The 134,779-nt window shown below is 46.9% G+C and overlaps 11 protein-coding genes, 2 long non-coding RNA genes and 1 other non-coding gene across 22 annotated transcripts; 5 read left to right on the forward strand and 9 right to left on the reverse strand.

Annotated features, from left to right (window-relative positions):
- Positions 1–3,241: 3,241 nt before the first annotated feature.
- Positions 3,242–14,980, reverse strand: Eef1g (eukaryotic translation elongation factor 1 gamma). The gene is made up of 10 exons (XM_048457868.3): positions 14,823–14,980; positions 13,660–13,818; positions 12,752–12,815; positions 12,454–12,596; positions 11,970–12,113; positions 7,701–7,830; positions 7,227–7,431; positions 3,918–4,090; positions 3,709–3,833; positions 3,242–3,479 (listed from the first exon to the last, which is right to left on the reverse strand). The coding sequence occupies exons 1-10, from the start codon at positions 14,952–14,954 to the stop codon at positions 3,321–3,323; spliced, it is 1,434 nt and encodes a 477-aa protein (XP_048313825.2). The 5' UTR covers positions 14,955–14,980; the 3' UTR covers positions 3,242–3,320.
- Positions 14,981–15,715: 735 nt separating this feature from the next.
- Positions 15,716–28,876, reverse strand: Tut1 (terminal uridylyl transferase 1, U6 snRNA-specific). Of its 2 annotated transcripts, XM_048457867.3 has the most exons (9): positions 28,684–28,876; positions 27,374–27,564; positions 24,295–24,610; positions 23,821–23,921; positions 19,889–20,364; positions 18,528–18,637; positions 18,273–18,383; positions 18,031–18,123; positions 15,716–16,885 (listed from the first exon to the last, which is right to left on the reverse strand). In XM_048457867.3, the coding sequence occupies exons 1-9, from the start codon at positions 28,763–28,765 to the stop codon at positions 15,762–15,764; spliced, it is 2,604 nt and encodes an 867-aa protein (XP_048313824.2). In that variant the 5' UTR covers positions 28,766–28,876; the 3' UTR covers positions 15,716–15,761. The 2 variants fall into 2 exon arrangements, with proteins under 2 accessions (XP_048313824.2, XP_085549723.2); XM_085693597.2 differs by lacking the exon at positions 18,031–18,123.
- A 1,889-nt stretch (positions 28,877–30,765) lies between these two features.
- Positions 30,766–40,570, reverse strand: Mta2 (metastasis associated 1 family member 2). 2 transcript variants are annotated; one of them, XM_087908144.1, is made up of 18 exons: positions 40,062–40,570; positions 38,578–38,645; positions 38,016–38,109; positions 36,619–36,736; positions 36,426–36,489; positions 36,154–36,271; positions 35,635–35,737; positions 35,145–35,244; positions 34,845–35,033; positions 34,683–34,757; positions 34,517–34,575; positions 34,162–34,259; positions 33,911–34,050; positions 33,286–33,529; positions 32,553–32,642; positions 32,005–32,123; positions 31,752–31,900; positions 30,766–31,553 (listed from the first exon to the last, which is right to left on the reverse strand). In XM_087908144.1, the coding sequence occupies exons 1-18, from the start codon at positions 40,087–40,089 to the stop codon at positions 31,388–31,390; spliced, it is 2,022 nt and encodes a 673-aa protein (XP_087764270.1). In that variant the 5' UTR covers positions 40,090–40,570; the 3' UTR covers positions 30,766–31,387. The 2 variants fall into 2 exon arrangements, with proteins under 2 accessions (XP_087764270.1, XP_048314493.3); XM_048458536.3 differs by having other exon boundaries at positions 33,286–33,514; positions 40,062–40,568.
- Positions 40,571–40,864: 294 nt separating this feature from the next.
- On the reverse strand, positions 40,865–52,420 carry Eml3 (EMAP like 3). Of its 5 annotated transcripts, none has more exons than XM_085693595.2 (22): positions 52,283–52,420; positions 50,861–51,032; positions 50,531–50,788; positions 50,324–50,437; positions 49,132–49,202; positions 48,855–48,978; positions 48,449–48,619; positions 48,216–48,285; positions 48,019–48,129; positions 47,550–47,645; positions 46,406–46,561; positions 46,127–46,268; positions 45,593–45,744; positions 45,385–45,510; positions 45,174–45,305; positions 44,514–44,581; positions 43,899–43,987; positions 43,730–43,827; positions 43,526–43,613; positions 41,779–41,877; positions 41,390–41,520; positions 40,865–41,306 (listed from the first exon to the last, which is right to left on the reverse strand). In XM_085693595.2, the coding sequence occupies exons 2-22, from the start codon at positions 50,965–50,967 to the stop codon at positions 41,103–41,105; spliced, it is 2,607 nt and encodes an 868-aa protein (XP_085549721.1). In that variant the 5' UTR covers positions 50,968–51,032; positions 52,283–52,420; the 3' UTR covers positions 40,865–41,102. The 5 variants fall into 5 exon arrangements, with proteins under 5 accessions (XP_085549721.1, XP_048314490.1, XP_048314489.1 ...); XM_048458533.3 differs by lacking the exon at positions 52,283–52,420 and adding an exon at positions 51,864–52,135 and having other exon boundaries at positions 49,132–49,199; positions 50,531–50,785; XM_048458532.3 differs by lacking the exon at positions 52,283–52,420 and adding an exon at positions 51,864–52,135 and having other exon boundaries at positions 50,531–50,785.
- A 173-nt stretch (positions 52,421–52,593) lies between these two features.
- Positions 52,594–54,622, forward strand: Rom1 (retinal outer segment membrane protein 1). The gene is made up of 3 exons (XM_048458508.3): positions 52,594–53,246; positions 53,636–53,882; positions 53,973–54,622. The coding sequence occupies exons 1-3, from the start codon at positions 52,657–52,659 to the stop codon at positions 54,189–54,191; spliced, it is 1,056 nt and encodes a 351-aa protein (XP_048314465.2). The 5' UTR covers positions 52,594–52,656; the 3' UTR covers positions 54,192–54,622.
- Positions 54,623–54,774: 152 nt separating this feature from the next.
- Positions 54,775–62,212, reverse strand: B3gat3 (beta-1,3-glucuronyltransferase 3). The gene is made up of 5 exons (XM_048458653.3): positions 62,079–62,212; positions 60,199–60,373; positions 56,110–56,470; positions 55,643–55,933; positions 54,775–55,298 (listed from the first exon to the last, which is right to left on the reverse strand). Exons 1-5 carry the CDS (start codon positions 62,158–62,160, stop codon positions 55,200–55,202), a joined length of 1,008 nt encoding a protein of 335 aa, XP_048314610.1. The 5' UTR covers positions 62,161–62,212; the 3' UTR covers positions 54,775–55,199.
- A 26-nt stretch (positions 62,213–62,238) lies between these two features.
- On the forward strand, positions 62,239–64,889 carry LOC125415997 (uncharacterized). Its single transcript, XR_007236732.2, has 3 exons — positions 62,239–62,352; positions 63,383–63,464; positions 64,744–64,889. It is a non-coding gene; the product is annotated as an uncharacterized LOC125415997 (long non-coding RNA).
- A 777-nt stretch (positions 64,890–65,666) lies between these two features.
- Positions 65,667–87,082, reverse strand: Ganab (glucosidase II alpha subunit). 2 transcript variants are annotated; one of them, XM_087908142.1, is made up of 25 exons: positions 86,971–87,082; positions 82,392–82,496; positions 82,150–82,258; positions 78,938–79,065; positions 75,255–75,434; positions 74,726–74,791; positions 73,815–73,884; positions 73,543–73,630; positions 73,359–73,455; positions 72,936–73,116; positions 72,285–72,438; positions 71,661–71,896; positions 71,443–71,569; positions 71,246–71,325; positions 70,872–71,015; positions 70,660–70,756; positions 70,064–70,165; positions 69,680–69,923; positions 68,159–68,223; positions 67,727–67,803; positions 67,568–67,642; positions 67,288–67,401; positions 67,058–67,170; positions 66,823–66,923; positions 65,667–66,717 (listed from the first exon to the last, which is right to left on the reverse strand). In XM_087908142.1, the coding sequence occupies exons 1-25, from the start codon at positions 87,006–87,008 to the stop codon at positions 66,608–66,610; spliced, it is 2,901 nt and encodes a 966-aa protein (XP_087764268.1). In that variant the 5' UTR covers positions 87,009–87,082; the 3' UTR covers positions 65,667–66,607. The 2 variants fall into 2 exon arrangements, with proteins under 2 accessions (XP_087764268.1, XP_087764269.1); XM_087908143.1 differs by lacking the exon at positions 74,726–74,791.
- A 156-nt stretch (positions 87,083–87,238) lies between these two features.
- On the reverse strand, positions 87,239–91,992 carry Ints5 (integrator complex subunit 5). Its single transcript, XM_048458648.3, has 2 exons — positions 91,856–91,992; positions 87,239–90,376 (listed from the first exon to the last, which is right to left on the reverse strand). Exons 1-2 carry the CDS (start codon positions 91,933–91,935, stop codon positions 87,397–87,399), a joined length of 3,060 nt encoding a protein of 1,019 aa, XP_048314605.1. The 5' UTR covers positions 91,936–91,992; the 3' UTR covers positions 87,239–87,396.
- A 4,183-nt stretch (positions 91,993–96,175) lies between these two features.
- Positions 96,176–97,511, reverse strand: C7H11orf98 (chromosome 7 C11orf98 homolog). The gene is made up of 4 exons (XM_048458348.3): positions 97,375–97,511; positions 97,098–97,222; positions 96,595–96,692; positions 96,176–96,502 (listed from the first exon to the last, which is right to left on the reverse strand). Exons 1-4 carry the CDS (start codon positions 97,498–97,500, stop codon positions 96,390–96,392), a joined length of 462 nt encoding a protein of 153 aa, XP_048314305.2. The 5' UTR covers positions 97,501–97,511; the 3' UTR covers positions 96,176–96,389.
- Positions 97,470–97,964, forward strand: LOC125415813 (uncharacterized). Its single transcript, XR_007236689.2, has 2 exons — positions 97,470–97,602; positions 97,881–97,964. It is a non-coding gene; the product is annotated as an uncharacterized LOC125415813 (long non-coding RNA).
- LOC125416015 (small nucleolar RNA SNORA57) lies at positions 97,664–97,812 on the forward strand. The gene has a single exon (XR_007236742.1). It is a non-coding gene; the product is annotated as a small nucleolar RNA SNORA57 (small nucleolar RNA).
- Positions 97,965–105,424: 7,460 nt separating the features above from the next.
- On the forward strand, positions 105,425–106,311 carry Uqcc3 (ubiquinol-cytochrome c reductase complex assembly factor 3). The gene is made up of 2 exons (XM_048458398.3): positions 105,425–105,602; positions 105,692–106,311. The coding sequence occupies exons 1-2, from the start codon at positions 105,483–105,485 to the stop codon at positions 105,845–105,847; spliced, it is 276 nt and encodes a 91-aa protein (XP_048314355.1). The 5' UTR covers positions 105,425–105,482; the 3' UTR covers positions 105,848–106,311.
- Positions 106,312–109,429: 3,118 nt separating this feature from the next.
- Positions 109,430–113,576, reverse strand: Ubxn1 (UBX domain protein 1). 2 transcript variants are annotated; one of them, XM_048458269.3, is made up of 10 exons: positions 113,454–113,572; positions 113,283–113,368; positions 113,127–113,180; positions 112,932–113,038; positions 112,760–112,829; positions 111,786–111,977; positions 111,640–111,691; positions 111,198–111,311; positions 109,723–109,915; positions 109,430–109,572 (listed from the first exon to the last, which is right to left on the reverse strand). In XM_048458269.3, the coding sequence occupies exons 2-10, from the start codon at positions 113,339–113,341 to the stop codon at positions 109,523–109,525; spliced, it is 891 nt and encodes a 296-aa protein (XP_048314226.1). In that variant the 5' UTR covers positions 113,342–113,368; positions 113,454–113,572; the 3' UTR covers positions 109,430–109,522. The 2 variants fall into 2 exon arrangements, with proteins under 2 accessions (XP_048314226.1, XP_048314227.1); XM_048458270.3 differs by lacking the exons at positions 109,430–109,572; positions 109,723–109,915 and adding an exon at positions 109,950–110,107 and having other exon boundaries at positions 113,454–113,576.
- Between the last annotated feature and the right edge of the window lie 21,203 nt (positions 113,577–134,779).

Consider the following 134,779-nt stretch of genomic DNA (forward strand, 5'->3'; position numbering starts at 1 on the left):
GTTGCTTATGGCCAGTATCTACCGGCTTATCTACATACTAAACCAAGCTGTGCCTTTCCATTCACACTCCAGGCTCTGTAAAGATTCTGAGAGGACTGCAACTCTAGGTCCTGACCCCTCTTTTCAACCTCCCTCTGAGCTCTGAGCCTGCCCATTAAGTGGATACCTCCTTCCCTCACTCTACTAGTTTTCCAGATCCTGCTGTGTTCTCAGTCTGACCCATTCCCAACACTCTCCCCTTCTGCCCCTGACCCCTAACCCTGCCAGTTTGTGTGGGTAGTGCTGCCAACTCTGCAGTGGCTGGTGGCACAGAGCCTCTCTGGCACCCAGAGACATCCACAGGCTCATGCTTGTATTGGTGGCTGATGGCAGAGGCAGACTAGGCTCTTAACAAGATGCCTCCAGCTCAAGCTGAGATGGGGGAAGGCCAGGCTGGCAGTGTGGTGACTCAGGCCTCCCCAGGGCAGGGCGGGACAGAATCAACCCCAGACGTGCTTCCCCCACTGCACCCCCACCCCCCCTAGAAACTCCTGTTAACTCTTCCCTAGGGGCCCATCGCATCAGCCTTCCATGCCCTCCTTGGCTCTCTGATCTGTGTACTGGTCCCCAGGTGAGGGTTTTACCTAACAACCTGGCCACCCAACCTCCCAGGGTCAGAAGCATGAAGCAGGATGTACAGATGAGTCACCCTTCCTGCAGAGAGGGAAGCTCAGAGGGAGGGGGGCTGGAGGAGAGGGTCCCTGCCATCTCCAGTCCAGACCAAGACTGCTGCCCAAACACTGATCCACCCCAACGAATCCTACCCTTTTACAGTGAGCCCTCCTTCCTAGACGGACACAAGGTGGCCTTTTTGCGTCAAACCCTAAGCCCTAAAGAGGCACAGAAAGTGGCCCTTTTGGGACTGGAGAGATGGCTCAGAGGTTAAGAGCACTGACTTTTTCCAAAGGTCCTGAGTTCAATTCCCGGCAACCACATGGTGGCTCACAACCATCTGTAATGAGATCTGATGCCCTCTTCTGGTGTGCAGGGAAACATGTTGCATATAACCAATAAATATTTTTTTTTTAAAAAAAGTGGCCCTTTTGCCTCAATTTTCAGCTACTGGGAAGATGAAGGGGACACCAAGCAGGCAGTAGAGATTGCACAAGCAGAGGGGTGGGGTGGGAAACGGAATTTAGAAGTCTGACAGGTTCAGTGAGGCCTCAACAACAAAGATGGACACACCCCAAACCAGCACCTAGCACTGTGAGAATACCTGAGACCAAGCTGCACAGGAGACAAGTTTGGATTCAACTCAAGATGAGCTGCCTGGGAGCAGTACTGAAGCAAGAACCAACCCATCCTCAGTCATGTAGATTCCAAACTAGAGCTCTCACTAACCACCCACTCTTTTAACAAAACCCCAGCTGCAGATCCAATCCCTGGTAAGGTTAGCCTTCTCCTCCCTCCAAGATCCCTATCCTACTAAGGATGGGATAAGAAAACAAACACAAAATCCTGTAACAGAGTTGAACAAAGGCAACTTTCTGCACTTGCTAGTTTCTAATCCCTTTGCTTTTTGGCACAGGTTCTCAGGTAGCCCAGGCTGGCCTCTACTTCCAGAAGGGTGGGTAACACAACCCTGCACTTCTGCACTCCAATTAAAAGTTTCACTATGTAGCACTGAGTTATTTGGCAAGACTAAGGTAGCCTCAAGCTTGCAGCAGTCTTGCCTCTGCCTTCTAGTTGCTGAGATTACAGGCATATGCCACCACATCCGATTTATGCACTACAGGACTGACCACAGGGCATCATGGATACTGGGCGAGCACTCTCATACCACACTGATGTAAGCTATTAGAACTTAGGGAAAACACCTGGATATAGTGGCTAATTCCTGGAACTCCAGCACTTGGGAAGCTGGAACAGAAAGGGTCACTGCTAGCCTAAGCTACAGTGAGATCATTTAAAAAACAAATGAACAAAACAGAAAAACACCAAATTCTGAAAATGTAATAAAATCAAGTTCAAAGTCAGGGATTAATAGTAACAGTTGGCCTCAGCAGAATATTAGGAAACAATCTCAATGACTTGGGTGTTCTGGGCTTCAGGGTGACACCTACTGGATTCAGCAGCCTGTGTCCATCCACCCCAGACGTATTTACCTGGAGTTATTGTGAACCACCCCCAAACTTCCCTGTTAGAAGGCAGAGGTACCAAACCCAGGGTGGCAGCACCCACATCTGTAACTCTAAAGCTTGGAGGCTGAAGCAGGGTCTTCCGTTTGAAGCCAGCCTGGACTATTATTAGCAAGAACTGTTTCAGAAACAACCTGGAGCCTAAAAGACGGCTCCAGCAGTAAGAGCACTTACTCTTCCTAATGACCTGAATTTAGTTCCCCAGAACCAACACTGAGAAGCTCACCATCGCCTACAATTCCAGCTCTGGGGGCTCCAATACCTTCTTCTGACCTCCTGGGGTACCTGCAATTTCATGCAGTATTTACACACAAACACACATCTTTAAAACAAAGGATATGGCCAGAGCTGATCCAGTGCCAGGTAACGACCAAGAGACCAGGGTCTAGCCAAAGTTGCTAGTCTTCTAGAATATTTGTGGTAGCATTTAAGCTGCAGGCCTGGGCAGTGTCACCCACCCACCCACTCACCCCATAAGCCATCTGTGAGGAAATAAGCCTTCCTAACACTTGGGAACTGGGGAACCAGTATGCTTAAGGCCCACAGGACACATGCACACCCACATCCAACAAAAATTACCTATACCACACTAAGCAGGTTTTTTCACCATTATTTCTTCAACTGGAGAGTAACAAACTTGTGTGGAGCACTTAACCACAAGGGATATACATAGGTCCTATGAGAGCATCTGCACCATTACATATGGTATCTGAGTATGAGGACTACATGACAGGAAGGAACTCCAGGAACCCATTCCCTACAGCTGTGACAAAAAACAAATCCTCCGCATACTGTGTGCTACTCCATGGCTCAGCATTATCAACAGACACGCTCTTCAACGATTAAGGTCCGGGAACACAATTTCTGTTAGTATTCAGCCCCATGTCACCACCCAGTCTGCTTTTCATCTTCCCAAAGTAGAAGAACATCACTGTGGGAAGCAGGGCAGCAAAGGTCAAAGTGAGGCCAGGCCTCTATTCCTGCTCTTCGGAAACCGTCTGCCCTCCCACAGGCAACAACTCTGAAGAAGCCACCACTCACAAAGGAGGCAGGGCACAAAAGGGTTCAATGTTCAGTTTCCTTTAATGACCCCCATCTCCCCTGAAGGGTAGGTGCAGGCAGCTAGGCGATGGCAAGACATGTTCACTTGAAGATCTTGCCTTGATTGACAGTTTTGCCCACATGCTGGAAGGCCCCCTCCCAGGAAAAGTACTCTCGAACCAGGGTCTGGGTCTCCTCGCTACCAGGATCCAGTTTCCGCCATGTATATGACTCGTAGTCCACCTGCCAATCTGGACTTAGCTGGGGATTAAAAAAAACAGTACAGAGGCATGAGGTTAGGCACTGGACACTGCTTCACATCCCTGCAACTTCCAGCTCAGACATCAGACACCAGGACTCACACTGACGTGAACATACTTCCTGTGTACAATCCAGAACCCTTCCCTCACACATACTGGCCCAGGAAAAGGACCCCCAGTTCCCTAGACTATTGCCTACTTGAAGAGACTACCCCCAGTACCATCCTCACCGGAAAGGCAAGCTCTTGGCCTCGGAAGACCCAAACGCCGGAAATGGAGCTGCTGTTGTTGGTTCCAAAGAGGATGACACTAGCAAAGGCATTCTTCCTCAGTTTGTCCAATCGCTGGAACATGCCTGGAGGGAAGAGACTACTCAGCCTCTAGAATCCAGTCCCCACTACCTTGATAACCCTCCTCCCAGGCCCACTCCTCTTCTCACCAGTGATGAGGTTGCAACTCATAAAGGTCTGAGTGAGCTCCTCAGGGAAGCGATATTCAGCATACCACAGGGACCAGCCATCCTTATCAAAGTGCTCCCAAAAATATGGCAGCGCCACGGAGAGGGTGTCTTCATTGGAGTACTTACGCTTAAACTCATCCAACACAAAGGTACTAAAGAGAAAACAAAAGGAGGCCAATAAGGAGAAAGTCCTGCTGCAACTGCAAAGCATCTCTAGGCCACTGGCGTTTTCACCTAGGATCTACTGGTTTGGTATAAATGGCCCCTGTAATGTGGTGACAGACACTAACAGCATCAGGAACAGAGAGCTAGAGCACAAACAAGACGAAGTCAGACACTTCTGGGCCTAAGAGTGCTAGACATGCACGAGGAGGAAGCCAGGACCCAGAGCATCCCATGAGTCCATCACGGGAGGACACGGCTGGCTGCTGCCCTCATGTGGTAGCTAAAAGCAAGAGTCTGTTTTTCCCTCTAGTGCCCCTCCCAGACATTCCCCAGGAACCAAGTGCTCAAGTCAAACTCACCATCTCCCTCCTCCCCACCCCACAGGCCTTCTAGGTTATGGGCTGGAACAGAAATGCAAGCAGGATAGCTACCTCAAGTCTTTATGCCCAGATCCTCTTAGTCCCTCTCTGTCTAGTAACAAGTTTGCATACTGAAAAATTTACAAAAGAAAAGGTTCAAGGTAACCTGACACTCAGGGTCAGATACACAAAGCCAAGAAAGCTAGCATAGCCACAGGAGGCATTTCCCCCATGGCTCAGGTTCTATTATTTTTCTCTTTCCAACTATAAATGTTTCTCAACCATATCTAACTCCACTTCCAGGGAATCTAACACCCTCCTTCTGACCTCCTCAAGTATTAGGTACGCACATGGTGTGCGGGCAAAACACTCCTACACATAAAATAAAAAATAAGTCTTTGAAAAAAAACAATAAAGGGCTGGAGATATGGCTCAGTGATTAGGAGCACTGACTGTTCTTCCATAGGACCCGGGTTCAATTCCCAACACCCACATGGGAGCTCACAACTGTCTGAAGATCCAGTTGTAGGGGATCTGACACATTCACACCAATGCACATAAAATAAAGTTAAATAAACCATAAAAATAAAAAAAACAATAATGGCCAGGCTATAAGGCGCATCCCTTTTATACCAGCACTTGGGAGGCAGAGGCAAGAGGATCTCTGTGAGTTCAATGTCAGCCTGGTCTACAGAGTGAGTTCCAAGATAGTCAAGGCTACAAAGAGAAACCCTGTCTCAAACACCACCCCTCAAAGACATAAATATCGCTTCAAGTTAGAAACGATGATATGCACCATAGTCTCAGTGCTTGAGAGGCAGAAGCAGGAGGATCCAAAGTCCAAAGTCATTCTCAGACATAAAAGCTCCAAGGCCAGCCTGAGCTAACAAGACCCTGACTCAATATAAACAGACTCGGTCTAAATATATCACAGTATTTCACTCAATCATTACATCGCCTAAGTCATACTGCTACCCTTCTCTCATTTTACAGATGAGGTTAAATGGTGAGTCTGGTCCAAGGTCTGTAGCAAGAGTCTAGCAAAGCAGAAATCTGCCCTTTAACCACCACAGGTCCCAGACTTGTCTCGAAATGTCCACCAGACAACTCTTCAAAGGGGCCTGAAACCTTAGAACCTCCCCCTTCCAGCTAAAAGGTAGGCCTGGAAGACCTTTTCACATTCAGGTGGAGCCCCAAGTTCAACACTTAGCACCTAAAATATATAGTGTATGTGTGTGTGTGTATGTATATACAGAGAGAGAGAGAGAGAGAGAGAGAGAGAGAGAAAAATATAAGCTCCTGAAACACATCTAGCCAGAGATCTTAAAGGGACTTCAATTTTATATTAAAAAGCCTAAGGGGCCCAGCGGTGGTGGTACACACCTTTAATCCCACAGCACTCAAGGAAGCAGAGGGATCTCTGTGAGTTCGAGGCCATTTCTACAACAGTCACAGCTACAAAGAAACCTCAAAACCCCCAAAAGCCTAAGGAAATGTTGGACATGGTGGCATACTCCTTTAATCCCAGCACTCAGGAGGTAGAAAGCAAGGCAGATCTCTGTGAGTTCCAGCATGGCTAGACTTGCCCTAAGGGAAGTGAAGTGTGGTAGCTCCTATAAGCAATCCAACACTTGAGACAAGGAGGACTTGGAGGAGCTAACGTCACTCGTCACTCTTAGCTACACAGTCTGAGTGAGACCAGCCTGCCATACATGAGACTGCCTTTGAGACACAATGAGACCTTGTCTCAAAACAAAACACAACAAAAAGAAAACCAAGTATCTGCCTTTGCCCATCTGTTAGAAAGAGAATTCTAACAGATTGAGGACATGGCTCAGTGGGGAAACTGCTTGCATTGGTATGCAAGCATGGGGAATTGAATTCAGATCCCTAGCACTTACACAGTGGCCAGCATTTGTAATTCCCAGTGCTAGGGTAACAGGCTAGAGATAAGCAGATCTTGTCAATCTAGTAGAAACATCAAGCTCCAGGTTAAGACAGATTTCAAAAGGAGAAATATCTTTTTACACATACACCCAGGGGCACAGACATACACGACAAATAAGAGGGACTTCTGACATGGTGGCGCACCCCGGGATTTGGTAGGCAGAGGCAGGTGGTCTCTATGATTTTTTGGCAGCTTGGTCCATGCAAAGAGTTCCAGGTCAGTCAGGGCTACATAGTGATACCTGTCTTCTTCTCCCCCCCTCCTTTTGGTTTTTCGAGACAGGGTTTCTCTGGAGCCTGTTCTGAAACTAGTTCTTGTAGAACAGGCTTGCCTTGAACTCAAGAGAGCTGCCTGACTCTACCTTCCAAGTGCTGAGATTAAACATGTGCGCCACCACCGCCCAGCTGGTACCCTGTCTTAAAAAAAGTGGAAGCAGGGCAGTGATGGTGTACACTTCTAATACCAGCACTCGGGAGGCAAAGGCAGACAGATCTCTGAGTTCAAGGCCAGTCTGGTCTACAGACCAAGTTCTAGAACAGCCAGAGCTTCAGAGAAATCCTGTCTAGAAAGACCAAAATCAATGACAAAACAAAAAATAAATAACGAAAACAGGACTTCCAGATTGGTACATCCCAGGTGGAGGCAGGAAGATCAGTCAGAAATTCAAGGGTATCCTCTGTCACACAGCTCACAAGTCAGCCTGGACTATGAGACCTGGACTACACGTACATACATCAGTATTTACACAAACAACCAAATATTACAACCCTACATGTGAGATGAACAAGGGTTAAGAATGCCTTCCAACATGCTTACCTCTTGGGCAAGTGAGCAAAGGGGTCCTTGGCCTTAGGCTCAGCAGCCAGTGCCTGCTCACACTCGTCCATCTCCTCCTCAGGAGCTGGGGCAGCTGCCTTTTTCTCCTCTTTCCGTTCAGCCTGGGGCTTCTGTTTCTCTTCTCGTGAACCCTTTTCTTTCCTTGGAGTATCTTTCTTAGGCTGGCTCTCTGCAAACTTCTTGGCTGGTAAAGGAGACAGGAAAGGAAATATATTGCTTCTTTCCATTTTCCTCCATACCCTGCAGCAAGCAGGGAAAAAGATTGGCAAGAACCACCACTTGGTTGTCCAAACAAACATCAAGGAACAAGCACATTATCATGCGCTCTGCATTCCAATGTCTTACAGTTACTATGTTCTGTGGGTCACCACAAGTCAAAGGCTATGCTAATCAAGGGAGTGACAGAACAAACAGGACCCTGACCCTGACCTCATGCTGTCTCTTCAGACTTACCATCAAATTGGGCCATCTTCTCACACAGCTTCACCTCCCCCAAGACTGCCCTGAACTGGGGCTGGTTAATGCAGGTGAGGAACCATCGGTTGGTATTGGGGAAGGCCTGGCGAAAAGAAGGCTCTAAGACCTGCCAGGACAGAAGGACAGAACAAAGTCAACAGTGGAAAGTTTGTGAACAGATTTCAAACCAGAGCACAAAATCCTTACCTCTGGTTCCACTTTCCTCTCCACTCCAAGGAAGTGAACCTTAAATTACTAAAGGACTACTTTTTATTATTATGTATACAGTGTTCTGCCTGCACGTATGCCTGCAGGCCAGAAGAAGGCATCAGATCTCATTACAGATGGTGCAAGCCACCATGTGGTTGCTGGGAATTGAACTCAAGACCTCTGGAAGACCAGCCAGGGCCCTTAACTTCTAAGCCAACAGCTTCATGAATATGAATATTTTGTCAACATGTATCTGTGTACAACATATGTGTAGTGTCCCTTGAAGCCAGAAGATAGCATCAGATCTCGGAACTGGAGTTGATTGTGAGCCATATGGGTGTTGGAACTGAACCTTAGTCCTCTGCAAGAGTAGCCAGTGCCTTTAACAATTGCGCTCTCTCCAGTCTCCTTTTTCTGTTTTTTAGTCAGTTTTATTGCATAACCCAAATGGGCTTCCACATGATCTCCAGCCTCAGTGCTGGAGTACTGGGATTTCAGGTGCTTCTTTCTTCTGCCTTTAAAGCTCAACCTAAAAGGATGATTGTTATTACCCCTTCATATACTAATATTCTACGTAACAGTTACTCAAGACCCAGCAATACCACTTTAGCCAGAACCTGAAAACAACCTAAATGGCTCCCGGCTAAAGAATGGATGAAGATGTGGTACATTTACACAATGAAACACCAGAAAAAAAAAAAATGACATCTTGAAATTTGCAAGCAAATGGATGGATCTAAAAAATATATTGAATGAGGTAACCCAGACCCAGAAAGACAAATATCATATGTACTCACTCATAAGTGTCTTTTAAACACAAAGCAAAGAAAAACCAGCCTACAAATCACAATCCCAAGAACCTAGACAACAATGAGGACCCTAACAAAGACATACAAGGATCTTATCTACATACAAAGTAGAAAGACAAGATCTTCTGAATAAATAGGGAGCATGGGGACCATGAGAGAGGGTAGAAGGGGAGAGGAAGGGAGAGGAGTGGAATATATATAGCTTAATAAAAAATAATTCAAATACTTATTTTTTTGTTTTTACATAAGCATTTCCAGTCTATTCTTTTAAATTTCATGTCAACAAAATTTTCTTAAGTTAGATTCAACAAAAGTCTCTAACAGAGCCTATCTAAGAACACAAGGGCTGGGGATGTGGCTCGGTAGCAGAATATAAACCACCCAGAAAGCACAAGGCACTGGGTTCCAACATAGTATCCAAAGGTGGGATAGTTGGAGTGCCTAGAAACTTATTTTGCTAAATAAGCTGACCCCAAAAAAAGACACTTTGTGTACACAGCTGGGAATGGAAGCTAGAGCATGCCAGGTAAACTATGTCACGGGCCCAATTCAAGCTTTACCCTGCAACTACAACTTATATTTAGGATACAACCAAAGCTGAGACTAGAGCATAGCTCAGCAACACACTATAACCCCAGCACTAACAGTACAGTCCTGCTAACTGCTTCATAGAAAAACTCACTATCTTCTTTTAAAAACTTTTAAGAAGTAGGCAGATCTCTGTGAGTGAGACCAGCCTGGTCTACAGATCAAGTTCCAAGACAGACAGGGCTATTGCAGAGAAAGTCTGTCTCAAAAGAACAAAATCTAAATTTAAGATTTATTTCATTTTTACATATTCGAGTGTTTTGCTTTCCATTTATATCAATGCACCATGTTCATGCCTGGTGCCCACTGAGACCAGCAGGTATTGGACTCCCCTTGAGCTGGAGTTACTTATAAGCTGCCATGTGTGTACTGGGACTTGAGCCTAAATCCTCTGCAAAAAGAGTGCTCTCAAGTGCTGAGCTATCTCTTCAGCCCCGCACTACTTTTTTTTTTGTTTGTTTCTCTAGACAGGGTTTCTCTAACAGTCCTGGCTTTGTAGACCAGGCTGGCCTCAAACTCACAGAAATCCTCCTCCCTTTGCCCCCCAAGTGCTGGGATTAAAGGTGTACACCACCACCGCCTGGCCCATACTACTATCTTAAGAAATTCTTTTTTTTTTAAATATTTATTTATTTATTATGTATACAATATTCTGTCTGTGTGTATGCCTGCAGGCCAGAAGAGGGCACCAGACCCCATTACAGATGGTTGTGAGCCACCATGTGGTTGCTGGGAATTGAACTCAGGACCTTTGGAAGAGCAGGCAATGCTCTTAACCTCTGAGCCATCTCTCCAGCCCCCTTAAGAAATTCTTTATTTTTTTGTTTTTATGTATACTGGTGTTTGCCTGCACATGTCTGTGCACCACATGCGTTCCTAGTGCTCACAGACACCAGAAGAGAACATCACGTCTCCTAGAAATGGAGTTACAGTTAGGAGGCGCCATGCTGGTATGGGCGACCTCTGGAAGCACAGCAAGTGTTCTTAACTGTGGACCCATCTCTCCAGCCCATGTCATTTTCAAATTTGATAAAATAGAAGGGGGTGAGAGCTAAATTTTGTCATCTGATAATGATGTGGGATTCCCCTTTGTATGCTGTGAATACTACTGGTTAATGAATGAAGAATCTGCTTTGGTCTGTGATAGGATAAAGTGGAATTAGGTGGGGAAAACTAAACTGAATGCTGGGAGAAAGGAGGCAGAGTCAGAGAGAAGAGCCATGTAGCCCTACCATGTAGCAGATGATGGAACTTTACCTGGTAAGCCACAGCTTTGTGGCGATACACAGATTAATGGAGATAGGTTAATTTTAGATGAGTTAGCCAGAAATACACTTAAGCGATTGGCCACACAGTATCGCAAATAATATGGTTTCTGTTACTATTTTGGGGCCGAGTAGCCAAGAACAAACAAGCGGCTCTCCTACTATACACAGAGGCCAGGAACTCCAAGTTCTGAAGTACCTGGGTTCAAGCAATACTTGAGCACTTACTAGCTGTGTGTTGGGGGCATGGAAGCACTACAATGACCGTGGGAGGGACATGGTCCGGCACACAATTGCTTTTTTCTTTGTTCCCACTGTACTCTGGACCAGAATGAGTCTAGAGATGTTGCTTGGAAATCAATATAACATTAAGGAAAAAAAATAATAATAGATGGCTCAGCAGTTAAGAGCACTCACTGACTATTCTTCCAGAGCTCCTATGTTCAATTCCCAATACTCACATGGTAGCTCACGAATGTCCAGTTCCAAAGGATCTGGCACCCTCACACAGACATACATGCAGGTAAAACACCAATGCACATAAATTCATAAATCAAAACAAATAAAAAAAAGGCTGTTCTTCTAGATGACTCTGATTTGATTCCCAGCACCCACATGGTAGCTTACAACCCCTTGGGATCTGCACAAGTAATACACATACACACACACACACACACACGCAAATACATGGAAGTGAAAAATTTTGTTTTAAAAAAATAGTAAGCCAAATAGTGATTGCTACCACCTCGAATTTATAAGTAAAATAAAAAACTGTGAGAATTCCTTTTATTAAAAATTTATTTGTTTTATGTGCATTTGTGTTTTGCTATGGGTGTCAGGTCCCCTGGAACGGGAACTATAGACAGTTGTGAGCTGCCATGTGGGTGCTGGGAATTGAATCTGGGTCCATCTGGAAGAACAGTCAGCGCTTTTAACCACTGAGCTATCTCCCCAGCCCAAGATAAGTAAAGTAAAATAAAGAACTGTGAGAATTCTTACACCCCTCTCTGTACCAGTGAATAATGAAGCCAAGACAGGAACTTAGATCTGCCTCCAACAGCCCTTGATGCTACATGAGCCATCCGTGCCTCTCACTTACCTTTAATTTTTGCTCTCACTCTATAGCCCAAGTTGGCCTCATACCAGAGTGATCCTCCTGCCTCAGTACCTCAAGCAGTAAGATTACAAGTGTAAGCCACCACCCCTACCCTTACCCATCTTTAAATTAAATCCAGATTTTCAAGAAAATAAGCAATATCACCTAAAATGAAAACAGTCACAGAACTCAATCCTGGGATTCCTACAGCCATTAACTGGCCTGAGTCCTAAGCAGAACCCAGGGTTCCCCAGTACTAGTCAACCCTCTAATCAAACGGGTTCTTTTCAAACCTTACCTGCTTGTAGAGCCACAGAAGGGTACAGACGACTGTGATATCAGCTAGAGTCACTCGCTCACCCACCAAAAAAGTCCTTGTCTTCAAATGAGTGTCCAGCAGCCCCAGGATTCGCCTCACCTCTTCTTTCGCATTTTCAGTGGCCTGTTGTTTCGAATACTCAAGTTTAGTGAGTGCCAAGTCCCTTTCCTTGTGCTCCCCCAAGTAACAGAATTAAGAGCCATTTAATAATAAGCATTGGCTCAGCCCCCATCTTCTATCATTAGAATCTCGGATCACCTGAAATTTATTAGAGCTAAAACACTCATGTTACATGACTTTTATTCCCCACTAAACTGATGGCAATCCCTTACTAGTTTTCACACGTCCCTGGCATCTTTTCCCCCATCTCTTTATTTCCTATTCCCAAAATGCAGGGGTCACCCAAAATGCAGGAACTGACCCCATCTCTGTGCCTAGCCCCTCTCTAAGTTCCAAAGCATACCTGTTTGTTATGGTGCATGATGCCCAAGGTGGGGAACACCCAGGTGCTGGCTGGAGGAACGATATCACTGTCAGCAAAGCTCACCCACTGCACCACCTGAGCTGCTGCCTCTGGAGTACTTCCCCGCAGGTCCTCATTGCTTACTGAAAAGGCAGAACATCAAGCTTAGAATTTACAGGTCAATCCCAATACCAACCCAAGTCTCTAGGATTCCACCTTGTCCACTGCAGTTACTCCCAGCCACTTCGACAGCCTCACCCCCAGAACAACCTCTAAATCCTGTATCCCCACAAATTACCATAATAGGCGATGGCATTGCTCTCAAACACACAGAATCCATCATCACCCTCAAATGCTGGAACCTGCAGAAAAGCAGTGAAAAGACAAACGTAGTATACATGGGAATTTCTCACTGGCCAATTCTCAGGGTTAAATTGTTCTAAACAAGAATGTTAAAACAGACAGCCGATGCTATGCAAACTTGTGACATTACTAGAACTCAGGAATGAAGCATACTCAGTAACTCTTGTAATCTGAATTTAGTGTTGGGACTAAGAATTCAAACATGGTTGAAATGTAAAATTAGGGTGCCATACCCTTAATCCCAGCAGTCTGAGTCTGAAACTAGCCAGGGCTACTGAGACCCTATCTCCAAAGAAACAATATATTGAGGAATGGATGTCAGACAGTCCTACATCTACAACTCCACTACCTACAGCATTAGGGACAACCCACATACAGCATTTGCCCTCCTCCATACTCAGCTTTGGATATTGAGCTCAGCCTTTGGGATAAGAATCCAACTCACAAGAAACTTAACATTATGTGTACAGATAACACTTGGCCAAAATACATTTCATCCCACAAATATAAAGCAGGTTTGTAACTCTGACAGTCGCTGCGCAGCTCTCAATTTCCCTTCATAACTATACATTCCTCCAAGTTTTTTTTCCTTTATAGGCAGGCTCTTCTTAACTAGACTATATAGGCTGACCTCACACAATCCTCCTGCCTCAGTCTCCAGAATGCTGGGATTACCAGAAGCCTTCAAAATGACTTTTTCCTTTTGGGTGCTTGGACTGCAATCAAACTCAGGGCCTTTCATCCCCATGAAATTTTTAAGAATCACTTCAATGTTAAAGAGTACGGAGGCCATCTTCAGAATAAAATTCTTGGGCTCTTTGGGGTCTCTGCTTCCCTACTCACCTTGCCAGCAGGAAACTTTCTGAGAAATTCAGGGGTGCGGTTGGTTTGGCCAAAGTGGAAGTGGGGTGGTGCGGAGAGCACGCGGACCTGAGCCCCACTGTACTGAGCAGCAATGAGGGCCTTGAAGGCTCTCCAGTTTTCAGGATATGTGTACAGGGTCTAAGAGAAAGGGTGGAGAATGGACATAAGTAAAAGAATCCTGAAAGCTACTTCCCACACTTCCCCGCAATTCCAATGTGTTCGACTCATTTTTACTCCTTCTGGTGAACCAAATTAACTGAGTATGCCCTGTGTAATCAGAGTCCTCTGAAATACCAAGAACAGAACTACATACCAGCTGCTAAATAAAGCTTGCCGACAGATATGACCTCCCTTAAGGACATCGCTAGCAGCATTCTTCTCTTCCAAACTTCCTGGCCAACAGACGCCCATCTGCCCAAATACACACGCGTCCACGTCTCCCTGAGCCCTTGTTTCATTCATTCGTGGTAAACCAGTGCATGACAACCGCCAGGCTTGTAGAACTTCACAAGTACACACATCGACCATAGATTTCCATGGTCCCCTCAAACCAGTCACGCTGGCTTCTAATGGCATGATCTGCTCATCAACTCCTCTTCCTAAAAAAGCCTGTCTCTCCTCGCCGTACATCCCTCTGGTCCTGTCCTGCGATGTTTCCCAGTTATCTCCCTATTAAAACCTGATCAGAGGGGTCCATATGGTCTGACTTCACTGTTCCTTATTCCTCTGGCTCTCAAACCTTCCCGAAAGACAGCTCTAACTGTGTCAGTCGTCTCTGCCCACAAAGACCCTCTCCTTTTTCACTGTTCCCGTTGCTGACCATCAAAACGGTCGCAAAAGTTCCACCAACCTGCCCAGACGCCATATCTTAAGATGGCAGTGCAGCTGAGCCACTTTTTAAAGACCCTGACAGTGGAGAGCCGTCATCTCTTTTCTCCTCAACCCCAGAACATTCCACCCCTGGCCTCCCAGCCCCAGTTCCCCTCCAGGCCCTAGGAACCCTGCTCCCAGGCGATACGGTCTGTGGGCGCCAGATCGGCTCTCCGTTTGTGTCTGGAACTCTCCCGGCGCCTACTGACCCGATTCAGTCAAAGGATGGCGGTGGATGGGGTGACCTGGATCACCGGAGCCGGCAAACTTACCCCAGCCGCCATGGTGATTCCGCAGAGAAAGGGGGTGGGGCTGTCGGTGCTGCCGCAAAGTAAGCCGCCAGGGAGACAAGGGGGGGGGGGAACCGCCGGGCGGAAACAGCGGCCGGAAAGCGAGGACGGCATAAAAGGCACACGCACGACAGTTCCGCCTCCAGCCTCGCTGAGTTGGAAAAAGAAAGGGGTGGGGCCCACTGCCTGGATCGCAGAGCTGGCGCCTGCGTAATATGGCTCTGGACAGGCCTACCCCGCCCCTGTGGCCGACCAACCGAAAGCCTGATAGAAGACGGAGCTCCCCAAGGGCGGGGAGAGTGTGAGAACCCAGCGGAAGCACCGCCCCTCGACAGCTTGCAGCTCTAGGGGACTATGAACTACAAGCGGCAAAAGCTGCAAGTAAGGGGTGGCGATTTACTTTTGTTCCTGTTCGGCTTTTTCTGTGAAGGGATTGTCTGTCCAGCCAGGGTCCATGGTCGAAAACATCCTGAAAGTAGGTCTGCTCTCTGCTCTCATTAAACAACCTTACTGCTGTCAGACCTTACCAGAGGGTCGGGTAAGGCAGGCCAATTTGATACAATAATTTACACATATCCAAATCTGAAAACCTTGTATCCAACTTAAGGACAATTTGAACTCACTCTAGTACTAAAGGATAGACTAGACAAACCCTAGACCCAAAATTTATGGTGCTTCCCATGACCTGGGGCACCAGAAATCAGTGTCTTTGCCTTGTGGTGATGGCACTCCCTGAATGTGGTATGAGGTGGGAAGAAGACCTCAGAAGTGAACATAAGGACTGTTTTAAGGTGGTCAGGCCAAGCAGGGCAGAAGCTACATTAAGGCAGAGAAAAAAAGGTGTCACCAGGTAGAAATCAAAGTTGTCCAATGTCTGTATTAAATAAACTAGCAGCTTTATTGTCTTTGAGGTCTGGCTCCTCACTTAAGGAGATTTTTAAGTGCTTGAGGGAGAAAAACCTGTAGAAAATGATGAAGACTGGGGAATAGACCTTGGGAATCTTGGACTGGCACCACACTGAGTGTCTGGTCAGCCTGGGAGACAGATGCCACAAAAGTGAGGAGAGGCTCCCCCTGGAGCCTTTGTTGCTCACTGTTCAGTCCTTTAAGTTCCTGGGTTACACGAGCCTCCATTGCCAGCCACTCTGTTCCAGTGGTGGGACCTCCACTGCCTTCTTCTTTGGTTTGTTGCTGTAATCGTCTCCGGGCACGCCGCCTTCCCTGCCACACTTGGTGCCACAAGGCACAGCGCCAGCTCACTGATGACAGGTGTGATGTTTCCTTCCCTGTCTCATCTTTAGACCCTTCTCCAGCCACTTCGGGTTCCATGGGCTTCTGCTCAGCCAGCTTGTCTAGACACTTTACAGGCATGGAGGGCAGCTCCCCTGGTGGTCCAGAGCTCAACAAGGTCCTGTCCTGAGGTGCCTCTCCCAACTCTGTTACCTTCTCTTCCACCCCATTTTCACTGTAGTCCCCTGCACATCCCTGAGGCTCCTCTTTCCCCTTCTCACAGCTCTTCTCTTGCCCATCTAGTCTCTGTCTTTTGTTTGTCCCTCCCAGGAGAGAGTCTTTGGTTCTGGCTCCATCTGACCGTGTTCTCTTGGTTCCCTGTTCTATATGACATCCAAGCGCTTCCTTTAACACACGCACCAGAGCCATAATGATCTGAGGAAAGGGGGCAGGGGGTAAGGGGATGAGCTTGGCAGACAGCAGGGCGCTAGGGGAGCTGGGTTGCAAAAGTGGGAGCAGTCCCCAGTCCCGGCCCCGGGAAGAACGTTGCTGGAACTGGAGACTTCGGCAGTAACTAGCTGCTGCTCCACAACAACTCTGCAGACGTCTAGCCACTCGACTGGTTACATTAGCTGCAACATTGTGACTCAGATCAAAGGGGTCCTGGAGATTCATGGGGCCGAGGCGCAGCCCCTCCCAAAGATCAGAAGGCAGGCCCCCTGCCACCAGCAAAGCCTGACCTTCCCGTAGGGACAGCAGGGAGCCAGAAAGATCCCAGGAAGAAACACAGGAGAAGAACTGGGCCAGCAGGGAACCTGGAAGAGGCAGGAAAAGGAGGTCACTCAGAAGCCATAACTGGGACATCCCTGCAGCTACTTCAGTAGGATGTTCTTCCCTTCTTAGGGCTTCTGAAGTCTCCTGAGAAACAACCCAGCTCCTCAGCCATGTCCTGCCCAGATGCTGCTGCTTGACCTGAAGAGCAGTATAACTGGGGAATACACCTCTTACTTACCTGCCCAGTTTTTTGTTTTGGGTTGTTGTTGTTTGTTTGTTTGTTTTGGTTTTTCAAGACAGGGTTTCTCTGTGTAACAGTCCTAGCTGTCCTGGAATTTGCTCTGTAGACCAGGCTGGCCTCAAACTCACAGAGATTACCACTCAGTTCAAGATAGGGGTTTTTCATCCTTAAAACAGCAGCCATGGGGCTACTGTGAAAACTATACCCTGCGTACCGGGCTGTGGTAGCGCACGCCTTTAATTCCAGCACTCGGGAGGCAGAGGCAGGCAGATCTCTGTAAGTTTGAGGCCAACCTGGTCTACAAGAGCTAGTTCTAGGACAGGCTCCAAAAGCTACAAAAAAAACCCTGTCTCAAAAAACAAAAAAAAAAAAAAAAAAGGAAAAGAAAGAAAGTCTGTCTCATAAAACCAAAAAAGGGCAGGGGTAGCGCATGCCTTTAATCCCAGCACTCGGGAAGAAGAGACAGGCGTGAGTTCCAGATCATCCTGGTTCACAGAGTGAGTTACTCCAAAGCTATAAAGAAACCTTGTCTCTTCTCCCCCCCCCCAAAAAAAAAAACAAAGAAAGATTATATCTTGCACATGAGTATGCCTTTAGCAAGTTCATTTCCATATCTCAAAACATCATATCTGGGTCCCTCAAAGGGACAATGCCAAGTGCAAATCAAGGAATACTAGTTTGCTAGGTTTTTCCAAAACCAAGTTTGCACAGGCTTTGAACCCCTAGGAAACACTCAAATAAGTCTTCAAACAGAAGGAGCCGGAGACAGGGTAGCAATCACAAAAGGCAGATCAAAAACAGCTAGGTGTAAACACTCAGAGCCAACTAGCTGCAGAAATCTGCAGGGGCTCTTCCTACACTGTGCCTTCCACCCTATATGTTAAATGTTTCCTATTCTAGAGCTTAGTATTGCTGTCAGTTCTCTCCTGGATCCCCCAGACTCACTGAGAGGCTCTACGTTGGTGCTTGGCTCCAGCTGTGAGGCATCCCTGGGGAAACTACAGTCCCAGCCATCAACTTCTACCTGCTCCCCTTCACCTGTGACAGTAAAGAAGAGAGGGTCAGGCTGGAAGTAGGAAGACTGGGGAGAAACGGGTAGGAAGACTGGGGAGAAACGGGTAGAAAAGGGGGTAATAGCTGAGATGAAGACAAGGGAGTTATATCGAGTAGAGGCTGTTCTGCAGTACCTGATCTCTGGGTAAGCTGGGCCACAGTAGGAAGCACTGGAGGGTCTCTGGTCTGAAGAAAGTAGATCACTAGCAACGTCAAGGCGTAGTTATTGAGAAGGGGACCGCCCCCTGGATAAGAACCATTAATTCCAGTTAGGAAGAAGTATTTATAACCCTAGTTCCTGTGCCCACCTCTTTTTTCTATTTATTTTTTTCTCTAAGTCTCGGCCTTTGCCTGACACCAACTCGGGCCAAGTCTGTCCTCATTCTCACCTGACAGGCCATTATGCTGAGCCCAGCAGCGTATGGTATACACAAGGGGACGGACTCGGCCATCCATCTCGGAGCAGAGATTCAGGAAACGGGAGTTATACAATGCCAGCCTGGGACAGTGGAGAAAGCTGTTACGGTGTAGGAAATCTTGAAACCTAATATCCCACCATGTTCATTACAGAGTCAGGACCAGCTAAAATAAGATCAAAAGAATTTTTCCCAAAGCTCTGTCAAAACACTGGTCCTATGAAGGGGTATACAAAAGAACATTAAATAGACCTAGGGATGTGTAAATGGTGGGACATCTGCCCAGCACTGGTGAAGCCCTGTGTTGGATCCTGAACCTGGGGGTGGGGGCAGTATGTATCAACGGAACATTAGGCAACACTACGTTCCATATGTTCATTCCGTACAGTCACCATTCATAAAACATGAGGTTTATATAGGACTGCTCACAGCTAGGTGTGGTGAGCATATCCTGTAATCCCAGCACTCGTGGTTGAATAGGGAATACGGAGACCCTGTTTCAAAAGATACAGGACCAGCGAGATGGCTCAGTGGGTAAGAGTCAGCCACCACTGACACCCTTAGTTCCGTCCCTAGCACACACGTGTTACAAGGAGAGAACTGACTCCCACAAGTTATTCTCTGACTAGAGATGAAATATGCACAAACACGTAATTTAAAATTTTTTTAAACAAAAATACTGTTCAGAGCCTCTTGAAGGAGAAGCAAAGAAGCAAGAATACTCAATGCAAAGTGATGGTACAGATCAGAAAGAAATATGCAGGTCACAAGAGAGAGTACTGGGACCATTATTATGTGGGGCTTCCTCCTCCCATGGGTTCAAGAAAAGGCATTTGGTTGTACAAAGAAACAAAGCATGGAGTAGTAGAGAAAGAGGGGGAGAAACTTGTTTACTTTAATGTAACAGTTCGCAAGTTTTTGTAACTACAGAACTCTTTCCTATGCCTTTAACCCCAACAAAGGAGGCAAAGGCAAGTGGGCCTCTGGAGCTCAAGGTTAGTCTGGTCTACTTAGTAAGACTAGTAAAAAACAATACCAGCAACAAATAGCAGTAATGCAGAATAGTCATCCCAGAATTCAGGAGTAAGGCAGGAGAATCAAAGGCTGGAGGCCAGTCTGGATGACAGAGCAAGACCCTTCTCACACAAAGTGTTCCAAAGAAAACAAACATTGAAATGGAAGCTAGACAGGAGGTGATGCAATTGGCAGAAAGGAGGACTGAACCAAAGAAAAAACTCAGTTCAGCAGGTATAAGCCCTTCCAAGTCAGGACTTTCTCCTGGTACATCCCAGAACTCAAGAGTCAGCCTTCCTCAACCCCAACCTGGAAAGTACCGGTTACTGAGAGAGACGTCTCCATGAAGACCTGAAGGCCGATGACAGAACTTCACCACAGGGCGTCGGGCACAGGGCACAGTTTGGACTCGGTACACTCCAGGGACACAGCCCCGGAGAATAGAGCCCACCAACTCTAGGACTGCTGCTGCCTCCTCCTTCTCGTCCTTTGAAGCTTCTGCTAATTCTAGGGCCTTCCCCAGTTTCCCCTCTCCCCTATCCTCCTGCAGTGGTGATACTGGAGGCAGGGACTGGGGAGAAGTGACAGTGTCAGAGCCCAAAGCAGAATCTGGTGTCTGTGGTGCCAGAGACAATGTGGTTTCAAAGTCCAAGGCCTCAGAATCTTGGAGAGAAGCTGGAGATGGTGAGTCTACAGGAGAAGCTGGGGTACAGGCCACTGCTTGAGGATCCAGAGAAAGAGCGAGGGCTGAGTCCACGGATGGAGCCTCTGGAGCCACTGGAGCCTGTGGGGCTGGCTGTGGATGGAAATGAAAGGGAGTGAGTCCCTTCTCCTCCATTGTCCCCTGCGTGCAGCCTTTACTCTGCAGCTTCACCTAACTCATTCTCAACAGCACACTGAAGCCAGGCAGTGGTAGCACACGCCTTTGATCCCAGCACTCAGGAGGCAGAGGCAGGTGGATCTCTGTGAGTTCGAGGCTACCCTGGTCTACAGAGTGAGTTCCAGGACATCCAGGACTGCTGTTACACATAGAAACCCTGTCTCAAACAAGGGCAGTAGTCTTTATTGTACATGTTTGGTGTATTACCTGCATATATGTCTGCACCACATGCATTCAACACCTGTAAAGGTCAAACAAGGGCAACAAATTCCTGGAACTGGAGTTGTGCAGTATAGAATGCCATGTTTATGCTGGAATTCTAATCCTGGTCCTCTGGAAGAGCAGCCGGTGCTCTTAATCCCTGAGGCTTCTTTCCCGCCCCATGACCTTTAACTTTTCACAGTCCTCCTGTCTCAGCCTCCCAAGTACTGGGATTAAGAGTCATCTTTCAATTAGCCTGACAACCAGAGATGTTCAAAGATTTCCAAAACATACAGCCTATTGCTGTTGCCCTCCCACCTCCAGAAGTAGAAAGTAAGTGCCTGCTGCAGAAGACACCAGCTCAGATGTGCAGCTCAGACCCTGGATGTCCCCTCCCTGCTGTCTAGCTTTCATGGTACCAGAAGACACCATGCAAGCTATCAAAAGAGGGAGGCAACCAGCAGTCCTACCCAGCTATGCCACCTATGAGCCACACCGACAACCAGCATGGCACGATAACCCTAAGGGTGCGGTAGTGGCACACATACCTTGACAATAACTAGCAGCTTTCTAACTGGACTTAAGACCTGCTCAACAAGAGGGTAACCATGCCCGGGAATGGAAACCTATAAACCATTTGGTGCCAGTAAAGTCATGGATATTGGAGGAGAACCTACAGCCCCTACAATCCCTAACAGTAATCTAAACACTTGTCCTTAAACCCACAGATAAGTGTAGTCTTTTCTCTTTGCAATAGACTATCCACAGCTAATCAAAATGCAAAGCTGTGAAGCCCAGTCCCAATGGCTACATATACAAAACACTCCTGCATCTAAGGCTCAGGGAACATTGTCAATGAAGAACTAGAAAGATTATAAGTGCCAGAAGATCAGGGAGCTTGTGTCAAAAGCTACACCCATAAGTCTCACCACCCAACATAACTGCCCAAATGTGAGCTAAACAGACACCAATGAACATACCAAGTGGACAGGGAAAAGGCCACATCCAGAGCTGTTTTTTGACCTCCACATGCTATCCCACCCCCCAAACACACAAAGTAAACTTTGTGTGTGTGTGTGGTTTTTTGAGACAGGGTTTCGCTATATAGTCCTGTCTGTCCTGAAACTCACTTTGTGGAGCAGGCTGGCCTCAAACTCAGAGATTTATGTGTACTATATTTACACTGTTTTCCTCTCCCTCTAAAATGTTCCTATTTTCCCCCTCAAATTCATAGTCTGTTTTCAATTATTGTTACATATGTATAAATGGATAATTATATAAATATAACCTGCTGAGTTCATTTGGGCAGCATATTGTTGACATTTCATGGGTATAGTGTTTCTGTAATATATGGAAAACACAATTGATGTAAGATTCCCCTCTGTATGCTGTGAATACCATTGGTTAATAAAGAAACTGGCTTAGCCTGATAGGGTAGAGTAGTGCTGGGTGGGGAAAACTAAACTGAATGCTGGGAAAAAAGAAGGCAGAGTCAGTGAGAAGCCATGTAGCCCCTCCGGAGGCAGATGCTGGAACTTTACCCAGTAAGTCATAGCCTTGTGGCAATACAGATTAATGGAGATGGGTTAGTTTAAGATGAAAGAGCTATCCAATAAGAAGCTAGAGTTAATAGGCCAAGTGATTTAATTAATACAGTTTCTGTGTGATTATTTCAGGGCTGAGCATCCAGCGACCAACAATCATCCTCCATACTACACACAATCATTGTGTCCTTGTGGTTCTTACAGTCTTCCCTCTCTTTTTCAGTGTTCCCTGAGCCTGAGGTGTAGAAGTTGTATTGTAGTTTCTCAGTTGGGGCTAAGACCCCTTGGTCAGTTGTTCTCTGCAGTGTGACCAGTTGTGGCTTTCTATAATGATCTCTGTGTTCAAAAAAATGCTTCTTTGTTGAGAAAGAGAGAAATTTGCCAGACCTGGACTGCAGCAGAGGATGTGTGGCCTGGGTTGAGCCTGCATTGGATATGGCCCCATACGCTTTTTTTAAAAAGTTAAAGCTGAGGGGCTAGAGAGATGGCTCAGAGGTTAAAAGTACTAGCTGCTCTTCCAGAGGTCCTGAGTTCAATTCCCAGCAACCACATGGTGGCTTACAATCATCTATAATGGGATTTGGCGCCCTGTTCTGGTGTGTAAGCATACATGCCAGAACAATGTATACATAATAAGTAAATAAATCTTTAAAAAGCCAGTTGTGGTGGCACACACTGGTAGGATTTGCTGAAGGAGGCAGAGGCTAGAGGATCACAAGTTTGAGACTGGCTTGGGCTACACATTTTTAAAAAAAAAAATCTTAAAAAAGTAAAACCAGGGGCTGAAGAGATGGCTCAGTGGTTAAGAGCACTGATTGTTCTTCCAGACGACCTGAGTTCAATTCCCAGCAACCACATGGTGGCTCACAACCATCTGTAATGAGATCTGGCGCCCTCTTCTGGCCTGCAGGCATACATGGAGGCAGAGTGTTGTATACATAATAAATTAATAAAGTCTTTTAAAAAATAAATAAATAAAAATAAAATAAAACCAAACACTTAAAAAAAAAGTTTATAGCCAATTGTAGTGGTGCATGCCTTTAATCCTAGCACTTGGGAAGCAGAGACAGGCGAATCTCTCTCTGTGAGCTCAAGGCCAGACTGGTCTACAAAGCAAATTCCAGGACAGCTTGGACTATTACACAAACACTATCTTGAAAAGCAACAACAACAACAACAAAATAGTAAGAATAATATTATTATTATAAAAATGTACAACTGGGTGGTGGTGGCTCATGCCTTTAATTCCAGCACTCGGGAGCCAGAGGCAGGTGGATCTCTGTGAGTCTGAGGCCAGCCTGGTCTACAGAGCAAGTTCCAGGACAGCTAGAGCTAAAGAGTGAGACCCTGTCTCAAAAACAAACAAACAAAAAAAAAAAACCACGATAAACAAAATCCAGTAACAGAATTCTGAAATGTTTACCTTCCTGTCACAACTATTATCTATCCCATGGCAACTCACTTTCATTCTATCCAATGCACATCCACATCCACATTTCCACAGTTAGTAACGCTTCCGTATTAGTACTATCATGCCTCTTTTATAATCATGAAACTAAAAAACAGGAGAGTTTAAGTAAAGCATTTGCCCAAAGTCACATGACTACAAGCTCCCCTGCTCACTCACCTGAGTTTCTTCCATATCACCCAGATCCAAGAAGAGGTCCAGATCACAGCCATGAACATCAAAGCTGTTTATAGAAGAGCCAAAAGGATGGACCACACAGCCTAGGTGCCAAAGAATAGAGGTCAAAAGAGTGTGGGGTCAGCAAGATGGCTCGGAAGGTAAAGGCACTTGCCACCAGGTCTGATAACCTGTGTTCAATCCCCAAGATTCATGTGGTAGAAAAGAGAACCAACACCTGCAAGTTACCCTTTGACCTCCAGAAGCATGTGTGTCACTTGTGCACACACATAAATAATAAAAAGGGGTAAAAAGACGGAGGTGCAGGAAGTTCAAGAGCAAATATCCTGGGGTACAAAGATGGAAGAGCAAGCAAATGAAACACCTAGAGCTGAGAGAGGATTGAGGGTTCAAACATAGGGGCAGGTAGACCAACAGAGGGGTGAGGAGAGCTCAGACTCAGAGCAGGCCACTCACCAGGGAAGAACTCTGTGAAGACCTCCTGCATCAGGGCTACAACAAGATTCCGAAGCTGCCGCTCTGCCTCAGACAACTCCCTCAGTTCCACAAGCTTTACCATCTGTGCCTCCACATCTGGGGCCTCGGCCAGTGCTTGGGCCATCTGGTGACTATTTGAGTCCACTCCTTTGGGAGACTTGGAGGCTGGGCTCTGGAACTCCTTCTGCTCCCTCGGCCGGACACGCAGTGCACGTTCCCCCAGCCTGTGCTGGGGCTGTGATAGGACAGCCTCACGCGCACTTATATCTCCCATCTCCACGATGGCAAACACCCCCTGCCAAATCACACAGAGAAAGGATCATAGTTTGGCAATCAGGAATGTTTTAACAGAAGAAAATCTTTGAAATGGAAACCAACCCATATACTGAGAATATTAACTTGCTGTTTTTGTAAAAAGAGAACGTATTTAGTTAGATGAGTCGTCTTTACTCTTGCACATTTTTATTCCTGGCTATCAATTAAAATTTCATGTATTATATTTCACAATGACTTGATTTCACAGGTTAAAATAAGACCCAACTAGTCATGCTTGGTGATACAGGAGGTAGAGGGAGGGCCTGGTGAGATGGCTCAGGTGACAAAGGCACTTGCCACCTAACCTAATGATCCAAATTTGAGCCCCCGGCTCCCATATGGTAGAAGAAAAGAACTGACTATTGAAAGTTGTTCTCTGACTTCCATATCTGTGTCATGCATGTCCCCCTGCTCCCCTACACACAGACACACCAAATAAATAAAATGTAATTAAGGGGTTGGAGTGATAGCTCAGAGGTTAAGAGCACTTATTACTTTTTCAGAGGATCTGAATTTGGCTCCCAGCACCTCCGCAGCAGGTCACAACCGTCAATTACTCCAGTTCTCAGGGATACAGTGCCTTCTTCTCACCTCTAAGGGCACCAGGCACCTACACACATGCAGGCAAAACTCATACACAGTTAGTCTTTTAAAAAATTAAAACGCAATAAAAAAAATTTTAAAGGGTTAGAAAGATGGCTCAGCAGTTAGGAGTTTGGTTCCCAGCACCCACTAGCTCTCAGTCACCTATGGCTCCAGTTCCAGGGGATCTAATGCCCTCTCCTAGAATCAAAGGCATCTGTGTACAAATACACACACAGACAAGCACATATATACCTAATTTAAACAAAAAAATCTTAGCCAGACACAGTGGCACACACCTTTAATCCCCAGCACTCAGGAGGCAGAGACATAACTCTGTCAGTTCAAGACCAGCTTCATCTACAAAGTGAGTTCCAGGACAGCCAGAGATACAGAAAAACCCTGTCTCAAAAAAACATGAAAAAAAAAAAGTATAGTTCTTTTCTAACTGACTCTTTAAACAAGAATCCATGGCAGGGGGGTCCATAGGTGGAATTCTGGAGAAATGGCTCCGCAGGTAAGAAAGAGCATTTGCTGCTCTTGCAGAAGACTGGGATTCAGTTCTCAACATCCACATTAGACAGCTCTAAACCAACCACCTGTGTCTCCAGCTCCATACAATCCAATGCCCTCTTCTGGCCTCAGCGGGCACCTGTACTCACACACACATAACCACACAGACACCCATACAAAAACCTCTTTTAAAAAAAAAAATCCATGTTGGGGTAAAGTGCTTGCCACCAAACCTGATCACCTGAGTCCAATCCCCTGAACAAATAGGACAGACTCCTAAAAGTTGTCCTCTGACTCCCACATTTGCTCCATGGACCAACCATGCATGTGCGCACATAGTAAAAGTTTAAAAAGAATCCATGTTGGACTCAGAACGCAGCTCATTGGTAGAGGAGTTCTCTAGTGTGCATGAACTCTTAGATTCAAGCCTCAGCACCAAACTTTTCTAAAAACCTTGCTACTGCTAATATAAACACATAAACTAATAAGCCTTGTCTTCAAGGAATTTAGCATTAGCTAAATTTAGGATTAGCAACAATATGATAGCTAGGCTGCTATGATTTGGGTGAGCTGGACAGAGCTGAGTATTAATAATTGAGATGAATTTTTTTAAAGGCAAAACATTAGCAGGAGTGAGGCAAGCATGACTGTTTGTGGGTAAAAGTGCACGTTCTTTTACGTCATCTGTTCCCATAAAGAGGCACTCTGGCCAGGCAGTGGTGGTGCACACCTTTAATCCCAGCACTACAGAGGTAGAGGCAGGCAGATCTCTGCAAGTTCAAGGCCAGCCTGGTCTACAGACTGAGTTCCAGGATGGGCTCCATAGCTACTGGGCAACCCTATCTCAAATACCGCCCCTAAAAGAAGAGACACTCTGTATAGTAATAAATATCATAGTGCCAACATAAAGATATATTGATATGAAGAGAAATGTACTGGTACCAGCAAATATAGTCATAATGACTACATATAGTCAACTAGGTTCCAACAGGATAATAAGATCAGTGGGGAAAGAATGGGCTTATAAATAAATGATATGGGACAACTGGATAGTCATAAGCAAAAAAAAATGTTGGACCCTTACTTTGTATCATATACAAAAAATTACAGATGTCTCATCAGTACACAGGCATGACACAGATAGGAAGAGATTAATAAGGGATATGGGGATGGTTTGAAGACAAACAGAGGTCACTCTCCTAACATTCAAAAGCCTCCATGTTCAATCCCTAGAACTGAAAGAAAAGGGGGGGGGGAGTGGCAGGTAAAAGGGAATAGGGCAAGAAGCTTCGCCACGCCTTTAATTCCAGCAACAGGTAGGCAGAGACAGGTGGATCTCTGGTTCCTAGCCAGCGAGAGTTACATGGTAAAACCCAGAATTACATGATGAGATCCTGTTTCAGAAAAAAAAAAGCAAGCAAAAATAATACAATGTTTGATAAACAAATCCTCCATAATTAACTCTAGTAAATGGATTAAATCCAAAGAGTAAAGGAGGTGGCAGAAGTTCCTAAAACTAAGCTATTCTAAGTTCTGAAATGTCTACCAAGGACAAGCTACATTAGGAAGCTGCCAACAGGATGCTGGTTCCTCTCTTTTCATGAGGCAAACCCATCTGACACACTAATCCCAGAACGACTCACTTTACCTTGTCCTTGTCCATGACAACATTGGCCACAGGACCAAATGTCTGGAAATACTCAGAAAGCTGAGCAGAACCCACATCCCTGGGAAAGCCACTGACAAACACACTTCGAAGTCCCTGGGCCTTTCTGGTAGCTCGTAGCTGTACGAGATCCCGGTGCTTCCGGCCTTTTAAGTGAGCATCTAGGCTGGGTCCTGTAGAGGCAAGGGTGAGACATTAAGTATCCCTTAGTGTACCTATACCCTCGCTCTGCTCTCTACATATGGAAATCCTGTTCCTTCAAAGACAAAGGGCGACATTTGGACCGAGCTGTAGCTCCTTCCACATTTGATATTCTTTCCCTTTTTCTACACAGTGCATTCTCTGATTTCAAGAGAAAGGGCTACAGTGCAGGTCGTTCTTACACCAACGATATGCATTAAGTAGAGCAACAATGCACTGTAGAGGAATTAACAAGTAACTTGTCCGGGGCCCTAATTCTCAGAGATAAATACTGGGTGTTCCAATGTGTCAGTTTCTCATATATGATGGAAATGGTAGTGCCTACCCCACAGGTGTCATTCCTGTACAGCTCTGGCCATCTGGCATGAGGTAAGCATGGGAAATTAGCTATTCATATTAGCAGTCAGCTGCCTGATGCCATGGCAGTACATGGAGGAGGCAGGCTCCTACATTGCTGACTTGGCCAGAGGGCTTGGGGTGGGGGAGGGTGTTGTCATTCACAAGGAAAACACCAGAGGACCCTGTTTAGGGGAGACCACACATCAACGTGGGGCATCAACGTGGGAGCTGATATGTCACTGAGCTCCTTTCAGTGTCAATGAATGACTCAGTCCACCTTTGGAAACTCTTTTCCTCACTGACACTTTGGGCGCTCATTCAGGCCATGCTGTTTCACTCCTCGCCTCTGGAGAGATCCTCCACTGGGGAGTCTCCTGTTCAACTGCCCTGCCTGAAATGCCGCAGCTCTGCAAACATAGCCACGGGGTACTGAAAATGTCTCAGACCAGTCAATGAGTTCCTGAATCCCTTTTCCGACTCCAAAGACCACCAAAGCACCAGACACAGAGCAGAGATCACCAGTAGATGATGTTTCAAAAGGAATAATGAAACTTTCACTATGGAGATTTTGCACAGAGTGGGAAGAACGTGTGACTTTCCCCGCTCTCCAATGCCCTGGGACGTGCTGAATGAAAACAGAGGTGGATGACCCTAGTGCTAGCAAAAACTATAACCTAGATAACCCTAACTTTCATTAACACCTGAAAACGAAAACCTGCAGCCTCCCCCTTCCCTCACTAGCCACCGCTTACGGTTGGCTGTAGTAATATCGCAGAGGCAGCAGCGAAAGCGGCCACGAGGCAGGGATACAACATCCGAATCCACCGCCGCCATAGCGACTCTCCGGTATGGACCGCCTACACCTCTTCAGCTACCAGCCGCCACCAAATCTCACAGCTAAAGATCGCAATGTGCGGGGAAGCCACTTCCGCCAGTGCTGCAGGAAGTGACGTTTGTGTACGGTGCGAGCATATTCCTCCAGAAACGTTGTTCCTAGGGTTGAGGGTTCCTGTTCTAAGTCAAATTTAGGAAAAGCCGCCCATCGACGACGCTTATTGGCCTACGATTAACTAGTTGGCGAGCTCCACTCCATTCCTGCGTTGATTGGCCCAAAGAATCGTGAATATTCATTAAGCAGCCACAAAGGCGGGCTTGCTTCTTGACAGCACAGCTCCTTTTTTGCCAAGTGGTGGCAGGCGATTTGAGCCTTCATTTCACTACACAATTGCACTCTCAAACTTTTATTTCGCCCCGCGAATAGAAGCAAAGGGTGAGTGTTTCTAATCCTTTGCCTTGCGGAGTTCAGGGACTCCCACATTCTCAGGTCAGTTCCTTTCTTTACAGCCGGATCCTTCTGCAAAACGGTTTTCTGCGCTGTCCGTCCTGTTCCCCTACTCCCATTCACCTGGACTCAATTTCAACTCTAATTGCTACTGTCCCAGTCAAAGTTTTTTACACAGTTGTAGCCTGTATGGAGTATATTAACGAGGCACATTTCAAGGCAGTACAATGAAGAACAGACTACAGGGGCAAGAGATAAACACTTATTCAAGGAGGTAGGATGGGAAGTGCCGCGGATCCCCAGTCAGGCACAGAAATCAGTCTTGTACGTTCAAGAACAGGAGAGAGGGGCTGGAGAGATGGCTCAGTGGTTAAGAGCACTGACTGCTCTTCCAGAGGTCCTGAGTTCAATTCCGAGCAACCACATGGTGGCTCACAACCATCTGTAATGAGATATGGCGCCCTTCTGGCGTGCAGTCATACACGGAGACAGAATGTTGTATACATAATAAATAAATAAATCTTAAAACAAAAACAGGAGAGAATATGAGCTGAGCACAGGGACACAGGGACCTTAATGAAATGGAGGGGCCCAGCAGCTTGTCTTGTGATTATCAGAACAGTAGACTTGGGCAGAAAACCACTCTGTGACCTTACCTGAGTCATAATGAGGCCCTTCTATCTCTGAAGTGCTTAAGGAGAATTGGTTGAACTTATCAACTGTTCTAAGGACCCTGCTCAGGTATCTGATCCTCAACACCAAATCAAAAGAGCAGACCAAACCAAAAACAGAGCAGTACTACTGCACACTCTACAGAAGGGGCAGATGCCAACACTGGGTGTACAAATCCTGAAGCGGCAATCTGTATATATACACACCACTGTTTGAACTGTAAAGTCCTACAGTAACACACCCACAACGACTAAGGCGGGATGCATCTTTTGCTTCTCTGAGTAGCCCTGGCTATCCTGGAACTCCCTCGGTAGACCAGGTTGGCCTTGAATTTAAAGAAATCTGCCTGCCTCTGCCTCCCAAGTGCTGGGATTAAAGGTGTGTGTCAACGCTGCCCAGCTGGTGAGATGCCTCTGACCCTGGCTGCTAGCTTTCCTCGAATGCCTAAAGGGAAGTGAAGGAAGGGCTGAGGATGTAGGTAACTCAGTAGTAGAGCACTCGACGAGCATGCACTAGGCCCTAGGATCAATTCCTCAGCACCAAAAGGCTAACCAACAGGAAGACATTCTCACACCCTTCTGTGGAGACTCAGAGCCATTAGAGAGCTTTAAATGAATCTAGACTAAGATGCTGCTTGTGCTCCAGCCCCAATGGGAGACGCTAGAATCCCACAAGAAGGATGGCTGGCACAGACTACCTCACAGTCCGGTTGCATGTCTCAAAAAGCTGTTCCGAGAACAAGCACCATCTGTACCGCTTTCATTGTCCTTTGTCCTCTATTTTCCCTCTCAAAGACACCCCGAACACAGACGTGCGCGCGCGCACACACACACACACACACACACACACCAGCAGCAGAGAACAGCTGAGCCCGAGGAGCTGAAGAAAACAGCTTTTTATTCAGCACTATAAGAACCAATTACAGAATCCGAGGTTAAAAAACGGACAAAAGATCTTTATTTCTGAGAATTGGCATATAAAAGGCAGAGAGGGAAAAGGGAGGGAAGAAAGAGTGAGCATGGCCTGGGGTTGATGCCAGCTTAGGGCCCTCAAACTCTTAATTAGGAAAGTCCGGACACCGGACAGTAAGAGAAACCCCCAATTAGAAAACAAAGAAAAAGATAGACATGGCAGTGCACTTCCCCTCCCCCTGCCAGGTACCACCACCTGATATGTTTACTCTTCCCCTCCTCCATCCCTTTTACAAAGGGAGGTAAAATTTTTAAAAAATTAAAAAACCCTCCCCTCCCCCAGCTGTCCAAACAAGCTGTGGGTCCCAGCCCCCAAATAGGGTAGGTACCCACATAGGCAAGTTTCTGGAGGCTTCTCCACCACAGGCAGGGAGAAGCCCAAAAAGGAGGAGCTACTGGCAGTCACTCCAGAGGACGTCCAACCCCTCCAAGGCCACACACACCAGCTTCAATCCTCCCTCCCTCTTTGAGGTTTGTATGCCCTGGGCACCCACCCCTCTACCTTTCATCCCACCTCCCTCCCCAAAATGCTCAATCCTCCAGAACAATGGGCTCATTGGTGCTGGCAGGATGTGAGGGTGCTGGCAGAGGAACAGGGGGCCGAACTGCCATCAGTGTTGGCTTCACCTTCAACGGTAGGTTGGGCCTCCGGGCAGCTCGGCGCATTTCCAGATGACTTAGCGCCTTCCTTAAAGCCCTGGTCAAAAAGAGCAACAGAAACAGGGAGAGGCTTTATGAGCACCGACACACACAGGTAAGACTCCACAATGCATTCTTCAATTCTGGTACCCACATTCTTTTCTGTACCTATCTTTCTCAGATACCCCTACTTCTAATGCCCCCCAACTTGGATTATCAGTCTCTCAGCCCCTCCCATGGTGGATTCCCTCCCTACCTGGTATCTTTTGTGGCCACAAATACCACAGGATTAGGAGCATCAGCAGGGTTTAGTTTCTGACGCTTGGCTGCTGGCTGTGTGCTTGAACGAATCCCTGAGGCCAGAGGCCTTCCATTGGCAGAGAAGGGGACCCCAGCTCCTGCCATCTGGAAAAGGGCGGGGCAACATAATGAAAGTGTGGCTTCCCTCAGACTCCTAACAGAAACAAAAGCCCACCCCATTCAGCATCCCCAACCTCCTGTCAACTTACAGTCTCATAGGAACGTTTCACCATAATGCCCCCTAGGCCTCGGTTCTGGGTCAGTTGGTTTCTGTTGATTGGAGTCTTGGTGCCCCGAGGTGTTTTTGGTTTCAGAGGTGCCTGGGCCACTGCCAGGGTGGAGGGTGGAGGGGGATGAAACAGAAAATGTTCATACCTTCTCTCGCCTATGTAGTTTCCTTACCATTCTCTCTTCCCTCTCTACCCTTACTCATATTTCAAAAATGACATTGAAAATCTTTTCAGATCACAAAATAATTAAGAAAAGTCGTTACTGTGCCAGTAATAGGGCTCAATAGTAAACCACTTGCCCAAATACATGAGGTTCTAGGTTTTGATCTACAGTACTACCAAAAAAAAAAAAAAAAAAAAAAAAAAAGCATACACATAGTTTGTTCTCAGTGGGAAAGGAAAACTCAGGGGAAGAAAAGGCTCTTGGATAGGAAAATGACTGGCAGCCTGACACCACCCAAACTCCAAACTGTTTCTCCACCTCCCATCCACCAGTGGATGGATCCAGTGTGGTTCCCATCCCATACCTAGATCTTTAACAATGGTTGCCAAGGGCAGTCGCACCAAAGGGTGAATTTTCAGTGGCGTCTTGGCAGCCTTAGGAAGTCGGATAGAGCCTGGAGAAAGACAAAAGCCTCTGGACAGTCTGCAGTTTTGTTCTGGCTGTTTGAAATGGCCTTGCTGTATATAGCCCTGGCTGGTTTAGAACTTGCCATCATTCTATTGACTCTGCTTCCCCAGTGCTTTGGGTTCTAGGCATATATCACAATGCATAGCCTACTTGAAACAGGGTCCTACTACGTAATCCAGGCTGGTCTGGAGCTCATTACACAAACCAGTCTGATAGGAACTAGGTAGTGATATCCTATCTCAGCCTCCAAGTGCTTATATTCTAGACATGCACCACCAGACACGGCAAATCAAAATTTCTGAAAGAACTTTACTATTCAAGAGTCTTCTAGGGCCAAGAGGTAAATCTTTTTTTTTTCCCCCTCTGGTATTGAGACAGGGATTCTCTGTGTAGCTTTAGAGCCTGTCCTGGAACTTGCTCTGTAGACCAGGCTGGCCTCAAACTCAGATCTGCCTCTGCCTCCCGAGTGCTAGGATTAAAGGTGTGTGCCACCACTGTCCAGCAAGAGTTAAATCTTATCTACTAAACACCTTCTGAGGCCTACTATCCCTACTATCATTAAACAACAGTCTCTCTGGCCAGAGCAACTTTGGACTCAATCGTTAGAATTATACCACACCAGTTCTTACACTCTGCCTTGATGGCATTGGCATTGATAGGTGCATAGGGTCTTCGGGCAGCCCTTCTTGGCTGTAACAGGTCTCTGCACATCCGTCTGGCAAGACGAGTCAGTTTTGTGGTCTGGAGCAAGAAAGTTTGCCTGTTCTTAGCCAGCAACTTAGCCCGATTAGCGCTGGTTGTGTAGGGGGAGAGACTTTGAGCTTCGGGTCTGGATAAATGACCTCTTGAGTGTGGTTCCTGGAGTAATGACATATGAAAAAGAAAAATGGCAAGTCAACACTGCAGTTCTTGCCTCTATTTCCCACAGACAACAAACAGATCTGATCTCTTTACTGACTCTCCACCCAACCTTCCTGGCTCCCCAACCCTTGCAAGTGCCCCTGCCCATCTGACTGTCTCCTTGTAAGGCATGAAGTCTTCTGATCTTTGCCTAAAGCTCACGTCTGTATGACCACCACTCTCCCCGTCCCCTCCATGTTCTTACAGTGGTTTCTTTCTATTTGTTTGTTAAGACAGTGTCTACTATGTAGCCCTGGCTGACTTGGAACTTACTATATATACCAGGCTGGCCTCAAACTCAGACACCTACCTGCCTCAGTCACCACACCCCAGCTCCTACCCAGTGATTCTTACTGTGGTACCCCGAGCAGCCCCTTCAAGCTGGGTTGGGGTCTTAAGTCCCCCATACTTCTTCCAGTAAATCCAACAGGAAGCACAAAGGCGGCACTGCATGTTAGGTGGGCCCCAGGCATACCACTGGGCAGACTGTGTGGCTATGGGAGCACAGAGACAGGGTTAATGTGCTGGCAGGAAACAAGCTACCAGAGCTCCTCAAATTCCTAGGCCACCCAACCCCAGCATCCCTGTCCCTCCTTGAAACTCACTGTGGCAGCTCTCACACGTCAGGCCTTTCTGGAATCCAGCCCCATTCATGCCAGGTTTTGAACCCACAGAAATGATCTGGTTAGGGTTTGGCTTCGTACTAAGGAAGGAAATAAGAACGTAGAAGCTGATTAAGGAAATAACTCGCTTTTGTCTGTCCCTCTCTTTCCTACCACCCCACTTACTCTCTCTGGAATGCTGGGGACTGAACCTAGGACCTTGTGCATAATAAGCCCATGGTTATCACTGAGCTACAGCTTCTACAATTTGTTTCTGCCCCCTGCTCACCCCCAACCACTAAGGAAAACACAAACTGGGAGAGAAAGGGAAACATTCTCCCCTCCCTGCCACACTTACTAGGTGGGGATGTAGACCTGCTTCAATTTGCTGTCCGCTTCAGCAGCTTTCAATCTTTTCTGTTAGAAGGGAAAAATAGAAAGAGATCCAGGTGAAACCTAACAAACCAAAAGGCAGAGAGGTGAGCAGGTGGTCTCTGGTCCAGCCTCTAAGCACTAATCCATACCTGCTGAATATACCGATCTGTCGTTTTCCACATGTAGTAAAACTGGACTATGCTTGCAAGTGACTTCCAGGGGAGCTAAGAAGAACAGCAAACAGGATGAGATGGCATCTGGTCCTAGATCCTGATTCCCTGTTCTGACCTTTTCTAGTCCTATTCACTTACAAAGTCCTGGCGGATATCATTGAAATCCTTCCCATACTTCTCCAGAGCCTCTTCAAATAGCATGGCTTCAGAAGCAGACCACTCCTCCATCTCATCGCGACAGAGCACTGGGCCCCCCTGTGGCACCAGGGTTGACATGGCCTTGGCCAAGTCATAGCCATTCCTTTGTAATGTGTCCATAGCATGGAACTACCAGAAACAGAGAACAACGCTGGTGACTTGCTACTCTTTAAGTACTCCTACTTCATGACTCCCTCCCCCCCTGCCCCATGTGCTCTGCCACCACCAACTTGTGCTCACCAGGGTGATATCTCGGGATGCAGCAGCTGCACTCATGTGCAAGCTCGGCTGCCGAATAGAGCTGCTGCAGTCCAGGGCTCTTGCAAAGGTTCCCACAGCTCTGAGGAAAGAGCGAGAAGTCAAGAAGGGAAGAAAAAAGTTCAAGCAGGTTCAGGAACTACAGAGAAAACAAAACAAAACAAAAAAACAAAAACAAACAAAAAAAAAACAAAAAAACAAAAACCACCCAGGCCCAAAACAAAGCCCACCACTTTTTTATTTTATTTTTTTAGTTTTTCGAGACAGGGTTTCACTGTAGCTCTGTAGCCTGTCCTGGAACTCGCTCTGTAGACCAAGATGGCCTCAAACTCACAGAGAACCACCTGCCTCTGCCTCCCAAGTGCTGGGATTAAAGGCGTGCTAACACACCCCAGCCCACTTTTTAAAACAGATGAGCCTCAGAACGGGGTTCATTCTCCCCAGCCCATCTTCCTGATCCACCCACCCTCACCGGGCCACCACGAGAAACTGATCAATCTGCCGATCTGTGAGAGGGTTGTCTGGATCCCAGACTTTCATCTCCATCTTCTGCTGGTTTCGATTATCCGATTCTCCTGAGGAATCAAGCAGCAGCATCACCAGGAAGGGAGAGAGAGGGAAAGAACTCATCTTTATTCACTCTCAAAGACTCTGCTTCTCTGCTTGGACTCTTCACCACCCCACCTTTCTCCCCCCTTTTTCTTTTCTTTTTTGTTGTTGTTTTCCCAAGACAGGTTTTCTCTAAGTAGCCCTGGCTGTCCCAGAATTCATTCTATAGATCAGGCTGACCTCAAACTCATAGAGATCCACCTGCTTCTTTCTATTAGCCACATCAAGGCTCAGAATTCCCCTCCCAGCTGTGCCCATTTGTCTCTTTCAGGTTCCTAAGTCCCATTCTGTCAGGGTCACAACAGAAAACCTAGCAGATTGTGCAGACACCCCAGGTCATGTGATTCATAGAAACTTATGTTCAAGCACTTCTGTTGCTTACCCTCTGCCAAGCGATCTGGAATCTCAGCTTGGAATTTGCAACCAACTCTGATCTCCCCTTGATCAGCTAGAAGTGTCTTCTGAACAGGGTCAAATACCAGGGAGTAAAAAAAGCAGTCCTAAAAATGAGGAGAGAGGAGGTTGGTGAGCAGGAATTCACATGGGCAGTGAAGTCCATCCAGACTCCCCAGCTGGGAGCTCTATCAACCCTTTACCTCTCCACTTTAAAGGGCAACATCCCCTCCCCTCCTTCTTTTCACAATACCTCCTTACCTCCTTTTCCAGATACTGATTCAAGATATCCGTTTCATTCAAGAGAGTTACACTGCACTTCCCCCTAAGACATGCCAGAAAGTACTGAATGAGTAACACATACCCTCTGTCTATCATCTCCAATACACCACCCCCTTCTCTCCATCTTCTAAATAAGGGCACATAGGCCACAGGGACCCTGATCCTTCTATACCTTATGTGGGTGGCTGGTAATGATTCAAACTGCCGAGAAAGAAAAAGCTCTCGGTGCTTTAGTTGATGTCTCTGTTGCTCTGAGACCCCTGGCTGCTTTGATTCCTCCTCAAACTCCCCTAAAATAAATAACAAGAAAGAAAGAACAAAGTCAGAGACTAATTGGGAAAGAAGGTATTCTGGGGTGACAAGGCAGTCCAGGTAAATGACACCCTGCCTCAGCTGCTGTGTCTCACTTTCCTCAGACAGCTCGCCCTTGCCCTACCAGGCTGTCCCTTTTGGCCTTATGCCTATCAAGGGGAGAACCTGTATAAGGATGTCATGGAAATGCACCCCACACCTAGCTGCCAATACTGACACCCCTCATAAAGCACAAACACAGCCGCGATATGCATGTCACATTCAGCTCTTTCTAGATCAACCAGTCTAAGGTCCTAGAATTCAGTTAAGATGTAAGAATAGTGCATAGGATTTATTTACCAGTTCCTCGTCATACTTCAGAACTCTCTGCTGTGTCTGAAACATCACATGCAACCTAACTCTTCTTCTCTTTCTACTTGGTTAATAATAGTTTGTGGGGCTTTCAAGAAAAGCACCGCTCAAACCAGTGCCAACGCCTTCCTCCTCAAGAGGCAGCAGCTTGCACTGAAATCTTGGTAGAAACAGTTAACCTGGCTAAGTGCCAAACAAAGTGGGTGGGGATAAAAAACTTAAGCACTTGGTACATTGTTCCCCTGAAGAACTGGGTGTAAGACAGCAAGGGGTGGGGGGGTCCTGTGTCTCTGTGTAGTAGACTCCACCTCTCCCTGGTGTGCACTAGGAAACTCTCAGGGCTAGGGCAAGGACCACACCCCTCACCCCTTCTGATTGGACAAAGCCAAGGTCAGCCCCTGCCAGATGGGGTTGGAAACCCCAAGGGGCCAGGAAACTTGGTAGGCCTAGCTCATTAACCCTTTTATGACTACAGCCTAAAAAGAGAAAAATTTAGAAAAAAGGGGAAAAGTTAAATCTAAATGACATAACCCTCCCCCACTACTATGCATGCCTCTCAAAACAGTATCTTCCTCTTCACCTTGACCACCACTCACTAATCACTGTCCCCAGTGCCCAAAACGTCACCACGTGCCTCACTTCTCTAAAGCTCTTTTCATTCCCTATCAAAATATCTCTCCTCTCACATACATAAGCCACATTCTGGCTTTCCTTATCATGGTCTCCCCACACCGCTTCCAGCCCCAGCGTGTAACAACAGGCCTCCCTTTACCGACCAGGAACTTCCCACCCCCAAACTCACGCCCTGCCTTGGGCATGTTACCAGGGGAAGCACCTGCAGGAACATGTCTAGTCCTCAGATCCTGGGGAGGGGGAGAAGGGGAAGGAATGAAGGAAGATACTCACTAGCATTACTGTCAGCCAGGCTGTTGAGGCTACTAGAAATATCCCTTCGCCGGAAAAGACAGACAACCTTTGCTTCCACATTTCCGTTTGCAGTCTAAAGGAGGAAGAAAAACAGGGCAATGAAAATTGGCCATTTGAAAGTGGAGGTGTACTAACAACAGTGCACTATATCTCCAAGTGCCTATACAGAAGAGACCAAAAACTTAGCAATAAAGACTTAATATTCAAAGGCAATTCCAGGACCAATGAGATGGGTCTCCAAGAGTTTAAGGTCAGCCTAGTCTACATAGTAAGTTCCAGGCAGCCAAGACTGCATAATAGAGAGATCCTGTATATTTAAGGGAAAGGAAAAAAAATTAAAATAGACAAAATTCCTTCTCCCCTCCCCCAGATGTGAGAATAATAAAGCTGCCACTAAGCTTTTGGCAGTCTTCCTTCATACACTGGATGAATGTTCACCTGGATAAGTTCGATGCCTAGGTAAGGGTCTCCCTTTCACTGGTAGTTAAAGACTCCAGAAGACAGAGACTGCTTTGGTGGGAGGAGTTTCTGCGCCACTCACCTTGTTTAGCTCCTCAATCCGTCTAACCAGGTAAGGATTGCTGGAGGAGTTCTCAAAATAGACGTAATCTGTGGAAGGGGGTGGGGAAAAAACGAGATCAAAGAAGAAAACCAGAGCACCTGGAAGAGGAAGTAGATCTGTGTGGACCAAAAAGAGACAAAAATGCTAGGTAGAGATGCGGAGATGTGCATGAGGAAAGGCTCATAATAAGTGCTGGGCAGTGTTTGTGGGCAGCAGTGCACAAATCCTTAATCCCAGCACTTGGGAGGCAAAAAGAAAAGAAAAATAAGAAAAAACACAAAGAAAAGAAAGAATTTGCCAGCCGAAGGTTGCACAGGCCTTTAATTCCACTGAGGGAAGGCAGGGGCCAGTGGACCTTAGTGAGTTCGAGGCCAACCTAGACTACTGCATGAGTTCCAAGACAGCCAGGGTTACACAGAGACCTTGTCTCAGAAAAAAAAAAACAAAAAAACAAAAAAAAACAAAAAAAAAAAAACAAAAAGAAAAGAAAGTTTTACTCCCATCCTTGCAACACCTAGATTTTTGGTGTTTTGGGGTGTTTGGGGTTTTTTTGTTTGTTTGTTTGTTTGTTTTGCTTTTTCTTTTTTGGTTTTTCAAGACAAGGTTATAATATATATTATATGTATAATTTATTATGTTCATTGGTGTTTGGCCTGCATGTATGTTTGTGTGAGGATGTCATAAGCCCTGGAACTGGAGTTACAGACAGTTGTGAGCTGCCATGTGGGTGATGAGAATTGGAATTGACGTCGGGTCCTCTGGAAGAACAGCCAGTGCTCTTAACTGCTGAGCCATCTCTCCAGTCCTGACACCTAGTTCTAAAGTCAGATACTCACTCAAAAAGTTAGAGTTAAAAGATAAGAACAAGAGACTGGGCTTGGTGACACACACCTTTAATTCCAGCATTCAAGAAGCAGAGCTCGAGGCCAACCTGGCCTTACAAAGTGAATTCCAGGACAGTCAGAGGTGTAACAGAGTAAATCGATCTTTAAAATAACAAAAAGTCGAAAAAGCAAAAAAAAAAAAAAAAAAAAAAAAAATTTGAGAGAGAGAGAGACAACAAGGATTTCCCTAGAGTCCACACAACTCTGCACTGAAGTTGCACCCGTGTCGGAGAATTGAGTAAATTGTTCACTCCACTTCAGGCCCCACCTTTTTGAACGCACAAGCCGTCAAAGAAAAGAAAACCCCTGAGAGACTGACTCCCCCGCAGCGAGCCCCGCCGTCACTCGGGCCCCTTCCAAGCCAAGCCCACTTCCCGCCCGGGGGTCCTGTCGCAGGTTCAGAGCAGTGTTCCGGCTGTAAGCAAGCTCCCGGTAGCGGCACCGCCGCGGAACCATAGGTCTCGGTTCCGGTTCCGGTCGGCTCTGCGGCCCGTACGACCCCAGATGTGGCTCCCCCGCGCCTGCGGACACCGAGTCTCCCTGGTCCCGACCACAACCTCTTCCGCCCGGAGTACTCACCTCCCACCCGGTACATGTTAGCCGCCATGGCCGTTCCCGCCGCCGCCTCCGGCCGCACAAAGAGGTCCGGGAGGCTCGCGGGGGCAAAGCTTGGCTCTAGACGATGCCCCCAGCGCGGGGCTGACGCTTCGCGTAAGTGTCGAGGGGACCCGCGCAGCCGGCACTTCTGCTCGCTCAGCCGTCGCGGCTCATCACTATTCGCACAACAACGACGCTGCTACACTACTACCGGGACACCGAGGCTGGCGCCGGTCTGATCGGCTTCTTCCGGAACGAGCTCGGTTCCTGCCTGACCGGAGTCAGATTCCGGCTCCTAGCGTCCTCACCGAGTCCCAGCAGACGTCGAGTGGTGCCAGCCGCTGGGAAGGTTTGCCCTGCCCGCGTCGGGGTTCGCCTCCTTCCGGAACACCTTCGGCCGATACGGAGAACAAGGCCCAGCGCTCGGCTCAGGTCGGAGAGCAAGACCCCGCAGATCGGCCACTTCCGGAAGGAACTCGGCTCCTTTCGCTCAGCCGCGGCCCCGCGCTCGGTTATTTCCGTTGCAGCTCGACCCCGCCCCCGAGGGCGGTAGGGAGCCGGATTTAACTCTTTGCACTGTGGGTCGCAGCTGCAGCTCCGACAGTGGCCTCAAAGGCGCCCGCGCGCTCTCGCGCTTCTTGAGGTTATTTGCAAGCCCCTTTGCCTGTTATTTGCATATTTGGTCTGAGCTCCTTTTTTTCTCTTCCCGCCCTGCACTTTTTTTCTTTCATACCAACTCACTGGGCCCCTGAGGTACCCACCGCACTCCACAAAACACCAGGCGGTGACTTTTTTTCTTTCTTTTTATTGCCCCTCACCAGGCAAAGGGTTGCCCGGCTCAGCCAGCAAGTCATTATCGTGTTGCAATGGAGCGGTTCACCCCTCCAGGAAAATGCGCAATTGGGAATGTACTGAAGTTAAAGAAAAAGCCAGCCCAGGAAAAGGACTGCCCTTGGTCCTAGGTGTTTTGGTCACGGCGGGACAAGGCCACAGTACCAGTAGGACAACACCATCCAGCATTGATCACACGTCCAGGGAGGAGGCGGGGGACAGAGAGGGAGTTCTAGAAGGCGTGGCAGGAGCGGGCCCAGAGCCCCCAGCGCCCAACACTCGCCACTGAAAGATGCTGGCATCCTTGCCACCTAGGGAGACGAGGTACGAATCGTCATGCGTGAACCGGACGCTAGTCACGTGGCTGCCGTGGCCTGAGTACATACGACTTGGCGCCTGGACCAGAAAAAAAGTCAGTTGCAGCAGTGACAAGATCCCATGCCTACCCACCTGGACCCAACGGTCCCCTAAGGCCTCACCTTGGCTCGAGCACACGGATACTGGAAAAGGTGCACTTTGCAGAAATCGTCCGCAACAGCCACCACACGTTCATTGTGGGAGCGGCATAGGGAGTTGATGTCTGTCCCATCAGAGCCATCAGGCCAAACACCTAATACAACAGGTAGCCTCAGCCACTAGGACGCTTCCCACAGCATAGAGCTACAGTGTTTAGGGTTTCCAGGCTGCCACTGCACTAGACAATCCTTCCCAGTACCAAGAGCCAAAGAGTCCTTTTGGCCTGTATTTGCCACTCTGATGCCCACCCTGTGACAACTTGATACACACCCAACATTCTGATCCCAGAACTGGTTCCACCTTGTTTCCTTAGCCCTCCTAAAGGGTTCTGCGAGCTGGCTTCATTGCTCACCGTAGACGTGGAAGCCCAACACACAGGTGTAGGTAGCCCACTCCCGGTCTCTGCTCTCATAGCGATTCCTTAGTAGTTTGCAGCCTCCAGCCACGTCCCCTAGGTAGAAATTGCCCCAGCCAGCTCAGTAGTGACCGTGACCTGATCACTGATCTCAGGTGTAACCAGCTGGTCATTACGAACCTCACTTTATGCTTCCTGAGTCTCAACTGAAGTTGTTTGATTTGGTTTGACTTTAAGATAGTCTAAGCCCAGCCTGGTGGTGATGCGCCCATTTAATTCCAACACTCAGCAGGCAGAGGCAGGTGGATGTCTTTGAGTTCGAGTTCAGCCTAATCTACAGAGCTAGCTTTTTTTTTTTTTTTTTTTTTTTTTTTTTTTTTTTTTTTTTTGGTTTTTCGAGACAGGGTTTCTTTATGACTTTGGAGCCTGTCCTGGAACTAGCTCTTGTAGACCAGGCTGGCCTCAAACTCACAGAGATCCGCCTGCCTCTGCCTCCTAAATGCTGGGATTAAAGGTGTGTGCCACCACTGCCCAGCTTTCAGAGCCAGTTCTAGAATAGCCAAGGGCCAAGATTATACACACACAAACCTTGTCTCAAAAAAACAAACCAAAAAAAAAAATAGTCTAAACCTGGCATGGTGGCTCACAGCTCACACCTTGAGAGGCAGAGAGATCTCTGAGTTGGAGGCCACCTTGCTCTACAAATCGAGTTCCAGGACAGCCAGGACAATAAGAGGAAACCCTGTCTTGAAAAGAGAGACTAGCATAGACATGCCTGGAACTCCCCACCCTCCTGCCTCAACCTCTGGATAAGTTCTAACAGTTTCCATCAGTTTTCCTTCCTAAACAAGTTAGCCCCTTCACACCTGCCCTGAGAAACTATAGAAAGACAATCCTTTCTTACTGCATTGTTCCTGAGATTCACCTGCCTCTGCCTCTCAAGTGCTGGGATTAAAAGTGAGCACCATCACCTGGCATTGGTGAAGGTTTGAGGTGGGGGGGTGGTTTTTCTTTTTTTTTTTAAGATTTATTTATTGTGTAGACAGTATTCTGCCTGCATGCATGCCTGCAGGCCAGAAGAGGGCACCAGACCTCATTATAGATGGTTGGAATCCACCATGTGGTTGCTGGGAATTGAACTCGGGACCTTTAGAAGAGCAGGCAGTGCTCTTAACCACTGAGCCATCTCTCCAGCCCCTTTTTTTGGTTTTTCAAGTCAGATTTTGCCCTGGCTGTCCTGGAACTCATACTATAGGCTAGACTGGCCCCAAACTGGGAGAGTGTCTGCTGAGTGCTGGAGATTAAATGTGTGTGTCCCCAGTGCCAGGCTTTTTGTTTTGTTTTTGATACAGGATCTTGCTAAGTAGCCTTGGCTGGCCTGGAACTCATAGAGATTCCTCTGTCTCTGTCTCCCAAGCTCCCCAATAAAAGGCATGCACCACCATAACTGGCCATTCTTATGTAAAGAAGACACGGTGTGAAACTGTACTTTACCTAGTCACAGGCTCTGCCCTATGTGTACAGTTCCTCCATATCTGCCCCTCTGCTGATACTCCTCTAATACCATCACTCCCCTGACTAGAAGCCTCCTAGCAGACCCTCATCTACAGTCACTAGGAGGGTGACAGATGTAAAGGCAGCAGGGGCCACACAGAGAATTCCAGGCCAGTCTGATGCAAACCAAACCAAATAAAACAAAAACACAAACACACATTTCAATTATCCCCATCACCCTGCCACTCACAGTAAAGAATCTCATAGTCCCCAGAATTGGACATGATGAAATTCCCATCCTTGGACCAGTCAAGGTGAGTGATAAAACTGGAGTGCCCCTGGGGAACAAGAGTCAAGAATTTGACAAGATAGCTACCATTTCCCATCTCTATCAGACCCCAGTCACTGTGCACAATTAACGAATCCCACCTTCCTTCCACCCTAGCGTCCTTACCATACATCTGCCAAAGCGGCTGGCCTTAGTACCACAACTGGAAACGCTATAGATGTAGATCATGTTGTCATGGGAACCAATAGCCAGGTACAACCCATCTACAAAGAGAGTTATTCAGACACAGAAGAGCCAGAGCAGGATCCAAGTCCAGGGTGGGGGTGGCTCCCACCTGGGCTGTACCGGACAACTGAGAGCTGTTCATTGCCATCAGTGACATCAGACACAATCTCTCTGGTCTCTGTGTCCAAAACCAACCACCTGAAAGGGAGAAGGGAGGGAAGTGAGAGGGCAGGATGTGAGTACATCCCTAGGAGACCCTAGGCAAGGAGTTAGGATGAGACAGAGAACTTCAGAAAGGCTGTGATGTCTGGAGAGGGCACCATTGCTGGGGAATGGGAAGAGGCTAAGGGCAGAGAGAAGTTGAGGGAGGTTTCTGATGCCTCCTGGAAAAGAAGTCAAACTACAGACCAGGCCTGCCACAGAGACTCTGTGGAGTCGGTAAGCCTGTCACTTCCCTGTTTGCCCACCCACACCCACCCCTCCGAGTCCCACTGCTTCCCCATCCTAGGCTGACACCCAATTCTGCTCCCAAACACAAGAATATAGCTGAGGAAGGCTTGGTGACATCAGGAGCAGGGAGGCCTGGGCTACAGAGAAGCACCCCCCCAAAAAAAAGATGTGGTTCAACACTTAAGTTAGCCTTGGTCACCCTGTCCCTTCTCCTGTTACCAAGAACCCTTCCCAGATCTTCCTGATTTTCTTCATAGATCTGGTGTTCTCTCACCTCCCTGTGTTCAGTCCTACAACCACAACTGCCCCACTTGGGTGGAAATCAGCACACAGACCTGTCTCCTGAGAAAAGAGAAGGTAAATTTAGGAAAATGCCTTTATAAGGGGCCTGTGAGACGGGAGAGGCATCAAGGGACAGGATGGAGTGGATAGCAGAATACACAGGGAAGTATAAGGGCGATTACTAGAGATGTGAGGGTGCAGAGAATGGGGCGGGGGGGCTTGGAGTTGGGGGAGGAAAGGGCCTGGTCACACTCAAAATTATGTAGACCAATGCTAATTAAAAATAAGTTTAATAAAGTTGGATGGACACCTTGTCAACTTAATAACTTCAATGGATCCTCCCAAGGCAACCGGAAAAGAGGGGTTTGGGAGACCTGGGACAGACAGGCCTCTTGAATCCTCGTAAGGAAAAGACACGGAGACCATTTAACTGTGCTACAGATAAACTTACTTAGTTGCTGAATCAAGATGAGGTCTGAGGCAACAGCAATGCCCAGGTAGCATAAGGCATCACTTTTACCAGTCTGTACAGAATTTCTGTTGGAATAGCCGATAACCATAACATAACTGGTTGTTCCAAATGTAGAAGGAAAGGCAATGTTAGGGAGTAAGAACAGGTGTAGCATGGTGGACCAAGAGCAGATGACTCTACCTTTAAGTCCATGCTCCAGGCCAGTGCATGGCCTTCCCCATCCCACAGGCAGAGCTGCCGGTCATGGCCACAGGTAAGGAAGCGGTTCTGGGAGGGATGGGTACAAAGTCCCCACAGCTCGTCAGTGTGGCCCTGCAGCAGAACAATGTGTCACCACTGCTCTTCCTCAATTCCCTTCCCTACTTCTTTCCCTGGCTTTTGGCTCCCCAACCTGAATAACAGGGGAGAAGCCCTGAGCCAGATCTCCCCTCAGTAATGCATTCTTCGTGGTTCCCACCAGCAGCTCAGAGCCAAGCCCTTCAGCAATGGCCCTCACAGCTCCAAAGTGTTCTGGAATCTACAGAGTAATAAGAGAATGTCAAAAGCACACTGACCATTCCTCTCCCCCCTCCCTTCCTTGACCTCAGCCGATCTCTCACCTCAGCCTCCTGGAGGGCCACCAACCCAGGCCCCCACTGTACCAGTCGTCGGTCCCGCCCACCACCACTAAGCACTGTCCCGTCCCGTCGGAGACACAGAGCAAAGATGGAACCCTCATGAGCATGCGCCTGGGCCACGATTGTGTAGGTCTCTGTTGGTAAAACCCTAGGTAAGTCATGCTCTTAAGAACTCGGGGAAGTAGGGAAAGGGCAGCTTAGACCATCACAACACAGGATAACACGTATCTCCTGGCTATGAGCACCTACAGAAGACTCTCTAAGCTTAGTGGCTGCCAATTCAGCCCACAGTAATAGTGGCAACACTGAACTTTGAATTTGAGATCTGAAAAACTCAAGTCCCTAGCCTTCTCTCCTTTACCATGGCTCCCCACCCTTTTAGACTAGCCCCCCAGAGAGTTCATCAGTTCATCTGAAGATGAAAATGTGGGAAACTCTCTACTCTATTCCTACTGAATTTCTGAGATACAAACATCCTAGATGCTACCCCCCAACCACACACCCCCAACCACATACCTTTGGCCCCACCCCTGCCTGGGGTCTTTGAATCAGAGACACTCCGCCCCCAGGTGAGAATGTTTCCCTCTGAGTCTCCAGTGAGAATGTTCCCATCAGGGAGGAAGACAAAGCAAGAGATAAACTTGGGTTTCTTGTATTTCTAGAGGGGGCAGAGATCAGGGGTCAAAGGGAAAGGCAAACACCAGATCACAGGACAGTTGGGGGTGCTGGGGCACATTGGAGTTATAGTACCCAGTCCCACTTCCCTCCCCACCACCTCATCCATCCACACCTCACCCCAAAAACACCCTGTTTCCGGGCAAGGGTCCCATTCCCAGGAACCCCTGCTCCACTACTCCAGTTCCAAAAGTGAACATGAGATTTTCCACTGGTGACAATGCAGCTGCTGTCACGAGGGCTGAAGCCCACAGCCAGGACTGAGTCGTTCGTACTCTGAAGAGAGGAAGACACTTGATTCAGTCACCCTACGCCCTGAGACACTCATTGTCTTTGACGCTTCAATTTTTTGTTTGCTTTGTTTTGTTTTCAGAGACAGGGTTTCTCAGTGTATCCCTGGCTGTCTTGGAACTCACTTTGTAGACCAGGCTGGCCTCAAACTCCTCCCAAGTACTGGAATTAAAGGTGTGCGCCACCATACCTGGCATTTGGTTCTATTTTGTTTCTTGTGACAGAGTCTCATGTACCTCTGGTTGTCCTGGAGCTACCAATGTGGCCAGCTGAGGACGAACTTTGAACTCCTTATCCTCCACCAGTGGCTTTTTTTTTTTTTTTTTTTTTTTTTGCTGTTGTTTGTTGAGACAACTTCTTACTCTATAGAGCAGCCTGGCCTAGAACTCTCAGTGATCCCACTTGAGCTTTTCAAGTGCTGGAATTACAGGCATGAACCACTACACCCAGCTCTTGACTCTTCAATTTATTTGTATTACAGTGCTGAGAGTGATTGAACTTAGGGCCCTGTGTGTGCTAGGTAAACACTCTACTTCTGGGCTATATCCCCAGCCCTCTTTCCTCCTGCAGTCTTCGGAGTAGCTGATATGACAGGCTTGTGCCACCAACATTCTTTAACCCAATCTGCACCCTGGCAGCTGGTCTACAAAAGCCCTGCGGCCCAGGATAATTCTTTTTTCAAGACTCTGGTAGAAGCCTGGAGGTATGGGGCAGTGGTAGAATGCTTGCCTGGAGTACTCAGGGCCCTGACTCCTCAACATTGCAAAGGAAAAAAAAAACTGATTCCCTAAGAACTATATTCCCAATTGTAACTTCTGTAGTTCCCAATTCACAGATTAAGAAACAAAAGCTGAGAGAACTGAGAAGCACTAATCAGAAAGGAAGTATATGTATAAGTAAGTCTGGAACTGTCTGCATTCCACCATTCCCAAACCCAGATTCAGAACCCCATTAAGTCACCTGGGCTCCTCACCTTGATCTCAGCCAGCTTCGCTCCCCGGCTGCAATCCCATACAGACAGCATGTGCTCATTGGAATCATCCACCACACAAAGAAAAGCACCCTGATCCTGGGGATGGGGACACAACAGAGCTCTGGAGGTCTGGACATTACGAACATTAGACAGGTTGGGAGGGCAAAGGAAGTTGATAGGTGTCTTTCTCAAGAGAACTGGTTGGATGAGCGAGCCCGGGACACCAGAGCTCCCCCCAGGCTTTCCAGTAAAATGAAAGAGTGGTATCCTAAGCAAGAAGAAGGATCTAGACAGACAGGGTGGCATACTTCTATGACACTTGCTGGGTAGAGGCTAGAGGCAGAAGGATCAAGAGTTCAAAGACACCCTCATCTACATATTGAGTTAGAGGCCAGCCTAAGGTACGTGAGACCCTGCTTGCTTCAAAAAACAAAGAAATAGGGATCTGGAAGCTTTGTGCACAGCTCACCACTGCTGAAAAGGCCAAGGCCCCCACACCACGTTCAAAGGCACCCAGTCCAATCTCCTGCAGCTTTAGGAGCGTCTCTGAGTCCCAGATGTGAACCACAGGCTGCAAGGGCTAATGGAGGAGAAGGGATCAGAACTCTGAAGAAAAACTGGTCTGTAAGGTCATCCTGGCTGCTTGCTCTTCTGACGTGATCTTACCTTCCCATCTTTGTCTACTCCAGCTGTCTGTCCTGAGGCTACACGAACACCATCAGGGTGAACAGCAAGGCTAAGCAAAGGGAGGAGAACTCTAGGAAGGGGTCTCTCAAGACCATCCAAGACACCTTCACCTTGCTTAAGAAGCAGCAAGGCAACTCTCTTTTCTGCCTTTTCACCCCCAGCCAGACCCTCTTAATGTCAAGCCCACCAGTCCCAAACCCCAAGACCCTTACCATCGAACGCAGTCTGTGTGACCCCGGTAATGTCTCTGGCCGCCACCTCCAGGACCCCCTGGGCCTCCCCCAGGCCGGTACAGCACCACTACACAGGCAATAAAGTAGACCACCTCCCCAGAGCGCAGCACAAACAGATTAGAGCGAGAGTCACGGCCCCTGTACCCATAACTGTGTTGGGGACCATGGTCAAGGAAAGAACCAGACCAAAGACAGGAGGGAGAAGGGTGAAGCATGGAGAAGGGTGAAATGGCAAAGCTGCTGCTTGATATTACCATCCACAGCAGGGTGGCATGGGATGACTCAGAGGACTCCCTGTCTCCACAGACACAGAAAGAAACTATAAAGGAAGGGGGACCCATAGTGGGATGGGGTGGATTCCATGGGACCTGAAGGGATAGGATACACCCAGTCAAGGCTGAGGGTCTCCGGGGGTGGGCCACTGGGCAGCTCCTCAAGACTTCGGATGCCAGATGGAATGTACATGGTGATGGGGCGGCCACGAAGGAACATCTTCACTGAAATGCCTTCTACAGAGACAAGCAGAGATGTAAGCCTCCCTTCTAGGAGACCAAAGCGGCATACCCACCATACCTGACAGGTCCCCCAAAGTAGCTCCTAGGGCTATTGCCCAAACCCTAATTCCATCATCCAAGTTCCTCCCTCTACTTCTCTGTACATACCCAAATTATAATTGCTCCTCCGAGATCCAGGACCCCCAGGGCTGGAGAGGGGGTCTTTGCTCCCACGGCTACTGGGAAAAGGGAAAAGTGTAAAGACTAGGATCAAGTCCCAACAGGTGGATGGGGTAAGATACTGATAGGTTCATCCCAGTCAGCCTGCTGGTGTGGGGTTGCTGTCAGAGCCACAGAACTCTAGAGAGACAGGGACTTTTAGTTCCAAAGAAAGAAGTGAAAAAGGGAGAGAAAGAAGAAGGAAAGAGATGGGGGAAGAAAAGGGAAGAAGAAAGAAAAAGCAATATAAAGATGAGAGAATGGGACCATAAAACATGTAGCCTGTGCCCTTTCTTCTAGGCCTCTACTGACCTTTTTATTCCCATATTTGTAAAATGGGGTCAAAGTGAAACCAGAGCATACACCTGTCTACCTTTCAGGAATCTGGGAGGTAGGCAAAATCTCCCCAAAGGAAAGTGACATGTGAACTCCAGAAGTCGCTGCCATTGGATGATAAGCTGACACAGCCAAGAAAGTGACAAGGCTAGAGTAAACCCTCAGGTCCACTAAGGCAACACTTCCTGGCTCTGGGATGTTGCCCTGTGGTACAGGATGGCAGAGGAATGGCAAAACTTCGTAGCAAGAGGGGAATCAGCTGATGGGCTGAGAAGAGCCGTCTGTGAAGAATCACCAGAGCTGCCAGGTCTCTCTCTTCCCAGCACTCCAGAGGCTGAGAAAGGAGGACTACCATGCCTTTTAGGCTGGCCTGAGCAACAAAGTGAATTTAGGCTACAGCGTGAGAACCTGTCTCAATTAAATAAGATGTCATGGGAACTTAGAGCTCCTAGAATTTTGAAAGGTATGTTGTGATACAAAAAAGTTAGCAGAACGAGAATCAGGAAAAAATGGGTTCAGGGCTTGATTCTGTGACCTCAGACACCTGATTACCCTCTCTGTGTTGCTTCACCTGGTCAATGGAGAGCACAGGAGACCACATACCCACCGAAGATGCTACAGGGCATGAATGACATAGAGGAGCGTTTCAGCACAGTGCCCAGAACACTGCAGGAGTCCCAAGGAATGCTTTGTTTCTTTCTTCCTGTTGGGTAATGAGGTCACCCACCCCACCCAGGAAGGGAGAAAGTCAAGAAACTGAGACTGGGGTACAGCAAGTTGAGGAGGGAAACGAAGGCTTACCCACCTCTCTGTGCTCCCTGACCGCAACAGCAGGTTGGCGGAGGAAGCTGCCTTCCTAGAGAGTTTCTGCCTGGGCCGCTCTGAGGGGGATGAGGAAGAGGAGGAATTTCTTCGTGGCCTGGTGGGGCAGAATGGAAAAGTGAAAGAGCAGGCCCTACAGTCCTGCTTCTCAGACTTCCCACCCTCTCAGCTTCCACCACAGGACACCTACGTGTCGGAACGCTGAAGGGGCTGCACAGGCCTAAGGACCCCTGGGGGGCCAGGAGAGCCTGCCCCACTGCTGCTGCTGCATCCTTCAGACTGGGTCCCACTGGGCTCCTCACTGCCCCCTTGAAGAGCTGGAGGCCCATTGCTCAGGCCAGGTGGTCCAGAAGATGGCTCCATCTCCAGTTTTCCCTCTGTCTGGGTGCCTCGGCTCACCAAGGATGGGCTGCACGTAGGTGGCAGTCCTGGAGGAGCCGTAATGCTGCTGAGGAGACAGCAAATCAAACTGATGCCCCAAGTTTCCAGGAAGGAATAATGAGCGCACTGACATGCATACCTGTCCCTTGTTGAAGCCGGTACGCCAGAGTCCTGCAGGGAGGTGGAGGGGCCATGCAGCCGCAGCAGGCGAAGGGCTTCTGCTAGGGCTGCCTTTACCAGTTCCATCTCTTCTTCCTGCACCCGAAGCCTCTGGCTCAAGGTCTGCAGGGTCTCATGAGCAGGGCCCTCTCCTGGAGAAGGGGCAACAAACACTCAGAAAAGTGCCACTACCTGGACAATTAAGGGGGTTCTGTCCTCCTGTCCATATTTACAACCCAATCATTCTATAGGACTACCCCCTTTCAAGCAGTTCAAAGTCCGTAGGCTTATCCAGAGGGGGGAAGACAGATGGTAGAGGATCAAGGGCCTCCTCCTCCTAGCAGGGCATGCAGTGAACCTGGCAAAACTCCCTTCCTGCTGCTACCCCAGCCTCCGCAAAGACAGGGAGTACCATGGAATACGGGATGGGGGCGGAGTGGAGGGGTATGGAATACTGCCGAGGTACGTGGGAGCCAGAGAGAGAGATGCAAGAGCAAAACTGGTGAGGAACTTCAGCCCCCTCATCCCACCAGCAAGCGCAAGTCTCTACCAAATGCAAACACAGTCAACAAGTTAGAAAGTGGACAGGACAGTAAAGTCAGACTGAGCGGCCAAGGTGTAAGGAACGAGATCTGGTGACCGTACAGAGTAACAACAGAGAGTATTTACAGTTTCCCAATGTGACTGTGGGAGTCAGAAACAAAAAGAGCCAGAATTCCCGGAGAAGAGGCCCAGAGTGACACAGCGGTCAGGGAAACATAGAGAACCAAGAAGTAGAATGACATTAAGGAAGTCCGAAGTGACAGTAGGAGGCTCTGAGGAACTAGAGTCGAACAACCTAAAGAACCGAGGAGGATGCTCAAAGCCCCTGGGGTTCAAGAGCACGCGGGCACGCCACTAGACAGCCGTCCAGCATTGGCAGCGCCCGTCGGGCTGGCGCTCCCGGAATCCGGGCCACGCCGCCCGCCCCGCCCCATACTCACCGGGCCCCGCAGCCCCGTCCATCCGGCCCCCGCGTTGCTCCGAGCGGCAGCGGCGGAGGCGTCTAAGCCGCGGGGGCCATGGCTGGGGAGAGGGGAAGGAAGCACCCCGGGCGCGCGCGCAGAGGGATGCCGTGCCACCCCCGGGAGGCGCTGTCGGGCGCAGGGGACAAGGCTTGGAGGGGGCGCTGTGAAACCCGGGCCTGCTACTCTCCGGGGGGTGGGTTTCCCGGGGTGCGGTGACAGGGCAGACGAGAGCCCCAGCGCCGCAGCATAAACAGGCGCGGGACCCGGAGTCGCCAGCAAGCGCGGGACGGGGGCGGGCCTGGGGGGGGCGGGCCGCCAGGTAACCCTTCCCTGTCCGGCCCCCCCCCCCCCCCGAGGCTCTGGCCGGGGGCGGGGACACACGGTTGACCTCTCACCCCGCTAGGCTCTAGCCGGGCTTCCGGGCCCCAGGCTCCCAGAGGACATGGGAGGGGACGCAGGGCCTGAGGTCTGGGTCTCTACTAAACCCGGTGCCGGGCGTACCAAACTCTCACTTCCGCGAAAGGCCAGGGCGGGGTCACGAAATGGGCTTTCTGCCTGGGGGCGGAGCCTTTCCTAAAGGGCAAGATTAAGGCATCCTGAATTGGGACTAGCAGAGGGTTATTAAGGCTGGAGTGGGAGAATGCCCAGGGTATTGGGGTCAGGATGGCATTAGTCCTGCTGAAGCCAGGCTGGGCTGACTCAGCATCCTGCCTGCCCTAGCCAATCCCCAGCCCCGACGGCTCCTCACTCCCTTGGGCAGAGATGGGAGATGGCGCCGGTGCTGCCCGTGGTGCTGCCCCTCCAACCCCGTATCCGTCTGGCGCAGGGGCTCTGGCTCCTTTCCTGGCTGCTGGCACTGGCCGGTGGCCTCACCCTTCTCTGTAGCGGGCACCTCCTGGTACAGCTGTGGCATCTTGGCACCTTCCTGGCTCCCTCTTGTCCATTCCCTGCCCTGCCCCAGACTGCCCTAGCAGCAGGAGCGATGGCTCTAGGCACAGGACTAGGGGGAGCAGGAGCCAGCCAGGCGAGTCTGGATGCAGCTCGATACCCTCCCTGGCGAGGGGTCTTGAGTCCACTGCTGGTGGTTGGCACTGCTGCAGGCGGAGGATTGCTGGCCCTTGCCTTGGGGCTAACCCTGGTTTTGCCAGCAAGTCTGCATCAGGGACTGGAGGAAGGCCTGGAGGCTGCCTTGGCTCACTACAAAGACACAGAGGTACCTGGACACTGTCAGGCCAAACGACTGATGGATGAGTTGCAGTTGAGGTACCACTGCTGCGGACGCCATGGCTACAAGGATTGGTTTGGTGTCCAATGGGTCAGCAACCGTTACCTGGACCCCAGTGACCAAGATGTGGTTGAGTGAGTGATTGATTTGCTTTTCTTTTCCTTCTCCCTCTCCCTAGACTCCCTCCTTTGTCTTGAAATTCTCACTTAGACGTGCAATAAATAGAACATAGTAGCAAAGAGAATGGATTACAACTCTGTTTATCAGCTGTGCTGCCCAGGGCACATTGCCAAACCACTCTGGGCCCATTCCTCATCTGTAAAATGGAGATAACTGTACCTATCTTTATCTTCTAGATAGGCTCCTATCTTACAGAGCTGTGGAGATAAATTAATTAAGCACGCTTGGGTAGTAGAGCACTCAGTAGATGTTTTACAGTAATTTTTTCAACTGCCGCAGCCCTCAGCTGCTCCTCTAGGCCCCTGCCTGCAGTCATCTAACTGTGTGGCATATGTTTTTACAGCCGGATCCAGAGCAATGTGGAAGGTTTATACCTGATTGATGGAGTCCCCTTCTCCTGTTGCAACCCCCACTCACCCCGGCCTTGCCTGCAAAGCCAACTCTCAGACCCTTATGCCCACCCACTCTTCGATCCTCGGCAACCCAACCTAAACCTCTGGGCACAAGGGTGCCATGAGGTACTGCTGGGACACCTGCAGGGATTGTCAGGCACACTGGGAAGCACGTTGGCTGTCACCTTCCTGCTGCAGGTCAGTCAGCCAAGGACCCCACCTCCTTCCACTTCAGCTCTGGTCCCAGTTCCTGACCATCAATCACTCTTCCCACTTGCTTCCTCACAGGCTCTAGTGCTCCTCGGCTTGCGGTATTTGCAGACAGCGCTGGAGGGGCTTGGAGGAGTCATAGATGGGGAAGGAGAGACCCAGGGCTATCTTTTTCCTGGTGGGCTGAGAGACGTACTGAAAACTGCCTGGCTACAGGGAGGGACTGCCCACAAGCCAGCACCTGAGGAGACCCCACCAGAAGAGGAACCTCGCAAGGAGGATCTACCTGAGGCCTAGTAACCTGAAGTGGGGGGGGGTAGACAAATATGAAAAACTTACCTTTTTTATTTTATTTTTTGGTTTTTAGAGACAGGGTTTCTCTGTGTAGCTTTGGAACTCACACTGTGGACCAGGCTGGCCTTGAACTCACAGAGATCTCCCCCACCACCACCAACCTCCCAAGTGCTGGGATTAAAGGTGTGAGCCACCACTGCCCAGCAAATTTACAATTCTTTACTAGGGCTAAGGAAGGAAAGGTCCTGAGCTTACAGGAGTTAGAGCAGTCAGAGACAGACTGGAATGAAGAGGAGTCCAGGTGTCTTGGAGCCCAGCCTTTGCAGCCAGAACCACCAAGACTGAGAATAGATCAGGGTGACAAGAAAGTGACGCCCAATGGACTGGAGACTGTTGCTCGTATACAGATTCTACAATAAAGTTTTTGGATGGAACCCACTGCTCTCTCTCTTGTCTAGGGGATAGGGCCTGAAGGACTGATGTCTGTGCAGAGGAGCAAGCAGCCTGTGTAGGAATAGGCTGTCTCTATCTCTTGGGATTAGAGCGCAGCAAGGAGCTTTGCCAAATGAAGAGACACAAGAGGCCCTCCAGGTTGAGATTCTTTATTCTAGAGGTAGGAAGGGGATCCGCATGCTCAGGTGGGGAGGGTCCAGCCCAGCTCCTCTAGCCCCCCAGTGCATGCGTTTCCCCAATAAGTTACCCAGTTCCCTTAGCCACCCTCCCTCCTGAGTCCATCTGTCCTGCTCCACCCCAGATGGGGCTGACCTGGCTCAATACAACAGCTGCTTGTCCCTAGCCTGTGGGCAGTGCCACATGGCAGGCTGGGGGAAGGGAGGGAAGCAGCTGGGCCACACCCTGTGGTTGGAGGGGCTGCCTCTGGTTCTGAGGGGTCAGGTCTTTTTTTTAAAAAAAAACAACAACAACAAAAAAAACCACATCCTGTATTGGCCTGTAGCCCAGTCCCACAAGGTATGTGCCTAAAATAAGGTAGAAGTCAGGGTGAAGCTGCCATCACACCTCAATGGCTGGGTCTGAGCCCTGGCCCTGCCGCTGCAGCTGCTCCTCCTGCTTCATCTTAGGTTTCTCTGTCCGTGTGTGCCATACTAGTACCTGTGAAGGAAGGGTTAGGGTCAGGACCAGCCATGCCCAGGGCCCTGAGCTGTGTGTTCTAGAACAGATCCCACCAGCCCCTCTCCTGCATTCAGAGTTGGTATATAATGTATGAAGTATAGGGGTGGAGTAACTTTACGGCCTCTAAAATGGAGTTGTTCCTTGACCCTGATATACACAAAGGTTCACAGAGTCTGTAAGATGAAGTGGCAGGAGCCTTCCCTGACTCTCAGTAGTTTTTTCAACAGAGTAAAAGCTGATCAGACCAGAGATCCTGGTTCAAACACCAATTCCACTTCTCCCATTAACTGCTCATCCCAGAACCAGCTTCTCCACCCTCTCACCTGAGTACAGTTGGCAGCCCGTGGCTCCAGGTCCTTGGGATCCACGAGATGGCTCAGGAGACTACTCTCCAGGTAGCCCCGGGGTGCAGTAGCATCAAACTGGGCATCGGGCTTAGCCAACAGCAAGGGCAGGGCAACAGCAAAGCCCGCCATGTCCAGGGGAAAGGGCCTGGTGGGTTCCCATGCTGTGTGGAAACTCACAACCCGGCCATCCTGTACCTGAGGACCCTCAAATCGCAGGCCGCCCACCAGCCCCACAGGCCACACTGAAACACCACGAGTCCAACGCATCTAATAGAGATGAGAGAAAAAAGAGAACTGTGGCCCAGGGGAAGAACCACTTTGTGCACTGACGCCTCCCCTACTGCTCCCCTCCTGCACCCAGCAGCCTACCACACTCATTAGCAAGATGAAGAAGGAAGCTGATGCTACCTGGCCTCTTTTCCCATCTTCATCCCAGGGCTCACCTCCTTAAAGAGCTCCCGGCTGTAGGTGTTGTCATCGTCAGCAAAATACACGACTCCCTGGGTCCCTGGTGGTGGTGGGTCTTTCTCCCCACCAACAGCACCCCCTCTGCCTCGGAGCCAGTCCAGGGCCTTGTTGCGCTGTTCTACTCCTCGGGGCCGAACCCATCCTGGCTCACCTTCCCGAAGTCGTTGAGCCTTGGGGGTTAGGACAGCCAGGTGTGTGAAGAGGAGACCAGAGGCAGCCAGCAGCCCCGAAACCAGCGGGGTAGGGCTCTCAGCATCCTCCACCAGCACCCAGTGTACACGGGGCACCAGGCTCAGGGTCTGCGACAGCCGAACCAACTCTGCCTTCTGTACCAGCCTGCAGGGGGAGAGATGCAGGAAGGAAGGGGCCAGGCAGCCTTGACCCCACAGCACTTCGGACGACAGCTGCTCCTGGCCAGTTAGCATCTCTCCTGGCTTTTCCTCCACCAGGGCCCAAGCTCTGCCTGTGTGCACGTGTTATTTAGGACAGAACCCGGGGCTTCGGGTATTCACACAAGCATCAAGACGCTGCCACGTTGCCTCCCTTTACCTTAAGTGTCAGTTTCATGCAGGTGTTCACCTGCCCTGCCCTTCCAGACCAGGTCATTACCCACTTCAACCTCAGGACTCAGGCTGGGCCAAGACTATAGGGCACATGATTTGGAATCAGATGGATCTGGGATTGAATAATTTTGTGTTTTGTTCTAGTTTTCAATACAGGGTCTTATGCTGTTAAGGCCTCAAATTCCACATGCTGGTGAGGATGGTCTTGAATTCCTGCTCCTTCTGTCTCTGCCTCCCTGTATGGGGATACCATATCCTGCATGTTGCTTTATCAAGTGAAATGTGCTGGGAAATGGTTTAATCTATGCATCAAGTTTACTCAGGAGTAAAAGTGGTTTAAGAAGATGGGCATAAGCTGGGCGGTGGTAGTGCACAACTTTACTCCCAGCACTTGGGAGGCAGAGACAGGTGAATCTCTGTGAGTTTGAGGCTAGCCTGGTCTACAGAGAGTTCTAAGAAAGCCAAGGCTACACAGAGAAACCTTGTCTTGAAGAAACTAAATAAATAAATAAACAAACAAGTAAATAAATGAAAAAAAAAACGAGGAGCAGAGTGATGGATACCTTTAATCTCAGCACTTGGGTGGTAGAGGCAGGCAGATCTTTTTGGAGTTTGAGGCTAGCATGGTCTACATATCAAGTTCCAGGAAGCCAAGACTACATATAGAGACCCTGTCTCAAAAAAATAAATAAGATGGATAAGGGCTGGAAATGCAGCTCAGTGGTAATATATTTGCCTAGCTTGTACGTGGTTCAATCACCAGTAACAAAATAATAAAAATAAAATAAAATTAGGTGAATGCTTTGATAAGTTTTATAAATATTTTGGCTTTTGAGATAAAGTCTCACACTTTAGCCCAGGCTAGCCTCAAATTCAACAACTTTCCTGGCTCTGTTTGAATTCTGAGATTACAAGTATGCTGTCATCCCTAGCAACGATATTATTTGTTTGTTTGTTTGTTTCAGTATTAGGGATTGAACCCAAGACCTTGCATATGCTAAGCAAGAACTTAGCCACGACGTTATACCTCCTAGACAGATATATTTTAGAAAAACAAGATAGGACCTTTAGTCCTAGCATTCAGGAGGTAGAAGCACACAGATCTCTGTGAATATAGACCTGCCTGGTGTATACAGTAAGCTACAGGCAAGCCAATGTGAAACCCTATCTCAAAATTTAAAAAAGAAAAAGAAAAAAATAGAGTCAGAGAAACAGTTACGAGAACTTGATGACCTTAAAGAGGACCAGTGTTTGAGTCCCAATACCCACATCATCTCACAACCACCTGTAACTCCAGTTCCAGGGAACCTGCCACCCTCACCGCCCTTTTCTGGCCTGCACTCTCAGTGTACAAACCTGCACTCAGGCAGGAACATAGATTCATAAAATAAAAAGCAAGTAAGTAAACAAGATAACAAATTCTAATTTATTTTAACCAATTAAATCTTGGAAGGCAAAGACACAGGTGTTCAAGGCCAGCCTGGTCTACAACATAGCAAGTTCCAGGTCAGCCATGGCTACACAGTGAAACATTGTCTCAAAAAATTAAAGTACTGGGTGGTTGTGGCAGTACTTGGGAGGCAGAGGCAGGTGGATCTCTGTGAGTTTGAGGCCAGCCTGGTCTACAGAGTGAGTTGTAGGACAGCCAGGACTGTTACACAGAGACATCCTGTCTCAAAAAACAGACAAAACAACAACAACAACAAAAAGTTCTGATGTCGGGGCTGGAGAGATGACTCAGAGGTTAAGAGCACTGACTGCTCTTCCAGAGGACCTGAGTTCAATTCCCAGCAACCACATGGTGGCTCACAATCATCTGTAATGAGATCTGGTGCCCTTTTCTGATCTGCAGCATATATGTAGGGGAAACACTGTATACATAATTAATAAATAAGTAGAAAGAAGGAAAGAAAGAAAGAGAGAAAGAACGAACTGGAATATGTGGTTTGCCTGTTGTGGGTTTCCTCCTCATCAGTTCACTGCTCCGGGAGTTGGCAGTTTGTGTAAGTGTATGAGTGACAGTGTCTACAGTTGCCTAAGTAGTTCAGTCACCTGAGTCCAGGAAAGCAGGCTAACAGGACTTTGTGGCTGCAGATCCCAAACTACACTCCTAAATTGGCCTTCTCAGTACTAAAACAAGGTTTTGACTTAAAACAACAACAACAACAAACAAACAAAAACCAAAGTCAAACAGATAATGCAGTCCTTGGTTAAAAAATAAAAAACGAAGCACAATGTAAGTAACAAGATTCTGCTCAAAATCATTTCTAAAAGCTGGTAGACTCTCCTGTCCCTTTCCACAAGCCCTTGCTGGGGATCACTGTCAGGGCCTAGGAAAAGCTAAGCAAATATTGTTCCCCTGGACCTGCTTAGCCCTGGTTTTTTCTTTTCTTTTCTTTTAATGTGTAGCCCAGGCTGGCCTCAAACTCATGATCCTCCTGCCTCTGCCTCCTTCAGCAAATCCTACCAGCGTGTGCCACCACAACCAGCAGCCCTGGTTTTCTACACAGGAGTTTTTACTTTTTTGTTCTTGTTGTTGGGTGTTTTTTGTTTGTCTGCTTGTTTGTCCTGAGACAGAGTCTTACTCTGTAACTCAGGATGGATGCAAACCAGTAGTCATCAGACTCCCAAGTGCTGGGATCACGGATGTCAACTACCACACCTGGATCTAATAAAAGTGTTAGAACTTTCTAACCAAGAATTTCCTAAAAGAAATTAATTCATGGGGCTGGAGATATGGCTCAGTGGTTAAGAGCACTGGTTGCTCTTCTGGAGGTCCTGAGTTCAATCCCCAGCGACCACATGGTGGCTCACAACCATCTGTAATGATATCTGGTGCCTTCTTCTGGCATGTGGGAATAGGTGGAGGCAGAATGTTGTATACATAATAAATAAATAAATCTTTAAAAAAAAAGAAATTAATTCATTGTTGAGCTCAAATTTTCTTTCAAACTCTATTGTCCTATCTTAAAGTTTGGCAGCAACTCAGAGCCAGTGGCAGTGGTGGCGCACACCTTTGATCCCAGTACTCCCCAGGAGGCAGAGACAGATAGATCTTTATGAGTTCAAGGCCAGCCTGGTCTACAGAGCTAGTTCCAGAAGAGCTAGAGCTACAAGGAGAAACCCTGACTCAGGGGAGGAAAGAAAAGTTTAGCAGTAACTCAGTAAAACAGTCTACTTCCTATTATCATTTTGCCTTTTTTTGTTTTGTTTTCTGAGACAGGGTTTCCTAGTAGCTTTGTAGCCAAAGTCCTGGAACTCACTCTGTAGACTAGGCTGGCTTCAAACTCACAGAGTGCTGGGATTAAAGGCATGTGCCACCACCAACCAGCTTCTTTGTCTATTTTTATAGAAAAAAAAATCTTTCCCACAAATCTAATTAAAGATAGATCATTTATCTTGCCATTTTGCAAATCTAGTCTAAGGATTATCCTAGTTTAAATTCATCATTAGCCCATCTTTTTGGTAAATGCAGACCTTTTGGATGTACCAAAGCCATACCTGGCATAGGTGGGGGTAATGACATAAATAGTAGGTAGAGCCTCAGGTTCAGGGGGCTGGGCTGGGACAGGGGGTGGGCGGTGGAGATCAGCTTGCAACTGGGAAATCCTCAGGTCCTTCTGTCGAAGCTGCTCAGCTGCCGCTCGCAGTGGAGAGAGGCAGTCACATGGCTGGCCTGGTCCCAAGATGCACCAACAGGGAATGGGAATTGGGGCAGAGAACCAGAAGACAGTAAGTAGTTCAGCAACCCAGAGTCAAAATCCTTTTAACTCCTAGCCAATACTTTTTTTTAAATATTTATTTATTATGTATGCAATATTCTGTCTGTGTGTATGCCTGCATGCCAGAAGAGGGCACCAGACCCCATTACAGATGGTTGTGATCCATCATGTTGTTGCTGGGAATTGAACTCAGGACTTTTGGAAGAGCAGGCAATGCTCTTAACCTCTGAGCCATCTCTCCAGCCCCAATACCTTTTTTTTTAAAAGTATGGTGCAGGCAGGTCACTCTTTCAACTAGCAGGCACTCTTTATCTTTCTCTTATTTTTGTCTTGGTTTTTTGTTTTGTTTTGTTTTTTAATTCCAAGTCCCTTTTCTTTCTTAAGATTTTATTTTAGTATGCAGTGTTCTGTTTACATGTCTGCCTGCACACCAGAAGAGGGCACCAGAGCTCATTATAGATGGTTGTGAGCCACCATGTGGTTGCTGGGAATTGAACTCATGACCTCAGGAAGAGCACTCAGTGCTCTTAACCTTTGAGTCATCTCTCCAGCACTACTGTTGTCATTTTAAGATAAGGTCTTGCTATATGGCCCCAAGCTGGCCTCAAACCTTTAACCTACTGGTCTGTTTTCCAAAGGTTGGGCCACTATATTCAACACTTTTTTCTTGTTATTATTGGCTGTCCTGGAACTAGCTCTGTAGACCAGACTGGACTTGAACTCACCGCTGGGATTAAAGGCGTGTGCCACTACCGCCTGGTTCAACTCTCATTATTAATCAATTCCATCTGCCAATTTTTTCTTTGCTGAGGCTTCAACCCAGGGCCTCGAACTTGCTCGTGCTCTATCACTGCACCCTCAGCCCTGTGACTATTTTAACTCTGGTTCTCTGCCAGCCTTCCTATCCTTCCTACCTATGATCCTAATGTTACCTTCTAGACTAATAAGATATAGAAAAGTCTGAGCCACTCAACACTCACGTAACGGCAATACCTGAGAAGCATTTACCCAAGATTCTGAATAAAAGGCTGGATTCAATCTGCTCCATGGTCTGTGACCACTGACTTGTCAGTAAATTCACTGATTCCATCACTAGATAAACATTTATTGAACACTCTTGGGAAACCCTGCTTTAAGATAAAGCAAATGGGGGAAAATGGGCCCTACTGTCATGGAGCTATCACTTCGATGAAAGAAGCAGATACTAATAAAGTCATTACAAATTGCGATATGGGCCACTTAGAAAATAAAATATTAAAAAGGGATCGGGACTAAGAAGGGTTACTTGAGCTAAGGTGGTCAGGGAAGTCGTCTCTGCGGTGACATCTGGCCTAAAACCTTAAGAATGAGAAATAGATGGCCTTGGGGGAAAAACCAAAGAGCTTAAGGGAAGAACGAACATAGGGTTCTCAGAAACCTGTCAGCAAGCGGGTCTGTGAGGTAGGGAGGGGAGGGGTGAGAAATGGGTTGCGCGGCGGCAGCGGAGGCGGCGGCGGGGTCATTCCTGGCCTGGCTGGCATTCGTGGAGCTGCAGACCACGGAGTTCTAGACATGGGGCCACCGAGAGCTGTCCCGAGCATCGAGCGGGAAGCAGCCGTCTGGGGGGCTCGTCCCCTGCGCCTAGGGCCGGCCCTCCGCACCCCGCCCCGCCCCGCTCACCGAGCTGCACCAGCGCGTAGAGGAGGCCAGCGATCGACACCAGGAAGTAGGCAAGAAACACGTTCTTCAGCTTCAGCTTCATGGCCGCGCCGCCGGGGCAGGCGGGGTCCGCCGGGGACCGGCAGGGACAGGTCCGCCCGCCCCTCGGCCCTCCCGCGGGCCCCGCCCAGCCCGGAGCCCCGCCTTCCCCGCACCCCCTTGTAGTAGTTCTCAAGAACCTGGGTCTCCGAGCGCCACACGGGACCACTTCCGGCCAGTGGTGCCCCTCCCCAAGGTAATTTCCGGCCCCTCCTCCTGGTAGGCCAACCAGGGTGATGACGCCATGTCCGCTGTGTCAGGCGTTCACGACTGGCAGTCAGAACCTTGGTGGGAACACGTGGGTCCTTGCTCGACGTGGAGCTCGGAATTGAGAACAAGTCCCGCCCCTAACCGAGTTTTTAGTCATCCATTCATTCTTCAGCCTCCGCACCAGGACTGGCTGTCCTAAGAAACAGCCATTCAATACTCGTTCAACCAATGAATGAAATCTATGGCCTGCCAGGTGCCAGTCCAGTTCTGCTGGGTCTGTTCCAGTGGTTCTCAATCTTCCTAATGCTGTAAACCCTTTAATACAGTCCTCATGTTTTGGCGACTCCCCAACCATAAAATTATTTTCCTTGCTGTTATGACTTGTAATGTAAATCTGTTTCCTGAGGTAAAAGGATACCAGGTTTATAAACTGTCACTAAACAATGGGTGATTTTATTTACTAACATTTCATTTACATATTTAGTGGGGGAAGTATCTTCCTAATGCTGTAAACCCTTTAATACAGTCCTCATGTTTTGGCGACTCCCCAACCATAAAATTATTTTCCTTGCTGTTATGACTTGTAATGTAAATCTGTTTCCTGAGGTAAAAGGATACCAGGTTTATAAACTGTCACTAAACAATGGGTTAGTAAATAAAAATGATTTTATTTACTAACATTTCATTTACATATTTAGTGGGGGAAGTAGCTCAGTTTGTAAAGTGCTTGTCTAGTATGCACTGGTTTACATCACCAACATAAACCTGGGAGAGTGGTGCATGTCTGCAATCCCAGCACACCATGGAAGGTGGAGGCAAGCTCCTTACATTACATATTAAGGTGGAGAATTCAAGGTCAGCCTAGGCTACCTGGAACCTTCCAGCATATATAAACTGATCTGTTATATTGTTTCAATACGTAATTAAAGAAAACACAAAAGTTGATGTTCATATCAGTAAACATTTTCTCAATGTTACATCATTATGATGAAAGCATTCAAAATCCTTTCATTTAGCTACAGTCACCTACTGCTCTGTGAGGAAGGAGGAATCTCCAGCCAGCAGCAGAGGAAACAGGATGGGGAATACAGAGCAAAGGTAACCAAGCCACATAAAGGAATACAGATTAAAAAATATTAAGAACTACTTAGGGCTGGATGGTGGTGGTGCACACCTTTAATTCCAGCACTTGTGAGGCAGAGGAAGGTGGATCTCTTGAGTCTACAGAGCGAGTTCTAGGACAGCTAGGGTTACAGAGTAAAGCCCATGTCATTTTTTGAGCTGATGGCCCAAAGAAAAACCACATAGTTTTAAGACGTGTAGCCCAGAATAGCTTCTTCCAACATGCATAGTAGTCTTAGGACTTGAACTGCCACATGCCTGCAAAGCTCCCCCCACCAGCAAAAGAGTCTATTGTCTAGGATGGTCTTGAACTCCTGACTCAGACAATCTTTCTACCAGTCTACCGAACAGATGAGTAGAAGCTCCTTCCTAGCAAGTTCAACTAACAATGCGAGGAGGATATTTTAAATGCTGGTACAGCATGTTCTGTAGGTCTAATCCCCAGCAATGCAAACCAGTTTTTAAAAGCTGAGTGTAGTGATGTTTATCTGTAATCCCAGCATTTGGGAAGACTAGGGGAAAAAAGACCAGGTGCTCAAAGCCAGTGGGATACATATAAAAATCCTGTCTTAAATTGAGCATGGTGGTACACATCTTTAATCCCAGCACTTGGGAGGCAGAGGCAGGTGGATCTCTCTGAGTTCCAGGTCAGCCTGGTCTATAAAGTAAGTTCCAAGACAGCCAAGAATATTACAGACAAACCCTCTTCAAAAAAAACAAAAAACGGGGCTGGAGAAATGGCTCAGCGGTTAAGAGCACTGACTGCTCTTCCAGAGGACCCGGGTTCAATTCCCAGCACCCACATGGTAGCTCACAACTGTCTGAAAATCCAGTTCCAGGGCATCTGACACCTTCACACCTAGGCACATAAAATAAAGATAAATAAGTCATAAAAAAATTTAAAAAAACAAAAAAAACCCAAAAAAACAAAAAATTAAAAAATGCTATTAGTAGCTGGGCAGTGGTAGCACGTACCTTTAATCCCAGCACTCTCTGGAGGCAGACAGGCGGCTTTCTGTGAGATGAGGCCAGCCTGGTCTATCAAGTGAGTTCCAGGAGATGCTCCAAAGCTACAGAGAAACCTTGTCTCAAAAAAAAAAAAAAAAAAATCAACAACAAAAATAAATGAAAAGCAAACAAACAAAAAAACATGACTGTTGGGAGCTGTGGACCCCCAGACCCTGAATTTCCCATAAACAACTTGTTATGCTTGCAGCTGCTCTCTGACCAAAACAACTTGTTTTTCTATTTGCAGTTGCTCTGAGCAAGAGACCCTCAGGAGTTCTTGATGGCAGGGGAGTGGTTTCTGGCCGGTTTTGCTGGGTCGGCGTGGCTATCAGTTAAGGATCCCTATATAAGCTGCCCTGAACACAATAAAGGAGGCATTTTTGGGGAATTCAAGGAGGACCCATTTCTCTGTGTGTATGTGTGTCAATCTCCAAGCCCTTGCCAGCTCACAAACTGTCTGGTAGTGCAGGCTGTACGCTACAGGCATAGTACCGTAGCACACAAAGTACAGGTGCTACAGGACCATAGTACACATAGTAGTACGCACGTTACACATGACAACTATTAGCTCTGATTCCCACTTAAGCCCACTTTAAAACATGACTACTGAGGGCAGACAGTGGCGGCACACACCTTTGAGCCCAGCACTTAGGAGGCAGAAGCAAGCAAATCTCTTGAGTTCAAAGCCGGCCTGGTCTACATAGCTAGTTCCAGGACAGCCAAGGCTACATAGAAAAAGTGTATCGTGAAAAAACCATACAAATGACAACTAGCATGTGTGACATGTGCAGCCAGAGGCTAACTTTACATATTCTCCAGGAACCATTCTTCTTTTTTCCATATCTCTCATTGAGCCAGAGCATCAAGGATCCAACGTCTTCATCTCCCCAGCACTGGGGTTACAAATGCCTGCAACACCACACTCAGTGTTTTTCACAGTGGGTCTGTGGATCAAACTAAGGTTCTTACAGTTGTAAGACAAACCAATTTTCTGATTCATCTCCCTCCTAAGACCCCTGGCTAGGTTGTTCTATAAAGTACTAGCATTGACCGAGCTAAGGAAGCCTCATGTTGGCTCATTTTGCTAGAATGAGGCAGTTTACGCATATTAAAATGGAAGGCTACTATTTTCTGAAGTACTTCAGTTTATAACTATAATTCAGACACCTATTATTATGTATGGTTTATCTTTTTATTGTTTCTTCTTTTATCAAAACTTGTCACAGTTAGGAACCCAGAGGAAGTAAAAAAAAAATTCCCACAAACATTTCTCCTGGTTCCTGAGTCCTCCCTCATCCCCCTCCCCTTCCAAGGGTTTGAAGTAATCCCTGGATACACATGATCATCTCCCCCCACCCTCAGCCTTCTTCCCAGCAATAAATACAGGTGACCGTGATTCAGTGAAACCACAACTCATTTCTCTATCTTGAGTGTCCCAAGAGGACCAGAAGGGGCAAAATAAGTTTAATGACCATCCCCTCTTAACTGTGTGGAAGTTTCTCCCTCAAGGAATGGGAGAAATGCAGCAGCTCTGGAAAGAAATGGGGAAGAAAAGGTTGAGATGAGAAGGAAGAGGATATTCTCCAGCAACCTGAATCTTGATCCACTCGTCCCTCACCAGGTAAGGGATGGTCCCAGTGTATCAGTGGAACGGAGAAAGGAGAGGGTTGAGGGGCAGGGGGATGAAAAGGGTAGGTAGTGGGAAAGAGAGAACAAGGAAGAAAAAAAGGAACTCTAAAGTTCACTGCCCTCATTTTCTTCCAAGAAATGGCATTAACACAAGAGGCATGAATAGACAAGGTCTGAGGAAAAGTCAGAGACCCTAAGGAAGGGAAAGAGAAAGACAAGGCCCCTAGGGACTTCACAAATGAAAGTGCTCCAGTTACAGCAACTAGGAATGAGGGGGAAGCTTGAAAACACACAGAAGGAAAGACTAGGTCATAAGAGGAATTCAGAGCCCTAGGACAGCCCTGTCATGCTGCCCCGATGTTGGCAGAATCTGAGTCTTGGGATTGATTAAAAAGGTGAACTCTGAATAGGGTCCAAGGCAAAAGAAAAGGTAACTCAATACCACCACACCCCTCCTCCCAACTCAGAACAAGTTCCTTGGGTTATCGAAGATGAATACTCCAGTCAGAGGCCACACTGATGCCAGGTTTACGCAGTATCAACACAGAGGTTTCAGGGTCGTGTTGGAAGGACAGGCGACTTTCAGGGGATCCTGTGAAAGGAAGACAAGCACCACAGTCAGCAATAGGCTACTTCTCCATAGCAAGGTTCCAACTTGCTTCTCTTTTGCCATCCCAAGGCCAGACCAATCACTAACCTTTGGTCTGGAGCACCACAGCTGCTGGTTTTCCAGCCCCCATTATGACCACTCGCTCAATCCAGACAGGTGTCTCAAGGTGGCCTTTGGGATCTGCTGAACTAGAGGCAATAAAGGAAATGCAAATTGGAGAAGTTGTCAGGAAGATTATTCAAAGCAAAGTCCAAAGCTGAGAAAAGCAAAGTAAACCTGAACATCCCTGAAGCCCAGGCCCATGTAGAGGGTACCCCATTACCTAGAGACAAGTGTGTTGCCAGAGAATGAGAATCGACGAAACAGGAACTCATGGCGAGTCTGATAGCTAAATGTGTGTCCATCATCTAGAAAGAGCTCTCCTTGGGCAGTACCCTGAGCAGAAAGAGAGGTACGAACTTAAGTCAAGGAGGGAGTGAAGGACAGATCCCAGGGGACTGAGTTCTAGAACACAGGCAGAGGGTTGAAGTAGCTCATTCCCTGGAGACTCACCTGGGGACCTAGAGCAACAAAGAGAGTGATAGGATCATCTTTCATACAGTCTGAAGAGCGCCGCACACGCATCCATCGAGGCACAATTGTCCCGCCACGTTGGAACACAGGGATCTAAGGCAAAAGTACTGCAGTGAAGCACTACTCCTTTAGGCCTTTCGGCATCTTCTCCTCTTGCTCTTTTGGGCCCCCAAGGTCATTTGGACCTCGAATTACACATTTTCTCCCCTTCTGGAAATATACAAGCAAACAGGGATAGCAGCTAGGCAGGCATACTCACACTGTTCAGAGTTACTGGCAGGTACAGGGTCTGGGGACCATGATGCTTCTGATAGCTTTGAATGTCATACCATACCTGTGGATGACAAGACATTGAATTACTTAATGCACAGGAGTTCCATCCTGTTTGCTTATTTGCCTACGACATCCTGCAACTTACCTCTCCTTGGCCAGGCAAATAGACCTGCACACCGTGGGCCCCAGCATCTGATACAGGGTGAATCAGGAGTGCATCCCCTAAAACATACAAGAATTAACATGTATCTGAGAGCACTGCTGCCAGTCTAGAGAGCATTAAAGTATCTTTCTGCTTCAGGTCCAGTCACAGTTACTCCACAACTTTCTTAACCTTCATATATACACATCCCACAAGTTCTTTTTAGGAGGAGGGGAGATTCAAGATAAGGTTTCTCTGTGAAGCCTTGGCTTGGCTGTCCTGAAACTCTATAAACCAGACTGGCCTGAAACTCAGAGATTTACCTGCCTCTCCCTCCTGAGTACTGGGATTAAAGGCAAACACCATCACCACCCAGTCACAAATTCTTCTGAAGTCTAAACCCAACTCACTACCAACTGTCCTCCCATTTCTCACCAAGCAGGAACTGATCCTCTATACTGAAGGTAGTCACATCCTGAGGATAGTGTACCCAGAGGGGCCTAGAAAGGAAGACAGGAAAGGACAATATTACCTTCTCAGACATAGGTCAAAGACATTCCTCTAAGAACTAGCAATAAATACACTGGGAGGCTGGGCAGTGGTGGCAGCACTCAGCAGGGAGAGGCAGGCTTATTTCTTAGTTCAAGGCCAGCCTCGTCTACAGTGTAAGTTTTAGGACAGCCAAGACTACACAGAGAAACCCTGTCTCAAAAAAACAAAAACAAGGGGGCTGGAGAGATGGCTCAGCAATTAAGAGCACTGATTGCTCTTCCAGTGGACCCGGGTTCAGTTCCCAGCACCCACATGGCAGCTCACAACTGTCTGAAAATCCAGTTCCAGGGGATCTGACACCTTCACACCAATGCACATAAAAAATAAAGTTAAATAAACCATAAAAAATATTAAAAAAAAAAAAAAAAAAAAAAAAAAAAAAAAAAAAACAAACCAAAAACAAACAAACAAAGAACCGCACTGGGGAGAAACCCAGGACCTTTCAGCCAACTGAATGTTGCAGGCACACAACTCCACCAGGTCATTTTACTTCCTATCTTACTTCTGTAACTCCACTCTTTTCCAACTGTTCTCTATCTTTTAGTGGCTTCCTCAAATACTTCAGTGACACCTAGCTGGCAAGACCCTTTAGGATCAGAGAAGTGTCTTCTCCATTCACAGTGCCAACCTCTCCTCTCAGTTCCTTCCCAAGGCCCACAGAATTTTTGTTTTTATTTCTGGCTTGTTATACTTGGGAATTTTGGCACCTGCAGTGTCCTTTCTGTGTGATGTTCTTCCTTGGGGTGACATCTGCCTCACTCATTGTACAGGTCCATCTTAAGACGCTGTTTTCTCAAGAAGGCCTTTTGTGACCTACTGACCTTTATCAAATGACATCACTGCTGGCAGTTTTCTTCAGATGTTCACTACCATTATTCACTTACTTCCCTTAGCCTTCCCTTGACTCTCTTTTTAAGACAGGGTCTTGCTATTCAGCACAAGCTGGTGTTAAACTCTTGTACCTCCTACCTTAGCCTCCTTTAGCACAACTTTTGATTGGATGAAGAGCCACTTGTCATGCATGTGGTGGTCAGAGAACAACCTGCATCTTATAGGAGTCAGTTTTCTCCTTCTATCACGTTCTGGCAGTTGAACTCAGTTCCCTACATCTGATGGTAAGTGCTTTTACTTTACCCACTGGGCCATTTCATTAGCCTCTTTCTTTCTTTTTCTTTGGTGGCACTGGGGACTGACTGAACTCATGGCTTTGGATATACCAGGCAAGTGCTCAAGTACTCTATCACTGAATTACATCCTTGGATCTCCCTTCCACATTTCATATTCAAATCAGATCTTACAAACAAGGCTCTGGAAATGGAAAGAAAGAGGCCCAGACACCCAAACTGGACCTCGTTATCTCCCAGTCACTCTGCCTGACTCCACAGATGCTGCTGACTAATTTACCTTATGACAGGAAGTCCTTCCTGGTGAGCTTGATAGAAGAGGGTATACCAGAAGGGGAGCAAAGAGTACCGCTGGTACAAGGCATCTCGGATTGCATCTTGGTATTGAGGTGCTAACAGCCATGGTTCTCGCCGCCCAGTGTCCAAGTGGGCATGAGCCCGAAAGAATGGCTGGTAGGCACCCATTTGGTACCAGCGCACAAGCAGCTCTGGTTCTGGGTTCTTGAAGAAGCCACCCACATCCGCTGGGAGAGGAGAAGTAGCAGGTTGAAGAAGGGCAAAGAAGAGGTACTGGCAGCCATCCATATATATATTCTGTTCATTGCTCCTGCCCAGGTCCTGTGACTTTATCCCAATCAAAACCCCAAATTTCTTCTCCTCTTACCACCACAGAAGGAAAGTCCCACCAGTGCCAAGCTGAGACACATAGGGATAGAAATCTTCAAGTGATCCCATTCTGCAGTGTTATCCCCTGTCCACACAGCCCCTGAGAAAAAAGTCAGGAAGGAAGGAGCTTAGCAAAGAGAAAAGGGCTCAGCCTTTAGAAAGGTGTCTTTTGACCCACCACTTTTGCTTGACAGCAGCCAGGACGCTCTGAAGATATTAAAGTTAAATACTACTCCTTTTCTTGTTTTGGTTCTAGGAACTGAGCAGGGCCTTGCATAAGCTAGGTGGAGCTCCCCTGCAGTCCTCTCAGAACTCTTACATGAGGATTAGACATCCCACTCACTCTCTGGTTCCCCTCCAGAGACACCATGGCTCCTCTGATCTGGCCTTCATACTTTTTGTATTAGAGCTCTATTTTTTGCTTAATTTTTCCCTTGAGACAGTCAAACTAAGTAGCTCCAAATGGCCTAGACTACCTAGACAGTCTAGGCAGCCCTAAAACTGAAGCGCCTCCTGACTCAACACTTTAAGTGCTGGGGTTACAAGCACTCCCCTTCCTGCACAGCTGCCAAAACTCCATTCTCCAAGTCTTACCAAAGCGCTGAGAGCCTGCGAAGAAAGCCCTACTCAGGACAAAGGGACGTTCTATGCCACCAGAGCGCTGTATTAGTCCATCAGCAGTCGCCATGTGCTGGGTAGAAAATCAAGAGAGAGAGAGTGAACAAACGCCATCTGTCATCTGGTGAAAACTACAAAGTCTTCACCTTTAAGCACTGTTCTCCCTACTTCTTCTCTCAGTCCCTTACCACATATAAGCCATAGATGTTATGAACGTCCCGGTGCTCCCAGCCACCATAGTGCACAGCATCCTTCAGCATGGTGACCTCAGGACCATTGAACACAGATGGTTCATTCATGTCATTCCAGACATAAAGGTTAGGAGCTGAACCCTGAAAATACAGGCACCACATATGTACAGGAAAGAGGAGAGGAATAAGAGAAACACTGTCAGAAAGAAAGCTTCTAGAAATCCAGAACCATGTATTTTTCAGAATCCTTCAAGATCTTCAAGTCCCCATGAAATGTATAGGCCCCCAAAAAAGCAATGGTATTGAGCACAAAGGCTTAGTCATGACAAGAAAGTAGGAAAGACAGAAGGCACATGAATAGTCTTTCCTACCTCATAATTGTCAAAGCTGAACATGTTGGCCCACCAGGACCTCATCCTTGGATTAGTGAAGTCGGGGTAACTAGCTGAGCCTGAGAGAGAAAAACAACAGCTGTCAAACCCCAAAGAGGCAAAAAACAAAGCCTAACAAAATAATTCTACCTCCTTGATCTCCCAATAGTCTCCCCTTCAATTCTTGGTCCGCTTACCTGGCCAGCACCAGCCCTCATAATCAGAGCCATCCCGAGTTTTAACATACAGCCCATGGTTTCGCAGTTCTTCGTGAACTCGGTAGCCAGAGTCTACCTTGATGTGGGGGTCCACAATGGCCACCAGCTAGGGACGAAGAACAAAAGTAGACATGGTTGGGATGATTATGTCTCACCCTTACAATGGGAAGACCAAACAGAGCTGCAGCCACACTTACCTTCCTTCTCTTGGAAGCCAAGCGCTCAAGCATACTGAGAGGCTGAGGAAAGCGGGTAGGGTCCCAAGTGAAGTACCGCTTGCCATCAGCATGTTCAATGTCCAACCATATGACATCACAGGGCATGTTGTGATCATCAAAACCCTGATCCACTTCTGAAACATCAGCCTCATCCCGGTAGTTCCAGCGGCTCTGGTGGTAGCCGAGGGAGAAGAGAGGGGGAAATGCCGGTGTCCCTGCGGGTTCATCAAAAGATAGTTACAGACTAAAGAATGGCTAAAAGGTTAAGAGTACAGCACTTGCCACTCTTCCAGAGGACCAAGTCTAGGCTCACAGCACCAACATCAAGCAGCTCACGGCCACCTGTAACTTCAGCTCCAGGTACTGCCTTCTGGCCTCTGAGGGGGCTCACAAATACACATGCATGCAAACACACACTAAGGAGGAAAAAAAGGACAGAGTACAAAGGGAATCAGGTTAAACCTGATCCTTAAAGTACAAGGAGACTAAAAGAAAGGTAGGGTAGAAAAACAGGCTGAGAGAAAATGTCTGAAAATGCACAAACCTAACTTCTCAAGAACAGAAAATGAGACTATTGGCTAGTAGAGTATTAACATCACCTACCTGTGAGACTAGCATACTGCCGAAAGATATCAAAAACTGAAGGCCCAAGCATCAGGAAAACATCAATAATGCCACTCTCTGACATCCAACGAATGTCTGTCTGTGGAGTCTCCCCAGATCCCTGTAGGTAATCCAACATCTTCCCAAACAAGGTCTACGGAGGAGACAAATGAAAGTCAGCTTTTGATTGCCAACTTGAGACAAAAGCAGTAATTTTCGCTTGGGTGCTCACACAGCTGGCTCCTAACACCTTACTGTGTGGTCTGAAAGTTTACAATCAACTCCTCCAGGAGACTTTCACAGACCACACTCTCTAAAAAAGCACCGTCCCCTCCACAATAACAGCCTTGGTGTTGCCATTTACCACTCCTGACGCCCTTGCCTTGTAACCCACTAGTACCTGTTGTCTTCTGAGACTAAGGACCTTTTCAATCTTAGTAAGCAAATAGCCCCTAAACCCAGAGTGTTCCTACAGAATGGACAGTGAATCTTCTCAGGCCAGAGGGAGCAATGACTTCATTCATCCTGAGTACTATCTGGCAATGACTAAGGACCATTTCCCAAATAAGCTGTGTCACTAGTATTTTCACACTCACATTCCAGCATTCCCGGCAGACTTTTACCGTATCTCTCCCCACGCTACACTCTTACCTTCCCGGCAGTGTTGGAGGATATATCAACCCATGTCTCAGCAGCATTAAGCCAGAAGATGCCCAAGTCTCGATGAGGGTTGTGTGCCAAGAGCACAGGCACAGACCCATATAAAGCCATAGGATTGTTCAGCTCATACTGGAACACATCCAAGTTGTATAGGCGGTACGGCTCACCACCCCTGGTGGCAGACAGACAGACTTAAGCTAATGACTGTTCAAGCTATGGCATACGCAAATGCCACCCCACAGACATAGCTGAGAGAAGAACAGACTTATTCCTTCAAAGAACTTCATAACCCAGACAGGTAACTCAGATACGGGAAGGGAGTAATGCTTGCCTAGAATACTCAAGTGAATGAGCAAAACTCCAAGCCCTGGCTGCCTCCTTTCTCAACCATCCCACTATAACTAGTGGACTCACTCAGTAACCTTCAGTCTCAGGCTGTCTGCATGCTCAGGGATCCCATACACATGTTCCATCCCTGGCAGAGAGAAGTCCAAACCTACAGACATGGGTCCTGAAAGAAAAGCAAAGGCTGATTTACAGAGCTTCTGCTTGCCAAGATGTCCCCGTGCCCCTAGCCAGGGCTTTCCCGGCCCCTCACCGTAAGGCTTGCTGTCAGTATGAGTTTTGAATGTCTCCTCCCAGGCTCCTGGCTCATCTTTCTCAGCCTTCTCCTGGGTTTCCTCTGGCTGTTTTTTTTTTTTTTTTTTTAAAAAAAAAAAAAAGGACTGATACTCATGCACGCACTGGTTGTCTTTCCCACTCTATGGTCTACATCTCATCAGTGCTTCAGGAAGAGACTAGGCTCAATTTACTCAGCAGCCTCCCAGTCAGCCCTATGCGCCACTCCAACCACCCACCACTTCAACTTGCCTTGTCACCATCCCCAGGCGTTGCCTCAGGCTGGGCTCCATTGCCTTCAGCTGGGTCTTTTGATTCTTGCCTGGAAGGTAGGAGAGCTGTCTGCTCCAATCCAGAGCGGGCAGGGATGAGGGGCTAATGGAGGGAGGGGTGAGGGAATAGAGAGCCAAGGGTCCAAAGGAATGAAAGCACTGGAGGAGGGGACTGAATGTTAAAGCTTGGGAAGGGACCCCAATAAGCAGGAAGGGGAAAGTACTGACAGAGGAAAATGAGGAATAAATGCTAACAGGAAGTGCCTTCTATACACAGGGCCAAATCAGCAGTCTCTGTGGTATCTAGAAGAGACAGGCAGGGTGGTTCAGTAGCCTAGGTTCTAAATGCCAATTCTGGCTCTGCTGCCAGAGAAAATTTTGACCTTTCTTGATCAGACTTTACACAAAAGCAAGTTGGTCAGACCATAAAAAGCCTCTCCAGATACACTCTAGGACTCCAAAAGATTTGCCAAAGAATGCTTTTCATGGTGAAACATGCCTTTAATTGCGGTAGAGGCAGGTGAATCTCTGAGTTCAAGGCCAGCCTGGTCTACGGAGTGAATTCCAGAACAGCCAGTACTACACAGAGAAACCCTGTCTCAAAACAAACAAAAAAATGAACAACAACGAAAAGAATGCTTTAGTTTCTCTCTAGGATCTTGAATGTATTCCAACTTAGAACCAGGAACCCCAGCAAAACAGAAAACCCCTTCACCCCTTAGCAAAGGAATAAGCTTCCTACATTCCTGAAGGACTCCCAGCACTCATCTTCCTCCCAGGGGACTTCAAGACAGGGGAAAGAGCAAAGAAGGACCCAAATCCCCAGAGGGCCAGAGAGAGGGGTAGGTAAGGGAAGAGGAACAGATACAGTACCAGTGGCCATGGATTTACCTAGAGAAAAGGTTCTTGATCTTATCCCACATGCTACCGAGCGTGAGACTAACTTTATCCGAGAAACTGGGGCAGGAGGAGATGAGTAGGGAAGGGGAAGGAGCACAAAACCAACACAAAAACAGAAACATAAAAGTGAGTTTCAGTAGACAAACTTCTGGAGATGGGGGGAAAGAAACAATAAATAAATAAATAAATAAATAAATAAATAAATAAGTAGCAGGAAGAAAATAAACTATGGGTATGTGATGACGTGAGAAGGGTAAGGAAAGAGCAGTTCCAGGCAGACCTCCCAGAGGAGATGCCCAGTGTACAGCTCAGGGACAAAAATAACTGCCTCCTGATATGTACAAAAAAGAGAAAATTGCAACCCAGGTCTGGTTTTTACCCTCTCTGATAGGTGGTGTCTCCCACCCTCCTGTCCCTATCTGGCTGTTCTGCACCCAGTCTCTTCCCAAGAATACAATACCCAGTAACAGTTCTAGGCACTACCACAGTAAGTACCATGAAGTCCCCACCCTGTACTCACGAGACCCTGGGGGCCCTCTGGTGCTCAAAAGCCATAAGTCCTCGGGCATTGACACTGAGCAGAAGACTGCGATCCTCCAACAAGTCAAGGCGGAACGGCCGTGCTGTCAAAATGATTTTGTATGGTCCCTCAGCCACTGTTAGCTCTACACTGTTGTCATCATGGCCAGAGACTGAAAGCCTGGGAAAGAGATCAAAGGAGATATATGACTAGGTAAAAGGCCAAGAGACCTGCTACAGGCAACAGGTTCAGAGAGAAAAAAACTCATTAGAGCCTTTTTCTCTTTGAACAGTTTTGGGGATTAGCAAGACCACACAGCAGGCGAAGATGCCTGCTACCAAGTCTGACGACCTGAACTTGAGTTCCAAAGACTTACACTGTGGAGGGAGAGAACCAATCCCCGAAATTGTTCTCTGGCTTTACATGCAGGCTACAGTGCATACCTAACCATAATATAATGCAGGTATACACAAAAATAAAATAAAATAAAATATTATTTTTTGTATGTTTCCATCTTTTTTGTGGGGACAGGTTAGCATGCACTACAGCGAACATGTAAAGGCCAGAAAAGACTTTTAGGAGTCTGTTCTCTCCTTCTCTCATGTTGGGTCCAGAAGATTCAACCTAGGTCCTTAGGCTTGGCGAGAAGTACATTTACCTACTGAGCCATCCCACTTGCCCCAAAATAAATAAATCTTGAGACTGGGTATGGAGGGACACATATGTAAATCAGTGCTTGAAAGGCAGAGATAGGACTGCCTCAAGTCTAAAGCGACTTTGGTCTATAACATGTTCCATGCCGGCCAGAACACAGTAAGATCCTCTCTCCAGCAGGCAGATCTCTTAGAGGTCAAGGCCAACCTGGTCTACAAGAGTTAGTTCCAGGACAGGCTCCAAAGCTACAGAGAAACCCTGTCTTGGCGGGGGGTGGGGGGGGGTGGGAGACAAAAACAAAGAAGAAACACCACCACCTGAGGAGCAACACCAGAATTTGTTCTCTCATCATTGCGGGCATATTGCATGTGCACCCACACACACACTAACTGGAGCTGGAAGAATGGCTCATCAGTTAATACATACTGATCTTGTAGAGGGCTCACGTTCAACTCCCAGCACCCATGTCAAGCAGCTCACAAGCTCATCTAACTCCAGCTCCAGGAATCCTCTGGTCTCCAAGGGCATCTACACTTACATGTATATATCCACACACAGATACACATAAATATAATAAATAAATATTTAGGGACTGATTAGCAAGAGGCACACACACTTGTTCAATAGGCCATGGGGACATTGGGGTCAAGGTTTAAAATAAAAAATATATTAGCATACATTAATAGTAGAAAGGGACTCCATTATAACATTTCCATTATTTTTCAGGAATAGTTGTGCTCTCCTTTAATTCCAGCAGAATGAATTATTTTATTTAATTAATTAGATTAATTAATTGCTTAATTAATTCTGGGTGGTCAGCATTTGAAGCCACCCTGGTCTATATAGTGAGTTCCAGAACAGTCAGAGCTACATAGCGAGACTCTGCCTCAAAAAACAAAACAGCAAGCAAACAAACAAATAAATCCTTAGATGAAAACTTAATATATTTCTCCAAGAGATAAACAAAAACTTTTTTCTTTTCCTTCTTGGTTCACGTTTAAGTCTTTGTCTGTTTAGTTTACAATAATGGGATTTTATAGCCTAGGCCGGTCTCTAATATCTATGTTAAAGAGATTCTCTTTCGTCAGTCTCTCAAGTAGTCAGGATTATAGATGCTAAACTACCATGCCTGGATGAGACAGTTGTTTTTGTAATGCTAGGGATTGAACCCAGGGCCTCGTGCACACTACACAGGTGCTTTTACCACTGAGCCACATCCACGGCCCAAGAGAGATTATTTAAATAAAGCAGTATGTGCTAACATCACAAGGTAGAAACTGACTGACACATTAACCTGACAGTATTAACACTAAAAATTTGTATTTATCAAAAGATACCTTCAGTGTCATCAAGAACATTTAAATTTCTGAAAAACTGTCTCAGTCAGAGGAATCTATCAAGGTATGACCACCGAATGCTCTATGATATCTTGGCTTCAGAGCAGAAAAGGTATACTAGGCAACAACCGAAGGAAATCTAAATAAGCATGAACTGTGGTTAATAGGACAGTGCTACCAGTTCACTAGGAAGACAAACAAACTACAGTAATGTTAGCAAGCACACCAACTGTGTGTAGGGTACAAAGGAACTCATTCCTTCAACTTTCCTATAAATCTAAAACCACTCCAAATTACAAAGTGTGTGAAATATTGATCCTCAGCCTTGCACATGCTAGCACGTGTTCTACCACAGAGCTAACAGCTCCCCAGTCCATGTATTTTGATTTTCTTTTCTGGAATAACTTAAGCACAGGGTCTAGTAAAGTACTCCATAACTGAGTTACATCCTTAATATCCAGCTGTTTTCTTTTTTCTTTAAAGACATCTTTAGTAAATTAAAAGGTTACAACCTAGAAAAAAGTACCCACAATATATAAATGATAAAGACTCAAAATTAACAAATTCCTTAAGCCTGTAAGGACAATCCACAAAAGAGATGAGCGGGTATAAACTGTCAACTATTATCTCACAAAACAGTACACCCAAAGACAACACACAAACAGGGCCTGAGGAAAGAGCTCAGATGGTGAAGGGCTTGCTTGCCTCACATCCGTGAAGAGCAGGGTTTAATCCCCAGAATTCACAGTGTGGTGGCTTCAGATTTAACCTCGATACTAGAGAAGCAGAGATAGCTGGATGCCTGGGGAATCACTGGCCAGCAAGACTAACCTAATTAATGAGTTCCAGGCCAATGAGAGAGAAATATTGTTCCAGAGATTGCTCTCTGGCCACACACCCCTACAAATACATCCATTTATACACACATTCACATAAAAGAAAACCAAACATACAAAGATGTTCCATCTCATTAATAAACTGGGAAAAAACATGTGTGGTAGTTCATGTCTTACAGTGCCAGTACTAGAGAGACTGAAAGCACTAGTAGGACTGAGTGAGTAGAAGCCAAGTGTGACTGACATACTACATTCCAGACAAACCTGAGTTACAGAATGAGATCCTGTCTCAATAAAAAGGAGAGAGAAGAGAAACAGATTACAGCAGATACCTGTAATCTAAACATATAAATAAATATAAAATAAGTATTTGAGCAATTGTATTCTAAACAACTGAGAAAAAAGGAGGGAAGCCTGGCAGACAACAAAGGTGTGTTTGGCTTGCTTACTTCCTTTTTGTTTTGTTTTGTTATTTTTCAAGACAGGGTTTCTCTGTAGCTTTGGAGCCTGTCCTGGAACTCACTCTGTAGACCAGCCTGGCCCCGAACTCAGAGATCTGCCTGCCTCTGCCTCCCAAGTGCTGGGATTAAAGGATTAAAGGTGTGAGCCACCACCACCTGGCTGCTTACTTCCTTTTAACAGCAGTACTGAGCCTAGGTTCGACAGAAGACAAAACACCAGTTTGCTGAGTGGATATACAGAGTGAAAGGAACTAAACAGCAGAAGGAAGAGAAGCTGGAAAGGGGGTAGGATGAGAGGTGCTAGTCAACTATTTCTCTGATGTAACAAAGTTACCAAAGGCTCATCCAGAAGGAGAAAGGGTACTCAGACAGAGATCCTTCTCAAGAAAGCTTACCGAGATGTGGGGGGATCAGCCACCAAAACATCGTGTACTCGGTATCGGGGCCGCCGGGGCTCTAGCTCATCGATCCTGATTCGAGTCATATTCTTCTGAAGCCCCTGGAGCTCCAGCACAAGCACCACCTGCAGAAACAGAAACCTGGATCTGAAGAAACAAAACAGACCATGCCATACAAACCCTCCGAACCCTTCCTCTCTAAGATGTCTCTTCTCAGTCTTTTGCCTTACTGCTCTGATTTAAAACTAAAATATACATATTTTTAGATTTATTTTTGGTTTTTTGGAACAGGGTTTCTCTGTAGCTTTTTTAGAGCCTGTCCTGGAACTAGCTCTTGTAGACCAGGCTGGCCTTGAACTCACAGAGATCTGCCTACCTCTGCCACCTGAGTGCTGGAATTAAAGGCCTGTGCCACCACCGCCTGGCTTAGAATAATTTATTTTTATGTGTGTGAGTGTTTCACCTGAGTGTGTGTACCATGTGCGTGCCTGGTGCCCAAAGAGGTCAGAAAAAGGCAATAGTCCCTGGAACCAGAGTTGTAGATATTTTGTGAGCCACCATGTGGGTACTGGAATTCAAATATGAGTCCTAAAGAGGAACAGGTCAAAGGCAGGTGTAGTGACACACACTTTTAATTCCAGCACTTTGGAGGCAGAGGCAGGCAGATAGAGCTCTGTGAATTCAAGGCCAGACTGGTATACAGAGTGAGTTCCAGGACAGCCAGGGCTGTTTTATACAGAAACTCAGCCTAAAAAACTAAGAAAGGAAAGTAAATTAAAAAAAAAAAACAACCAAACTCATAATGAATCTAAGTTTTTCTCTAGCTGTGGTCACCCACATTGCATCACCCAACTTCACTGAAGCCTTGGTTCTCAATACACAACATGCACTTTGTACTTTTCGTGCCATCATGGCACACTATGCCAATGAACACTGCCTAAAACACTCTGGCTCGTATTGGAGACCACTGTGTGTTAACAATTGTGGTATTTTTACTATACATACAAAATTTTCTGTTCTTACAAAAATATGACGGCTTACATTTTAAAAATTACCAAGTTGGTGGCACAGTCCTTTAATTCCGATTTAATTCCAACATTTGGGAGATAGAAGCAGCAAGATCTCTGTGAGTTTAAGGCCAGTTAGGGTTATACAATGAGACCCAGTCCCAGGATAAATAAACAATTGCCATATGGATTGCTGGCTTGAGGTTTGAGTTTCATAAAAAATGTAATGTTCCAGGTTGGAGAGATGATTCAGTGGGTAAGAGCACTGGCTGCTCTTCCAAAGATCCTGAGTTCAATTTCCAGCAACCACAGGGTGGCTCATAACCATCAATACTAGGAACTATTGCCCTCTTCTGGCATAAAGTCAATAGAGCTCTCATATACATAAAATAGATAAATAAATAAATATTTTAAAAAATGTTTAAATGTCTGGGATAGAGCTACATAATAGAAACCTGTCTTGAAACAAACAAACAAACAAACAAAAAAGTAATGAATTTTGGTTTGAGATTAGGACAATTTCCAACAATTTTTTAAGTATTTTTTAAGTATTTTTTTTTAAATATTTTTTATGGTTTATTTAACTTTATTTTATGTGCATTGGTGTGAAGGTGTCAGATCCCCTGCAACTGGATCTTCAGACAGTTGTGAGCTGCCATGTGGGTGCTGGGAATTGAACCCGGGTCCTCTGGAAGAGCAGTCAGTACTCTTAACCACTGAGCCATCTCTCCAGCCCTTAAGTAATTTTTTATGTATGGGCTTTACCCATACATCTGCCATTTTGTACGAGATAGTATTTATATGAAGTGGAATTCTCAACTTTGAAAAGTCCTGAAGATTCTCTGAATACTTCAGTACCATGTACTTCCAGACAAGACTGAAGTCTTCATATAAAGAGAAGCAAGCACATCATCTCATTAGAATACAACTTTGTTTTCATCTTTAAGAAACTGTAAACAGGGTGGTGGTGGCGCACGTCTTTAATTCAAGCACTTCAGGAGGCAGAAGCAAGCCTGGTTTACATAGCAAGTTCCAAAACGAACTCCAAAGCTATAAAGAGAAACCCTGTCTCAGGAAATCAAAAACAACAAAACAAAACAAACAAATAAAACAAAACAAAAGACTGTAAAATTGACCAGGTAGTGGTGGGGCACACCCTTAATACCAGAATCCCAGCACTTCAGAGGCAGAGGCAGGCGGATCTATTAGTTTAAAGCCAGCCTAACCTACAGTGAGTTCCAGGTCAGTCAGGGTTACACGACAAACCCTGTCTAGAAATACCCACACACATATGGAAAAGAAAAGAAAAAAAAGAAAAAAATTATATGTGTGTCAAGTAACTGCTGTAAAATAAATTTATGTTTGGCTTGCACATACACACCACTTAAACACAACTCACTCTCTCTCTCTTCACTATAAAAATTTCTTTCAGGACTAAAGAGATGGCTCAGTGGTTAAGAGCACTGACTGTTCTTCTAACAAACCCGGGTTCAATTCCCAGCATCCATATGTCAAATGTCAGTAATTCCAAGATATGACACTCTCAAGCAGACATACATGCAGGCAAAGCATCAATGCACATAAAATAAATATAAATAATTCAAAAAACTTTTTAAAAAAACTTCTTGCAAATGGGGGGCTAGAGAGATGGCTAAGAGCAGTAGTTGTTCTTCCAGACGTCCTGAGTTCCCAGCAACCTCATCGCAGCCCACAACCATCTATAATGAGATCTGGTGCCCTCTTCTGACCTGCAGGTATAGATATAGGCAGAACACTGTATATATAATAAAAAAATAAATCTTTCTAAAAATTATCTTGCAAATGGAAAAAGTTTATGAAGCCTTGGCCTAAGGAACCTGAAATCAGACTTCTTTAAAATCAAAAGCCTCTGGACCAAAGATATTGCTCAACTTTTATGAGACTAGCTGCTCTTCCAAGGTCCTGATTTGATTCCTGTGCCCACATGCTGGCTCACAATGGTCAATTACTCTGGTCCCAGTTGATCTAACACACTCTTCTGGCCTCCATAGGGACTGCACCACACTGTACACAGATATATGAAGGTAAAACACTAATACACAGAAAAAAAATTAAAAAGTAAATGTCTCAGGATTGCCTAACACAGACATTGGTTACAAGTTTCTCTTTCCCAAGTTACCACCCAATTCCCCATCCCTACCACCTTTTCTTGTCTCGCCTGACCTTGGTGACTTCATGGATCAGATGGACCGTGAGAGCATCAGGACCAAGCTGAAGTGTGTCCAGCAAGGCACGGTAAGGAGAGAGGCCTGGCCGAATGCTTCGTTGCCGTCTGCAGTTGGGAAGTAAGATTAGAAGGCATCTCAACAACCTTAGGTGTCTCTACTTACCACTTCCTTTCTACACTACCCATACTACACACTTCCCATATACCCACTTTTCATTCACCTCTTCCAGAAACATACTTGCAAAAGGAACTCTCATCACAGGTCTTAAAGTTGCTTCTATCCACAGCAAGGGTAATCCCCAGACAGACCCCTAAACACGCCAGTACCAAACTTAACCAAGACCTATGGGAAAAACAGACAGGGAGAGAACAGTTAACACTTTGGTCAGGAAAGGCCTCACCTTTTTACCATAACCCTAAAAGATAGCTCATGAAAGCCACCACACTAAATAGGGAAAAAAATCAGAGTAGACAAAGGATGAAGTCAGTCCTGAGTCCAGCATGGTGGTACATGCCTTTATTCCCAGCACTTGGGAGGCAGAGGCAGGTGAATCTCTGTGAGTTTGAGGTCAGCCTGGTCGACAAGAGCTAGTTCCAGGACAGACTCAAAGCTACAGGAAAATCCTGCCTGGGGGGGGGGGGGGGCAAAGAAAGTAGACAAGGCATCTCTGGCCTTCAAAGGCTCAAGTACTGACTGCAGTTACATCAGCATCTCAGAGAGAAGCAGCAACAACAGTCAATCCCAAAGGAAATGATCGTACCATGTATGTACATCAGAGAAACAAAGCAAACACCCAGTTAGTCTGCTGGTCACAATTCCTAAGGTCCTAGCTTCCCTGGAACACTAGGCATTCAGCTCCTTTGATGCACAGTTCTGCATCTTCAAAACAAATAACCATCACTATGTAAGGCTAGAGAGAGTAACAGTTGAAAAACATACTGAACCCAAAGGGCCTGTTATGTCCCTCGCTTCCAGATGACTGAAATTTTCAAAGACTCAATACCCCCACATCATCTTCAGGGACTGATTTAATTAGCCTAAAATAGGGTCTGCTTAAGCTCCCTGCGGCAAGGTGTATGCTTGTAGCCCACAGCTCCTTGGGAGGCTAGGGCAGGGTTAAGAGTCATTTGTGCATAGGAGACTAATTCGAACAACAGAGTGAGAACCTATCTCAAAAACGATAGGCAGCGGTGGCTCCCAACTTTAATCCCGGTACTTGGGAGACAGAGGCAGGTGGATCTCTGTGAGTTCAAGTCCAGCCTTGTCTACAAAACAAGTTCTTGAAAAGAAACAAGAAAAAAAGATCAGGCTGGAGAGATGGCTCAGAGGTTAAGAGCACTGGCTGCTCTTCCAGGAGGCCAGAGTTCAATTCCCAGCAACCACATGGTGACTCACAACCATCTGAGATCTAATGCCCTCTTCTAGTGGGCATGCACACATGCAGACAGAACATTGTATACATAACAAATTAATTTAAAAAAAGAAAAATTTCATAATGCATAAATATCCTCTAACTAATGAGTAAGCAGGGCTCAAAACTACTTCTTTACATGCATTTACTTTCCCAATTTTTGTTTTGTTTTCCAAGGCAGGGATTCTCTATGCAGCCCTGGTTGTTGTGTAGTGGAACTCACTCTGTAGACCAGACTGGCCTCAAACTCAGAGATCCACCTGCCTCTCTTCCTCCCCAGTGCCGGGATCAAAGGCATGCGTCACCATTGTAAAGCACTTTCCCCATTTCATTCACTGTTTTTCTTAGTCAATATTAGTGGGTTTTTTGTTTGTTTGTTTGTTTGCTTGTTTTGTCGTCATTCCTCTCTCTCCCACCAGACTGGAAACTTAAGGTATAGAAGGGTCAATCATCTATGACCTTTGAACAGCTACTAAGGGATGAAAATGGGCTTGAGCTCAGTCCTGCATGACTCTAAGACCGTGATTCCTACAGGATAGAAAGCTTACTAATCACAGATCAGACCTGCTACACTAAAAAGCTTCACATCAAGGTTGTCACTCCCACAATGTGTTATCAAAGACCAAGGGAAAATAGTCTCATTTAAATAAGTTAGTTCTGGGACTAGAAAGACACCTCAGTGATTAAGAACACTGGCTGCTCTTCTAAAAGACCTGGGTTTGATTCCTAGCACCCACATGCCAGCAAACAACTTTCGGTAATTTATTTCAGAGAATCCAACACCCTCTTTCTGGCATCAGCCACACACATAGGGCACAGACAGGCAGGCAAAAAAAACAAAACAAAACAATATTCGTAATAAAGTTTCAGTTAGCCTAAAGAATATATTCACGGTGGAGAGATGGCTCAGAGGTTAAGAAAACCGACTGCTGTTCCAGAGGTCCTGAGTTCAATTCCCAGCAACCACATAGTGGCTCACACCCATCTATAATGAGATCTGGTGCCCAGAACACTATATACATAATAAATAAATTTTTAAAAAAAAGCAAAACATTTACACATATATATGTACATATATGTATATATAAATATATACGTATATATACATATATATATTCACCAACTAAATGAATCCTATATAGGAACTCTCAGATTTTAGTGTCTAGTAATGTGTAAGCCAGACAGTGGTGGTGCGTGTATGCCTTTAATTCCAGCACTTGAAAGGCAGAGGCAGGAGGATCTTTGAGCTCAAGGTCAGCCTGGCCTACAGAGCAAGTTCCAGGATTTCCAGGGCTACACAGAGAAACCCTTTCCCTTAAAAAAGAAAGAGTAAGTAACCAAGTATGGTGGTACAGAGCTGTAATCCCAATATCTGGGAGGCAGAAGCAGAAGATGGGAGTTCAAAGTCACCCTCACCTACAATAGTAAGTCTGAAGACTAGCCTGAGCTATGTAAAACCCAGTTTTGAAAATAAGACAAGAAACATTTGTTATGTTTATTAAACAAACACTACCAAACCTTGGACCAGAGATTTAACTGCTTTACTTCTTTCTTGGTGTTGAAGACTGAACCCAGGGCTCACTCACGTCAGGCAAACATTCAGGGACATCGTCAGCCTCTAACATCAGCCTTTTAAATAAGTCCTTTCCGTGACTATGATGGAAGCAATACAGGAACACACTTAGAAGTGTTCCATGGGGAGGCGAGGGGAGGGGGGCTCACAAGATGACACTTGCGGCCAAGTGTAATGACCTAAGCTTGATTATCCAGGACCTACATTGTGGAAGAAGAGAATTAACTCATTATATACATATGCAGAAGTAAATGCACATACATGTGCACATGTACACACATACAGGCAAAAGAAATGTAAAAAAAAATCTTAATTAAAAAGGGGGAAACCATGCATAGTGGTACACATCTTTAATTCCAGCACTTGGAAGGCAGAGGCAGGCAAATCTCTTCTGAGTTAAAGGCCAGCCTGGTCTACATAATGAGTTCCAGGCCAGTCAAGGGTAGACCTCAAAATATAAACGAATAAAAAGGAGGTGGGGCAGAGTAACAAAGACATGGTTCTTCTAAGCAATGAAACCGACATAGGACCTATCAGACTCAGTTATCCAGCTTCCCTATCTACATGGAAGAAAATTACCACAGAGAGAGATCAATCAAGCCCTGTTTGATTCCCCAGAACCACCAAAATAAAATTTTGAAAAGGATCAGTAAACAAAGGAAGCTCTCTAGAAGAAAAATTTGAGAGGCTGGCTGGCTGCTACCAGTAATGAAAAGTCAGCCAGAAAAGCGAGGAAACACTAGAAATTGGTGCACTAGGCTGAGCAGGAGTAAGCACCAGTACAAGCAGAGGAAATGCTACCAGAAAAAAACTAACCACAAGGGATACATACAGCCCTGGTCCTGAGGGGTGGCTGCTACAGGATCCCTGTGCCCACCTGCCCCAAATAGCAGTAGTGGGTGGGCAGTTTAGCAATTAAATACTCCCTGGAGCCCTATCTTCAAAGCTATAAAATAGGTTTGGGGAGATGGCCTAAGGATATGATTTCTAAAGGATATTTCCAGCTATGACTTGTTGACTCTAGGAATTCAGGGATGCCTTAAGCGCCCCAAACAAGAGGCGTTCACAAGCTGAAAGTCAGGAATGAGCTTTAGAGTAAGTCCACTTGTTTATTGGAAAACTAAGTTTATGATTCACCCTTTTTACACTGCTGCTGTCAGTACACGCCTCTTCCCAACCCATTATATCCGTTAGGTGTACCGCGCTTTGCGACGCTGATGTGTTTCCAAGTTTTTTTTCGGTTCTAGAAAAACTCCAGAGCGCATACCAAATCATTCGATTACATGTTGTGTTTGAGCAACAGTATCCATGCAGACTGTGAACTTATTCCTGCCCAAGTCGTGCCCACCAAACGAGCATAAACGAAACTGGTCAGGGCTGGTGAGGGCAAAAGGGTAATACAGGACGACCTAGCCACCGCAGTGCTTGCAGCCTGAAAGAGGAGCAGGGTGGCAACAGGCTGCTTTATCACAGGCTGGGATGCATTTCGTCCCTCTACCTGCCTCGACGGCCCTGAGCACTGCAGGAAGGAGGCGGAAGCATTGACCACCGCGAGCCACCAAGGGAGAGGGGGCGGCTGGGAGCGGCCAAGGCAAAAGGGAGCACCCAGCTTCAGCCTTTCTAAGCCACCCGGCGAGATCCAGGAGCCCCACAGACAAGGGCCGCAGCGACTCGCGAATCTGCAGCCGGAGGCTGAGGCCGCCACCACGGGGACAAAGAGCCCCTGCGAGGCCAGGAGTACCAGGGTGACGGGAAGGCATAGAGAAAGGAGCAAATAGGGCTCGGGGGATCTAAGGGCGTCCGGGCGCGCCCCCGGGTTCCGGGCTCCTCACCGCCTCCTACGCGCCGCCACTGCCGCTACCGCCGCCATCTTGTACCCGGTTTGCTCCTTGACCCGAACCTACCCGCCCCTGCGCACGTTGAGCCACGTACCCTAGTCCCCGCCCCTTCCGGCCTTCCGATTGGCCCGGCCAGAGCGCGGCCGGACGTCTATGCCATTGGTCGAACGCGTTCTAAATTATGGATGGGGCGTGGCCTGATGTCCCGGCCTCTGCATTCTCAGGCTTTGGCAGCTTGCGTAGGCAGATAGAAACACTGGACTGTTTGTCTCAACTCCGCAAATTTTATTTAGAAAAAATGGGGTTTGAAAAAAGTGACACCGCTCATTACGTACGGACTTAGAAGCCTCCACCCTTCTGTAGCACCTTAGTCTCTTCTTTCACTATTCAACCTCCTCGATCTCTGGAGCAGAGAAAAGGTCAAGTCCCCTGCCGAAGCAGAGTGGACGATGAAGGTGCCTGAAAACGGCCGGAGAAGAGCCCCAGGCGATCGATGTTACGGTGGAGGACACTATGCAGCACAGCCAAGTGGGGTCCTCCTTCACCTCCACCCTCCCTAGAAAAGTCCCGTATGAAGCGGCCACGCTCAGACTGAAAGATGAACTTCTGGGGCAAGGGCCCATGTTCCCGGAGAAAACCCCAGACACTAAGCAGCAACAGACGCACTTCAAATGGTGCCAGTTGGCTAAATACCTCGTGCATATTACCCAAGGCTGGTGGCAAGAGGCTTCCCTCAGCCATGACAGCCACCAGGGTGCAGGATGCCTCCAGGTGCCAGGGGGACTGGGCTGTATCAGGGTGTCGAGAGGCTTCCCAATGGCTCAAGAGGGCAGCCAGCAGCCCCCGCAGCAGCACGGAACAGTAGCACAGGGCTGGGGGAGCAGCTGCTACTAGCTTCAAAAGCTCAAACAGCAGGGGTTGTTCCCGGAAGCGCCGACCAATGCGGAGATCCCGCTCCACAGTGGCCCGTGCGTGATCCTCAGGGGGCCAGGCCAGCTCAGCACCAGCTGCATCAGGACACACGCTCTCCACTAAGGTCACTGCAACTGCTTTGGCTGCCTCTGGGCTCAGGGTGGGAGCACCCCAGCAACCCTCACACTCACTGCCCACAGGTGCACTGCAGCAATGCACTAAAAGGCTAAGGAGGCTCTGAGTGTTATAGATCACTTCCTGATGGTTTCGAGATTGAACAAGCTTAGGTGGCTTTAAGCCACGACCGATGACTCCAGCGTGGAAAACTGACCAGATCCCTCCAGGGCCTGGCACAGCTGCAGTATGCCTCCGGTTAATGTCCAACAAAGAGGCTGAAGCCAAAGGGGTTGAGACAGCTGAGAGAGTCTCATTGTCCCCATCCATTTCCCCTCCAAACAGTTCTGTGTTGCCCCGATGTAAGGCTCCCTCAACTAGCAGCTGCAGGACAGCCTTGAGCCCAGCTGGGGAAGTCTGAGAGAGGCGGGTAAGAAGCTGGGAGGCTGAGGCCACACCAGGAGGGCCATGCAGCCTTAGAGAAGCAAAAAAGCGGTGTACCCCAGCTCTCACTAATCCCAAAAGTTGGGAAGGAGACAGGGACTCTGAAGGAAAAGGACATATTGCCAGGAGGGAGGCAGCAGCTTCAGCTACTTCCTCCTCTGGATGTAACAGAAGAGGAGCCAGATCAGACAGGTGGGCTGAGGCCGACTCCCCAAACCGGGCCCCTAAGGCTGAAGGGCCTTCACCACCCTGCTGTTCCCACCCCACTAACAAGGCCAAATTGCGCAGAAGTCGGGCTGTGAAGGGAGGCTGTAAAGTCCCTGCATGCACTCGAGCCAGGCAGCTTCGGAAGGCCAGGGGAAGAAGGCCAGAGAGACTAACCACTAGCCCTGCATACAGCTGGGTTGCCAAACTCAACTCTTCAGGGCTTCGGGCTCTGCTCAGTAGATGGCCCAATGCCTCAGGTCCACAGCTAGGTCGAGTATAGACAGACAGTAGACCCAGGAGCTGGTGCTGCCAGAGGAAGCGCTTCCGTTCCAGCCGTAATGTCTCTCCACACAGCTCTCCAACATGGTTTCTTAATGCATCAAGAAAGGGCACTGGACGAGGAGGTGGGGGTGGGCCCAGCACCCCTTCTCCAGGAGACCCTCCACGATGATGAACCAGTTTTTGTAGATGTAGCAAGAGCAGCTGGATTAGCCGGTCACAGGCCTCTCTTACTGTGTCTGGCACAGCCAAGCCCTGGGTAGTAATGACTGAAGCAGGCATAGCTGTATCCACTAAGAACTGCAGCAGGCGGTAGGCACCAGCCCCAGAGGCCTGACTCACCAAATGCACAGCCAAGTTTAGCATGTTGTCCAGCTCCTCTCTGGGGAACCCCTGTAGGTGTTGCTGCAGCTGGCTTAGCACTGCTGGGGGCTTGAGGCAGTCTACAAGTTCTCCAGAGACTGTGCCTAGTAACGCTGGTGACATGACTGCCAGCTGCAGTAGGAAAGGAACTGTAGCCTGAAGGGAGGGTTCCCCATTGCGGCTCCCAGTACCCCCTGCCAAGCTATCATGAAACATGCGCAGGAGTTCCCGTCGGATGCTGTCTCCATGGCGAGAGGCCAGATGCCCTAGGATGCCTACAACTGAGGCAATCTTGGGCACCCGTTTTTCCCCAGGAACAACAGGAGATCCAGGGAAGGGGTCTGTAGACGGGGTTTGAGAAGAGCTTCCACCACAAGCACCAGCTCCTCCTCCAGCCCCACTATGGACACAGAAGTCCTTAAGACCACAGGAGAGGACTCGGGAGATGATGGTACCAGGAAAAGAAGAGCCAATATGGGCCACAACCCAGTCAAAGTGTGGAGAATGCTGGACAGAAGTGTCCAGCAAGGCATCCACACATGCATCTGGGCAGCTACCAATGAGAGCCGACAGGCACTGCACATAGATGTCCATTAACGTGCGGGTGGCCCTACAGCCCATCCACAGCTGCAACAGTTCATTGAGAGAGCCAGTGGCATGGGGAACACGCTGATGCTGACCTGAATATGTACTGCTCAGCTGTCCCATAAGGTCAATGGACCATGCACTAATCACAGGTGCCCAGGCCTTTGGGTTGGCCCGGATGAACTCACATAGCACCTGCTGCACTTCGTGGACCACATCCTCTAAGCCAGGTCCACCAGCAGGGACATGGGAGGGTGGAGGTGGACGAAGGTGCGGTGGACCAGCCACAGGACTTTCCTCTAGGGCAGCTAGGTGGGCCCGGACACTCTCATCAAAAACACCTCTCAAGTGGTCCAGTACAGCAGCCCGAGCAGGTGGCAAAGACCGGAGCAGAAGAAGACCACATCTAGCATGTTCACGAGCTGAGAGCTGGTGGCCCAGAATGGGGTCTACACCCGTCAGAAAAGCTTTGATTTCTTGGGACAGCTCCTGGGCACTAAAAGGAAACAAAAGAATTGACTCAGAACATTGGGAGATGTTAGAAAAGTTACATTCCTTCCAAGAGCTTTGGATTGTCTTGTGTATAACAGGGTGAAATGTCCCTTATAAGAATCATAGAGGTTCAGAAGCATACCCAAGCCTTGGTCACTTCAGCCATTCCAAAAATGATATTTGTCCTTCAACAACAACATTCATATCAATAGCATATTACCTTTCAAATATCCGGGTATCTTTCTTCCTTTTCAGTGCTAGGTATCAAACCCAAGGCTTTTGGCATTCTAGGATAGAGCTCGCTCACTGAACTACATCCCCAGCCCCATTCTGACAACAATATGGTTAAATTGTTATCCCATTTTACAGGTAAAAAATGAAAGAAATCGGCTTAAATGCTCTGAACGAGCAGAACTCACTTTTATGCTATTAAAACACAGAGTAAGTTCCAGGACAGACAGAGCTACAAAGTGAGACTCTGTCTCGAAAATTAACAAACAAACAAATAAATAAATCAAGGGAAAAAAAAACCCACAGAATTCAGTTCTATCAGGATGTTGGTATATAGAAAATCTCAATGAAGATTTGGTGAATTAAGTAAATACATTCTGGAGTTCTATACCTGCTTTAACATCTTTCAGCCCCCCTCTACAGCACAAGCACCCTGAAATCTTGTAAAGGCCAGAAAATTGTAAACCCTTTACTAAATGCTCTCCTTCGCATATGTGTGCCTTCTCATATTGTAGAAGAATTCCACCAGACTTGGTGGACAGGCCTTTAATTCCTTGTGAGTTCAAGGCCAACCTAGTCTACTTGAGTTCCAGGACAACTAGATCTCTCCATAGAGAGACCCTACCTCAAGAAAATTAAAGAGTCTTAACCACGATTTAAAAATCATCTTCAATGTGCCGAGAGTGGGGCGCGGGGGGGGGGGGGTCAACAGTCTTTCAATCCTTCCTACCCCCATATATATAAGCTCTGCCTTAGAGGTTCAGAAAGCTATGTTGAGGTAGGAAGTAAAACCCCTTTCCTCTTATTGTCTTTTCTGTCAAAGACAACAGCATTCTCTAGGCTGGTAGGGTTCTGTGCCATCCCTCTGGTTCAAAAACAAAAGGGCACCTCAAAATAAGGGACTTGTGCAAAGGAAGGGCTAGCTCAGCCTTGGTTCCCAAGACACTCTCCATGTAGTGACCCTCCTTGGGGCAAAAGGGGCAGGGAGGCTGGGTTCTCAAAAGTCCTGATGTCCCCAAGTGCTGGCTGAGCAAGGCCGGCATAAGAAGCCACTGAGGCCTCGGGGAACGCAGAACCAAGGGCAGCCCAGAGTTTTTAGTGAGGCGGTCCCTGAGTTCCGGGAGGACGCGACCAGAATCTCTGAGAACCCTGACGCGAGTTCTCAAGGTATGATCCGGCTTTCTGTAGAGAAGGCTGGGTATCGGCGCGGGGTCGCGCGATGGGGGGGGGGGATACCAGGGGCTCTGACTACCTGAGAGGCGCGGGACCGTGGGTGGCGGGGGCAGGCCCGGGTGGCCCTGGGGCCCCGGGAGGGTCGCACAACGCGGACATCCCGGAGCCCTACCCGGAGCCTGAGGCGGGAGCGGCGAAGCACAGGCGACGCATGCGCGCTGACTGGAAACGCGACAGAAACCAGCGACCCCGCCTCTCAGGAAAATCAGTCCGGCCAAGTCTGAAGCCCTAGTACTTTGGTTCCGCGTCGCATCGGTCACAGCAGGTATCAGGTTTGCCTTTCAGGAACCTTCTCCCCCACGCCTTCCCCAAAGGGTCTCATCGGCACAGGAAAGCTACCTGGAACCTTTCATTCACAGTGCGACCTATTTATTTTCCCTAACAGCAGTAATATCAACCTGCAATTCATGAGCTGTTAAAAAACGGGGCACGGAGCCGGGTGGTGGTGGCGCATGCCTTTAATCCCAGAAGAGCCAGGTGAACCTCTGTGAGTTTGAGTCCAGCCTGGTCTATAAGAGCTAGTTCCAGGATGCTAGGACTGTTACACAGAGAAACCCAGACTCAAAAAGTAAAATAAAAAAAGAAAGAAAAAGAGAGACATGAATCCGACCGTTCAGACTCAAGGCCTGTAATCCCAGCACTGAAGACCAACCTGGTCTACAAACCAAGGCCTAAACCAATCAGGGCTACATGATGGGACAGTGTCTAATATAGCATATTTCTCTTTTTCGTTTGCCTGCTTGTTGTTTGCTTGTAGAGAGAAAGGGTCTCATGAATTTAAACTCCCTTCCTCCTGCTTCTGTCTCCCAGGTGCTAGGATTACAGGCATGCCACCACACCTAGCTTTTGCTTTTGTTTTAGATCAAAACTGCCCAGGCTTTTTTGTAATTCTTTGCTCAAGTGCTCTTCCTCCCGCGGCCTCCACAGTAGCTGAGACTAGATACTTGCCCCTACCCTGGCTTACTGTGGGTCTTCTTGCCCTTAAAGATTTTACAATCTAAGGGAGCCCATTTAGGTTTGGATTTATCTGCCACTGTTGGCAATATAACCAACTGAACTAGCTGCCTGGACCCTGTTTCCTCATCTGTAAGATGCGCATGACTTATCTGCCTCACATAGTATAAATACTTGAAATAATTTATGCCAAGTTCTTTTTTAGTTTGTCTGTTTTGTATTTTGTTTTTCAAGACAGGGTTTCCCTGTGTCTCTGGCTATCCTGGAACTCACTCTGTAGACAGGTTGGCCTCAAACTTGGACCCACTTGCTTCTGCCTCCTGCGTGCTGGGAAGAAGTGTGGGTGCCACCACACCCAGCCCAAAGTTCTTGATATAATACTGGATACAGAAACCACTCTGAATAATAAGAGTCAGTATGAAAGGGCTAGAGAGATGGATCAGTGACTGCTCTTCCAGGGGACCCAGGTTCAAAACCCACACCCTCATGATGGCTCACAACCATTTCTAACTAAAGTTTCACACGGGATTAGATTATACTCCTAAAGATAGCCATGGTCTAGTCCCTTATTTGGCCACTGACTCATTCCTTAGACCAAACACCAAGGTTCAACAATCAAAGTTCATTATTTGGCTAACATGTTCAATCAGGACTTATCAACTCTCCCTAGCAGGCTCCCCCATTTTCTCCTTAGAAAGCCACCCCAGCAAAAACAGACAAACAAACCTTCTCGCTACTATTGCTGCTTGCTGTCTGCCTTTGCCTAATCCAGAGGCAGCCTCTCATTGCTTGTCCCTCTGGAGTAATAAATCTCCTTTTTGCTGAGAATTTGGTGTCTGGATGTGTCCTAGTCAACTCCAATACAGGCTGCTCTTGTCTGGCCTTTCAAAACACCTGAATAGCCTGTACATATCAGAACTTTTGTTGTTGTTTTGTTTTGTTTGTTGGGACAGGGTGTCTCTGTGTAACAGACCTGGCTGTCCTAGAACTCACTCTGTAGACCAGGCTGGCCTTGAACTCAGAGATCCACCTGAGTTCTCTGTCTCTCAAGTGCTGGGACTAAAGGCATACACCACCACCACCCAGCCAAAACATTTTTTAAAAAGTTTTCTAGGTCTGCTTCCTCACCTGTCAAATAGGTACATTGTAGTGGAACTGACATGCTCATTGTCGTCATGAGTCAGAACAGCTACCCAAATGAGAGCCTATCAATATTCCTTTATAGGAGGTGTGCCGGTCATCAGCCCCCCACCTCAGTGCCTAGCCATGATTCCCACCACCACCCCCACCCTAGCAGTAGATAATCTTGTCCCAGATACGCTTCATCTTGGGAAGTGCTGAAATGTATAGGTGAAAAGTTGACTAGAGTTCGCTGGAATGATGCTGCTTTCTTGAGTTGCCACTTGTGTGAGGGTGAAGCTTTTTGGGTTTCAACGGCCCAAGAGTCACTCACACTCCTGTTAGACAAATAAAAACAATAAATATAGCCTGGTAGTGGGGGCACACACCTTTAATCCCAACACTCAGGCAGACCTTTGTGACTTCAAGACCAGCCTGGTCTACAAATTGAATTCCAGAACAGCCAGGGCTACACAGAAACCCTGTCTGGGTGGGGTCAGGACAAAAAAAAAAAAAAACAACAACAACAAAAAAAAACCAAGTACTTGATTCACCAGGCTGGACTTTTGGACTTAGATGGAATCATTAGTTTGACTTGTCAGTATGGGGATTTCTGTGTCTCTCCAGGGTATATTTATATTTTAAGAGTATGGTTGCATGGTTAATGAACTAAACATGTATGTAAGAAACATCTGGTGAATATTAAACATTTTTATTATATTTATTATTTTAAGTTTTTTTGTGACAGCGTTTCTCTGTGTAACAGCTCTGGCTGTCCTGGAACTCACTCTGTAGACCAGGCTGGCCTCAAACTCACAGAGATCTGCCTGCCTCCTCCACCACTGACCATCTTGTTCTTATGTTTAAGTTCTATGTACATGAGCATGCCTGTGTGTATATATATAGATGCAAAGTACAGGTGTCTTCAAAGTCTAGAAGAGAGCATCAGAGCTCCTGAAGCGGGAGTTACACGTGGTTGTGAGATGCATCACGTTTATTTAAAAGTTGTTTGGGGATGGAGAGTTGAGAGGACTAGGGTTCAATTCCCAGCATACACATGGCAGCTCCCAGTTGTAATTCCAATTCCAGGGGAGCTTCTGGCCTCCTTGGGCACATAGTGCACATATATCTATGCAGGCAAAATATTCATGCCCATAAATCTAAAACGGAAGAAGAAAAAAGTTGTCTGTGGAGTTGGAGTGATGGTTCAGTGGTAAGAACACTTGGTGCTCTCTCAGAAACCCAGTTCAGTTCCTAGCACCTACATGGCAGCTCACTTCAGTTCCAATGGATCCAACAGCCTCTTCTGGCCTTTGCAGACACCAAGCATACACAATGTAAATGCTGGCACATTCATGCAAGCAAAATACTCAAACACATAAAATAGTCTTTTACTGACATTTAGTGGAAGAGAAGGAATGGAAAATTGGAGAAATGCTGTAAGTCTACATCTAATTTTTTTTAGTGTGTTTGGTTGTGCTTTGTTGTTACATTTACTATGTATATGGGGAACCATGCTTGCCAAAATGCAAGCTTTGGAAGCCAGAGGACAACTTTGGAGAGATGGCTCTCCTTCCACTGTTAAGGTCACAGGGATGGAACACAGGTTGTTGGGCTTGGTGTCAAGCCCTCTTAACATCAGCCTCCATCTATTTAGAAGTTTGCAATGGTAAAAGCAAGTTAGGAAAGGGGGCTGGACATGTCTCATACCCATAATCCCAGCACTGTGGAGGCAGAAACAGAGGGATCACATGTTCAAAACAGACCTGGGCTATATAAGGAAGACCCTGACTCCCTACAGCATGAGTGCTGATAGAGAAATACAGGTGCTCAGGATGTAGATGACACAAAGAATGCCTAGAATGGATGGGGCCTTGGGTTTGACTCCCAGAACCACCACCATTACCAGTTAAAAAAAAATTGTCCTTACTATAATCCCAGGTCACACAGGTATAGTGGCAGATTCCTTGCCTCCCCACCTACCATCCAATAACCCGGAATTTTCAAAAATGAAAAATTGAGAGTGTTACTGTACAGAAAGATGGGGACTACTGAAGAAAACTACCTAAAGGGTTTTACCATGTAGCCTTGGCTGACCTGCCTCTGCCTCAAAGTGCTGGGATTAAAAGTGAGCACCACTACACGCCGCAATACCTAGTTTCTTACTGCTCTGCTCAAGCACACTGTGCATCCTGCTTCTGGACTGTCTCTCTCAAAGGCCTTCTTATATGGCCCATCCCCATCCTTGCACTTCACCACACGTTAGTTAAACCTCCAGGACTTTATTACAAAAGGAGTTGGCTGCTGGAGCGGGACCTCTCCAGTCTTTCTGTGTCTTCTTCCCTTCCAATATGTAACTCCAGGGAAGGTCAGTGGGCCATTAAAGGGTGTCTTGGGAGAGTAAAATATGGTAGTATTTTCTCCAAAGTCCTCCAAATCCTCTGGCTGCTGTTGAGAATCTTCTTATAGCAGAGGCAGAGCTAAAGCCTCTCATCTCCCAGATCTTCCATATCTACATCCTGGGGAACTTTCATCTTCTTTTGTCTTTTGGGCTGTGGCTCACTAGTCCTGGATGACTTGGAGGGGTTTTCCACTGAACAAAGAGAAAGAAAAGAGGAAGTATTAAAGAACCCAGGTAAAAAAATCCAGACTCCCTTTCATGTAACCTCTGTGACCCAGACATACCTTCCATGGCTGCTTTTTCTTTCTGAGCAAGACGGATTTGCTGCAGGAGTTTCCTGCGCTTCTTCCCGGACAGCGTGATGTTGGCACGTGCACTGGACCTGAGGCACAGATAGAAACAAAGATATCCAAGTTAATCTGAACCATCCTAAATCACAAAAGTGATCCTACCTACAAAAAGGACATTTGCCTTATAGAACTTATGTATGTATCCTAGGTGTACCTTTGAGAAAATTCGACTAATTGATTGCACTTTTATTCCAAAAATCTAAGTTAATGTAGATAACCATTTGAAGGATGAAGAGTCAACAATCTTTGAGGAATCCAAACCTAAAAACCCTGTGGGCAACGGTATTGTGAGAGGTTGGTGGTTTGGAAACTAACCTAACTGTCAACTAGTTTCTGCTTAAACGTGAGAGAAGAGAGAACAAGAAAATCGGAAAAGTTTGAGCTGCTGTGAAGATTGGTAGGAATGACTACTCGGAGGAGGCTAGTACCACACTCACGCCCGCTTCTTGAGGTGGTGCCTCGTAGTCAGCCCTTCGTCTATCACAGCCCCGACCACCTGGCGCTTCCGTCGCCGATCCCTGCTCAGTACCCTCCGGCGCTTGAATAACTTCTTCTTCAGCTCCTGAGGGAGAAAAAGACGCGCACCAGAATAAGGTCGCGCATGCCCAACCGGGATCCCCGCACCCGGGTACTCCAGACACCACTGATCCTGTCTCGGGAGAGGGAAACGCTCCGGGAAGTCTGGGAAAGCAAAGGGACAGCGCCCACAGTCACCGTGCGGGGACGATTGATCTTTCCTCCGGGAGGTCCCATAGCTGCACTCTGAGGCGCACTCGTGGAGCCGCACTTCCGCTCCGCTCGCAGGTTCCGCCTGGCGCAAAGGCTCCGCCCGCCTTGCATCCGCGGACCAATCGCAATGCGAGGGGAGGGGCAGACTCCAGGCTTATATAAACGTGTTCCGCGGCCATACGGGTCTTTCGAAGAACGTCTTTCATGTGTCTTGTGAGTGTTGGTATGGTTGGGCAGTTGGGCGCTGCTGGGATCTGGGCCTGGTCTTTTAGACCCTCCATTTCTTGGCGGGGACCGGGCGTGCGGTCCTGCTCCCCGTTATGTACGGAGGCAGAAGGAAAGGGCTCTGGCCCCCTCGGCGTTATGTCTTCGGTGCCTGCGGCCTCCCGTTCGCCGGTTCTATCCTCAGACGCCGGGACATCTCTCTCAATGTAGCCAGAACCGGCAGTCCCCTCTATGCGGTACTAAACGTTCTTTTATTTTGGTTTCAGGTTTCTGGAGGACGCCCCGGAGTGACAGCTAACGTCTTTTCTTTTGCGGTTTATTGTTGAACCAGTAAAGTCAGTGAACCCTAAGCCCTGTGTGCGTTCGTTTTTACGCGACTCTGATCTTGTAGCACATATTTGCGCGTGACACTTCGCTTCAGATTCTCTGGTCGACCTTGTGATGGATGGCAGACTTTAAAGATTTCTACCCGTGGTGAGGTCCTAAAGGCATGTAGTTCGCCGTATAGTAAAAGACCTGTAGTAATCCCAGAACTAACCTGGGGTAACAGGCTCCCTGGCTGGTAGTCTAGCCAAATGAAGCTGCTGAAATTGACTTTATATCCTGCAGTGCTTTGGCAGTGACCCCATCTGCTTTGTGAGGAAATCCCGGGACAGCTGTAAGAGGCAGACTGTACACTGAGGGTATTGAATGTGAGCTGTGAGATCTCACCTGTACGGGCCTCCCCTTACCGTGTGAATGTCCTCGGGGTGGACTGGTTTCTTATGACTGGCGTCACATACAGCTTTATGCAAGGAGTTCATGGCCGAACATCCTGCCTCTATATGCAGGGGATGGGCTTCTGAGACAGGGTGTCTCTGTATAAGTCCTTTTACGTGCTGGAACTCACTCTAACCTGCAGAGTGCTGGGTTTAAAGGTGAGCGCCACCACTCCCTGCCCTCCATTAACGTTTTAAAGACAGATAACTGTAATCTGGTAGCCCTAACGTTTAGTTTTCCGATACTGGGTTTCTCTGTCTAAAAGCCCTGGCTGCCCATAAACTCACTCTGTAGAACAGGTTGTTCTTGAACTCAGATCCACCTCCGTCTATTGTGTTGAAAACACAGAAACGAAATGAAGGGAGAAAGAACAATACTTACCCCCAAAGGTACTGGGAGGTGGGAAATGGGAATATTCCACAAATCGGGTTCTGTACATGCAGGACTCTGTTGGGTCCCAAAGAGGACAGGGGTTGGGAGTTTCTTGACGCTCTATGTCCTCAGTGACCCAGGAGCCATCCTCTTGTTCATGCTCCCAGGCAAGACCAGGGTTAAACGTTCTTAAAGGAGATGTGGGATCCTGTGGGATCCAAGCCCAACCTGGGAGAAGAGTGAGCCTATGACATTCTATATATATGCATTATATTTTGAGACAAGGCCTCTCAACATAACCCTGGTTGGCCTGGAACTCACTGTGTAACAAGTCTGCCTGGCAGGGCAGTGATGGTCCACACCTTTAATCCCAGCACTAGGAGGCAGAGACAGGTGTGATCTGAGTTCATGCCCACTTGGTCTACAAAAGGTAGTTCAAGGACAGGTAGGACTCTACACAGAGAAACCCTGACTTGAAAAATCAAACACAAGTAAGGCTGGCTACCATGTACAACCCAGGTAAATGTTTTAAAGATTTGGTTATTTTAGTGTATGTGTGTGATTATAACAAATGCGTTCCTGGTGCAAGGGGAGGTCAGAAGAGAAAATCCAATCCTTAGAACTAGAGTTACAAAAGGTTATGAACTACCACATAAATACTAGGAACCAAATCTAGGTCCTTTGCAAAAATAGCAAGTTATTTTAGAACTGCTGAGCCAGTTCTTCAGCCTCATTTTTCTGTGTGTGCTATCAGAGTTTTATTCTATCACTAATTCCCAGTACTAAGGCAGTAGAGGTAGTCAGATTCCTATGAGATCCTGGCTCAGCTTGCCTATGGGGATGACTTGGGGTGGTAATTTGTGCTTCTGTATTTGTATTCAAGAGTAAATGCAGGGGGCTGGAGAGATGGCTCAGTGGTTAAGAGCACTGTTCTTCTAGAGGTCCTGAATTCAATTCACAGCAACCACATGGTGGCTTACAACTATCTATAGTAGGACCTGATGCCCTTTTCTGTCATAGAGTTGAACATGCAGATAGCACGCTCGTATACATAAATTTTTGTTTGTGTTTTGTTTTTGAGATGGGGTTTTTCAGTAACTATGGAGCCAGTCCTGGAACTCACTCCATAGACCAAGCTGGCCTTGAACTCAGATATGCAAGTCTGTCTCCTGAGACATAAACAAATCTATCTTTAAAAAAAAAAAAGTGAACTTAGGTGTGGAGGCCAGGCCAGAGTTCTAGTTAGGTATCTTCCTCAATTGCTCTTCACTTTATATTCAGGGAATCTCTGAACCCAGAGCTTTGCTGTACAGCTACCCTAGCTAGGTGCTTACTCCGGGAATCCCAGCCTCCAGAGTGCACTTGATTACAAGTGGGCTGCTGTGCCCAGCTGGAGTTTGTGTGACTATTGGGGATCTGAACTCTTTCACAGCAAGCACTCTACCCACTGAGCCAACTCCCTAGCCCAGTTTCCTCGTTTACAAAGGAAAATCATCCCCTTTTAGAGTTCTGAAAAATCATAAGGAAAAAATATTTTAGCACAGTGACTGCATAATAAATGCAAAAAAAGATACAACCATCCATCTAAAATATTAATTACTTCTAGATAGATATGGGGTAATTATATCATCTGCTCCCCTCCCCAGTAATGAACCATGTATTTTAAGATAATAAAAATCCAGATTGCCACTAGACAACATAGCAAGACCCAGGCCAAACAAGATAAATAATGAATTCTGTCCACAGAAAGCAAAAGAACTAAACAAAAAGGGCAGATTAAGGCTATGGGTGCAGCTCAGTGGTAGATCAATTATCTAACATGCAAAAGGCCTTGGTTTTATAAGCTGGTAAAATGGCTTAGCCAGCAAAAGACAAAGCAGGTCATAATTCATAGTGTGACACATGTGGTCTTACTCTGACCTCTGCAGGTATGCAGGGGACACATGCATACCCCATACCTGAAATAGTTTGCTTTTCTGTTTTGTTTTTTTTTTTTTAGTTTTTTGAGACAGGATTTCTCTTTTTAACATACGTGACGACTGTCCTTGAAACTCACTTTGTAATACAGGCTGGCCTCAAATTCACAGAGATCCGCCTGCCTCTTGCCTCCCAAGTGCTGGGATTAAACGTGTGTGCCACCACCACTCGGTTTTCTTTTTTTGAGACAGGGTTTTTCTGTGCAGTCCTGGAACTGTCTCTGGACCACTCTGGCCTTGAACTCAGATATCCTCCTACCTCTGCCTCCTGAGTGCTGGGATTAAAGGCTTGCACCACTGAGGTCTCAATGTGTAGTTCTGGCTGCTCTGGAACTCACTGTGTGGACAAGGCTGGTTTTACAGAGATCTGCCTGCCTATGCCTCTCCAGAGCTGGAATTAAAGATGTGTGGCAATACTGCCCAGCAACACACACATATTTAAAAAATAAAAAAATGCTTGAAGGCCCTGGGTTCTATCTCTACAGTGCAAACAAAGGAAAACAAAAATCAAACAAATAGTAGAAAGGGTAGAGCTCTGCCTGTAAGAAAAAGGGCTATTAAGTCAGCCAACTTGATTGTTTTGTTTTTTGAAGCAGGGTTTCTCTGTGTAGCTTTGGGCCTTATCCTGGAACTAGCTCTTGTAGTCTGTGCTGACCTCCAACTCAGAAAGATCTGCCTGCCTCTGCCTCCCGAGTGCTGGGATTAAAGGCGTGCGTCATCACGAGTCTGCCAACTTTAATTTAGTCCCTAGAACCCACAAGGTAAAATGAGAGAGCTAGCTCCCACAAGTTGTCTTCTGACCTACAGACACACGCACACACACATTCTTACAAGTAAATAAATATTGTTATTATTTATTATTGTTATTATTATTATTTTGGAGATACATTCTCACTATGTAGACCAGGCTGGCCGGTAACGCACAGAGATCAGCCTGCCTCTACCTCCCAAGTGCCTGAATTAAAGGCAGGGGCCACCATTCTCACCTATGCCTAAATTTTTTTAAAGACATCATTTCCAGATCAGAACAGCCTTTTAAACCAGCAGGGTACAGAGCCCAGGGCTCAGGCTTTTAATAATCTCAGGTACTCAGAAGACAGCAAAAGGATTACCATGAGTTCAAGGCTAGCCTGGGTTACACAGTGAGCTCTAGGTCAGTCTGAGTTGCAGAATGAGACTGTCTCAAATTAATTAAAAAGGACTGGGAATGTAGCTCAGCTGTAGAGTATCTCTTTAGGTTCACTTTTCAGTGCTTAAATAAAGGAACAAGCAAGCCAGGCATGGTGCTATAGTCTTGTAACCCCACAATTTGGGAGGCTGAAGCAGTAAGATCTTCCGTTCTAGTTCAGTTTGAAATATAGAGTGAGACTTCTTTGAAAAAAAAAACATAAAACACCAAAGCTGTCCTTTAACATTCATCAATGGTTTCAACTGCCTAGACTCTCACCTATTTGCCATGTGTGTGTGTGTGTGTGTGTTGCTGGGGATGGGACCCAGGATCCTGTTTCTAACATTCCTGGACACCTACTGTGGGTCTGGAAAGTCTAGATGGCAATGGTCTGAATGAATAAGCCATCACCCTCACCTGGCTCTTCACTTTGTTCCTGGAAAAAGGCTTCTGCTTCCTCCTCTTCACCATCAGTGAGCAGCAGCAACTCCTCATGTGGCCACTGGCTATCCTCCTGGTCTTCCTTGTTCTCCTCTGAGACCTCTACCACAATAGAGGGCAGGCGGGGCTTTGGAGACACCTATGTAAGTACAGCAGGGGTGTTGGACCCAATTGGAGGAAGAGCCAGTCCCTGGACCAGTAGTACTCACCTGAGCATCCTGCTGACCTTCACATCTGCCAGTCTTCTCTCTGTTCCTTGAGAGAGGATTCATCAACCGGGGACTTTCCGCATAGCATGAAGAATCTGGGCTATCTCCAGACCAAGGTCCATCCTTGCTACTTCCTGGCATGAGAGCCATGCTAGTGACTCTAAAAATGCAGAGTGCTTGGGTTCCAGGTCAAGTAACCCTGCCCAGTGCCCTGCACAGACTATGCTTTAATCCTCTTTGTAGAGGACTCCTTAATCACTGCTGAGAAAAGAACGCTGACATGCTGGGAGATTATGGGCCTTCCAAGGGAGGGGAGAAGCCAAAGAGGAGAGACAGGAGCTTTATTCTGTTTACTCCCTGAGACACTGGGCATGGCAGTCTAGGTAGGAGACAAGGGCATCTGGATTAAAGCCTTATAAATAAAGAGTTGTGATGGTGGATTTCCTAACTCCTTGTTTACTGTTTTCTCAAGTGGACTTATTTGTATGTTATTTAATGAATGCTTATGTGGCTTTTGCTATTTCAAAGAAACATTTTTTATTTATTTACCTTAAATGTATTTATTTTATAGGTAGAGCTGTTTTGCCTGCAAGTATGTCTTCTTGAAGAGGGCACTGGATCTTAGGACAGGCGTTACTGATAGTTGTCAGGCACCACGTGGGTGCTGGGAATCAAATCAAATCAGCCAGTGCTCTTAATTACTGAGCCATCTCTCCTAGCCTGCCAAGAACTCCAGACAGTGGTGGTGCAGTCCTTTAATACCATCACTCACTTGGGAGACAGGGGAGACAGAGATAAGCAGATCTCTGAGTTCCAGGATGACAGAGAGAAAACTTGTCTTGAAAAAACAAACAAAAGTAAACAAGCCAGTTAGGATAGCACTGTCTTTAATAGCAGAACTTAAGAAACACAGGCAGGTAAAACTCTGGGACTTCAAGGCTAGCCTAGTCTACACTGCAAGTTCCAGGCCAAGCAGGACTACTAGAAAATAAAATCATAGAAGCCCTTTCTTCCTTTTTTCTTAAATTTTATGTTATGAGCTGGGGTGGTGGTGGTGCACGCCTTTAATCCCAGCACTCAGGAGGAAGAGGCAGGCAGATCACTGTGAGTTCAAGGCCAGCCTGGTCTACATAGCCAGGACAGCCGGGGCTACAAAGAGAAACCCGGTCTTGAAAAACCAAAACCAAAATAAATATTTTATGTGCATTGGTATTTTGTCCACATTTATGTTGGAGTGAGGGCATTGTATCCCCTGGAACTATAGTTCCAGATAGCTGTGAGCTGCCATATGGGTGCTGTGAATCGAACCCAGGTACTCTGGAAAAGCAGCCAGTGGGCTTTTCTTAAAAAGAGCAAGGAAGGGCTGGAGAGATGGCTCAGAGGTTAAGAACACTGTCTGCTCTTCTAGAGGTCCTGAGTTGGATTTCCAGCAACCACATGGTGGCTCACAACCATCTGTAATGAGATCTGGTGCCCTCTACTGGCATGCAAACATACATGGAAGGAATGTTGTATACATAATAAATAAATCTTTTTTTAAAAAAAAAAAGGAATAAAAAAGCATATCTATGATACCTAGCTTGCCTGACACTCTGGTTTCAAAACCTGAGAGAAGAAAAAAATTGTTTCCTATTCTGTCCATTTGGCTTTGAATTTTTGTTTGTCCTAACCTCTATGTGCTTTGTTTGTTTTGAAACAAGGTCTTCCAACGAAGCCTTGACTGGCCCCCAACTCAGACTCTTCCAGATTCAACTTCCTTAAACATTTGAGAGTTCAGATGTTAGTCATTACATTGTGTACTTAAAATATTAATAGTCCTTTATTGATTTGAAACTTCCTGGGATTGAAAATTGGCAACGGTTTTTATTTTTAATTAAAATTATTTTACTTTAATTAGTTTGAGACAGAATTTCTTTGTATAGCGCTGGCTGGCCTGGACCTCTGTAGCCCAGGTTGGCCTCGAACTCAGAGAGCTGTCCTGGGATGACTACCCAGCAAAAACTAGCAACTCAAAAATCCACAATAATCATGCACTTTTTTATGGCAATGGCCCTAACTAAGCTCTAACTTTTTATTTCTTAATTGTTTTGTGTTCATTAATGTTTTGCCTGAATGTGTCTGTGCACCACATTGCCTGTCTACTGCCCACGGATGGCAGTAGAGGATGTCAGATCCCATGGAACTGGCGTTGTGAGCCGCTATGAGAGTGTTGAGTACTGAACCCAGGTCGGCTGACCCATCTCTCCAGCCGGCTCTAGCATTTTTTAAGATATTCAACGTCCTTTACTCAGCTACCAAGTCCCAGGATCTCATTTCGGGTGAGGCGGTAGCAGCAAGTGGTTTCCTTGTGAGTTTGAGGCCAGTGGTCTACATAACGAATTTCTACACCGGGAGTTCCAAGCTGGTTTGTGGGAGGGGAGTGTGTCGGGTTTCTTGTTTGGTCTTTTTTTGTTTTTTCGAGACAAGGTTTCTTTGTGTAGCCCTAGCTGTTCTGGAACTTGATCTGTAGACCAGGCCGATCTCAAACTCAAAGATCCACCTGTCTTTGCTTCCGGAGTGGTGAGATTAATAGGCCTGCGCCACCGCTGACCTGCTTTTGTTGTTTTTTATATCTATAATTTCAAGAGTCTAGCGGTGCACGCCTTTAATCCCAGCACTGGGGAGGCAGAGGCAAGTGAGTTCCAGGACAGGCTCCAAAGCGCACAGTGAAATCCCGTCTCGAAAAACAAAACAAAACAAACAAAACAAAACAAAACAACACAACAACAACAAAAAAAACGTTTCTAGGGGCCGGCACCGCTCTAGCTTAGCAGCTGCTCTATGGTTTTGGGCTCCGCCCCCCCGCCTGTCGCTCTAGCCCGCACGGGGAGCGGTGAGACGTCGCAGCTCCCTTCTAGGCTGCCGGAGGATGCGGAGGGCGTCTCGTTGGTAGTGTGGTCGGCCATGAATGCTGTTCGCAAAGCACTGGTGGTGGTTGCTGTGCTCGGCGCGGGTGCTGGCGTTGGCTCCACTCTGTTTGCCCTTGTGACCCCAGGAGAACTACAGAAGCAGGCAATGCTGCAGGTAGAAACACCCGGGCTCCCCGAGGTGGGTGTGTGTGGGGAGAGGCCCTGTCTTCGGGCCCGGGCTGCAAACATCCTTCTTGCCCGTAGGAGTTTCCGGAACGGGACCCGCGGCGCAGGGAGGAAGCTGCCAGGACCAAGGAACTAGTGATGGCTACTCTGAAGAAAGCGGCAGCTACGGAGGAAAACGTGGCCTGGAGGAAGAACTGGACGGAAGCAGTTAGCGACGGCAGCAGGTCAGCGTGACACCAGAGCTTGCCCGTGGGACCTTCGAGGCGCCTTTTTTTGTGCGCGGGCGTGGAGACTGGATTCAGGATAACACGACTCTAGCAGGCACAGGTAGCTGCCGTTGGTGAGCGCGTTTAACGTGCACATCGCGTGACAGGGACGAGATGGGGGTCGGAGTATGGAACCAAAGGAACTAATAAACCAGTCCATCCGTTAAGTGGACTCCGCAGCCGGATATTTAAAGCCTAAAGAGCTGGGAGGGTCGGCACGGTGGGAGCAGAAGAGTAGCTGATTGCCACTTGTCCTGGATAGTTCCACGTCCAATAGGTTTTCTGACTATTCAAAACAGGTCACATGATCTAAGTTTGCTTCAACAACTGGCGGTAAAACAAAAAAAAAAACCTTTTCTAATGTCTGTTTTGTGTGCCTAGGTTGTGTGAGTGAAAAATAAAAGTGCAGGCGCGCTGCATATATGGAAGTCACGGAACAGTATTTAACTTTGAAGTCTCTTTCCAGTCAGTGTTGCCCTGATTGTGCTGGAACTCACTCTGTAGACCAGGCTGACCTCACAGATTCACCTGCCTTTGTCTCCTCAGTGCTTGGATTATAGGTATGTACCACCACCGCCAGACTTTGTTAAAGGCTCTGTAAGAGAAGCTGACTTAGTACTAAAACATCTGTGTCAGTCCAGATCATTCTCAAGCATAGCTCAGTGACATACACCTATAACCACAACACCCAGGAGGGTAAGAAGATAGCAGTTTCAAGACAAACCTGGGCTACTACCTCAAAAGAAAAAGATTTTGGTTTAACTACATATTATAAAACCTCCCTAAACTGAGTGTTTATTCTCAGCACTTGGGAGGGAGAGGCAGGCAGATCTCTGCAAGGCCAGCTTGGTCTGCATTAAGTCCCAGACCCTCCAGGGCTACACAGTGAAATCGCCTCTCAAGAAAACCAAAACAAGGCCTGAGGGTTTAAACTATTACGAAATGGGCAAAAAGGGTCGTTGAAAAATGGAAAGTACAGCAGTGCATGGTGCAGCTTGAGCCAGAATTTTAACAAGTTCAAAGCCAGTCATGGCTATAAAGTGTTCGAGGCTGTCCTGGACTAGAGTTGAGCTCCTGCTACGAAAATCCCACTATGCCCCCCAACATGCAGCCTCTTGCTAAATGTAGTGAGGGGTGGTTGAAAGGGCTGTGGGTAAAAACACCTTGAGCTAAGCCTAGGAGCAAAATCTAATCCCCGGAACCCACATGGTGAATGGAGGAAAGTGACTGCTGGTTTCTTATGATCGCTACATTTTCTGCCTCCACAGGCATACACATAAATATATGGGTCTATGCCCCCAAAGTTGTTTATTATATGGTGGCACACAAAACTAAGCCAACAAAAAGACCATGGGATTGTACTTGCAGAGATGAACCAGGCCACAGATCCTTCTGATTTGGTACTGAGGATTGAGCCCTAGCACCTTGGGTATGCTAGTATTACCCATCACTGAGCATCACCTCTAGCCCATACACATATGTGTGTGTTGTGTAATGTTTTACTCTTTTGGCTTTTTGAGGGGCCCACCACCCAACTTCCAAATAAATCACACACAGAGGCTTATTCTTAGTTATGAATTCCCTGCCTTACTTAGCTTGTTTCTTCACAGCATTTTTTTTAAATACAGGGTTTCTCTGTATAGCTTTGGAGCATGTCCTGGAACAGTAGATCAGGGTGGCCTTGAATTCAGAGATCCACCTGCCTCTGCTGGTATTAAAGGCCTGTGCCATCACCTCCCTGCAGCAATTACAAGTTCACTACTTCCCTTTTAAAAGGGCTCTGCCCACCTTCTCTTCTGCTGCTCCACCCTGAAAGGCTGGTCCCCCCCTTCCCTTAATCAAAACCCCTCCACAGTAACCGTTGCATGGTGCTTTTCTTAAATTACTATAGTCTTGCTATGTCATCCTGGGTAGCCTGAACTCACCTCAGTCCTCCTGCTCCCTAAGCCTTGGGATTATTATAGGCAATATGGTCTTTTTGTTCATTGGTGTTTTATCTGAGGGTGTCGGAAGCCCTAGAACTGCTGTTATAAACAGGTGTGAGCTGCCATGTGGGTACTAGGGAATTGACCCCATCCTCTGATAGCAGTGCTCTTAACCACTGAGTCTTTTTTTTTTTTAAGAAGATTTTTTATTTATTTAGTATGTATACAGTGTTCTGTCTGTATGCATGCTTGCTGGCCAGAAGAGGGCACCAGACCTCATGACAGGTGGCTGTGAGCCACCATGTGGTTGCTGGGAATTGAACTCAGGACCTCTGGAAGAGCAGGCAGTACTCTTAACCTCTGAGCTATCTCTCCAGCCCTTAACCACTGAGTCTTAAGAGCAGAACATGCACCTGGCATGAATCGCATGGTGACCATTGCTGCTTGACAAAATTTCAGCATTTCAACTTTACAGACCACACTTCTCCAGCACCTTTTTACTTTTATTTTTAATTCTCACTATTAATGCCTTTCTTTTTGGGAAATTTTGTATGGGCTTTGGTAAAGGGTTAAAATGTGTACAATGGGCCGGGTGGTGAAAATAAATAAAAATAAGCACCCCACAAATCCACTACTTTATATATAGCCAGTGCTTACAGGGCATGTACTATGCCAGACACTGTGCTAAAAGCATTAGATGTTTCATAATACAGGAAATAGGTATTATTAGCCTATCACACTAATGGAGTGGCTTCAAGAAGTCAAGGCATATAATATATATAATACTAAGTAAGGCCTTGGGCTGGAGAAATGGCTCTGAGGTTAAGAGCACTGGCTGCTCTTCCAGAGGTACTGAGTTCAGTTCCCAGCAACCACATGGTGGCTTACAACCATCTGTAATGAGATCTGGTGCCCTCTTCTGGCCTGCAAGTACACATGCAAGCAAAACACTATATGTAATAAATTATTTATTTATTCATTTATTTACTTATTATGTATACAATATTCTGTCTGTGTATATGCCTGCAGGCCAGAAGAGGGCCCCAGACCCCATTACAGATGGTTGTGAGCCACCATGTGGTTGCTGGGAATTGAACTCAGGACCTTTGGAAGAGACAATGCTCTTAACCTCTGAGCCATCTCTCCAGCCCCCTAAATAACTATTTAAAAAAAAAGTAACAGGCCTTTTTTTTTTTTTTTTGATATTTGAAAAAATGTTTCTGTGTGTAGCCTTGGCTGTCCTGGAACTCCCTTTGTAGACCAGGCTGGCCCTAAACTCAGAGATTTGCCTGCCTCTGCCTTTTAAGTGCTGGGTCTAAAGGCATGTGCTACCACTGCCCAGCCCAGTAAGTATTTTAAACTCAATCATTTTGAGGGCCAGCCTGGTCTATATAGTTCCAGGATAGCCAGGACTACATAATCTCTGTTTCAAAATAAACAGAAAATCCTCAAGTATCACTTTATGCTTATGAACAAAAGGTGCTGTGTAATGCACACACACCCCAAGCAGGTAATCAGTCCTAGAAAACTCTATTGCAAACCTGACAAAGAGGTCCTACTTCAAATGCCTTCCCTTTATCTTCTCATATTGCCCTTTCTAGTCATTCAGGAAGGAGCCAGGCATATACAGAACTCAAAGGGTCTATTTATTAGGAAGGAAATGTCAGTGCTTTATCAAAGATGAAGAGGTCAGAAAGGAATGATGGGATGGAAGACCCTCAGCTGGGACACTTCTTGGCCACAATGAGGACAGCAGAAGGCACAAGTCCTAAAGATAGAAGAAAGAGTTTGAATTACAAGGATACTTAGGTTTAGGCCTTCAAATTCCTGGACACATACCATGTCCACTAAGTCTCTTTTCCTATCTCTACTGCCCCTCATTCCTTTAAGTCCTGACTCCTGGTCTCACATAACATACCCAGTTCCTGCAGAGGCCGCTCCATGTCAGCCTCTGAGAAAGCCCTTCTGGGGAAGCCACTGAGCAACTGCACAGGGTCCTGGTCCTGTCCAGGTTCTTCCCTACGGTGAAGCTCTACATACAGCCTCACAGCTGCCAGCTGTTCCCGGGCTCGGAACGTTTGGGTCAAGGACGTCCCATCAGGCAGCCTAACCTAGAAGACAGAAAGTACTATGAGCACTGAAACTGAGTGAGGACTAGGATATGGGGTGGCCCATGCCTATAGCCCCAGCACTTAGGGGCACAGACAGGTCTCTGGAGCTTCAAGACCAGCCCAGTTTACATGAAGTTCCAGGGCTGGAAGCAGGTAGAACAATTTCAAGGTCAGCATCAGGTACATGAGACCCTGTCTCAAAAAATAAAACAATGAATAAATAAATAGGTGAGACCAGGTAATGACAATACCTATAATCATAGCACAAAGAATAGGAAGAAGGACCACCCGAAGTCTGAGGTCAGCTTGATCTTCACAGAGAACTCCAGGAGGTCTGTAGGGCTGTACAGCAAGACCCAGTTCCAAATATAAAACAAAGTCTGGAATAGTGGCTTATGCCTGTAATCCCAGCCCTCAGGCAGAGGAAAAGGTTATCTCAAAATTCAAGACCAGCCTAATCTACATATCAAGACCCTGTCTCATAGCAAACTGGCCGGACAATGGTGGCCTATGCTTTTGGGGAGGGGAAAGAGGGCAGAGGCAGGTGAATATCTGGGAGTTTGAGGTCAGCTTGGTCTATAGCCAAGGCTGTTACACAAAGAAACCCCGTGTCAAAAAACAAAAAAACCCCACACGCTAAACTGAAGTAACCAAGAAAAGGAAAGGAAGGACTAAAGCTGGCCCTGCTCTCCTGGAGAGACTGAGCCAGTACAAATACTACTTAAAGGTCCTGAAGAACAATCACTTATGCTGTGCTTCAACAGGTGATGAAAAGACTCCCAGCTACCTCACAATCAAGAAAAGACAAGATGGAATTATTTTTAAAAACCATAACTGCCGGGTGGTGGTGGCTCACACCTTTAATCCCAGCACTTGGGAAGCAGAGATAGGCAGACCTCTGTGAGTTCAAGGCCAGCCTGGTCTATGGAGTGAGTTCTAGGACAGGCTCAAAAGCTACACAGAGAAACCCTGTCTCAAAAAACAAAAACAAACAAACAAAACAAAAACTAGGAACTGCCATATTATGAAAACAGCTATGGAATAAGTCTAATGAAGCATTATAAAAAAATTAAAGGGTAACTGCTGAGTAAGAATGAAGTACGGATTTAAATAAGACAGGTGAAATTTGATCGCTCCCAAGAGTAGAGAAGGTAGGATTTCAAAAGTCATGTACAAAGAAGGGAGTGATTTGGCAAATGGGACTTAAATGCAAATAGCTCTGTGCTGGGTACCTGAGAGCCAACACAGGGTTCCAGGAGCAAGACAGCCACTAGAAACATACCTGTATGCGACACTGGTCATACTCCCGCTTGGTAGGAGGCTCCTGGCTGGGAGAAGAAGGAACAGGACCTGGATCTGTTGCTGGTGGTGATGACTGAGAACCCACACTACCATACTGGAAGACAAAATAGGAACACTAGCTCAGTACTAGCACACCAGTCTAGCATGTATAAAGATTCAACCTGTGAACTCCCGTGTGACTACAGATTACCCTAAAAAACAACAACAACAAGAAAACAACCCATCCAGGTTTGGTGGCTCACAATTTTAAGTTCTAGCACTTGGAAGGCTGAGGCAGGAGAACAAGAAGTCGGAGATCAGTCTGGGCTACAGAGTAAAAACTATGTCTCAAACAAACAATCATATATGCACAGGCTTTCTCTTAATGGAAAAAGAAATTAACCCACCTCCTCCATTATACCCACAGATTTCTAGTCACCCACCTTCTTGGCTCTCTCTGCTTTGTCCCTTTCAATTTTTTCTCGGACCCTTTGTCTGGAATGCAGACAGGAAGAAAAGAAATCAGAGACAGACAGGGAAAATCTTGATTTCCTTCTCAACTATCAACCAATATGAATAGCATCCAGACCTGGCAGCTAATTCCTCAGCCTTTTCTCTCCTGCGCTCCTCAGCAGCACGGCGCATCTCATCTTCCTGCAGTTTCTGTCGTGCAGCTGACAGCTCCTGCCCTTGTCTCCTCCGCTGCTTTTCTCGTTCCAAAGCTTCTCGTTCCTCCCTTTCCTCACGTTCCCGTTGCTTCTGGGCCACAAGCTCCAACATTCTGTTTTGCAAAGAAAGAGCTGAAGTTGGACATGGAGCGGGAAGTTAAGTTTAAACAGAGAAATCTGAACAAAATAAGGGAACATGTGTTCCCAGACACATGAGAGAAAACAAAACAAAAAAAAAACCATAACAACAAACAGGAGCCTAGGAGTATAGCTCAGTGATAGAGCACATACTTAGCACGCAAGGGGGCCTTGTAGTTAAAAAAGAAAAAGGGGCAAATGAGAGCTAGGCATAGCGGTGCACACCTATAATTCCAGCACTTGCAAGGCAGAGTAAGAGAATCAGGATTTCAAGGTAATCTGTAGTCACATAGAGAGTTTGAGACCAGCCTGAGCTACATGAGACTGTTTATTTCCTCGGGTTTCTCTGCCTCCCGAGTGCTGGGATTAAAGGTGTGTGCCACTACCACCCAGTTGTGTCCTTGTTTTTGTTTTCCAAAACTGAAAAGGTCAAGTTCTATGATCAGATTTGTGTTTGCACTGAGAGGAAGGAAGATGGCCCCATGACCCTTTGGAAAGTTGAGTCTATGGACTAGATATGGTGGCCCATGCCTGTAACCCTAGCACTCAGAAGAACGTGGCTTTGAACTTAGCCTTGGATATGTATTCTGGGTTCAAGGACAGCCTGAAGTACACAGCTAGACCCTGTCTCAAAAAACAACGCAGGGCACTGTGGTGAGGGCCTTATCCCAGCACTCTGGAGGCAGAGGCAGGAGGATCAGTTTGTCTTGGGCTGACTCCAAACGAAACATACAAAGTGAAATTGCCAGCTAGTTACCTTTTAGTCTGTTCTTGTCTTTCCTCTTCAGTCAAAATGGGTTTGCTTTCTCCTGCAGCAGACCCAGATCCTACAAACAAGCAACCAGTATTATTACTTATAATAAAATCATTCCAGTTTTCTCAGGCCCTCACTAGACGTCTAGAATCACAAGATGTCTCCCAGTCAGGACCTTCAGGGCCAACTTGCTCTGAGGACGTGGGTTCCCGTCCCAGGATATGGCCGAGGGGAGTCTCTAGAGGCTCGTCCACATCGGGGTCGTCTTCGTGCTCCATAAGCCTGGGCAGGGAAAGTCGGCTCGGGGTTAGCCTTGAGGCCGCCCTTCCCAGCGGCCCCCAAACCTCCGCCACCCGGGCAGGTCGCTCACCAGTCCATCGCAGCCTCGATGCCCTGGTTCCCTGTGAGGGCCAGAGCCTTCTCCCTGGGGGCAGAAACACGGAGAGTAGCGCCCACTAGCCATGGTGACAGTCAGGCCGGCCCGGCCCGCGGCCCCCCACCACGGGCTGAGGGGAGGCTCCCTTACGCGCGTCCCCTGGGAAAGCCCATCTCGATGAGGCTCTCCAGAGCCGTCAGCTCCGCCATGGCGCCAGCCGCCGCTTCCGCGGGGACCTGCGGTGACGAGAAGGAAAGCGGCGAGGGTCAGCCCGGGACGACTCCGCCCGCGACGCCGCCCTCCCGGCGCTCGCTAACTCACCGGGTTGGGGACCCGGAGGCGGGGGTGGGGGGGGGACACAGACGGAGGAGAGCTGAGAGGAAGCGGAAGTGCCCTGTCTGTTTGGGTCACGTGGGAGCGGGTGGACGGGTGCCGGAAGGGCCAGACCAGCCTCGCCTGATGGGCGGGGACATCTGCCAACGGAAGCTGACTCAGACCCAGCCACGGAGGAGCGTTGGAGCACCTGAATCGGTATGCCGAGCATCCGGACCTGAAGAGGGGTCTGAGCGTGGGCTCAGCGGATAGAAGCACATGCTTCCCAACTTGACTGTATTAGTTCGATTCCCATTACCCACCTGGTGAAAGAAAGATAAAGAAGATTTCTGTTAGTTGTTCCCTGACCTAGACAAGCCAGTCGTGGCACTCATGATAAGCAATAAATAAACTAATGCATGTCATCAATTTTTTTTCTGTTTTGTTTGTTTGTTTGTTTGTTTGTTGTTTTGTTTTTGTTTTTCAAGACAGGGTTTCTCAGCATAGTCCTGGCCTGGTACTCACTCTGTAGATTGAGGGGACGATAGCCAGTCCAAGCTAGGCCTAGTCCCTCTCCCCACCCCACCCCTTTCCTCTGCCAGGCAAAATTAGATTACATTCCTAAAGCTAGCCTTCAAGGTCTGTTCCTTTATTTGGCTACTTCCTCCTCTTAAGGCTAACTACCAAGGTCTAGCTATCTGAGTATCCAGCAATCAAAAGCTAATCACCTAATTAGCACGCCCAATTAAAATTAAGATCATCCTAACGCAGGGTTTCCCATTTAACCTTTACAAACTGCTATTTTCCTTTCTATCCAGAGTCCTCCCCTCTAGGGACAAATACCCCTTCCCCCTTCCCTTGTTTCTTTTCCCCTCTCCCTTTCCTCCACCTCCTATGTTTGTCCTTTATCCCTGCCCTCTGTTCCTCTGGGGCAAATAAATCTTTGTGCTGAGAACTTAGTCTTCGAGCTGAAACCCGGTCCCGCCATAGGTCTCAAACTTCTGAGGTCTGCCTGCCTCTGCCTTCCAAGTGCTGGGACTAAAGGATTGTGATACTACCACCTGGCTATCTTTTTTCCATGTTTCCATTTTACTTTTTCTTTCTTTCACTGTGTACCTTTTGCTGTCCTGGAACTCAGAAAGACCAGGCCCACCTCAGGCTCATAGAAATCAGCTTGCCTGTGCTTCCTGAGTGTGACACCACACCAGGCAGTGATGTATGTAATTTTAAAAGAAATCAGAGCTGGGCGAATCCCAGCACATGGGAGGCAGAGGCAGGTGGATTTCTGTGAGTTTGAGGTCAGCCTAGTCTACAAAGTGAGTTCTGGGACAAGCCAGGACTGTTTCACAGAGAAACTTTGTCTCAAAAAATTTTTAAAAAAAAGGAAAAAGAAAAAAGAAGTTGGGAGGCAGATGACCCTATGCATGTTGTTAGGAAGTTATTTACCTTGGGCTAGGTATGTAGGTCAGTGGGGTTCTGGCCTATCATTATCACAATCATTATTATTGTCCTTTCGGGGACAGGATCTCACTATGTAGCCTTTACTGTCCTGGAACTTGCTAAGTAGACCAGGCTCTGAGACTGATCTTAAACTGAGACATCAATTCGCCTCTGCTTCTACATCCATAGTACTGTGGTTAAAGGCATGGAACACCTTGCCCAGCTCTCCTAAATTAAATCTTGATTCCAGGATAGTCTGGGTCCTATGAGACCTCAAAACCCAGAACCTTAGGTTTATGAGATGGCTCGCTTGGTAAGAGAGCTTGCCCCCAGACACCTGGTAGGGAAGAACCAGCTCTTCCAAGTTGTCCTTTAATCTCCTGACCATCACAGGATGGCATGCAGGCTCCACTTCCCTAGTATATCAATAAATATGATCATCAAAATATTAATAATAAAAAAGGCTGGCTTGACAGTGGTGACGCAGTCTTTAATCCCAGCACTCAGGAGGCAGAGGCAGGCGGATCTCTGTGAGATCGAGGCCAGCCTGGTCTACAGAGCGAGTTCTCAGGATGGTCAGGGTCACACAGTAAGAGCCTGTTTCCCTCCCATCCGGGCACGTAGCTGAGTGGTGAACTTGCCTAGCCATGCTTATTCAGAGTTGTAGGTTACGGACATACTTGGACCTTTTCATACACTTGGAGGGATCTTGCTGCCCTCCACCCAATTGCCAAAGGGATCTTGACACACAGTTGTTCAAGGGCTGCATCTACAAAGCTCTGGGCTAGACAGTGTGAATGTTAGTGTTGCTGTTCATATCTTAATCAGACCACAGTAGGGTAACCTGTCCATAGCATAAAATAGGCCCTGCCCTTTGAGTTTGCAGTACCAGTGTTCTGCCTGAGATGTTCAATGTTCTGCCTTTTCCTCACCTTAGGCTCTCTCTCTCTCTCTCTCTCTCTCTCGACATGGTCTCACTATATAGCCCTAATTGGACTATAATTCATTATGAGAGGCCCAGGACCCCACAGATTTAGTGAGTCCATAGCCCTAGCACAACCCAGAGCGGCCTGAAAATAAGACCAGAGCCAGGGAAAGAGACACTTTGTCCCCAAACCTAGAGTTGGAGAGAAGCCTCCGGACCCTGAAACTAGGACTAAAAGAACACACTAAGTCCCTAGATTCAGGACATACCAAAGATATTTTCCTTGGACCCCAAATTAGAGTCAAAAAGGTAAAAAAGAACCAGAAAAAGAAACACAGTTTAGCCCCAGAAATAGAGCCATTTCTACCCCTGACTCAAAACCAGCCAATCCCTGATCAGAGAGAATGGACCAATCAGAGCCTCAGGCAGTTACTGGCAGTTGGAAATTGTCCTCAGGTATGAAAAGCCCTGTTCTCCCCCATTAGAGAGCCCCCAATCCCAAGCCTGGAGGCCTGGAATTCCCCCTTGCGCCACTAGGGGGCAGCCAACCACAAGTCCTGAGGCTTGGAATTCCCAGAGCCTCTATCCCTATATAAACCCCTGTCCCCCCCACCCCGTCCCCCCACCTTCTCCCCGCTGTTCTGGGTCCCTCTCCTGCCCTGTCCCTATTGGTGCCACTGCTGCTGTGCTTCAGATGGCTGGAGGGACCGGAATTAACTTAGAAATAAAGACTCTGTTTTTACATTAGAGTAGGTCTCATGGTGGTGATTTAAATTCCGGAATATGGGTATATCAATTATATAGCCAGGCTGGTCTGGAACCCATTTATCTGCCTCTGGCTGCCTCCCAAGCATTAAGATTTAAAAGTGTAGATCACTACTACACTTGGTTTTAGTTTCACTTTTAAATTGTACTTATTTATTGACAGTTTTAGTTTGTTTGTTTGTTTTTGTTTTTGGACAGGGTTTCTCTGTAGTCCTGACTCTTTCCTGGTCCTCTCTATCTGTAGACCAGGCTGGTCTCAAACACCCAGAAAGAGATTGCCTGCCTCTGCCTCCCAGGTGCTGAGATTCACCGTGTGCACCACCACTGCTTGGCTTGATAGGTACATTAAATTATTTTTTAGATTTATTTTACGTGTATGAGTGTTTTGCCTGCATGTTGGGAGTGCCTGCAGATTTCTGCAGCTGGTTTGATTCCAGAGTGATAACACCTAGCTTTGACCTGCCTTTTGCGATTGCTACCTTGCCTCCCAACACTCGCACATATGTATGTGTTCCACATGCCTGCCTGGTGCCCAAGGAAATCACAACAGGACAACAGCACCTCGTGGGTGCTGGGAACTGAACTAGGGTCGTCTGCACCACTACGCCATCTCTCCAGCCCCTGCAGACAGGTTCTTGTAGTCCAGACAATGAAGCTTACCTATTCTGTTGTTGCACCATTCCTTCCTGACAATAGAACCACTGTTCAGCATCCCAGTGTAGACTGAAGAGCAGAAGCTCTCCAGGAATCCTCCAGGCCTCAACTGCCACATCGGGATTGTCATGACGTCCAGCTTCGTGGGCTGAGCAACTCCTGATTCCCATTGCTGGGATACTTGACTGCATCCTATAAATCAACATGACAACCACCCTGTCCTAGGCTATATATATATTCATTTCAGTTCTAGAGGACCCTGTCTAGCACAGGCTCTAACCTGTCTAATTTTTATTTTTATTTTTTATTTTTTTTAATATTTATTTATTATGTATACAACATTCTGCCTCCATGTATGCCCGCATGCCAGAAGAGGGCACCAGATCTCATTACAGATGCTTGTGAGCCACCACGTGGTTGCTGGGAATTGAACTCAGGACCTCTAGAAGAGCAGTGAGTGCTCTTAACCACTGAGCCATCTCTCCAGCCCCCTGTCTAATTTTTAAAAAATATTATGTGGTCTTTATCTTAATTAGATATATACATTTCATTTTGTGTATTTTGTTTGCATGAACTTAAATGCACCATGTGCAAGCTTGTGCCCTCAGTGGCCAGACAAAGGAAGGGCATGGAACTAGTTCAGATCCCATGGAACTAGAGTCTCAGGTGGTTGTGAACCCCCATGTGGGTGCTTGGAATTGAACCCACGTCCTCTGTAAGAGCCACATATGCTCTTAACCACTGAGCCATCTCTTCAGCGCCTGTTCTATCTGAAATTACCTATCATGAGTGAAGGAAACATGGAACACACAACAAACCGGCTTAGTTTATTAGAGAGGGACGTGTACAGGTCTGGGGAGGTTGGTGTGCAGGGAGAGAGAACTGAAGATGGCTCGCCCAGCTTTAAAGGCTGCCTAGCACATGCGCACAGGGGAGGATGTGGCTACGTCATATGCAGATGATGGAGCTCATGCATGCAAGCAAGGGCTCATACCTAGGTAATGTAGGTAATACAACCATGCTGCATGTGGGTTACACCTGAGGGCTTGTCCGCACATGCCTGGCCCTGGAACCCGGAAGTGTCAGCCATGTTGTGGCTGAATCATGACATTCCACTCTTTTGTTTATTATAAACATTTGGGTAGTTTGGGTCTTTAATGGGTGGGAATGGGGTGTCATAAGGTCTCTCGTGAGTGCTTTTTGCTGATTTTGTCAGCATTGTTGAGTTGAGATGCTTGACCACGTCCTGGGGTGGCTGATTTCTGTTGTGTTTTTTCTGGACTCTGTGGAACTGGAGGACTGGCAACTTGGACCTTGCAAGATGCTGGAAAGGCAGAAAATTATGTCTGAAAAAAATTTAGATCCTGGTGATTAAGGGAGGAGAGTCCCAAGATGGAAGATAGAGGGTTTTTTGTTTTTTGTTTTTTGTTTTTTGGAGGGGGAGGGTGGAGGAGGGAATTTCCCAGGGATTCCCAAGACAAGGAATGATAAGGGAAGAATTAAATGATATTTATTCTGGGCTAGTCTGGTCCATTTAGATAGGTCCAATTGGCTCCCTGGAGGTTATGAAAAATGTTTGACAAGAAATAAATTTTAGACATATTAAAAACTTATGATTACAATGGCATCATGTTGGAATAGAAGACGGGGAGGAGGGAAAAAAAGAAGGGGGAATTTCTAGAAAGGGGAATTATTAGACCCCCTCAGTGTTTAACCTGAAGCTGCCCCAATTCTTTTAACCTGTTGTGCCTAAACTCCTGCCTTTTTATTATAAAAAAGAGATGGGAATGTAATGGTCTGTCCTGTCCCTTTAAGAGACAAACCATGCCCACTCCCTCCTCTGTCCACCTTGAGGCAAGCTGATCTTCAGCTTCCAGCCTGAGTCCCTTCCTTTCTGTCTTTCTCTCAAAGAGGCAGCTTCTACCTCGCTCCCTTCTCCCCACTTCTCTCCTTCCCCCCTCCTCTCTCTCTGCCTCTCTGCTCTTCTCCCTTTTCCCCTACCCCCTCCATAATCCACTAAATAAATATCCAACCTCACTCTGCATGGCGTGCCTATCTGTCATGGTCTCTCACCTGCCACGCGGTTCCCTGCCTGGGACTCAGCTGCCTTCATGACCCGCTGTGGTCTTGGGACCCACTGCAGCTACTCCAGGACCTGCAGCATTTTATTTTTACCATAACATTGGTGCACCAATGAAACTACTGGGCGTGAGTAAGAAGGAAACACAGAACACGCAACAAACCCACTTAGGTGTTTATTGTGTGTGTGGGGGGGGGTGTACAGGCCTGGTGAGGTCAGCGCGCAGAGGGAAAGAGAAAGTTGAAGATGGCTCGTCCAGTTTTTAAAGGCTGGCTAGCACATGCGCACAGGGGACTGGCATGGCTATGTCAGACGCAGATGACAGGGCTCACGCAGCTGCATCATAGTGGTGCAACCATGCCGCACATGGGTCACGCCTGAGGGCTTGTCCTTACATGTGTGGCCCTGGAACCCAGAAGTGTCTGTGGCTGAGTCATAACACTACCCATCTTTAAAACTGATGGTCTTCACTCTATCAGAAGAAAGGCAGCATAGCACAGTGATATAGTGAACACACAGGCCCTAACTCTGCTACTTATTGCCTTTGTGACCTTAGATAGGTTATCTCTCTATGACCGTTTCCTATGGCTAATAATAGTAACTCTGTCATAGAGATTCCGATGAGTAAGTGTGAATTAATATTATGAAAATCTCTAGTGATATGTTATCAGTATCAATAACGACTGTTATTATTATACTACCTTCTCATAAACACTTGTGTCCAGGGCTGTAACTGAACCAAGCAAATGTCCAAGATTTGGAGGCCAACCTAATCTACATAACAAGTTCCAGGCCAGTTAGGGCTACACGGTGAGAAGGTAGGAAGGAAGGAACTTACTCATGACAAAAGAAAGAAATTGCTAGGGGCTGGTGAGATGGCTCAGTGGTTAAGAGCACTGACTGCTCCTCCAAAGGACCCAGGTTCAATTCCCAGCACCCACATGGCAGCTCACAGCTGTCTGTAACTCCAGTGTGCATGAAATAAAGTTAAATAAATTAAAAAAAAAAAAAGAAAGAAATTGCTAGTAACTAGGCCTGGGGCTGACACCTATAATCCCAGCACTCCGGGAACTGACACAGGCAGGAGTATATCAGAGTGCTGTGATGAAAGGCTTACACTACCAGGCCATTCTGATCTCCTTAAAGCTTTTCTCCCCATTACTAGGGCTGAAGTTCCCACTGTAGCTGAGTCTGTGATTCCTACCCGTACCAACAGAGGGTGTAGAACAGGGATGGCTTGCCACTCACCAGGAAGCCCAGAATCTAGACTTAAATGGGTCTTGTCTTCTTCTCCACAATCCACACTGGTGTATGACAAACCCAAGGGTGCAAAGAAGTGTGGTCTCCTTCATTGCAAACAGTTCAGAAGAGGCAAGGAAGCAGGTAGTCTCAGGGGCCTGGAAATGCAGTTGGCCATCATTTCTAGGGTTAATCTTCTGTGTGTCACTCAGGAATCTGCATAGGGGGAACTATTTTGGGGACATTAAACTAGGACCCTTCTCTTGGAGGGTGTGTGTAGGTTTATTCATTGTGAAAGACCTGGATAAATCCAGACCCCTCTAGCAGGAAAAATAGAGCCAAAAATCTAGCAGAAAAAATAGAGCCAAAAATCTTGGTTAGCTGTTCAGTGACTCTGTTTCAGGAACTAGCTGAAGATAAAGTTAGATTATAATCTTGAGAATAATCTTGAGAAACAGGGAGTTACCCCCTTGTGATTATCACTGGTATTTTCGAATTTTTCAATGATCACTGGTATTTTCGGGATTTTCGAATGATGCCTTCCCTACCCGCTTTGGATTACTGGGTTGTGGTTATCCCGAGACTTGAGTGAGAGTCTCCCCTCTTCGGAGGTCTTTCAATTGTTAGGGTTGGAAGTGAAATCGTTTGATTAGCTCCAATCCCAACATAATATGGGATTTTGGGGTCTAGGCCCAGCCGACAGTCCTGACCAATGTGTGAACAAGATCTTTGAATCTAATCTCCTTACCAATAACAACTTTTAACCAACCCCTTAAATAATGACAAATATCCATAACCCACTGAATTACCAAAAACCACCCCTCCTCACCTTTTGGGAATGTGGGTGTTATGTTTTCTAGATTGCTTCCTGCTGTCTGTGGGACAATGGAATCCCTAGGGGACCCTGAGAGAACTGAGATAACGGTCAAGTCCTGGGAGATCTGGCTGTAACATTTGTTGCCAATCTCTGTGTAAAGGGAAAAAGCATAGGACTTAACTGAAGTTGTGGCTGGAGTAATACATGAGTCTGGACCATCTCAGTTAGCCACTTTGAAATTATTATGAGTAGTTTGTAGTTCAAAATTGATCTTTGGGTGGTGTTTGCAAGCTTTAGTGGCATTACCACAATCCAAGTGGAATCCTTGTTGTGGGGCCCCATCATCCTTTTGGAGACTTCTAAGGTTGCTTGTTAGTGTGTTAGCTGAATTTTCTGTCCTGCCCAGTTTCTGCAGTCGTTAAATCCCAAAGAAATCACACAGAGGTCTACATTAATTATAAACTGATTGGCCTAGTATCTCAGGCTTCTTATTAACTCTTATAACTTATATTAGTCCACAATTCTTTTCTGTGTTAGCCATGCAGCTTGGTACCTTTTCGGCAAGGCAGTCACATCTTGAGTCCTCTGCATCTGGGTCATAACTGCAGGCTGAAACTTCCCCCTTCCCAGAATTCTCATTGCCCTGTCTCTACTTCCTGCTTGGTTGCCCCGCCTATACTTCCTGCCTAGTTACTGACCAATCAGCGTTTTATTAAAAATAATACAAGTGCAGGATAAGAGGCCATTGTCCCATAGCATTAGGGATAGCCTGTCGAGCCACACCAGTGGCCAGGTCCCTCTCCTGAGGTCCTCTAAGTGCCAGGTTCCACCCAAAGAATGCTTTAACTGCCCTAACTTAACCCTGCCCCCACCCTACAGTAAAAAGGTTATTCTCTGGACATGAAATTCCACCAGTCTCCACCCTGGAAAGTTCCAACCACTTCCCAAGAAGCTCTATATAAGCTATCTAGCCTGTTCAGTTTGCTGCTGTTTCTTGCTCGAACAGAGACAGCCACCTCCTTGGTTTTTCCCTCCCAATAAATCTCTTGGGTAAGGTTTGTTGTGTGACTGGGCACTCAGGAGGCAGAGGCAGGTGGATCTCTGTGAGTTCGAGGCCAGCATGGTCTACAAGAGCTAGTTCCAGGACAGGCTCCAAAGCTACAGAGAAACCCTGTCTTGGGGGAAAAAAAGGTTTGTTGTGTGATATGACTTTGTGGTATTCCTGGCTGCCAGGATACCTTTCTGAACTGTAATGCTTACATTTGCTGACATGGTTCGGATGGCCTCTCTTAGTTCCTTTCCCCTCATGGTCTAAGCTGCACTGGCACCCTACCCCTCATCTACAGTCCAACCCCTACAGACTCACCTTCTGACTCAGTGAATCACTCATCACCCCATCCACCAGCAGCAATTAGGCAAGTTTCCCTTTTGGTCTGTGTAAAGTTTTCCCTGAGTCTGATGAAGTGATTGTTGAGTGTCCAGCACCCCTCTGGTACTCTTGGGGGTCGAGGTACCCACCAGCCATGGTCTTTAAGGCTACAGTTGGCCCTCTTCACCTGACCCCATCTGCCTACCCTTAGAGCTGCAATCCTGCAGTTTGCTTAGCCAAACCAGGCTGCTGCACCCCTTCCTGCCCTCTTCTCCCACCTTCCCCCTGGATCTGCCAATAATCCCACAGCTCCTTTAGTTCCTCATGGTTTTTATGACCCCCCCCAATTCCCTGACCCTTTCCTGTGGATGAGACTCTTCCTAGAATTGAGTTTTTATTCTTGCCTTCTCGCCTCTATGAAAGACCTGATACCAGGCACCGATAGTCACTTAGCTGGCTTAGCCAGGCTCACTAACCCCTGACTATAAGGAAAAGGGCCAACCAAAGAAACACACCCTGATCAGAGCCAAAGAAACACATTTTGGTCCTATAATCAGAGCCAAACAAATATACCCTGGCCCTGAAATCAGTCAAAAGACTGAAAAGGGCCAGAGAAAGAAACACACTTTGGCTCTGAAACCAGAAACAAATCTGCCCCTAAACAGAAAACAAACTAATCCCCGTGCAGGGAAACAAACCAAAATCTTTTCCCTGGAAAAACTCTACCCCTAAGAAGCCATATATAAGCCCTGCACCTGTTCTGCTTGCTGCTGCCTTGTTCTACTCTGGCTGAAACAGCCACTCTCCTGGATTCTTCCCTCCCAATAAATCTCTTGGATGAGGTTTGGGTGAGACATTCCTTCACCAGATAGAACAGGAGAGAAATAACAACTTTTTGCTGGAGCGGAAGCAGAGCGGAGCCAGGCAGCAAAACTTTCACTGGGGAAACCTTCCCCTAGCCAAGCTGAGTTGATCCACTCATGAGGTGGGGTGTGCATGGGTGGGGGGGACCTGAACAGAATTGGAACAACTGGGGAAACCATTCACTGCCCAGACAGAGCTGTTCCATCGGTGAAATTTCTCCCTGGAGCAGAACTGTAAGCTGCTATGCTTACTGTGACCTGCGGTATTTCTTGGCTCCAGATCGCCAGAATATTTTCCATCCAAGCTGCAGTGCTTACACTGACCCCCATTAAGTGTGGTGACTACCCACTGAACTTGTTTGGTCCTCCCTGAGTCCTGGGGTTGCCCACAATGATAGGATGCAGTGACATTTTCCTTTTCTCTCATCCATGGGAATGTGTCTTCCATACCCTCTCATTTCCCCCTTGGAATGCCTCTCCACCTAAGATCAATCTGAAGGCCCCTAAATTTATTTGCTTTTGCAATCAAATGTAGCTTGAATACTCCTTAGATAATCAATCCAAAGGATCAGTTAATGGTACGTTAGATCCTGATATTATTTGGGATCTTGACAAATACTGTGAGCATTGATGAAAATGGGAAGAGATTTCCCCATTTCCTATTTCTGGATTCCAAATCCTGTTTGATTTGCTTAGTTCCCCCCACCCCCACCCCTCCGATGTGCAAATGTCCGATCTTTTATCTTTTTGTTCATTTAATTTTTGATTTTCAAGACAGGGTTTCTCTGTGTAAAAGCCCTAGCTGTCCTGGAACTAGCTCTTATAGACCAGACTGGCTTGGAACTCACAGAGATCCTCCTACCTCTGCCTACCAGTACTGGGATTAAAGGCATCGAGCCCCATCATTGCCCAGCAAATATCTTGACTTTTAAATTACCATAGATGGATTTGTAAATCTGTTGCAAAGCAGGAGCTAGGACCTAGCAGCAGGGGGAGAATGCAAAGGAGTAGGCCAGCTGTTAGGTGAATACACCTGTAGTACTCGTTCGTTTTCCCAGCCACCCAGACCTGAAATAATCACACAGAAACTGCATTAATTCAATCACTGCCTGGCCAATAATTTAAGCATATTGCTAACTAGCTCTTATATCTTAAATTAACCCATTTATATTAATCTGTGTATGGCCACATGGCTGTGGCTTACTGGGCAAAGTTCTCGCACCTGTCTCCTCTGGTGGCTACATGGCATCTCTCTGACTCCACCTACTTTCTACCAGCATTCAGTTTAGTTTTCCCCATCTAGGCCTGTTCTGCCCTGCCATAAGCCCAAGAATTCTCTTTATTCATTAACCAATAAAAACAACACATATACAGAAGGACTTTCCACATCATCTCCCTTTTCTGTTTAAATAAAATATCTATTCCCAAGAAAATGTTGAGCACTGAAGATACTCCACTTGGAGGTTGTTTTTTCTTGGCAAAACTGGCCTTTGGGCAAGGAACTGCTCATGACTCTACCACTGACAAAATGCATGGTATCCAGAAAGAACAAACAGGATACAAGAAAAAGACTGTCAAACATTGCCAAGACAGGGTAAGACGGTTTTGAAAATTTCCTGCCTCTGAAAATGGTCTGTCAGTTACTCTAGGCCTTAGCCAAAGTTGGTTGTTCCAATGTTGCAAATGAGACTTTGGGTGATCGCCTAGATAGCCAGTTGTCTCTGTCATTTATTGCACACCTTGGAAGTTGCTTGATTGCACTTCCTGTCTACTCAAGTAACATTATTTCCCTTCTTAGTTATTTGATGTGGTTGAAGACTAGATAGTTGTAGTAACTTTCCTCTCATGACTTAGCCAAGTCATGATTCCACAGGACAGGATAATTATTGAAACATTTAGAATATGTTTCTTGCTTGATATTGTTTATGCTGGTTGTAATTCTAATTTTTATACTTGAATTTGTTCTTTTTTTTAATTTTTTTTTCTTTTTTTTTTTGATTTTTGAGACAGGGTTTCTCTGAAATTTGTTCTTATATATAGTTTTGAATTAGGCTTAAAATTCTCTTATTTAAACAAAAGGAGAAGGTAATGTGGGAACTCTTTCAGCCAATAGCCTTTAATATACCAGCCCATTTGGGTGTGGGGGGTCTCTTATACTATAAATACAGCCATAAAGCTTACATGCTCTCTCTGCAGGCTGCTGGATTCAGTTCCTCTTCCCTCTTTGTGCAGGGGACCATGATCTGTGAGTCAACCCCTAAACAAATAATGCTTTGTTATACTCAATTCTGAGCTAGTGTGGGATTACTTTATAGCATCTATCTTCACACACCCTTCACATGTTCTTTACCGGCTGGTGTCTCTCCAGCTTCCTCCTGCAGCATCCTCTGTCTATACCCGAACTCAGAATTTGCCTATCTCTAAGTCTTCTTTGTCCTCAGCTTACTGGATTCAGTTTTACAGGGATTCTGGTGTCTTTTATGTATGAGTGGCATTAAACTGTTGTTTTATGCTGTCCCACTTAAATTAAAATCTGGCTCTAGAGTTAGGGTATGGCTCCCCCTCCTCTAGACACAAGCATGCTTGTTAAGGGTTTCTTCCAAAATTTCTGCCCCATATCAGGCAAGCCACCTGCTGTGTGACAGAGAAAGGAGAGCAAAACAAAATACAGGGACAGACTATTCTTAACAGGGACCATTGCTACTCATCTCATGCCCCTTTGGTTTTGAGTTAACTCTAAAAATTTTGCTAAGGTATAAATCTTATCTTTTTAAAATATTTTAAATATTTGTTTATTTATTTATTTACTTATTATGTATACTGTGTTCTGCCTGTCTGTCTGCCTGCAGGTCAGAACAAGACACCAGATCTCATTACAGATGGTTGTGAGCCACCATGTAGTTGCTGGGAATTGAACTCAGGACCTCCGGAAGAGCAGTCACTGCTCTTAACCACTAAGCCATCTCTTTAGCCCCCATAAATCTTACCTTAAGGCTTGTAAAACTTTTGTGTAAACTTCTTGTATCTCAAGATTTATAAACATATTGGATCTGATTAAAACCCTGTAAAATCCATAACAAGAGGGTTAATTTAAAACTCATAACACTAGGAATGGTTTTTGTTCTTTTTAAAAATATGAGATGCTGGGATGTCCCGGGCAGCTTGTGGAGCAGCTGCTAGTGGCCGTGGGTCCCCGCAAGATCTCCAGGGTGGCACTGCTATGCGGCCGGGGGAGTCAGGGTCCCCAGGCAAGTGGCAGAGTCAGGCGGCTGGATGCGGTGGACGGCAGAGTAAATGGACATAAGGCTATACATAAAGCTAGACATTTATTACTTAAAAAAAGGGAGACATAGACAAACATAGAGAAAACAAAGACACACACGAAACACACACACGCGCGCGCACACACACACACACACACACACACACACACACACACGAGAGAGAGAAGATGGTGGTGAGGGGAGGTGGGGTCAGAAGTGGCTGGGGTAGGTGTGGTTAGTTCTTAAAGTGACAGCAGAAGACTAACAATGGTAGTTGAAAATCTATACACAGGTAAACTAGCTGGGTGGTGGTGGTGCACGCCTTTAATCCCAGCACTGAGAATGCAGAGGCAGGCAGATCTCTATGAGTTCGAGGCCAGCCTGGTCTACAAAAGCTAGTTCCAGGACAGGCTCCAAAGCTACAGAGAAATCCTGTCTCAAACAAAAATAAACAAATAAATATCTACACATGGGGAAACACACTTAAAGGAAACGTGATTTTTTGCTACCTTAGCTGCTGTCCCCCCATTGGGATGGAGGTAGCCACCTGGCTGACAGTCATTTTTGCTAGGGTTTTGAAGAATGGACTTTGCCATGTGGCCTCACTCCATTGTGATAAAAGTGGACCACACGACATAAGTCAATCAAGAAAAAACAACTCCGGCCTGTGGGGCCCAAACCAGATGGTTCTTCCACTGTTTTCAATCACACTAACAAGCATCAGCCATGGTCCCTCCTCTTCCTCTCCAGCCTCTCTGTTTTCTCTTCCTCCTTTCTCAGTCAAGGACTGCCCACCCAGTCAGGGCTGAGGCAGTCCTTGAAAAAGACTCTGAATGAAATTACCATACCCCCAGGGAGCATCCTTGCTAGGGATCAGGTTGCAACTTGCCTCCTGGCTGGCCACCCTTAAAGAGGTAAATTATGAAAAAATCCACGAGGTCACCCAGGACAAAGACGATAGCCCATCTCAATTTCTAGGCTGCCTCACAAAGGCTCTTCCAATATTCCAGTCTGCATCCTGAGACCCCACACGGAAAACACCTCCATAATGAAAGACTCCCGTGGGCGTCTTCCCTCGGGAGAGACCCCATGCCCAAAGATCAGTCGAAAACACGCAGCCGGATGCAAACTGCAAGAGGTTTATTGGATACGCAGGTACCTGGGGCGACCAAGTCTCTCGGAGGACTTGCGCGCCTGCAGGTTGGGGGTGAGGGGTTTTTATAGGAGAGCAAAAAGCGAGGTTTACAGAAGCAAGATGCAGGGTGGTAAATTTTTAACCTAAATAACAATGAGGGGACTACTCAGCGGTTTACTGTTCCTCTTATCCTGCCCCCCCCTTTCCTGGCTGGCGACCAGATGTCTGATTGCACAGCCCCTGACTCGTGAGAGCCCCGCTTTATACGTGACTCAGGCCTCGCAATCCTCTCTTTCTTTGTTTCTATGGCCAGTCCATAAATCCCTGTCTTGCAGCCAGATAAGGCTGTCCTTACTCTAACCTCAGGTATCTTTGCTCAGCATTCCAGAGGCCCTGAGCCTGTTATTTGCTCAGCATTCCGGAGGTCCTGAACTGGGCTTGTTATCTGTGAACCTTTGCAAAATGGTATAATTATGGTTAAAACTAGTTGGGGTCCTTCAATATGACCCACTTCTCTCAGAGTTTCCCTGATCGTAGGGCCACATGTAAACATCTATAGAAAGGACCTCTGACCCCACAGGCAGATGTCTCAGCAACGGCCTTTAAGGTGTACCATAGGAGATGAAAAAGCCCCAAAACAAAATTCCTGATACTAGCAAAGGCCTTTTGTCTGGCCATAGTAACTGCCTAGACTCCCTGACCTCCCAAAGCCTGAGAACCTCCGGGTTCCTGTTTCAAATGCAGTCAGGAGGCTCACTGGCCCGGGATTGTCTGATCCCTCATAAACCATCCAGGCCAAGTCCAAGATGCCACCAAGAAGGGCACTGGGGAGAGGCAGGTGGATCTCTGTGAGTTCGAGGCCAGCTTGGTCTACAGAGTTAGCTTCAGAACAGCTAGCGCTGTTACACAGAAAAACCCTGTCTCAAAAAACAACAAAAACCAAACAACAAAAAAAGAAGGGTACTGGGGTGCAGACTGTTAAGATTTTGCTGGCCTTCCCTGTCAGTTTATGAGACAAACTCCGCTCAGGCCTAATCTCTGCCTTCTGGCCAAGGCAAGTTGGTCTCTGCTCTCTTCCCTTCTCTCTTCCTCTGTCTGTCATTCTTCCACAGAGGCAGTTCTTCTCTCTCTCCTCTTTTCTCCTCTCTCTTCCTCCCCTCCTTTCTCCCCTAACTCCCCCATTTTAAAAAAAATATCTATCTATCTATCTATTTATTTATTATGTATACAATATTCTGCCTGCATGTCTGCCTGCATGTCAGAAGAGGGCACCAGACCTCATTACAGATGGTTGTGAGCCACCATGTGGTTGCTGGGAATTGAACTCAGAACCTTTGGAAGAGCAGGCAATGCTCTTAACCACTGGGCCATCTCTCCAGCCCCTTACATTCCCCTTTAATAAAACTTCACCCTTAGTCTTTGTCAGCATGATGTATTCTATTTCTTGCCCACCGCAGTCCCCTACCTGCCATGAGAACTGCCAGGGTCACTCATGTCGAAATCTTCTGACTGCTTCCATGTCCCTCACAGTATGGAAACATCAAGCCTAGATGGCCCTTCAGCCAACCTCCTATATTTGGCTATGGACGATGGAGGGGCCTGGGCTCCCTTGGCCTGACCACTGCCATCTTTCACTGGGAGCCTCGGGTAGACGTCACAGTAACAGGGCAATCTCTCTCCTTCTGGACACTGGGGCCACCTATACAGTCCTGATGGAATTTTAGGGACCTACATCTTTTTGTTTCCCTATTGTCAGGGTAGCACCCTGAGCTTTACCAGCCTCATCAAACCCCACCAAATATCACCCAGGCTCAAAACTCTCTCTCTCTCTCCATAGCCTCCAGGGGACTCAAGACTCTTATCTAAGGACAAATCTTTGGGCTGCCCACCACATGGGCATACTCCCGCAACACCCTTGGGAGCCCCAGCGCATGTGCAATCCTGCTCACTGAGATGCTTGCACGTCTCCAGCCGTGCTCCCCTCTCCCTGCTCTAACCACTGTCTCTCCCCTTCTACTGGGTGTCACTACAGAGCTCCCTGCTTTGTTTGCCTTTACTACAAAGCCACACAGGTGTGCCAGGATAACTTTCCCCTTCCAAGTCATAGGTATAGCCTGACTCCCTGATAGTCAGGATACCTTTCTCTTCAAAGGTATCCAGAATACCTTCCCTTCACAGTCATAGGTAAAACTGTGCTGCTGACAGCCAAGATACCTTTCCCTTCAGAACTGTAGCACCTACAGGCTTCCAATATATGAAACTGGATACTACCCTTCTTAACCCCCTTTGTTTGTGCAGCTCATTTAAAAATGTAATGTATAATTAAAAATATAGGTTAATAGAGAGTCATCCATAATAATCAAGCTTGTAATCATGTTAGTTAGGTTTTCTAGATATATAGAGATATAATTTAGTTAGATAGATAATCTTCAAATCTTTCAAAAACCTATGGAATATGGCATTTGAAATGTTTTAATAATTTAGGACTTTTCATGGCAGTGAGACACATCTGCTCCTGGCAGTACCAATCTACTTCAAGAGAAAGATGGACATTGAAGAGGCTCCTTACGGAGTTAGTTAGCCATTTGGGCAAGAAACTGCTCTTGCCTGGACTGCTTGATGTTATGCTGTGTAAACTGGACATGCAGGACCCACAGAAAAATGACTGCTGAACTAAAGGTGAGATGGTCTTTTGGGGTTCCTGCTTCATGAAAGAGTCTGCCAGACATTCTGCAGGACACAGAAGAAAGTGACTGACAAACTGCCAATATAGATGGAACTGTCTTTGAAATTTCCTGCTTCATGGAAAACTCTGCCAGATACTATGGACCAGTAGGCTGAAGATGAGTGCCTGCAATGTTACAGAGGAACTTTGGGTGACCAGGCAGCCAGATGTCTTTATCAATTCTAGAGTTTTGGAAGTTGCTTACAATGCACTTCCTGTTTGCTTAGGTAATATTATATCCTTCTGGAGTCTTTGATGAAGTTAAAGAAGAGAAAGTTATAGTTTTCCTTAGTTATGATAAAAGATAAAATATATAGAAATATTCTAACTATAATTCTTACTTGATAACTGCTTTGTTATATGTAATTTTACTTTGTTAAAATTAAAACCTTCCTTTTCATTTAGACAGAAAAGGGAGGTGATATGGGATTCCCCTCTGTATGCTGTGATTACCATTGATTAATAAAGAAACTGCTTTGAGCCTATAGCAGTACAGAACAGATCTAAGCAGGGAGGGGGTGTTGGGGGGGACTAAACTGAATGCTGGGAGAAAGAAGGTGGAGTCAGGAGATGCTGTGGAATCACCAGAAAAGAAATACACAAGTTGCTAGCTGGAACCTTGCCGGTAGGTCATGGGCCTCATTGTAAAATATAAATAATAGAAATGGGTTAATTTAAGAGATAAGAGAGCTAGAAATATGCATAAGCTATAGGCCAAGCAGCATTGTAATCAATACAGTTTCTGTGTGATTATTTAGGTTCTGGGTGGCCAGGAACCAACAAGCGGCCTCCTCCAACACTTTTTTCTGCTTTTCTTACTAGTTGCACCTTGACTTTTAAACTTCTTGTCTAGGAGCTGGAGAGATGGCTCAGAGGTTAAGAGCATTGCCTGCTCTTCCAAAGGTTCTGAGTTCAATTCCCAGCAACCACATGGTGGCTCACAACCATCTGTAATGGGGTCTGGTGCCCTCTTCTGGTCTGCAGGCGTATACACAGATAGACTATTGTATACATAATAAATAAATAAATATTTTAAAAAAAGAAAAAAATAAACTTCTTGTCTAGATTTTTTTCAACAGCAGATCCAAAAGATTTCTATCCAGACTTTTAACCAGTTACTATTACAGAATTACCAGCCCCTAGACACAGAACTAGAGACCTGCTGCAGTGGGTTACATTCTAACGATGAAGATCAAGGTTGTTCTAAGAACCTCGATGACCTGATTCAGCAGGAAGTAGTCTAGTGATATAATCGCCCCCTTTCTCATGACCCAACTGTTATCAATAATAAATAAAGAAGGGGGAAATGTAAGACCCTCGAGCCACACAAGTGGCCAGGCCCCTCCCCTGAGATCTCTAACTGCCAGGTTCCACCCAAAGATACTCTAATTGATGGACCCTGCCCACACCCTACAGAGCAAAAAGCCTAGTTTCTGGACATGAAATCCCACCAATCTCTACCCTGGAAAATTCCACCCACTTCCCAAGAAACTCTGTATAAGCTGTGTATCCTGTTCCGTTTGCTGCTGTTTCTTGCTTGAGCGGAGGCAGTCACCCTCCTGATTTTTTCCCTCCCAATAAATCTCTTGTGTGAAGTTTGTTGTGAGGTGTGCCTTGTGGTATTTCTTGGCTCCCAGCGGAGCTGGAATGCTTACAGTGGGAAGAAGGCATCAAGTGGCTGTTATCTCAATACCATCTTGGGTTCAGTGGTGTATAATCTGGGTCTTGCTGGGAGAGGAGACAGAAAATCTCTAAATGGCACTGAAGTTTCTAGGGTGTGTGGCTGAATATTCCCTTACACTGTGTGAAGATGTGACATGGTGAATGGTTTAGTAACGAGATGAATGGCCATTAGCTAGGCAGAACTTCTGGGGACAGAGAGATCAGGGAAGAGGGAGTCCTCAGACACTGAAGAAGCAGGGCCTGTAGTGCAGAGTAAAGGTAATGGAGCCACATAAAAGAGCACAGATTGAAGGTATGGGTTAATTTAAGTTATGAGAGCTAATGGGACAAGCTTTCATAATAATAAGTCCCTGTCATTTCTTTTTCTTCTTTTCTTTCTTTTCTTTTCTTTTTAAATCTATCTGCCTCTGCCTTCTAGTGCTCAAATTAAAGGTGTGAACTACCATGCCCAGCTATGTGGGAAAGTTTTTTTTTTAAAAGATTTATTTATTTATTATGTATACAGTGTTTTGTCTGCATGTATGCCCACATGCCAGAAGAGGGCACCAGATCTCATTACAGATGGTTGTGAGCCACTATGTGGTTGCTGGGAATTGAACTCAGGACCCCTAGAAGAGCAGTCAGTGCTCTCAACCTCTGAGCCATTTCTCCAGCCCATGGGAAAGTTTTAAGACAGACCAAATCCTTCTTGTTAAAGGGAGGAGGTGATTCTGAAAAGGTGGAGTCAGGCTTAGGGTTGTGTTTATCCTGGTACTCAGTGATGGACTTTATATTGTCTCAGTACATATTGACATAATGTACCGAGAGATGAGCCTTTGGCTCTAACTGCAGAGAAACCTAGTGTAAAAGACCTACTGAATGAATTCCATGACAGGCAATGCTGCACAGAGAAACTCTGTTTTGAAAAAACAAAACAAAAACCAAAAACAGAAGAGTTGGACAAATGGCTTAGTAGTTAAGAACACTGCCAGCTCTTCCAGAGGCCCAGGTTCAATTCCTAGCACCCACATGGCAGCTTCCAACTATCTGTAAGTGTAGTCTCAGGGTGTCCAATGATTTCTTCTGGCTGCCTCTAGAACCAAGCACACAGACATACATGCAGACAAAATACCCATTCATATACAATGAATAAATAATTTAAAAAGCAAAACAGATTTAACTGCCATTTTGTTGTTGTTGTTTTGTTTTGAGACAGGGTTTCTCTGTACCTTTGGGGCCTGTCCTGGAACTAGCTCTGTAGACCAGGCTGGCCTTGAACTCAGAGATCTGTCTGCCTCTGCCTCCTGAGTGCTGGGATTAAAGGCTGCACCTTGACCACCATATTTAATCACTACACCAGAAGCTGGTGAAGGATTTTGTAATGAGTAAACCTCCAGCCTTCCTTCTATATATAACTCATTACAGTAAAATTTTTTTTAATTAACTGTGAATCCAGTGTATTCAGCTGGGAATGCATGCTCTTTCTAATTAAAGACGATATTCTCTCTCTCTCTCTCTCTCTCTCTCTCTCTCTCTCTCTCTCTCCCTCTCTCTCTTTCTCTCTCTCTCCCTTTTTTCCAAAACAGGGTTTCTTTCTTTATGTAGCCCTGGCTGTCCTGGAACTTACTCTGTAGACCAGGCTGGCCTGGAACTCACAGAGATCCACCTGCCTCTGCCTGTATTGTGCTGGGATAAAGGCTCATACCACTGCATCCGGCTTTAGGAGTGACTTTTAATTTTGTCCCTAGGTTCCCTATGTCAATGTACTGAGCCCTTGGGTAATAAGAGTTTTGTTCTGAGGCTAGAATAATCCAACTCAGCATAGCTACTGTCCTGGAACATGTGCACATGGAGATTAAACCCGAGGCCTTGGTGGGAACACGGATTGTTCAGTGGTAGAATGCATGCTCACCACTTCCAGAACTCTAGATTCAGCTCAGCTCAAGAACCTCAAAAAGTTATCAAATTAGTAAAAGTGAAGTTTATACTGTGTAGCAATTTGTAATGAATTTTTCTACATCCATATAATTTCAAAAATAGATTGGTGGGGGGGATTCAGGAGTTGGTGAGATGGCCCAGCAGGTAAAGGAGCTGCTGCCAAGCTTCCCAGCCTGAGTTTGAGCCCTGGAGACTACACTCCAGGGAGAAACGCGGGAGTACAGAAGCGACTCCTGAAAGCTGTCCTCCGACCTCCGCATGTGTGCCAAGGCACGTGTAGAAGCACACAAGATTTTTAAGATTTATTTATTTATTGTGTATATAGTATTCTACCCGCATGTAGGCCTATGTGCCAGATGAGGGCACCAGATCTCGTTACAGATGGTTGTGAGCCACCATGTGGTTGCTGGGAATTGAACTCAGGATCTCTGAAGAGCAGCCAGTGCTCTTAACCTCTGAG

Source organism: Myodes glareolus, chromosome 7 (genome assembly GCF_982192425.1).
Source record: "Myodes glareolus chromosome 7, mMyoGla1.1, whole genome shotgun sequence".
NCBI classification, from domain to species: domain Eukaryota; kingdom Metazoa; phylum Chordata; class Mammalia; order Rodentia; family Cricetidae; genus Myodes; species Myodes glareolus.

Coding starts and splice junctions, on each gene's coding strand:
- Eef1g (XM_048457868.3), bottom strand. CDS start 14,954: ATGCCGTCCTCGCTTTCCGGCCGCTGTTTCCGCCCGGCGGTTCCCCCC. Junction 7,831..11,969: donor TTCTGTGGCTCTACAAGCAG/GTAAGGTTTGAA, acceptor CTGTCCTGGCAG/GTCTTAGAGCCTTCTTTTCG. Junction 7,432..7,700: donor GAAGATGGCCCAATTTGATG/GTAAGTCTGAAG, acceptor CTCCTTTACCAG/CCAAGAAGTTTGCAGAGAGC.
- Tut1 (XM_048457867.3), bottom strand. CDS start 28,765: ATGGCGGCGGTGGATTCGGATGTTGTATCCCTGCCTCGTGGCCGCTTT. Junction 20,365..23,820: donor GTGATATGGAAGAAACTCAG/GTGAGTGAGCAG, acceptor TTCCATCCACAG/CCAGCCCCACAGGCTCCAGT. Junction 18,384..18,527: donor TCAGCATAATGGCCTGTCAG/GTGAGAATGAGG, acceptor GTTCTTATCCAG/GGGGCGGTCCCCTTCTCAAT.
- Mta2 (XM_087908144.1), bottom strand. CDS start 40,089: ATGGCGGCTAACATGTACCGGGTGGGAG. Junction 36,490..36,618: donor TTACCAGCCACCCACATAAG/GTATAGAAGGAT, acceptor GGCATGTCTTAG/GGGGAAGTGCAGTGTAACTC. Junction 34,051..34,161: donor GACGTGTGAGAGCTGCCACA/GTGAGTTTCAAG, acceptor GTGCTCCCATAG/CCACACAGTCTGCCCAGTGG.
- Eml3 (XM_048458530.3), bottom strand. CDS start 51,885: ATGGACGGGGCTGCGGGGCCCG. Junction 45,511..45,592: donor TGGCCCTCCAGGAGGCTGAG/GTGAGAGATCGG, acceptor ATTACTCTGTAG/ATTCCAGAACACTTTGGAGC. Junction 43,828..43,898: donor AGTTGTCCGGTACAGCCCAG/GTGGGAGCCACC, acceptor CTCTCTTTGTAG/ATGGGTTGTACCTGGCTATT.
- Rom1 (XM_048458508.3), top strand. CDS start 52,657: ATGGCGCCGGTGCTGCCCGTGGTGCTGCCCCTCCAACCCCGTATCCGT. Junction 53,247..53,635: donor AGTGACCAAGATGTGGTTGA/GTGAGTGATTGA, acceptor ATGTTTTTACAG/CCGGATCCAGAGCAATGTGG. Junction 53,883..53,972: donor CTGTCACCTTCCTGCTGCAG/GTCAGTCAGCCA, acceptor GCTTCCTCACAG/GCTCTAGTGCTCCTCGGCTT.
- B3gat3 (XM_048458653.3), bottom strand. CDS start 62,160: ATGAAGCTGAAGCTGAAGAACGTGTTTCTTGCCTACTTCCTGGTGTCG. Junction 56,471..60,198: donor ATTACCCCCACCTATGCCAG/GTATGGCTTTGG, acceptor CTCCCCCTGCAG/GCTGGTACAGAAGGCAGAGT. Junction 55,934..56,109: donor GCCGGGAGCTCTTTAAGGAG/GTGAGCCCTGGG, acceptor CATCTCTATTAG/ATGCGTTGGACTCGTGGTGT.
- Ganab (XM_087908142.1), bottom strand. CDS start 87,008: ATGGCGGCGGTAGCGGCAGTGGCGGCGCGTAGGAGGCG. Junction 73,456..73,542: donor TACTGACAGCAAGCCTTACG/GTGAGGGGCCGG, acceptor CTTTTCTTTCAG/GACCCATGTCTGTAGGTTTG. Junction 68,224..69,679: donor GAAGGACTTCCTGTCATAAG/GTAAATTAGTCA, acceptor CTTCCTTTCTAG/GCCCCTCTGGGTACACTATC.
- Ints5 (XM_048458648.3), bottom strand. CDS start 91,935: ATGTCCGCGTTGTGCGACCCTCCCGGGGCCCCAGGGCCACCCGGGCCT. Junction 90,377..91,855: donor CACGGTCCCGCGCCTCTCAG/GTAGTCAGAGCC, acceptor GTTTCCTTTTAG/TGCCCAGGAGCTGTCCCAAG.
- C7H11orf98 (XM_048458348.3), bottom strand. CDS start 97,500: ATGCAAGGCGGGCGGAGCCTTTGCGCCAGGCGGAACCTGCGAGCGGAG. Junction 96,693..97,097: donor CACCACCTCAAGAAGCGGGC/GTGAGTGTGGTA, acceptor TCTGTGCCTCAG/GTCCAGTGCACGTGCCAACA. Junction 96,503..96,594: donor AGAAAAAGCAGCCATGGAAG/GTATGTCTGGGT, acceptor CTCTTTGTTCAG/TGGAAAACCCCTCCAAGTCA.
- Uqcc3 (XM_048458398.3), top strand. CDS start 105,483: ATGAATGCTGTTCGCAAAGCACTGGTGGTGGTTGCTGTGCTCGGCGCG. Junction 105,603..105,691: donor AGAAGCAGGCAATGCTGCAG/GTAGAAACACCC, acceptor TCTTGCCCGTAG/GAGTTTCCGGAACGGGACCC.
- Ubxn1 (XM_048458269.3), bottom strand. CDS start 113,341: ATGGCGGAGCTGACGGCTCTGGAGAGCCTCATCGAGATGGGCTTTCCC. Junction 113,181..113,282: donor GGCTTTCCCAGGGGACGCGC/GTAAGGGAGCCT, acceptor TTCTGCCCCCAG/GGAGAAGGCTCTGGCCCTCA. Junction 111,312..111,639: donor AAGCAGAGAGAGCCAAGAAG/GTGGGTGACTAG, acceptor TTTGTCTTCCAG/TATGGTAGTGTGGGTTCTCA.